At 43.9% G+C, this 141,030-nt stretch overlaps 3 protein-coding genes and 2 long non-coding RNA genes across 10 annotated transcripts in view; 2 read left to right on the top strand and 3 right to left on the bottom strand.

The window, feature by feature from the left end:
• Positions 1 to 2,097: 2,097 nt before the first annotated feature.
• DCTN3 (dynactin subunit 3) lies at positions 2,098 to 11,976 on the bottom strand. 2 transcript variants are annotated; one of them, XM_085847532.1, is made up of 7 exons: positions 11,773 to 11,976; positions 7,319 to 7,403; positions 5,221 to 5,298; positions 4,415 to 4,498; positions 3,416 to 3,474; positions 2,667 to 2,726; positions 2,098 to 2,457 (listed from the first exon to the last, which is right to left on the bottom strand). In XM_085847532.1, the coding sequence occupies exons 1-7, from the start codon at positions 11,854 to 11,856 to the stop codon at positions 2,383 to 2,385; spliced, it is 525 nt and encodes a 174-aa protein (XP_085703658.1). In that variant the 5' UTR covers positions 11,857 to 11,976; the 3' UTR covers positions 2,098 to 2,382. The 2 variants fall into 2 exon arrangements, with proteins under 2 accessions (XP_085703658.1, XP_085703659.1); XM_085847533.1 differs by lacking the exon at positions 5,221 to 5,298 and having other exon boundaries at positions 11,773 to 11,973.
• A 7,645-nt stretch (positions 11,977 to 19,621) lies between these two features.
• Positions 19,622 to 66,501, bottom strand: NR2E1 (nuclear receptor subfamily 2 group E member 1). Of its 3 annotated transcripts, XM_085847528.1 has the most exons (9): positions 65,692 to 66,499; positions 65,429 to 65,574; positions 50,067 to 50,154; positions 49,560 to 49,810; positions 48,910 to 49,035; positions 41,965 to 42,061; positions 41,067 to 41,192; positions 26,745 to 26,832; positions 19,622 to 25,461 (listed from the first exon to the last, which is right to left on the bottom strand). In XM_085847528.1, the coding sequence occupies exons 1-9, from the start codon at positions 65,717 to 65,719 to the stop codon at positions 25,299 to 25,301; spliced, it is 1,113 nt and encodes a 370-aa protein (XP_085703654.1). In that variant the 5' UTR covers positions 65,720 to 66,499; the 3' UTR covers positions 19,622 to 25,298. The 3 variants fall into 3 exon arrangements, with proteins under 3 accessions (XP_085703654.1, XP_085703655.1, XP_085703653.1); XM_085847529.1 differs by having other exon boundaries at positions 26,745 to 26,812; positions 65,429 to 66,501; XM_085847527.1 differs by having other exon boundaries at positions 65,429 to 66,499.
• Positions 66,502 to 70,501: 4,000 nt separating this feature from the next.
• On the top strand, positions 70,502 to 100,693 carry LOC147017710 (uncharacterized). 3 transcript variants are annotated; one of them, XR_015049606.1, is made up of 3 exons: positions 70,502 to 71,847; positions 91,055 to 91,158; positions 100,325 to 100,693. It is a non-coding gene; the product is annotated as an uncharacterized LOC147017710 (long non-coding RNA). The 3 variants fall into 3 exon arrangements; XR_015049605.1 differs by having other exon boundaries at positions 91,052 to 91,158; XR_015049604.1 differs by having other exon boundaries at positions 70,503 to 71,882; positions 91,052 to 91,158.
• A 25,301-nt stretch (positions 100,694 to 125,994) lies between these two features.
• TSKU (tsukushi, small leucine rich proteoglycan) overlaps positions 125,995 to 141,030 on the top strand; it is a 44,723-nt gene continuing 29,687 nt past the window's right edge. The window contains exon 1 of the mRNA XM_085847530.1: positions 125,995 to 126,229. The gene's annotated coding sequence lies outside the window, so the exon portion shown is untranslated. The remainder of the gene's footprint in view (positions 126,230 to 141,030) is intronic.
• LOC147017709 (uncharacterized) overlaps positions 137,552 to 141,030 on the bottom strand; it is a 21,572-nt gene continuing 18,093 nt past the window's right edge. Inside the window, exons 2-3 of the long non-coding RNA XR_015049607.1 lie at positions 140,537 to 140,595; positions 137,552 to 137,701 (exon numbers count right to left, since the gene is read on the bottom strand). This is a non-coding gene — a long non-coding RNA (uncharacterized LOC147017709). The remainder of the gene's footprint in view (positions 137,702 to 140,536; positions 140,596 to 141,030) is intronic.

Genomic DNA, 141,030 nt, shown 5'->3' with positions numbered 1-141,030 from the left:
AGTCCGTGATGTTTTTGAATACGCTGCTCGGTGCGAGCCCTGCACGAGTCCAGTATCGGTGCCCACGAGTGGCGCGAGATGGTGTGGATGCGATGGTGGCGAGTTGTGACGGTAAAGGTCGTGGCTGTTGTTGTGAAGCAGCATTGTGGTTGGTGGTTGTTGTTGTGAAGCTGTTGAGACGTGGTTGGTGGTGGTAGTAATGGCGGCTGGTCCAAAATAAAGATAGTAAAAGAAAAACGGCTATCCTGAAGAGTCGCAGCCCGAGTGAATGACATTTATTCCCTCTAGACAACGGGTTTGGGCCTAACTACACATATACTTACAGAGATCTCACCTAAGGGACCTGAATGGTGGTTTGTGAATTTCATCAACCACAACTATATATATATATATATATATATATATATATATATATATATATATATATATATATATATATATATATATATATATATATATATATATATATATATATATATATATATATATATATATATATATATATATATATATATATATATATATATATATATATATATATATATATATATATATATATATATATATATATATATATATATATATATATATATATATATATATATATATATATATATATATATATATATATATATATATATATATATATATATATATATATATATATATATATATATATATATATATATATATATATATATATATATATATATATATATATATATATATATATATATATATATATATATATGATTTACCATAAACTGATGGTTGACCCTGCAGTTGCAATGGTAGTGAGTGACCCCCCCCAGGTGGTAGAATAACTGAGATAGCAGTCCTTGAGCTGTCTGTCTGTTTTGTGGCCAACCTACAAACTTATCTAATCATTTTGGGCAGTGAGGTTGAAAACAAACAAGTAGTGGTACATTCAAAAGCCTTTGGTGCCCCGGCAACACCTCCGTGCAGCACGTGGAGATGGAATTGGGAGGGAGCAGTGTACTTCTCGGGGTAAATATGTACAAATGATAAATCAAAAATAGTCTTTGTAGCCAAATCACTTGGTCACCGTCATGTCCAAATATCAGCTTCCGAGTTCAAAAAGTGTCCGAGATATTGCCAGGATGAGAAATAAAATAAGTAATTAATTGATTGATGAATGAAAAAATACGTTCCGCTTTTGTCAAAGCACATCTTCACTTTTGTCCCCAAATTCAGCTTGCTGTCTCTCAGGATGGCTGAGATATCGCCCAGACAAACAAGAAAAACAAGCAGTCATAGACTGGGACTTATGAAATCGTCAACTTGACCTCTGACCTTATCTCATAAAAGCTGTCTCAAGAGAAGGTAGCGACGCAAAGCAGAAGTTTCTACGATGATTCTGTACCAAACCATCAAAAATCGAATGTTTGACCTCACTGTGACCTTGACCTTTGACAGATTTTGACCAAAATCTAATCAGCGCTAGCCATCACCCTCCTGAATCACGTGGTGTAATTTCACATTGGTAGCTTCTTCCGTTCGAGTTATTTTTTTTGGATGTTTGACCTCACTGTGACCGTGACCTTTGACCGATTTTGACCAAAATCTAATCAGCACAAGCTATCACCCTCCTGAATCACGTGGTGTAATTTGACATTGGTAGCTTCTTCCGTTCTCGAGTTATCGTGCCTACAAACAAACAAACACACAGAGGACGGAAGTCATCAATATACTTACGAAATCTTTAGATTTAAGTCTTTAGAAATCTAAGTAACAATAAGTAAAAACTGAGTACTCCCTTCCTTCAGCACCCGGTGATGACGTCATGCATCACAGAGATATGGTATTGGGAAGAAGCAGTGTACAAAAAAAAAAGTTTTAAAAAGTGTCAGCTGTCTTGAAGAGGGAACATTAAAGCACAAGTTCCATTTGCTAACAAAAGGTAGGCCAATGCACACCATCCAAGCAAAATTGCTGCCTTTGAGGGTTGCTTTGGCATTGCCCTGAAATGTAAGATTCTCAGATCTGGAAACTGACCTGTCATGGGCCCTCAGCTGTCCCTTTGATTATGAACGACCCGTCACTCCCCCAGCAAGCAAAGACAAGGGGACCACGACCAACAAATCAAGCTGTAATTTTGTTTGAGCACAGATACAAGTCCTTTACAACCAAACACAAAATTATTTTAACAACGAACCAATGAAACAGAACAATGGACTGTGATGCAACATCCTATCTTGTATGCATGTAATTACTAATCTACAAACTCTTGATGGCTTCAGGTATAAACAACAGTTAATGCTGTTTTTGATAAACAGATATGTCAGCATTCTATCCCAGGGTATTGAAGGATGTAGTTCCTGAAGCGGACGTTATAATGGTTGTACTTGTGCTTCGTTTGGTTTACTTTGCATGTGCAGCCTCCAGTTGGGTGACAGCGGCATCCCAGGCCACAAACTGACGAGACAACAGCTCCATCTGGTTGGGTTCATCAAGAAAGGGGAAAAAAATGAAACAAACGGTCAGTATTCACAAAACTCAACGATTCTTTCTGCAAAGTTCCAAATTACATTCGATTGTTGATACACGATACAAAAGTGTTAATGGGAATCGGCACAGGCATTGTGGTCCCGATGGCTTTTTGAGTGTTCCTGCGATTTTTCAGTTGCCACTATGCAAGCACACACCAGTTGGTTGTAGTTTTCCACCTGATCTTTCACTTCTGAGAATGTGTGATTGCTCTGCTCCTGGGGAAAAAGAATGGTGGGAGAGAAGCAACAAAAACTTAGCATGCTCATGGTACTTTGAACGAATCCATAATCGACCAACTGATGTAACGAATAATGACATATTTTAACGGCACGGTGAAACCTTTGAAAGTTTACTTTTGACGCAGCCGGACATAATGAATGGAGTTACTCAGGCTGTTCTTAAAATTTGAGAAAACATCCCATTGTGAACTACCACCTCGATTCCGATTCTTCACCAAAACCTCATCAATTCCTTCTCGTCGCACACCCAACCTGCTGAACTAGTCTAGTCCGAATCAGTCCACAACTTCTTTGAGATATCCTGCATACAGACAAAATGAAAACGACCTCTATCCATCTTCGGTGGAGGAGTGAATAAAGAGAGAACTCGAGTGTAAAATTTATGTTCATGAGTAAATGAAAATCGGTGGCGTGATTTACATTATACAAACAAAGGTACAGAGGGACGGAAACGGTCCTTTTTATTTATATATATAGATGCTGACGACAAAAGAAATTTGTGTTTCGATAAACCGATGGCAGGTGCATTTTCAAAGATATAAAATGTCTGGGGAGAGAGGACAGCTCAATTGGTACTCGAATGTTTACATCAAAAATATCTGGTTAACGAGGCTGGTACAAGTGGCATGGATGGAAACTGTTACTTCATTCATGATATGATGTACCTTCTGGGTGAGGTGCAACTTGGAGATTTTCTGTATTCGTTGGGAAAGCTCAGGCACAGCTGTAAGGATAAGTAAAGAATGAGTTGCAGCTCGGTATTTGAAAAGACAGGAGCCGTTTTAAGTTAGGGTTACTTATTCATCAAGTTAAACCCCATGACACATGCTAGGGGTCAATCATGCTTATTTGTCTGTGCTCCATCTTCTGAAATTTAAATGCTGAGCGTCAAGCAAAGAAGCAGCACTTACCATTCTTAAAGTCTTTGGGATAACTTGGCCTGGTTAGGGATTGAACCGCCAACCTCAGACTCACAATGAATGTTCCAAGAATTATAGGAAGTATGGTATAATCAATTAACCACAAACCCCCACAGTAAGAGATGTTTGTCTGTCTCTCCATTCGTCACAGATGGCCAAACAGATCTTCAAACTTTCAGAAGTTCATTAGTGAGTGTTTCAGGGGGAAAAAAAAAAAAATGCAAGAAAGTTGGATTTTTATTTATATATATATATATATTTTTTTTTATTGCTCCATAGTGCCTTAGCCTTTGTAACCATGTGACACATACTATCAAATGATCCCCAACCCCATTCCTTAGTGGATGTGGGGAAGTGTCTTCGGCCCCCACAAAAAAAAGCAAAAAACAATTTGATTTCTTCAAAATACTGACAGGATTAGAATGGCACCGGGCCATGCTGGGTACGCCCGTAAGTGATTTATGACACAAAACGTTCATTGAATGTTAAAAATATAAGGGACAGTATCGATTTGAAGCCAAATTTATCAAGTTTGGTTAAAATAAATGTACTGCTGATGGAACGAGCTCTTCGAGCTTGAACATGGACATGTCTGCCCAGTTTTTAATGAAGCATCAGGAATGGTGTATGTAGGCTGCTTTGACGGTCAGCAAATGAAGAACGTAGCTTCAAGAAATATCGAAACCAATGGTGGGACAGGAAGCAGAGACAATGAAAATTTTAAAACAGAACAAACCAACAAACCTAGCAGGTTTGGGCTGTCGAGGACTGAGAGGAGGGATGAGAGCTCCTGCAGCCATGATCCCATCGATAGTATTTTCTGCTGCTCTGCATAAAAGAATCAGCAAATGGCAAAAAATGTCATCACAGAAATGCAAACAAAAAGACAGATATTGTTGAGGCTCATGGAAGTACAAGGGGACAGATTGTACAAATTGACAATGGGGCTGCAGAGCAACAGTTGGACACAAAAGGAAAGCGAAAGAACGAACATAAAAACAACAGAAAGAGGAAAGGCGGAAAACAATACACCGCACATGCAAGAGTGTTGGGTTAGGTCGGGTTGACGAGGGTAAAAAAAAAAAAAGATTCTGGGTTGGAATTAGGGATGACACATGATGGTGATACACTGCCTGCTTGAAGCCTTGGAGGGAAGAGCGGGGTAGAATGGCACAACTTCGACGGGAGAAGGCAGTTATGTAAACTGAAGAAGCAATGAAGAAAAGATATGAGGTGTATGCAATCAGCCTAGATTTTGGAAGTTTGACGAGGAGGGGTTTACTGGAAGAACGCTTGCATCCTCGAAGAGCTGGGAAGGGTCGGGGGGGGGGGGGGCTGAAAGAGCAGAGAGCTTGACTGGAGAAGTGGCTGTAAAGAACAGACCTTGTGATTCAGCCTCATCATGGGAGATTCCAATAATGGTGAGACCTTGAGAAATATGTATTCCATAAGGACAACAGTCAGACTCTTCAACACGAGGTCATGCTCTCAATGTAAAACATCGTGATGTTCATGCTTGTACGTTTTAACCATCGGCACCAGACTCATACCGGAAAGCACCATAAAGAGCTGCGCATGTTCGGGCGGATCAAACAAATCTGGAGCGAGAGCTTTCTGCAGTTCTTCAGCTGAAACACATCATCATTAATTATAATCATTAGCCCGTCCCACGTTCCCCACACAGTAGAAAACGTCTGTCTAAGAGCTGCAACCTTTTTTTTCTTTTAACCATTTGAGCTTTTGTCATCAAATTTTCAACAAAGTTTTATAATTTTCATTATTATTATTATTATTAGGGTACAATTAGTTGTTATTATCCCATCCCCCGGAGGGATGGAGCGGGATATTGTAATCATCCGGTCTGTCTCTGTCTGTCTGTCTGTCAGCAACTTTACGGCAAAACGGCTGGCTCAAACAGTCAAATTGTATCCACAGGTGGGCAATGAATCTCGGACGACCCCATTAACTTTTGGGTCGAATTAGGTCAAAGGTCAAGGTCAGGTCACGAAAAGGTCAAAATCGTTTTTCGCTCATAACTTCGTCAAAAATGATCCGATTTACTTCAAACTAAGCTTATAGTGAACCTTATTCTATTTGTCACTTATAATCCTACCCATTCCTATCGTGAAAAAATGCATATTTGTGAAGATCGGTGGGGTCTCAAGTTTTACAGTCATAACTTCATCAAAAATGGTTTAATCTACTTCAAATTAAGACTAAAATATTCCTTATAATCAACATTCAGGTTAAGGATGTATCAAATTTAAATTTGATCCCCAAAATAACTTTATGCTTTAAATGGGCGGGATTTGTTGTGCCTGGCACCACTTGTTTTTGTTGTTCTTTGACCCTTTTTGCTTGCTATGTTATTATTTTTTTTAACATTGGTTTTTCTCAGCAACTGCTTGTCTGATTGACAATTTTCAGAGTAGTAGTGACCCCTCTGTGGAGAAAATTTTCATTTCAATTGTGATGTCAAATGTCACGTGGCATGGCAGTCATCTTGGATTAAACGCAAAAAAAATTAAAATATCACATCTCTGAAACCGCCAATCGGAGAAATCTGAAACTTGACATCTCACTCCACTTCCAATAGTAGGGAGTAACGGATTGTAAGGGTGACGTCATCGCTGAAGTGGTAGACCAGCCATCAATGTTAAAATCAAAATCCTCGGTTGCCATCGAGTAACATTTTTACCAATTGAGCTTTTGTCATCAAATCTTCAACAAACCTTTATCATGAGATTGTGGAAAACACAAATAAATAAAACGTACCACTATTATTTTTTGTCAAGTTTTGTTGGAGTACAAAGTGGACGTGGCCAGGCTTTGCATTTTAAGATGTTTTCTTATTATTATTAATATTATTATTATTATTATCCCACACGTGTGAAGCAAAAAGTGGGGTTAAGCAATTGGTTCAGGTCTGTCTCCAAGCATCAGTTTATGATCGAGGAACAACTTGATTTCAATCAATCAAATTATTTATTTTGAACATGAATCGGAAAAAGATAGCTAAACCTGTGGTTTAGCAATACTCTGGCTCGGATCTTGTCCTAATCACGCATGCACAGAGAGGAGAGAGATAATATATTTACTCTGTCTGACAAACAAAATTGAAAGCAATTCCAAACAGGAAACTCACTGTTTTTAAGGGTGTCGCAAAGGACACAAACAACAGGCACGAAGAACTCATGTAACATGTTCGATAAGGTGGTTACAAGACACTGCATCAACGGTGGTAAACTTAATAATAATAATATAAAATATTATGCTATCATGCCCTGAGGGCAGAGTAATTGAGATTTGGCATTCAGACAAATACAGCAGCACCGAGCATTGTTTGTTTAGCACAGAACACAAAACAATATAGTTTAAAAGACCCCACTCCTGCTCCTCTTCTCAATCCTGCACAGGGTAAGGGATTCTATGAACACGAGCTTTTATTCCATGATCAATGACTTGAGGACAATTATGAACCACTTAATCAATCAATCATGCAGTATGTCATTCTCAAAAACACAGCGTAGATTTCAAATGCACCCGTGTGATGGACCGAGTGCAAAATGCTGATCACAACGGTTCGAAAAACAGCACAACGTACAGAAATGATACGATAAATTAAATAATGAGTCGATTGAATCTTACTGCGACGCCACAGTACACGAAGACGTTCCCGCTTTGCTGAGAGCGAGTCGAGTGAAGCCTGCAGCCGAGATATCGCCTCTTCATACTGTATGAACAAAGAACACGAGTCACAATGATGATGAGCAGGGATGTCCAAACGATCCAGCCACCAGACAATAATCCAAGTGCACAAGGTTTTAAAAGGTTCGGTAATTCTTGATGAACGCACTATTCCCAGATGTTATGTTTGATAATCCAGATACAAGAAAAAACTCCCCCAGTGGGACCACTCCTTGGCTTTTTTCACAAGATCTTGGCTATTCGTTGTTCACCTTGGCGTCTTGGTTTTCTATTATCATCGCTTTTCCGAAACCTTGCGACTACTTGGCTTTTTTCATTTATGAAAATGAGGAGTGGTCACACTGCTCTCCCCCTGTAATGTTGGCAAAAGTGCACATTAGCCATCGTAACGAATGAAAACTAAACGATTTGACATCGAAACGCCGACCGACATGCCTCTGCCCACGTTCATGATTTGATTACTCGAACTTTGACCTAAAAACCTCAAGACCAATTGACCTCAATATTTCATCTGTAGATATGTATCATGGTACATATTGTTAGTGTAGTTCAAATCCCATATAATAGCCAATGGGTCACATTAACGTGACCTCTGACCCTTGCCCTTTTAGGAAATAATCCATGGTGGATGAACGCACTGATGGAGGGTTATACATACTTGTACCAAGTTCGATTTCAATCCCTTCAGCTGTTCTCATGTATCACAGTTTTTTTTTTTCCTGACATTACCTTTGACCTTTGACCTTCGACCTCTTGACGCCCAAATCTAATCAGTTAATCTTTAAATCATGTAACATTTCCAGAACTTGTAACAAGTTTGGTCAAAATCCCATCACCGTTCACGAGTTAGCGCGGCAACAGAATTTCGAATCGAACAGGACCTCCGACTCTGGTCTATTTTTGCAGGATAAAAAAAAAAATGAAATAAAATAACTCGAAAAACATTTCGCATCAGAGTAATTACGTCTCTTATTTTGGCAACGTAGACGGCGACATGCAAATGGGCTTCAGTGGCGGTGTACAGAAGCGTTAAAAATAAATAAATAATAAATACAAATCGCAGAGAGGTGAAATTCATCACACGTGATGGTGTACCATGCGCAGAGTAAAACGAGTGTTCATTTACATCTGGAGGATGTTTAATAAATCAAGAAGATATAAGCTGCACACACACACGACACCAACTAGGCCCAGGCTTCCAGCTTTCGCATGCTCATGCAACTGCACCGTACAGTAAACAGTTCCCACACGTAATTTTGATGGGCTTTATACTACATGTAGTTTGTAATAACTAGTATAGTGCGTGCCCGTATGTGCAAAAAAATAAAAAAATAAAAAAAACTTTCAAACCGCGTGCCAGAAACAACAACCACACAGGCTGTTCCTTCGCTCTCGCGTGCCCGTACGTGCGTGGCCATACGTGCAAAAAACAAACAAACAAAAAAAAAAAAACTTACAACCACACAGGCCGTTCCTTCACTCATAAACGACGACTGGATTGGGGCATTGTGTTTATCTATAAATGCGCATCAGAAATCGAGAAATTATTAGAATACAGCAAGTCATCACTATCCGGAAGTGGTGCGTGCCCATACGGAATGTTCACATCATTCCACGAATTATCGCTTGCATTGAAGTAACAACTGATACTTCCACACACATAGAGTTAATTAAAATCCAAATTAAAGTCAAGTTTACCTCCCTGTCTTTACTTACCATGACATTCGCTGCAATTGAACATTGCCACTCCCATGCCACGGTAACTAAGGCGCCCTTTCCCCATCGGCCACGCCTATGCAGCAACGTGTCCTGTCATTGGTTTGGTAAATAAATAGCCATAACTTGGGAAACACTTGGGAAACAGCTGAAACGGGATGAAGAAGAACGATATCAAACCTTGAAAAGGCACATACTCAGGTCCCCAGCGTCAATTGTGACGTCATATCAAAACGAAGATGAAATTGTGACGCCAATCGTGACGTCATAGCACCATGTCCTGTCATTGGTTTGGTAAATAAATGGCCATAACTTGGGAACCACTTGTCCGATTAATATCAAACCTTGAAAAGGCACATACTCAGGTCCCCAGGGCCTCTCGTCTGCAGACACTAGGTGGGCGCATGTTAGTAGAGTTAGTAAACCCGATACTGGGTGGGCGCATGTTAGTAGAGTTAGTAAACCCGACACTAGGTGGGCGCATGTTAGTAGAGTTAGTGAACATGTTAGTAAACCCGACACTAGGTGGGCGCATGTTAGTAGAGTTAGTAAACCCGACACTAGGTGGGCGCATGTTAGTAGAGTTAGTAAACCCGACACTAGGTGGGCGCATGTTAGTAGAGTTAGTAAACCCGACACTAGGTGGGCGCATGTAAGTAGAGCTAGTAAACCCGACACTAGGTGGGCGCATGTTAGTAGAGTTAGTAAACCCGACACTAGGTAGGCGCATGTTAGTAGAGTTAGTAAACCCGACACTAGGTAGGCACATGTTAGTAGAGTTAGTGAACATGTTAGTAAACCCGACACTAGGTGGGCGCATGTTAGTATAGTTAGTAAACATGTTAGTAAACTCAACACTAGGTGGGCGCATGTTAGTAGAGTTAGTAAACCTGACACTAGGTAGGCGCATGTTAGTAGAGTTAGTGAACATGTTAGTAAACCCGACACGAGGTGGGCGCATGTTAGTAGAGTTAGTAAACCCGACACTAGGTGGGCGCATGTTAGTATAGTTAGTAAACATGTTAGTAAACCCAACACTAGGTGGGCGCATGTTAGTAGAGTTAGTAAACCCGACACTAGGTGGGCGCATGTTAGTAGAGTTAGTAAACATGTTGGTAAACCCGACACTAGGTGGGCGCATGTTAGTATAGTTAGTGAACATGTTAGTAAACCTGACACTAGGTGGGTGCATGTTAGTATAGTTAGTAAACATGTTAGTAAACCCGACACTAGGTGGGCGCATGTTAGTAGAGCTAGTGAACATGTTAGTAAACCCGACACTAGGTGGGCGCATGTTAGTAGAGTTAGTAAACCTGACACTAGGTAGGCGCATGTTAGTAGAGTTTGTGAACATGTTAGTAAACCCGACACTAGGTGGGCGCATGTTAGTATAGTTAGTAAACATGTTAGTAAACCCGACACTAGGTGGGCGCATGTTAGAAGAGTTAGTGAACATGTTAATAAACCCGACACTAGGTGGGCGCATGTTAGTAGAGCTAGTGAACATGTTAGTAAACCCGACACTAGGTGGGCGCATGTTCGTAGAGTTAGTGAACATGTTAGTGAACCCGACACTAGGTGGGCGCATGTTAGTAGAGTTAGTGAACATGTTAGTGAACCCGACACTAGGTGGGCGCATGTTAGTAGAGTTAGTGAACATGTTAGTAAACCCGACACTAGGTGGGCGCATGTTAGTAGAGTTAGTAAACCCGACACTAGGTGGGCGCATGTTAGTAGAGTTAGTAAACCCGACACTAGGTGGGCGCATGTTAGTAGAGTTAGTAAACCCGACACTAGGTGGGCGCATGTTAGTAGAGTTAGTAAACCCGACACTAGGTGGGCGCATGTTAGTAGAGTTAGTAAACCCGACACTAGGTAGGCGCATGTTAGTAGAGTTAGTAAACCCGACACTAGGTAGGCGCATGTTAGTAGAGTTAGTGAACATGTTAGTAAACCCGACACTAGGTGGGCGCATGTTAGTATAGTTAGTAAACATGTTAGTAAACCCAACACTAGGTGGGCGCATGTTAGTAGAGTTTGTGAACATGTTAGTAAACCCGACACTAGGTGGGCGCATGTTAGTGGAGTTAGTAAACCCGACACTAGGTGGGCGCATGTTAGTAGACTTCGTGAACATGTTAGTAAACCTGACACTAGGTGGGCGCATGTTAGTAGAGTTAGTAAACCCGACACTAGGTGGGCGCATGTTAGTAGAGTTAGTGAACATGTTAGTAAACCCGACACGAGGTGGGCGCATGTTAGTAGAGTTAGTAAACCCGACACTAGGTGGGCGCATGTTAGTAGAGTTAGTGAACATGTTAGTAAACCTGACACTAGGTGGGCGCATGTTAGTATAGTTAGTAAACATGTTAGTAAACCCGACACTAGGTGGGCGCATGTTAGTAGAGTTTGTGAACATGTTAGTAAACCCGACACTAGGTGGGCGCATGTTAGTATAGTTAGTGAACATGTTAGTAAACCTGACACTAGGTGGGCGCATGTTAGTATAGTTAGTAAACATGTTAGTAAACCCGACACTAGGTGGGCGCATGTTAGTAGAGCTAGTGAACATGTTAGTAAACCCGACACTAGGAGGGCGCATGTTAGTAGAGTTAGTGAACATGTTAGTGAACCCGACACGCCGTCCCGTCCCATTACCACACGCCGGCAAATCGCACCTTCAGATGCTTGGCCGGCCGTCCACCGAGCAGCTTCTCTTCCAGCGCGTCGAGCCGTTGCCCCAATGTTTCAAGCTCGTCCATAACTGCCAAATTACCGGAACAGCGGAGCACGACGCAAGTCGGACGTGAACGAAGCGGGACACGGATCGAGCGTCAATGACGTCACAGCAACAACGATCACGGAAAACCCGGAAAATAAAGGCCGAATTAACGTGACGTTAATATATAGTTTTATCCTTATCGAGTTAAGTTATTAGTATCTTAAATAGGCGACAGGAATCTGAGGAAACGCTTGAATTTTATTGTTTTAAATTTGAAAAATTACAGGTGTCGCAAAAAAGTTAGTGAACAACAACCGAGCTAACAATTCATTGCCATACACCTCAACGCAGATGCACGGTACAGCGGTTAAAAACACGATGTTTTAACCGCAGTTCTAAGAAGAGATGATTTTTCCGAAATATTAGAATCAGCCCACCCAGGTAAGGTGGATTTATTTGGCCAGGGTAGATAAAAATGACACGAAGCCATTTCGAGGGGGGGGTGGTGTGCTGCATGTCAGCATGAGCTGGGAGGGCCCTCGACGCCGAGAGGGTGGTCGCCCTCGACGCACTATCAGACGGCTCGCTGTACACCTCGTTTCCTGAATTAAGAAAGGTGACAATTTCAGGAATAAGAGATAAAAAAAATCTCTGGAGGACTTTTCCTCAACTTAACCATCTCACATCTGCATGAAGGATTCGCTCACCTAGGGTGGCATCAAGGTCAGAGCAAGGATTTGAATCACCTTGGGTGGCATCAAGGTTCGAGTAATGATTTGAATCACCTTGGGTGGCATCAATGTCAGAGTAAGGATTTGAATCACCTTGGGTGGCATGAAGGTCAGAGTAAGGATTTGAATCACCTTGAGTGGCATGAAGGTCAGAGTAAGGATTTGAATCACCTTGGGTGGCATCAAGGTCAGAGTAAGGATTTGAATCACCTTGGGTGGCATCAAGGTCAGAGTAAGGATTTGAATCACCTTGGGTGGCATCAAGGTCAGAGTAAGGATTTGAATCACCTTGGGCGCATGAAGGTCAGAGTAAGGATTTGAATCACCTTGGGTGGCATCACGGTCAGAGTAAGGATTTGAATCACCTTGGGTGGCATCAAGGTCAGAGTAAGGATTTGAATCACCTTGGGTGGCATCAATGTCAGAGCAATGATTTGAATCACCTTGGGTGGCATGAAGGTCAGAGTAAGGATTTGAATCACCTTGAGTGGCATGAAGGTCAGAGTAAGGATTTGAATCACCTTGGGTGGCATGAAGGTCAGAGTAAGGATTTGAATCACCTTGGGTGGCATGAAGGTCAGAGTAAGGATTTGAATCACCTCGGGTGGCATCAAGGTCAGAGTAAGGATTTGAATCACCTCGGGTGGCATCAAGGTCAGAGTAAGGATTTGAATCACCTCGGGTGGCATCAAGGTCAGAGTAAGGATTTGAATCACCTCGGGTGGCATCAAGGTCAGAGTAAGGATTTGAATCACCTCGGGTGGCATCAAGGTCAGAGTAAGGATTTGAATCACCTTGGGTGGCATCAAGGTCAGAGTAAGGATTTGAATCACCTTGGGTGGCATCAATGTCAGAGCAATGATTTGAATCACCTTGGGTGGCATGAAGGTCAGAGTAAGGATTTGAATCACCTTGGGTGGCATCAAGGTCAGAGTAAGGATTTGAATCACCTTGGGTGGCATCAAGGTCAGAGTAAGGATTTGAATCACCTTGGGTGGCATCAAGGTCAGAGTAAGGATTTGAATCACCTTGGGTGGCATCAAGGTCAGAGTAAGGATTTGAAGGAGTGATGTTGCGGAGCTCTGGCACAAATTGATTTGGTGATCTGGACAACTGTTATTACATGAGAAAAGTAAATAACCTTGCTTTATATATTTATAAAAGTAAATAACCTTCCAAATAATTGGAATTCTATTCCGAGTCATGTCATTGAGTCTGGCACATTAAATCAATTTAAGTCTGTGCTTGAAAAGCATCCACCATCCCATGAACTTTGACCCCTATATTAGAGTTTAAGACATTGTGAAGAAGGGCACATAAGCTACGCTCCACATCTCAATATCCAGTAAATCAAATTCCGTTCTCACGCATCTTGAGATTTCAAGGTCGGGGTGGTCATCCACTGGTTCACCTTGCTGCGTATGCGGATGATGGCCCTGTCGGCAGATTTCAACGCGTCCATCACGCTCACCACCAAATGAAACATTCGAATCAAAATATAAACCCGAGAGTTCGGTTTGCAACCACCGCGAGCCGTGAAGGATGAGCCATCCCGATAGCCAGTGCCATATGCAGACATTATAGAGAGAGTCTGGCCATCTGTTCTTCTTCTCGTGCAGAGTGATCTGGTTGTGTGATTGGATGATGCACGTGGTCTCCATGGAGCCATTTTACCAACCAAGCAATGTTACTTCCGTCTTCACATACACACAGAAGTGGCATTGTAAACAATATTTTACTCGATTTTGGTGGAATTATGGTATGCTCACCAAGTGGCGACACTTTCTCTCAACACCAGGCATCGTCACTGATCATACATGGCCTCACAATGCTGTGGTTTCAAAGGCCGTGGTCATAGAAATGATGCGCAGCGTAGCTGATGATGCATGGTTTCACAATATTTCCACAAGTGTCCACCATTATGCCTGGTGTTGGCTTAATGGTGAGGGTGGTGAGCTTGGGATTCCAGGGTCCTGAGTTCAAATCCTGCTCGCCATTGAATGAATACCGGGTGGGGTTGACTCAGCCTGTCATCCTTCCGAGGTCAGCAATTTGAGTGCCAGCTTTCTCGGATGATCGAGCCATTTGAGTATCCTGTGTCGGAGCGGTGACCCGTCCAAGATTGTGCCCAATAGCCCAGGAGACTGCTTCGGCAGCACCGGTGCTCTGTCCAGAGTATGGTCCTAATGGATGGATGTCTGGCATGAGGCTGCTCTGTTTGACCAGGGAATTGTATAGTAATGGGCAGCAACAGCAGGTAGTGTTTTTTTTTTGTTGTTAATACACAATGTCAAGGCTCATATAAGAGATAACACAAAGAACTTATAACAAGGGGAACAGGAGACAAGGGGTGGGAGAGGGAAGCACAAAACAGTGGGGAATAGACACATGAGGAGATCTGTGGAAGGGAGAGGGATGAGGTAGGGTACACAGGGTAAACAAGATGGACACTACAGGGACTTTCAGGAAGGCAAGCAGAGAATTTGAAGGAGGTGGGTTTGGGGTGGATTAGCAGGGGTAGATAAGATTGTGGTTTTGGATGGGGGAAGATAAGAGATGGTGGTAAACAGCTATTTTGAAGACCTGGAGGGAAGAGTGGGATTGAAGAATGTGTGGGAGTTTGTTCCAAAGGTGGGGAAGAAGAGGAATTAAAGGGTGAAGGTGAGCAGTGATTTGTGATTTTGATAGTTTATCCAGTAGGGGGTTGCTGGCGGACCTTGAGCACCCTGCAGATATATTGGGGGGACAGATAGCAGACAGAGCGGGGAGTGCGAGGCCGGAGAGGAGATGGTAGAAGACAGAAAGACCACCGACCTGCCTGCAGTGAGAGAGTGAGACCCAAAGACTCAGCCTCACCAAGTGAGAAACCAATGATCCTAAATGCCTTGGTTACCACAGTGTGAAGCCGAGAAAGGTTATGGTGGCCTCCATGTGGTGATGATGGTTATGGCGGCCTCCATGTGGTGAGGTAGGTTATGGTGGCCTCCATGTGGTGACGTAGGTTATGGTGGCCTCCATGTGGTGACGTAGGTTATGGAGGCCTCCATGTGGTGACGAAGGTCATGGTGGCCTCCATGTGGTGACGAAGGTCATGGTGGCCTCCATGTGGTGACGAAGGTTATGGCGGCCTCCATGTAGTGAGGTAGGTTATGGCGGCCTCCATGTGGTGACGAAGGTTATGGCGGCCTCCATGTAGTGAGGTAGGTTATGGTGGCCTCCATGTGGTGACGTCGGTTATGGAGGCCTCCATGTGGTGACGAAGGTCATGGTGGCCTCCATGTGGTGACGAAGGTTATGGCGTCCTCCATGTGGTGACGAAGGTCATGGCGTCCTCCATGTGGTGACGAAGGTCATGGCGTCCTCCATGTGGTGACGAAGGTTATGGCGGCCTCCATGTGGTGACGAAGGTTATGGCGGCCTCCATGTGGTGACGAAGGTTATGGTGGCCTCCATGTGGTGACGAAGGTTATGGTGGCCTTCATGTGGTGAGGTATGTGGTGATGTAGTCGACATGATTTCCAAACACGGTGGAGTTGAGAGTTGGATCACATTGTTCATCATTTTGGAATTTATTTTGATTCTTTGTCTCGCACATACGAGTCCATCACCTGCGGTGAGAGCATTAACTCTTCGTTCGTTAGTAATGGGGAAAAAAACCCAAAGAACATAGTGAGTATGTTATTGATGGTAAACATGTCACATGACAAAGTCATTGGCCCACCCAGGAGCTTGACGATGTCTGGTCCCATGATGAACAACTGGGGCAAAAACTTGTGGAGGCATTTGGTGGACAGGGTTATGTGCATCATAATCATTAAAACCTGTAATACTTTCAGCAACAATTATATTTGTGGCTTGAATTGCAGGTGCGCGATGAAGTGCAGGTGTCACATTGGACATGCTGCTTCGACTCACCCAACAATGGATGGAGGCCCTCAATGTCACACATGACATTACGGCCATCTCTCCAGACATATCTCGTGTTTTGGATACAGTCTGGCATGCTGCCTTGCTCTACAAACTCTCTGCCTTATGGCATCGAAAGCCAACTCCACTCTTAGATTACTGACTTCCTTGACTCCCGAAGCCAACACATGGCTCTCAAGGGAATCCTTTCATCTCCTCTCCCCATCAAGGCTGGAGTGCCCCAAGGCAGTGTTCTGGGCCCAGTCCTGTACCTGGTCTTCATAAATGATCTTTCCGAATCTCTAGAAAAATCCTCTAACTATTTGCTGATGACTCCACCTTCTGCCGTGATAACCCTCATCCTTCTGACAGGCAGGCTGCTGCCTCCTTCCTTCTCTTCAGACCATGACAAAATCATAAGCTGGTCAAACGCTTGGAATGTCTTTCAATCCTGACATCTGACCATCTCACACTCACTATCTCTCTCCAAAGGGACCGTCTGGCAACCACCTCCCCCCAACTACTTTCTTCACAATTCTTTTGAGGAAGTTCAGTCATTCAAATTCCTGTGTCTCAATATCAGCGATGATCCTTGTTGAGCAAACCACATTTCAAAGTTGGCCTCCAAAGCCAGTCTGGGCATTCTCCATTGTATAAAGTCCTTCCTTGGCACACATGAACTCCTGTATACCTACAAGGCTTTCATCCGCAGCTTGATGGAGTACTGCTCTCCCCTCTGGGTTGGTTCCCGTGCCTAACATCTTGCTTAGCTTGATGCCGTGGAAACCAAGGCCTTCAAGATTATTGAAATCTCCTGGGATGAAGCTGAGTCTATGGGCCTATCACCTCACCATCGCAGATAGGTTGGTGGTCAGATCAGGTCAGGTGTGGGAGCATGCACCGGAGCAGCGCGTCACTGCATCCACGTCCACTCCAAGGGCTTCTGTCTGGCCATCCCCAAGGCAGATGCCTTGCCCATCGCCACCTCCTTGCGATGCTGATCAATCTGCTCCAACCATGAGGCATGTGGTCAGCCCATTGGCCTCCTCCACTCACAAGACCCTCGCTGAGAGAATCTATCAGGAAAATGAGCCACATGTCCATACAGCCGCAGCTGACGCTCACGGACTATGCAGGTAAGAAATCTCATTTGAGTCTCTCTTAGCAATCGCTCGTTGGACACAGAGTCCGACCAGCGATAACCAAGGATTCTCTGAAGAGACCTGGTACCAAAGGAATTCTCTGTCTCAGATCCCTGGTCAGAGTCCAAGTCTCACATCCATAGAGCAAGACTGGAAGCACCAAGGACCTGAAGACTCAGACTTTCGTCCTCCCGCACAGATACCGGCAGCGCCACACCTCATGATCCAGTGAATCCATGACTCCCCAGGCCAGACCCAGACGTCTGTTGATCTCTGGCTCACTGCCAGCAGAGACATGAATATCACTGCCAAGGAAAGTGAACCTCTCCGTGACCTCAACATCCTCACCACAAACTGGTACCGACAAGATAGCAGCATCCAAGATGTCATTGAGAGCCTGGATCTTAGTTTTGACCCAGCAAACCCGTAATCCCAGTGGCTCCGACTCCTCATTCACGCTCACGGACTATGCAGATCAGTGGTCTCTCTGTCCTATACGACCAAATCTGATCTTGTACCCTCTGCTTTTTCTGTGCTTTGTCCCCCCTCCCCTCCCCCCAACAGCCCCCTCAGGTTTCTGCAAAATACACACGGTCCACCTTCAACCCCCTTCTGGTGAAACTACCTCAATCCAGGATCACTGCTCATCTCCACTCATTCGTTCCTCTTTTTCCCACCTGTGAAATAAACTTCCCTCTTCTTCAACCTCATTCTTCCTTCCAGGTCTCCAAGACGGCTGTTCACCACCTCTTCAGGTTGTCCCCAATCCAAAACCACGATCTTTTCTGCCCTCATTACCCCCCCCCCACCCCTTCCAACACCACCCCACCCCAATCCTTCCTCTTTCAAAATTTCCAATTTTTCCTCCCTGAGAGTTTCCTTCTGTATCCATCTTGTCCACCCCCATGCATCTTCTCCTGCCCCTCACTCCTCCTCACACCCATTGTTTGTCCATGTCTGCCTCTATCTTGGCCTTCAACTCTGCTCTTGGTGTCAACCCAGGTCTTCGTATCGAGCAGATAATAATCTTTAATTATCTGGTTCTCTCAGTTTAGAACTTGTGAAATTTAGTCGCTCTCTTTCTCATGCTGGTAACAACCAGAAAACCTTACACCTACAATGTTTTTATTAAAAAAATTCCTTCTTTGTCCACCCCTGCACCTTGTAATTGGTCCACAGTTCTGCCACATCCCCCTCCTTTCTGCCCAATTTGGGAATGTTATTGTAATCTACCAGTTGCAATTCATGCCGATCTCCAATGGAGAATTTCCCATTGGGTATTACCCACAAATTCCCTTCTTCACCAGTTTTCCCAAATATTCCACAAACAGTGTCTCTTCTGTGGACAAATTGAAACTGTGCTCCATGTTTATGTTGGATGGAATAGTTTAACCCCTCTCCTTCGTTTGCTGAAAATATTGTTTGCACACCTTTTCTTTGTTTTCAGTTTCTCAGTTTTCATTTTGGTCCCAGTGGCCCATCTTCCCTCCCAATGGCCGTTTTGGTGGTTTTTTTTAAATTTTATTTACTGCCCAGGCTAATTTAGTGATTTAGAAGACTCAGAATTCACGTCTACAGAATCACTTGTTTCGTAGCACTGATTTGGTCATGCTTAAGCTCTTTACCCGAGCGGGCTCAAACTGGAATTCTGCCGTCGTTCCCACACAGTCAGTTGCAGGCTTTTCAAAAATGATAGTGTCACATGATATGTACAACCGTGTTTTGTAATATAAAGACGTGTGTTCATGATGTTTGTTGTGAAATTTCTGATGGTCAGTTAGTCTTTACTTTCTAGTCTGTCGTATGCATGTTGTGCTATTCTTGCTTGTTTGTTTGTTTACTTTGCAATTTCTTTTAAAATGATAGATAACACTCTCCTTCACATATAATCGCTTGTAACTTTTGGGTTTGTTTTGTTGTTCAGTTTTAATTCTCTTTATTGTACTTGTTTTTTTGCAATAAAAGTGTACAAAGTCCACTCTCTCTGATATATTTACGAGGAAAAAAATGGAGACTTTAAGTCACTTTCAGTTTTATTTGATGAACTAAATTGATCCGAAACAAAGAGAAAACGAATAAAAACAAAATGCACACGAGCAATGTTTCGATTATCAAAAACAAACACTTGTTTATATCTGTAACATGAATGAACAAATAACAATTCAGATTGTAAAACATTTGTATGAATCTCCATGAAAATTGGTCCAGAAAATTGCTTGCGATTCGTTTCATTCAAAATACAGTATATTTTAACTTATTTATGCTCTTTTACTTTCATAACATTTTTTACAACATAAGCAAATGGGTTTTTGTTTGGATTCCGTCATACAAGTTACTTGTATATAGTAGTGCTGATCAAGTTGAAAGGGTAATCTGTACATAAAACTTTGTTTTTAAACTATTATGCGAACAAAACAAAACACTTGCGTTCCAAGGCACGTTTGTAAGACCATGTTACGTATGATAAAATGTTATCAAAAGCATATTTTTAAAATTTTTTGGCAATTAACCTTCCCCATCCAAACGTTCACCGCTCATGTCATTCCCCAAAGACTATTACTATTTGGCCTACTTGCATTATCCTCTTCGTTTGGCTGTGGACAATGCAGTTTCTGTTTGGTATTACATTTCTGAAGCGTCGATTAGCAAACAATTCAAAGTTGTATTTACGACTTAAACACAACTGCTGCTTACCTAATTACAGTTGAAATATTTACAGGAATAATGTGAAATAAAAAAATAATTAAAAAAAAACACTTAACTCTTTGAACCCCAGCAGCCATTTTACCGGCCGCTATTCAAACCTCCATATACCCGACCGGCCCAGTTTTTCTCCAGGAAACCCAGGGTGGAAGAGCCAAAATTCCAAGGAGCTCAGGGTTCAAAGGGTTAAAAAGTGCCAAAGTAAAGAAGAAGAATAAAAAAAATTAGGGAAGGTTACCGAAGAGGGGAAAAAAGTTGATTTGTTATCAAATGAACTTGAAATCATTGGTTATGATACTTAAGGACTCAGTAAATGGGGAACAAAATGTAGAACGAGTAATGTCTGAGCATTGGATAAAAGATTTCATTTTGTACGAGAGATGAACAGACAATACATTTGATTGTATAAGTTAACAACTCGAGCATTTGATTGTACAACAAGTTTACATTATCAGATTTCTCAAAATGGAGCATCGCTATGTGTGGCATTCATTAATTTTGAGGACATTTAGATTTTTCAATACATAAGTACATATAATTATTTGGAGGATTATTTAATTATTAATTATTTTTACCCGTATATTGAAAAGTAAAAAAACATCGTTGGAATTTTTCGGATTACGGTGTGCCATGTGTTGTTGCTGGAACTTTTTGAACATCCCTAGAGCATTAATCATGGTGTTTATCAATTGGATTAGCCCTGAAACTGTTCCCATAATGAGGCTCTTTTCAGACTTGACTGCACAACAATCACGGTAGCCTTTTAACCAATTTAATCTCCCGTTGAGAAGCTTACATTCGTTGAGCCTTTTGGGGCTACCCCAGCTGTTATAGACCAGGAAGAATGTCGATGAAGCAACATGGTGATGAGTACAATGTACTCGAACAAGGAATTCAGATTGCATGCTGATCCCAAAGTGTTATCTTTTCAAAAGGCACAGTGAAAACTTTAATATCAACAAACAAGTGTATACAGATCCGACGGTCAGCGAAACGCCTCTTCAAAAGGATAGCACATGCGTCATGATGTAAGGTGCTGCCTGCGAATTATCAGGATGGCAGTTTGTAGTTGGATTTTACTTCATCAGGAACTGAATGTAACACCAAACGGTTCAAAAGGGAATAGAAATGTATACCTGAATCACTTTGCTTTACAACTTAGTGCTTGTCAGCAGAATGAATACATTCCAAGGCACGTTTGCGAAGGCAACATTAAATCCTGAAAATATTAACTATTTCTTTGCAAGACTTTATAAGGACGTTTTTTTTTGTTGTTTTCTCCTAAAACAGAATGTTAATCACATTTCACTCCTTCCTTAAAAAGGCAATTTCTCGTTTTCTGAAATCTCGAATGAGGTCGACTCGCAGGAGGTTTTGGAAATTATTTTTTAGAGAAGTGCTCTGACATTTTCTTTTGCTATGGAACGATGCGAAAATAAAGAAAAACAAGATGTCATGCAGAGCAGAATACTTGCAAAATCCATAAGATAAATTTGACTTTAAAAATAATTGGTCGGTTGAATTAAATGACCAAATACACAAATCCGCTTCATATATCAAGTCAATCGGATGAAAATTGACAATTTTAGAAATTTTGCCTGTGTTGACTTTTTGGCCTATGTTGACCTATTGGCCGATGTTTGCCTCAAAAATAATTGGTTGGTTGAATTCAGTGACCTGAAATATAAATCCCCTTCAAATTTCAAGTCAGTCGGATGAAAATGGTGGAGTTTAGACATACCACCTTAGTTGTTTGTTGACTTTTGGCCTTTAGGCTTATTGACCTCAAATAATAATTGGTGGTTGAATTCAATGACCAAATATGCAACTCCTCTTCTAATTTCAAGTCAATCGGATGAAAATTGACTTTTAGAAATATCACCTTTGTTGTTGACCTTGGGCCTTTGTTGACCTTTTGGTCCATGTTGACCTCAAAAATAATTATCTCATTGAATTCAGTGACGTGAAATATATATCTTGTTCAAATTTCAATTCAATCAGATGACAATTGAGGATTTTAGAAATTACACCGAAGTTGTTGACCTTTTGACCTCAAAAACTTGCAAAATCCATTAAATTTGTGAAGGCATCTTGTTTATGAATAACTCTACCATGTGGTGAAGTTTCGTGAAGATCGGTTTCAAATTGTGACCTGTAGGCGATTGGCAAACAAACAAACAGACACAACAATGTAACCAATATACATGAAAAATCTTCGATTTTCGCAAGTAACAAGGCAAGCCAGAACGGCACTCAGTGGAACGCATACCTCTGCCAGGTTGAACAGTTAATTTTTGTATCCTACTGAAATACTGGATCTGCATCAAGACCTTAACCAAAATCTAATTGGCTTGTTCTTGTCACCTCCCCAACTCATCTACCAAGTTTTATCATAATCCGTCCATAACGTTTTGAAATATCATGCTACACATCATTTTTGGCCCCAACACTTAATGGTGAAGAATCACTTTTAAAATTAGAAAAAACTTCTCGGATCCAGATCTTCACCAACATCGAATCAATTCGTCCTTGTTACACACCCAACCTATCCACCAGGTTTCGTCCGAGTCTTTCCATAACTTTTTGAGATATGCTGCTCACAGACAGAAACGAACAAACAGCCACGGGTGAATGAAAACAATTTCCATCCGCCTTCGGTGGTGGAGGTAACAAAAAGGCCGAAAACCTTCCAGTTTATTAGAAACAAAAACCGAAATAAGGACTAGTTGAGAAAATTTCACGAGCAGTATTTACATATTATTTATTATCATGTAATTTACCGATATTACATCTCGGTAGCTTTGCGGTACACTGATATTCATTCAGTTAAATTGTTGTGGATCGAATTCCCTCACGCACTTTAAATGAACATTTAAGCCATCGACTAATGTATTGAAATCCTTCGTTTAAATTTCATCATTTTTGTCGCTCTTATCTCCTTCGGTGCTTTTCACAATTTATATACAAATTGGAAGTATAATTAATGTATTATTGTAATAATTAATTATCGATGGATAAGCTCGACAATTTGATTTCAAAGGGGATGCTCTGAATCCAACTATCCTCTAGCCTCGCTTATTGTAATATAACTGGTGCAATGGGACACATCCTTTAAACAGCTATTCTCAACCAATGATATTAAGTGCTAATGTGTTGGCCAAGAATATCTGATAGATGGGACTGTCCCAAATACACTCCAGTTTCCATCATATAAAGCAATTGTTTGCTGACTTGCAGGCCAGATTAATTATAAACTTTGATCCACATTTGCAAATATCATTATTCATCAGAATGGGCAATGTGTACAAGAACAGTTGTACCCGTCTATCTATGTACATGATCTAATCTCACTGTAACTGTTTCCACCAAACTCATTGAAATTGATGAATATCACATGACTTGTATTTCTAAACAATGTTAAATGAAATGGTTTCAAGAAACGAACTGGAACGCTACTTGGTAAAGCACATACCTCCAGCAGGCGGAACAGTTGAAATTTTGTATCCAACTGATAGGCCGCATCTGCACCCTGATCTTAACCAAAAATCGAATCAGCTTGTTCTTGTCACCTACCCAACTCATCCACCAAGTTTCGGCGGAATCCGTCCACAATGTTTTCAGATATCGTGCTATATGTCGGGTTTTTTTGCCCTATTTGTGAAGAATAATTTAAAAGATTCTAGTATCCTGATCCGGATCTCCACCAAAATCGAATTATTCATCCTCATCACACACCCAACCTGTCCACCAAATTTCGTCCGAATCCGTCCGTAACTTTTTGAGATAATCCCGCTCACAGATAAACAAACAGCGGTGAATACATAACCTCCGTCCCACCTTCGGTGGTGGTAGAATGAATAAGTGCCACGTATTGTTTATAATTCTCTGTGCTCATTAATAATATTCATTCATTCATTATTTTTTCCTATTGATTATAATGCTGTCACTTTCGCTTGAACGAAGTACGGAGTACGACGTGTGCTGTTTTAATGAGAAATAACATTTTAAAACGTCGACTGTACATAACACTGCCCTGCCGAGGATGGCTGGATCGTTGAGCAATTCTTGAGGTTGTTGAGCGAGTGTCACAACAAGATGCACTGTTAGAGGAATTTGAGAGTCTCTCGAGCAGTGATCTTCACGATTGGTTTCGAAGGGGTCCACTTTTCCCGATAAGACGTCAGTGTGAGAGTCGCCACACCACCTGCAGGACTTCATAATGGCTGCTATGAGACCCTCCTCCACATGTTCTTCTTTGTTGTGGTTAACTGGGCTGCAAGCATCATTGCTTGTGCACTGCCACCATATCCTGATGTAGTTATGTTACTTTTATGCTTCGCGTTGTTACACTCATTTGAAACCATTGGGTCAATTTGATAGCACTTATGGCGGATTATGATGGGGGGTGTTTTCCCATTTGTGAATTATCGGCCGCACGTCAGGGGCCGCACTTTATGCCACCAGGGGCCGCCAGTGGCTCGCGGGCCGTGCAATGAAGAACAGGGCTTGAGAGACTCTACAACAAAGAATCTTGAATTTTCATTTGAATTCTCAAGTAAAAACAAGACATGTGAGAATCAAAGCGGATAAACTTGATGCAAGAAAACATGAAGGACTAATGCATTTCAATTTCTGAACCAATTCTCTGAACCCCAATGAAATTGGAAACATGTAAAAGATTACTTTGCGATAACCTTCAACAAACTATCTTCTTGCTATTGTTGCATTAACTCGCTCTGTCTCTGTCTCTGTCTCTGTCTCTGTCTCTGTCTCTGTCTCTGTCTCTGTCTCTGTCTCTGTCTCTGTCTCTGTCTCTCTCTCTCTCTCTCTCAAATATTTGTCCATTTGATGATATAAAAAAAACCTTATTGTCTTTTATCGTCATTCGTTTGGACTTTTATGAATTTTCACTTCATATCGGATGCGTTTTGCCGTTTATGATGATGTTTCGTGCCTTTTCATTTCTTCGTTATTTCCTGACCAGATGCGGCCAAAGTACGTCAAAGTGGACATGACTTGTACATGTCCGCGATGAGCCGAGAGACGGGAACTTGTCCAATTGTCCGTCGGAAGTACACAGCCTCCAGCGTGTCTGCAGAAACCCCGCGGACTGCTGGCAGACACAATAATAACTTTCCAAAGCGACAAGGTTCATTTGGAGAGCTGTGGACAATCACACAGATGGTAAAATCGTCAACAACAGCACCATGAAAAGGTAATTTACCATACTTTCTCGATGTATGCTCAACTACACGCGATCTATTGCTCTACGTTAAAAGAGAAAAGCAAAATGCTTACTCTGGTTGTAACTCAAATGGGTTCGATTTTGCCATTTCAAGTCATTTTGTGATAAGTTGAAGTAGTTTATTGATTACACAAGTGATTGTAAGCTTCTAAACAAGTGTTAGATTTTGCTCCTGCTACACAAGCCCTCACTGTGGAGAGGTCATAACAGCCTGTGGCTTGCAGTGGAGTTGTGCTATCACAAAGTTATAGTTTTTGAGCGCCTCGCAATATTCCTTTTCACCGATGATTTCACATTGAGGAAACTCACAAGTTGAAGTACACATGATGTAATAAGTTCGAAACGAATTAGTTAGTTTGAGAGCTCATTGGAATCTCTCACAAAATCATTGGAATCTCCCGCGATGAAGCTGAGTCGATGGGCCAATCACTTTCCCATCGCAGACAGGTCGGTGGTCTCTCTGTCTTCCACCACATCCTTTCTGGTCTTGCACCCTCTGTTCTCTCTGTGTGCCTTGTCCCTCCTCCAGGTTTCTGCAAGGCTCACATGGTCCACCATAAACCCTCTTCCAGTACAGTGAACCCACCTGAATCCAGAATCACTGCTCACCACTACTCATTCGTTCCTCTTTTCCCCACCTGTGGAACCAACTTCCACATTATCTTCAATCTCATTCTCACTTCCATGTCTTGAAGACACCATCTTGCGTTGTCCTCCATCCAAAACAATGATGTTTTCTACCCTTATTAACCCTAACTTCCCCCCCCCTACCCACCAGAACCCTAAGCCCACCTCCTTCCAAATTTCTAGAATTTCCTTCCTGAGAGTTTCCTTTTGTATCCATCTTATCTACCCCATGCACCCTCCCCTACCCCTCATTTCTCCCCACACCTATTATTTGTCCAAGTCTCCCTCTATTTTGTCCTTCAACTCTGCTCTTGGTGTTTCCTCCCTCTCTCTGCTGTTCCTTTTGTTCCGTTGTGTCCTGATCCATTCAGGGTTCCAGCTCTTCCACAAGCCTCGACCTTCTACATAAAAGACGCGGTGTCCGTAAAGGTGTTGCTCGACTGACTTTCAAAACAAACCGCTGATACCCTTACAGAAACACAAACTGGGTGACAAGGAAGAAGAAACTTCACACTGAAACATTATAATTGATGTGTATAATGAAGAGGTACCATTCCAGGGATTAGTCTCTCACCGCTGGAGGATGTAACTGCAAAGTGCAAGTTGAGCTTCTTCTTGTAGGGCTAGTACTTGGCGTGATGCCTGTGCAGATAGGCCAGGGGCTGCAGAAACATAATACAACCCAGCAACCACAAAATGTGACAGCATAATATGAGTGATTTGCAATGTTATATGAAGAAAGCTTTGACATCGCACATGACTAATATACAACACTATTTTGCAATACTATTCAGATAATTTTCTTAGTGATAATGTGATACACATTTCAGGATAACATCACAGTTGAATTGCAGATAAACAGGCCCAAGGCCACTGATAATGTGAGCTTATGTGCTTTTGTGAGGACCAGCTTTGTTATTCTCAAGTGATCTAAGGCTCATGGTGGAGCTTGTACATGATTAATTGCGTGTAGAAGGACATTAAAGCGAAAAAGAAGGCCAACTTATACATGTGCAGTACTATAAGGAAATCAGTCGTCATGTTACCGAGGCTCATGGTTCTAAACGATATGATAATTGTTTCATTTCAAATATTAACATTTACGAGGTTATCAATATTCCAGACTATTTGCCAGATTAAAAAAAAAAGAAAAAGAAAACAAGGAAAAGAGCAATCAGACATTGCAGACCCTCGCCAGGACTTGCTTTGTGTGGCGTTTGTGTACTGGTGTGTTACGTAATTAATGAGACATAATTAGGTCAGGTCAGGTCATGTATGGGAGCACGCGCGGGAGCACGCGCCGGAGCAGCGCGTCGCTGCGTCCACTTTCCGTCGGTACTCCAGGGGCCTCCGTCTCGCGATACTCCAGGCAGATGCCTGGCCCATCCCCATCTCCTTGAGATTCTGATCAACCTGCTGCAACCACGAGGCACGTGGTCGATCCATTGGCCTCCTCCACTCACGAGGTTCCCTCGCAGAGAATCTGGTGAGCAGGATCAGTGTCAGGAAAATGAGCCACGTGTCCATACAATGGCAGCTGACGCTCACAGACTATGCAGGTAACAAATCTCATTTGAGTCTCTTTCTCTCAGCAACCGCTCATTGGACACAAAGTCTGACCAGCGATAGCCAAGGATTCTCCCAAGAGACCTGGTGATGGGGAACACATCTCCGACGCCTCATTCCGAACCTCGAGGACCCCAAAAAGGACGTCTAGAGTCTCCGCAAAGATGACTGCATCATCTGCAAAATCAAGGTCAGAGATCCTGACATTCCCAAATGATGCACCGCAGCTTGTTCTCTCCGACATCCTCCCTAGAATCCAGTCCATACAATTGCTGAAAAGTGTGGGAGCCAGTACACACCCCTGACGAACTCCAGTAACAACTGGAAATAAGTCAGAGATGGTACCACCAAACTTCACAGCACTCTCAGTACCAGAGTAGAGTTCAGACATCAGGTTGATTAGTTTTGGTGGCACCCCATGAAGACCAAGAATCCTCCAGAGGGCATCCCCATTCACTGAATCAAACGCCTTGCAGAGATCAACATAGGCTGCAGCAGCCCCTGCCAAAACTCTCATCTGCATTTGGTGAGGACCCGACGAGCAAGGATACGGTCAATCGTTGACCTCTTTGGTGCCTGACTGCTCTGGACGCTGGTGCTCAAGCAGATGGTGGCGAACCCTATCAATAATTATCCGAGCAAAGACCTTGTCTGGCACTGAGAGCGGCGTCACCCCTCGGTAGTTGTTGCAGTTTTGGCGATCACCCTTCCCTTTCCAAAGAGGGACAACAAGGCCCCTCTTCCAGTCAGTTGGGATGATGCCTGTGTTCCAGGCAGAGCACAGAATTGCATGCAATGACACGAGTACAGCATTTCCACCAGCCTTGAAAATTTCGGCATGGATGCCACAGATCCCAGGAGCTTGACCTCATTTCAACCGGTTCACCGCAGCCTGTGTTTCCACAAGCGAAGGTGGATCACAGCAGATTGGAGGGTCAGCAATAGGGAGAGCAACACCCCGGCATCCAACTCGACAGCTGGTGGATCAACCTGGTACAACTGCTCAAAGTAACTGGCTCAGTGGGCCTTCACTTCAGACTCCTCTGTTAAGAGCCTACCACCCTCTGCTCTAACTGCGGTACACCGAGGGACGGGCTTGAAGGAACGCAATGCGCGAATTCCCCTGAAAGCAGGAGGAGAATCACATGACCACAGGTGATGCTCTTTGCACACACAGATTCCTCGCACTTACGACTCCATGTCTGCCCTTAGTGCACGTCCAGTTTTACGCCTCAGCACCCTGAACAGCTCAACTCTGCCATTCAGCCTGGCCCTGCGACTCTGGGCAATGGTATCCATTGTCCCTTGGGAGACAAAATTCTTCTTCACCGGTTCTTCGCTCTACGGTGAGGAACAAGACATCTACCGGCAACATCAAGGACAGTTGTCTTGAAGGCACTCGACAACTCTTCAGGATCCCCCAAAGCACCCAGACCCCCGAAATCTCCACTCAGTCTGTTCAAAAACTCCTCAGCTACCCTCACATCCTTGAGCTTGCCAACATCCAGCCTAGGAGATTGTACCATTCTCCTGGATTTAAGCTGCAACTTCAGGGTTGTGACAACAAGCCTGTGGTCAGTATGGAGGAATTGAGCACTCCAATAGACCCTGCAATTCTGGATCATCCTCCAGCGACCATCAACAAGCACACGGTCAATCTCCTTTGCCACACCACCAGCATTGGAATACCAAGTCCAGCGATGAGCCTGTGGGCACTGAAACCATTAACCAGCCACCTCAAGTCCATGACTTCTTGCAAAGTCAAGGAACTTAGTGCTATTCTGGTTCACAGTTCCAGACCCTTGGAGACCAACACACGTCTCAACCATCCCTATCAGTTCCCATCGATGCATTGAAATCCCCCAAGACCAGAAGAGTATTTCACTTGGAGCACTGATCAACCACAGACTCGAGGGTGGCATAGAATACGTCCTTCACGGTGAGATCACTCGCCTCAGTCGGAGCATATACAGAGACCAGGGAAATAACCCCGAAGGAGTGACGAATCCTTAATCTCATAATACGCTCGTTGACCAGTGTTACCTCAATTATCATTGGAGTCAGCTTATTGGACACAGCCACAGCAACTCCTTGGGCATGGTAAACACCAGAACGACCAGACCAATAGTAGGTGTCACCACCCGCCATGATCTCACCACAATCCGGTCTCCGAACCTCAGAGAGAGCTGCAATACCGATGTCCAAATGCTTGAGCTCAGATGATGACAGATACAGGTGATCATGCTCTCTTAGGGATAGGATATTTCAGGCACCACCCGAAGGGGACCACCTCAGGTTAACCCAAGGAGACCGCTATCTGGTGAAGACACCTCACCACCACCCCAATCCATACTACCACAATCTGACCTGGGAAGCTTACCCCTGGTTTCCCTCCTATCATAAAAGATTGGGGGTCCCGAAGGCTTTGTCCCAATCCCATCATCTGGTGAGCTGCCCTGTGAAAGGCAGTAGCACAGGAGTTACTCCGACGGAGTGGGTTTTCAGATGTTTTTTTTTATGCTTTTGGAATGTTTTGTGGAATGAAGCGTTTTACGGTGGCCGGAGTGCAAATCCTGCTGCCAACCTCCTAATAAAAAGTAACCCAACTGCAGGAGGACGTCCGCAGACACGTTTGGGTACGACATAATTCGAACTGCCACTTTATGCCTGCTGACATTGATTACTGGGTACCAAGACGTCCCGCTTTGATGCAACCCCGCTTTGTTCGGACACGTGACTCTGACCCAGGACGATTTTTATGATTATTCAATTGAATTCAGAATGGGATTAAAATTAATTCAAATCAAATCAAATGGAAGACCAAGTAGGTGCAGTCCTGCATTGGAGTAATCAGAAGGAACGTGAACAAGCAAAAAAGCAAAGATCGAGTCGTCTGGAGGAACCTGGATATGATTTGGGTTTCAGCTGCTACTACTCACCCTTCAAACCCATTCAGGCACAGCCAAGTGAGCCTTATTCAAAAAACAACAACATCAAAAAGAACCCAGATCAAAAAAATTAAATAACGTCTGGCTGCCAGACCACGCGTCCGATCAGGTTGAAATTTCAATCATGTATTCCCAATCACCATGAGATCATAATTTTGAAGTTTCACGTTGATCGATGAAGCAATTGAAGAGAAATAATTTTTTTTAAAGATTTTCGCTCAATCCAATATGGCTGCCAGACAATGTGACATCAATTTTATTTGTTATGTGAACATCCAGGTATCCCCAAGGCTTGGGAAATATTTGTGTGAAGTTTCTCCTCGATCTGTCCAGTTGGTCTGGAGAAGAAGATTTTTTTTTGTGGGTTTAGGGTAAATCCAATATGACTGCCAAACCATGTGACGTATGACTTCATATGTGTGAATGTTTTGTTCCTCGTGGGTAGGCAGTCATAACTGTAAAGTTTTGCCTTGATCTTTTCAGCCATTTCAGAGAAGAAGATTTTTGAAGGTTTAAAAAAAAAAACAATATAGCTACTGAATCACATGACCGATGACATGATCATTTTTTTTTTTCTGCGGACTAATTTATCCCTAGATGATCCTCAAAAATGTTCATGCTGATCAGATGTAGCGTTCTACATATGTAATTATGATGTCATATGGAGGCACCCATGATGTCATTAAAAAATCGCACTCATTCCCATGAGGAGGACTTGCTGTGTGCCAAGTTTCAATTTTTTTCTTTGGTGCGGTTTCAGAGAAAGAGAGGTTCAAAGTTTTTTTGCGTTTTTCCAACTTGGCTGCGAAACCATGTGACCTATGACATCATAATCATCAATAAAACATTGTGCATGAGTTGTCGCTACAATGGTGAAAATTTCGTCTCAATTCCATTCAGCGGTTGCAGAGAAAAACATGAAAGTTCTGTGCGGACAAACAAACAAACAAACAAATGAAATTGTTCGTTAAGCAAGGAATTGCCGGAATAACTTTGTCATATCTCCATGATCTCTGAAAAAAACAAAAACCTGGAAATCAATTTGGTTCTTATAAGTCGATAGTGCAACTGTTTAATGAGTTATAGCACTTAGTTTGGTCATGATCATAACTTGGAAGTCAATCGGACTTGAAATGGCGTTTTTATCGCAATTTGAAAGTTTTGACCCGACCCCCCCCCCCCGACATTCGACCCCCGACCGCTAAGAAGGGTGTTGGTGTGACACCCCAATGAGACATATGGTTGGATGCAGAATCGGAAGATGCACATTTTGGATTTGGTTTAAAGTCGATACGACCATTTTAGCAGACGTTATTGCGAAAATAAGAAGTTCGGTTTTTTGTTGACCTTGACCTTGACCTTTCACCTAAATTCACCAAAAACGACAAGTGTCTAAGTTGGACCATGGCCGACGTCTGTACCCAGTTTGGTCATGATCGCTGAAACGGTGTGGCTGCTACAGGGTAAACAAACACAGAAACAAACACAGACACACAGAATGACACACACAACCGACCAACACAATTGCCGAAATCCGAAGGATTACGGAAATTAACAAACGGACCCAAATGCAATACCCTCTCCTCTGGCGAGGGTAATAAGGCAAACTTTTGTTTTTGAGCAACAAATGTTTATTTAAGCTCGTAATTGTAATTACCTCCACCACCGAATGTGGAATGAGGTTGTTTTCACCCGTCTGTCTGTTTGTTGGGTGGTCGCTCGACTACCGTTATTCTCAGTATTTCCGTCTGTCTGTTTGTATGTAATGGACAGCTCTGGAAGCCAGAGGAGTCAACCGATTTTGATGAAGCTTGACTGGTAGGTTCATACCAGGATCTAGTTGTATGCTTTTGAGCACCGTTGCTGTGGACGCCACCGTTGCCGAGCAACGGGACTTTGAATTTTTTGAAAAAAATCCGAAAAATATTTATATATTTTTTTTTTTCGAAAATCAAAAATTGGCTTCTGTGCTTTTATGCGCACTATAATCAACCTCTTTGTCAAAAAAAATTCAGCCCGATCCGTCAAAAACTGTATGACTAGTATACAATTATATAGCGACCACCCACGTCGCCTACCGGCTTGTCTGTCCATCTGTCTGTTTGTCAGCAAGATATCTCAAAAGGTTACACACGGATTTGGACGAAACTTGGAGGATACGTTGGGTGTGTGACAATGACGAATTGATGAGATTTTCGTGAAGATCCGAATCCAGATAAGAGTTTTTTTTGTTTTTTTTAATCTTCTCAGTAATTCTTCACCATTAGGCCAGATGTGGCTATAAAAGGCCAGATGTGGTCGATGTGGCATGAGAAATGTGGCTATAAAATGACTTCTCCACCAAAATCCTGGGCTCACACTGTTCTTTACATCAATTCATAGCCCTTGACTTCCTAAATCTTTGGTCAAAAGTTCTTCACGAGATATTGTCTAGTTCTCTGGAAGGAAAAGGAAACGACATGAGTGCGGCATCACAGTTTTTGTTCCAGAATTAGGGGTAAGGGAAATAAGCGAGTCAGTTACTGGGAAATGAAAAGCGTTATTTTCACAAATATGCATTGGTTCGTTTTATTACGAGTTGGCCTGAGTAATGGTATGAAAAAAATATTCTATGACATCGGTAATTAGGTTACGAAAGGTCATTAAATGACGTCATCATTCAAAATTGCAATTTTCTCCATTACCGTCATTCGTGGCAAGATATTTCACGTTTGAAATGGACTGAAGCCCCATTTGTTTACAATTCACATCAACGAAAAGTCTCACCCCGAGAGATTGTTTTGATAAACATACAAGTTCAGGAAGAGCCAATTAAGACGACACTTTCTAATGATAATTTGCCTATTTCTCAGAAAACACCGCAGGTAGATCACAACTTATCGATCACAGGCGGAAGACATGGATAGGACCACAGAACGAATGTGGGACGATAATACGGAGTAAATGTAATCACAAAGTCAAATCGTTGGCACTGAACCGAAAGATTTCTCATGTTAATGAGGAAAGATCTCTAATTCGTCTTGAATGGTCTCATACAACCAAGCACCATCGATATGACTATTGAATTGCAACAATAAGACGAATATAGCGCTGTAGACTCTCGGTGGAGATGAATCGTCTCAACTCTGGCTCGTCAGGATGGACATGGAGATCAGAGCTCTGCACATATCGAGGCCAGGATGGCAGACTAACTCGGAAGCACATTTAATTAGAGTCAACACAACTCATGCAGACCAGCATCTCATACTCACTCCTGTGAAATCCTGAGTGGGAACAACAAGAAGCAACGAGTCTGCTTACAAAGTCCGGCTACATTTCTAAAATGGAAAGAATGATAATGTTAATTGGAGAGAATAAGTAATTAGTCTTGAATGGTCTCATTCAAAACACCATCAACAGGGGTAAGGAATTGCTTGTAATATTGATCAGGAAATGTTTGCATCACTGTCGGCCAGTGTTTCTCAGGCAGATTTACCAGACGACCCACCCATGCTGGTATTTCGTCGCCGCGATCCCCTGTTATCCCTACAAGGGTTTTTTTTTTAACCCAGATGGGGAAAACTTGGCTGAACCCATTAGTTCCAACCCTGACTGCAGGAGGAACAAAAGGCTGTAATCTGGGACATTTTTATTTCCTATTTGCACACACGTCAATTCAGGGACGAGTCTTGCTCAACGAACATCGTAGTTCACTCTCGACATCGATGAGCCTGTTTCTAGCTTTTGTTTTAATCACTACCAAGCTTGAGAATGCAAGTTCACATTGGTAAGTCATTGGGAAAATTGCGAGGACTTGTGTAACTACTTAATGCAGACAGCTCACGACCCCTCCGGACACTCACTCGCGACCCCCTTGGGGGTCATGACACACCATTTGAGAAACACTACTGTAGAGTGTAGATCCTCCAGTGGATGCTCTGTTCTTACATTTGGCTTATTAAGCACAACGAGGAACATTGCGCACACAGGAAATTCTAAAGACGAGTCACGAACCGTATGTCGTTAGGTTTCCCAAACTTAAGCATTTTAATCCTCATAATCACTGTCAGAACCAGAATCCACCAAGAGTTTGTCAAGCACAGGTTCCGTGTCATAGTCGCGTCCGAGGCAAGCACACATCTTTGTGCATGGGAATTCGTTCTTGAAGCACGAACAAGAGTTCCAGACACAATGTGTTTTCTTGCGGAGCAGTGGACAAGATGCAAAACGTGCTTGGGAGCAGGGGCACTTGTCATCCACAGATAGGATGGTCATTTATTTGTTTTGCCTTGTCCATCCTTGTCAAAGAGAACTTGGCACGTTCACCTGTCACTCTCTTGCCCGCTGATGAATAGCAGCCTGATAATTCACCCGCCATGAGTGTGAAAGCAACGAATCAGATGTTTGTGGTCAGACCTTCTAGCTTTTTGGGTGGAGGCAAAACAGCTTGTCCTGACTGTGCCTTGTTCACAGAGTCACAAGGATATCCACACAGGTCGCTGACAACTGCTTCTAACTCAGAAGCAACATCAGACTGCGGGTCAAACTCGCATCCGATCTTGGAGGACAGGTTCGAGGAGCTACCGTTCCTTTGTGACAGTGTCAGATGGTCGTTTCTTTCCTTTCCCATGAAATGCGCTGGTTGTAGCGCATCCAGTGAATATGTGAAGGCCGATCAGAGCTCTGCACATATCAAGGCCAGTATGTGCCGATAGTTTAAGCAGGTCGAGGGTGTGACTTCTACCCTTGAAACTGGCACAATGTCTTAAAATAACCTGACACTGAAAATATTCTAAATGGCCTAACAGCAATATTGCAACGTCAGTGTCCGTGAGTCATCACGATGACATCGACTCTGGACTCCGCCACGAGCTTGGCAAGGAGAATGATCTTTATGTCTGCCTCCTCATGATCGAAGCGCAGCTCAGGGACGATGATTGTACGTGTTATTCCATCAATCGCGCATATCCTGTTGCACCCCATTCCATGAGAGAGGGTGACAACATTGTCCTGTAAGGTTCTGGCATTAACCTCCTGCCAAGCTTGGAATAATAACTCAACGAGATCTTCTTTGTTCTCACCGCTCATTAGGAAGTTCTTCCAATGTAACGGCAGTTTTTGATAACCGTTATAGATACGGCAATCCTGCAACCCAGCCATAGAACGATGTTCAGAGCAGAGTATCGGTCACACACGAAGTCTACACGGCTTACACATGGCTGTGTTTACCAAGTTGAGCACAGCACACGATCTGGCAGACTATCAGGATGGCCATGGAGATCAGAGCTCTGCACATATCGAGGCCAGGATGGCCATGGAGATCAGAGCTCTGCACAAATCGAGGCCAGGATGGCAGACTATCAGTATGGCCATGGAGATCAGAGCTCTCACATATCGAGGCCAGGATGGCAGACTATCAGGATGACCATGGAGATCAGAGCTCTCACATATCGAGGCCAGTATGGCCAAGGAGATTAGAGCTCTGCACAAATCGAGGCCTGGATGGCAGACTATCAGGATGGTCATGGAGATCAGAGCTCTCACATATCGAGGCCAGGATGGCAGACTATCAGGATGGCCAGGGAGATTAGAGCTCTGCACATATCGAGGCCAGGATGGCAGAGTATCAGAGGATCGGGTAAAACTGAAAACGACGGCCCGGACAGCATTTGTTCGAGTACCACAAAAGCATTTTTTTCTATGGAGACTTCCATGTTGTTGCCGAGCACTCTGTTGTGTTTGAGTGCTTTTTCGAGGCCTTTGAATGAAACCATCCACTTGGAAAGTGATAGCAAGCTACTTGCTAACAGAGCACTCCCTTGGTGTTGGTATAGCACAGACATGATCGGCCGAATAGCCTCCATTTACCAAATTGTCTACAAACTGTTTGTAGACACAATTTCATAAATACATCAAAACACATCAGGAAAATTGAATTATGGAATGCTTCATCTGTGCTGCCCTTCCTGCGGTTTCAGTCTCGGCCTGGGTCAAAGGAACTTTTACAGTCTTGTGCTGGTGTTTCACATACTTGGCCGTCTTCTCGCAGATGAAACAGAGCTCTGGCATGACCCTCGTCGTGACGGATAAGCTCCTAACTTGTGAGGCTGATCTGAGACGTCTCTCTTTGGTATGGAAAGATCAGCAGCAGTAGTAAAAATCGTTGACACTTTAACTTGGCCTGATGATGATGATGATGATGATGATGATGATGATGATGATGATGACAACTCAGCTGCAGCCACAGAGTCATTCGGCTTTCCTGCCTGGGTGATACGCTTCGTAACATCCGGGGTGATAACTGACACCGGAGTCCTTGACGTCCTCAAACGATTTGTTGAAATGAATGACACACCACTGAGTGATTTGAGAGTCAACGCCACGTAGTTCGAGCAAATTCTCCCCTGCCTGACAGAAGGTATCTCAGGTTTTTTTTTTGAGAAAAACACCTGACCTCATTATAATTGTTCAATTCAAGATGAATAATACATTGACTCGAAGACATTGTGACAGAACTTAGTCAGGTAAACCACCCAATCTGCAAAAGTCGGAAGGAGTCCGCCAAGTTATGGAGCTCACAGTTATCGGGAAAGGGATTTCTTCATTGGCTGATATTACCGTGCCATCACTGTTTTCACAGCACACTCCGACTATTGGAACAGTCCACGAGAATGTAATAGGGTGGCTTTCACACTGCGAAAAAAAATAAAAATAAAACTGGCCGCTTCGGAGCGGAGAACTTTGAGTTGTGTATGTATGATATCATAATCTGGAGTATCTGATATTATGAATAAGTTGTTCCCTCGAGTTTTGTTCGGAAAGTGAACAATAAACCTAATGGGTGTCTGGCCGACATTGAGAAATGGAGCCAAAGCGATACAGAGTACGATATTTCAAAAGGTTTTGCACAGATTATGAAGAAACTTGGTGAACAGGTTGGGTGTGTGACAAGGACGAATTGATTCGATTTTGGTGAAGATCCGGATCCGGATATGAGAATTAAAAAAAATTTCTCAAGCGATTCTTCACCATTGAGAAAGGGGCCAAGAACGATATACCATATAGCGTGTTATTTCAAAAGGTTATGGACTGATTATGACGAAACTTGGTGCATGAGTTGGGTATGTGACAAGAAGAAGGCGATTCGATTTTCGTTCAGGTCCAGATGCAAATCCAGCTTATCATCCATCCATTGGGACCATACTCTGTGCAGAGCGTTGGTGCTGCCTAAGCAGTCTCCTTGGATATTGGACACAATCCTGGACGGGTCGCCACTCCGCCACAGGATACCAGCAAGCTGGCACTCATTTTGCTGACCTCAGAAGGATGACAGGCAGAGTCAGCCCTACCTGGTATTAATTCAACAGCTGAGTGGGATTTGAACTCAGGATCCAAAGATTCCAAGCCCACCACCCTAACCATTAAGCCAACACCAGGCATAAATGTAAAACGTGACTGTTCAGCCTGGTGGAGGTATGCGCTATACCAAGTGCCAGTCTAGTTATCTATGAAACACCAGAGAAGGGACACTCATTTGGAAAATTTCCTCAAGATAAAGTACTTTTAATTGGTGATCCTATTTAATTCAACAACAACAACAACAACAACTACTCTGGATAATCTTTGTCAGGCCAGTCTTTTGGGACTGCCACGAGTAACATACAACGCAGTGAGTGCTACCTGCTGCATGGTCGGGTTGTCAGCGACTAAACTGACACCCCTCACAGGCTTTACTCATAGGGAGGGTGACTGTGACGTCCTTTCAGGACGAAAACCGCAGGCTGGTCGATGGTCTTTCTGACTTCTACCATCTCCTCTGCAGCCTCCCCCCCTGCTCTCTCTGTGATTTGTCCCCTGCATATTTCCGCAGGGCGCTCAAGGTCCGCCAACAACCCCCTTCTGATAAAACTACCAAAATCACGAATCGCTGCTCACCTTCACTCTCTCATTCCTCTTTTATCCCGCCTTTGGAATAAACTCCCTCACTCTATTCAATCCCATTCTTCCCTCAAAGCCTTCAAAACAGCTGTTCACCACCACCTCTTATCAACCCCCATCCAAAACCATGATCTTTTCTACCCCCGTTAATCCACCCAAGCCCACCTCCTTCAAATTCCCTGCTTTCCTTTATGAAAGTCCCTGTAATGTCCATCTTGTATTCCCCATGTTCCCCGCCCCATCGCTCTCCCTTCCACAGATCTGCTAATGTCTCTGTTCCCCACTGTTTTGTCCTTCCCACTCCCGCCCCTCTTGTCTCATGCCCCCCTTGCAGTGCGTTGTGTGTTAGCTCTCATACGAGCCTCGACAAGGTATACAAAAAAACAACACCTGACAAAGGGCGGATAAGCTCCCTTTGGGGAAGCCAATGGCCATCCAGTAAAGAGATGGTGTCTCCCAAAAAACCCACACCCATCCGGATTGGACTGGTTTGTGGCAACTCAGGTCCCTGAAAGGGGTAAGTGGAACCCTTGATGTGAGGATGAGCTGGTATTAGCCAACGGCAACCATCAAAAGGTGGACGAGCTAGTACTTAGCCCACCAGAAGCACCCGCTCCCTACGGGAACTGTCAAGGGGGTCATGTTATTTTATTTATGCCTATTTTACTCCAAGGGGTCCCAGGATTACACACCCAAAAATGGTTGCGATCGGTTCAGCCGTTTTTGTGGAACCTGAAAACGGACAGACGGTGAATTATAGTAAGACTAGCAGGGATCCACACGGGAATCCTGTGGATGAAGGTGGATCTGAAGGAGTATATGTCAGAGTTAATTGTGAAATTGTAGAGGCTGCCACCATTATTTATTTATTTTCATCACCACTATAATATTATATTTTCCCCACCATGTTTTATATGCAGAAGACTCGAGTTCAAAAATGTTAAGATTTATTGCCGCATCAGATAAAAAAACCTGTAATGCCTCAACAATGTGAGGCTGGTTTCATGTCATCATTTGTGACTTAATTTATACGTCGGGCAAAACCCAGCCTGGCTCAGCGTATTTGATTTATTTACGTCTGTTATCCTGATAACGTCAAAATTATAATCGTTCGTGAAGTAAGAATTGGGAGACGTGTATTATAAAACGGCATACCTCTGTCGCTGTTGCCGTGCGCGTGCAGTTCGAGAATTTAAATTTGTTCGCTTTCGCAGTGGCATAATGTTTCGGGTTTCTAAGCTGTTATAACAGGAGGAGAATGTGTATGTTTAAAAAGTCAAAGAATACGAACATTTTGTATTTCAAAAAACTCGAGCGTTTTTAACCATGAAGCGTTTTGTTACGATTTAATACGCCGGCGCACTATTCGAAAGCCTTTTTTTTTAAAGGAATTTTTTTTTTAATATATATTTTCATTTTTATGGAAAGCCACTTGGCGCATCCTGGAGCTGAATGTTATGTCTATATGTGTGTAAAGTTTCATCAAGATCGGTTCACTGGTCTAGGAGCTTATTGGTTACAAACAGACAGACAGACAAACAGACAGAAGGACTGCCATTTATATAGGAGATGAGCAGATATATCAGCAGTAAGACGACTCTCTCTCTCTCTCTCTCTCTCTCTCTCTCTCTCTCTCTCTCTCTCTCTCTCTCTCTCTCTCTCTCTCTCTCTCTCTCTCTCTCTCTCTCTCTCTCTCTCTCTCTCTCTCTCTCTCTCTCCCTCTCTCTCTCTCTCTCTCTCTCTCCGCAGCTGACTCCGCTTGCCTGGCTCTTTCATGAGCAGATCTATCAACAGTTAGCTGTTGCCGTGCGCGTGCAGTTCGAGAATTCAAATAACAGGAGGAGAATGTGTATGTTTAAAAAGTCAACGAATATGAACATTTTGTATTTCAAAAAACTCTAGCGTTTTTAACCATGAAACCTTTTGTTATGATTAATACGCCGGCGCACTATTCGAAAGCCATTTTTTTTTCTAATGGAAATTTTATTTATTTTATATATATATATATAAAAAAAATTTTTAATATATATTTTTTCATTTTTATGGAAAGCCACTTAGCACATCCTGGAGCTGAATGTTAGTTCTATATATGTGTAAAGTTTCATCAAGATTGGTTCACTGGTCGAGGAGCTTATTCGTCACAAAAAACAGACAGACAAGACACAGACAGGACTGCCACTTATATAGTAGATGGGAACCACAAAACTACACCCGTGGGGAAGAGGGTGAGTACACAGTGTTGCTGAATCCATGGAAGGCATGTTCCTCGTACAGTGGATGACACTGTAGTGCAATTCATCCCCGACCACTTTTGCACCATTTACGTGGTATAAGTGGGCATTGATTTTTGTTGTCAGTGTTTATTCATAAAAAAACAACAACGCACAATGTATTTGTTTGTTATTAACAAAACTCTACTGTCTATAACTGCAGAATTTTTTTTTAAATAACTTGAATACCTTTACCTGGACGGAAAGCAATGAGAGCACGCAGACCGGAGAATTCACCCGTGTCGGCAGAGAGAGCTCGAAGACGGGATACAGCATCCCGCAGAGAGAGAAGAGCCGCCAGAGATGGTGAAGGAGAAACATCTGTGGGTGGGAGCAACATTGGTTGGCATGTGGATGAGGCTGTTGAGGAAGGCGGAGGTGAAGGAGGTAAAAATAAAAACAAATAATATACGACTTGCACAACGATGTGCGATTAAATGGAGGAGGAAGCATTTTGTCTCCTTCCACACTTCCCATTTCCGCAGCCTTGACTGAATCCATCACTGTATTTGTCTTCTCTGGGTAAGTTTATTTTTTTTTTGCTCGGTTAACACGAACATCCCTTTCATAATTTTCTTAACTATCATACAATTTACAATTAGCATCCAGGTAGGAACCTGCAGACACTGGTGTGCAATGGTCTACTTTTTTACAGAAATATTGTGAGTTCTTTCATGCTTACTATTGATCTATAATATCTATAATACTATAACTACTACTACTACTACTATTTATTTACTGGCCCCCATTATTCCCATCTTCCTTTGGGGTCGCATGGGGGAAAAAAATTGTCCCAAGTTTTTTACCAACTGGCTGGCCAGGCTTGACGTTTGACTGAATGTGATTTGGGTGGGAATTTGTAATTTGGTCAGGGTGCCGGTGATAACTCACCTAACTCTCAAGGAAGGACTCAGCATGGGATCTAACAGCTTGGAGGCGAGTGTGCATACCTCTCGTTCTAGGATATTCTGTTAGGCCATTGAGCTCATCAGGAAGAGTCATATCCAAAGGGCACGACCATGAAGATGTAAAACGTATGATCAACGAGCCATTATCAAAATTACAGATGATCCTTCCCTTTGTTGTTCATTACCTGTTAAGGCAGCGAGAGTTTGGGCATCTGTAGGTACTTGGCACTGAGCAAGAGCAAGAAGAAAAAGCTCTGGCCAGGTGATCTGGAGTTGAAGAAGCTGAAAGTGTGGAAGCAATCACATGAAAAGATAAATAAGTAAAGACTAGAAACCAAAGCAAAACAAAAAACCAAACAAAGAACATCCTACAAATATAAACAAAAGTACACATTTTTTTCACTCCATCAATATCTCGTAGCATACAAGACCTTAATACATGGTCCAACGGTCGACTGTTCTCCTCGAGACATTTTCCCACATCCCACTGTATGTTCCTAGGATGCTGTGGAAGTGAACGCTCTGAGCAGCATTGGTATTGTCTCCCATGACACTCCACAACTGCAAAAAGATTGATCGACTCTTACTCCTAACCTCTTCTCTGAATTTGTTTATGCAAGTCTCACTTGGCTGTGTCTGTATGAGTTTGAGGGTTGTGGAGTAGCGGTTGAAACCCGAATCCTATCCAGGTTCCTCCTGATGACTCCATCTTTGCGATTCACTTTTTTTGGTTCCTTCTTGGTTCCTTCTTGATCTTCCGTTTGATTGTGTAAAACCTCCTGTGCAAGTGAGGCCAGGTGAGCACTTGGGCACAAACAGCACTAGAAAAGCACTTCACGCTCTAAATTGATGCCTTACCAGGCCATTTGCCCAGAAGACAGTGGGCCTAGGTGGCACAGTGAGCTGTGGAACATTTTTGTGAGGGGCCACCCCACAGGGCAGGATGCCCGGAAGATGGTACTGCCCACAGACAGTGGGCAACCAATGAAGGAGCTGGCTCGGTGCGAGAAAGGCGGTCCGTGTGAGGCGGTACATGCCGTGTTTGTGCATGCGTGCGGCAGCTGGAGTTGGACCTTTGCAAGAAAAAAAATCTCTCTCTCTCTCTCTCTCTCTCTCTCTCTCTCTCTCTCTCTCTCTCTCTCTCTCTCTCTCTCTCTCTCTCTCTCTCTCTCTCTCTCTCTCTCTCTCTCTCTCTCTCTGTGTCTGTGTCTGTGTCTGTGTCTGTGTCTGTGTCTGTGTCTGTGTCTGTGTCTCTCTCTCTCTCTGTGTCTCTCTCTCTCTCTCTCTGTGTCTCTCTCTCTCTGTGTCTCTCTCTCTGTGTCTCTCTCTCTCTCTCTCTGTGTCTGTGTCTGTGTCTGTGTCTGTGTCTGTGTCTCTCTCTCTCTCTCTGTGTCTCTCTCTCTCTCTCTGTCTCTCTCTCTCTCTCTCTCTCTCTCTCTCTCTCTCTCTCTCTCTCTCTCTCTCTCTCTCTCTCTCTCTCTCTCTCTCTCTCTCTCTCTCTCTCTCTCTCTCTCTCTCTCTCTCTCTCTCTCTCTCTCTCTCTCTCTCTCTCTCTCTCTCTCTCTCTCTCTCTCTCTCTCTCTCTCTCTCTCTCTCTCTCTCTCTCTCTCTCTCTCTCTCTCTCTCTCTCTCTCTCTCTCTCTCTCTCTCTCTCTCTCTCTCTCTCTCTCTCTCTCTCTCTCTCTCTCTCTCTCTCTCTCTCTCTCTCTCTCTCTCTCTCTGTGTCTCTCTCTCTCTCTGTGTCTCTCTCTCTCTCTCTCTCTCTGTGTCTCTCTGTGTCTCTCTCTCTCTCTCTCTCTCTCTCTCTCTCTCTCTCTCTCTCTCTCTCTCTCTCTCTCTCTCTCTCTCTCTCTCTCTCTCTCTCTCTCTCTCTCTCTCTCTCTCTCTCTCTCTCTCTCTCTCTCTCTCTCTCTCTCTATCTCTCTCTCTCTCTCTCTCTCTCTCTCTCTCTCTCTCTCTCTCTCTCTGTGTCTCTCTCTCTCTGTGTCTCTCTCTTTCTGTGTCTCTCTCTCTCTCTCTCTTTCTCTCTCTCTCTGTCTTTCTCTCTCTCTCTCTGTCTCTCTCTGTGTCTCTCTCTCTCTGTGTCTCTCTCTCTCTCTCTCTCTCTCTCTCTCTCTCTCATCACTCCAGAGGAGATTGGACAGCTCACCATTGATGCTCATCATCATTCCCCTGCCTGAGCTGCACTTCTCCCTGTGCCACGCCCGCTTGCACAATATCCATGACCGTGGTATATGGTTCAGCAAGGACCAAGTCATGCCTGCTGTTGTATCCTGGATAAGCAAATACGCCGAGTATTCCATTCTTCCAGGCTGAGGAAATATGCACACGACTCAGATGTCGGGAAGCCATAACCAAAGTGCTTTATTGCGCATACGCACGCTCCACCCCCTGGTGACATCAATCCCCGAACATTCCAGAATACATCATTCCTCCCTCCGATGCAGGAATCCGTAAATTAGTCCACTCAACATTGAAAAATATTCAACAAAAATAACGTGAAATTTAATAGAAAATCCAAGCGATAGTAATTAGTCAACCAAACATTTTCCGTTCCACCTAACATGCCAAAGCTGAATCTTAATCTTACAAATCAAGTCTCTGTGGGGGTCTCGACACTCTGCTCGATCTTCTAAGTACCATTGGGATTACTCCACTTGAATTAGATTTTGAACTTAAAGTGGGGACCTGGCTAGAATCTGACTGCGTGCTGGATGAAGAATTTTCTGGCAATGAGCTATTGGTCGAAAACGGAAGTGTCTGAGGAACCACACTTGGTTGAACAGGTGCATGGGGTTCCACTGGTATGAAATCAGGTGACTGCTGACTCCTTCTAGGTGTTGTATCAGGAACCTCCAACGTTGGTTCGTACTCAGATAAAGTTTGTTCTGATCTACCATATGCATCACCATTTCTTCATAAATCGCCAGCTATCAGGTGGTCAGCATGCACATACCAACGGTTGTTTCCTGGAACTCTCACCAGGTAAGTAAGTGGACCTTTAAATGCTACAATCGTCCCTGGAATCCACTTTTCCTTCACTCGTCTCAAGTTTCTGATACAGATGGGCTGACACAAGTCAAATGATCTCATTTTAGGGATAGGAACCATCATGGTGAACCTTAGAAACGTTTTGTTTACCTTATACCCTTCTACGTAAACAAGGTTTGACATAGACAAACTAGAAGGGCACTCGGTAGAGCGCATAACACCACTGTGTAACGCCTGATCCACGAGAACATATCGGGCCCAATTCATTTTTAACCTCCACCATCTTCAAAGATGGCAGAGGTTACTGTTTTCACCCCTTTCTATTTGTTACTTACGAAATCTAAAGATTTCGTAAGTATATTGATGACTTCCATTTGTTTGTTTGTTTGCTTGTTTGTAGGCACGATAACTCGAGAACGGAAGAAGCTACCATTGTCAAATTACACCACGTGATTCAGGAGGGTGATGGCTTGTGCTGATTAGATTTTGGTCAAAATCAGTCAAAGGTCAAGGTCACAGTGAGGTCAAACATAATTCCATAAATTCATGTGGAGAAATGGAGTATTTTTGCTTCGCTCGACGTTACGAGTTCGTTTTAACTTCGATTTTAATTTTGTCTTCGGTTTTTGCGATCGCTTAGGACGCTTAAAACTCGGTTGTAGAAATTCTGGTAAAAATCGGATGTTTTGGAGACGTTTTAAGATTGTATAAAAATATTTCACTCGCCGCGTCACGGCTCGTCACGTGGTGCAGTGCGCTCGAGCAGACGCATCGTTGAGTTACGTTAAGGTATAATATAATGACGTGGAGAAATGGAGATTTTTGCTTCGGTCGACGTTACGATTTTTGATGGTTTGATACAGAATCATCGTAGAAACTTCTGGTTTGCGTCGCTACCTTCTCGAGAGACAGCTTTTATTAGACAAGGTCAGAGGTCAAGTTGACGATTTCGTAAGTACCAGTCTATGACTGCTTGTTTGTTTGTTTGTGTGTTTGTTACTTACGAAATCTAAAGATTTCGTAAAGGCCCAGTCACACGTTGACGTTTTAGCCAGCAATGGCAACGTATTAAAATGTATGTAAAACGCTGGCTTACGTTGAACTTTTGATGCTTTTTTTTAAAGATTCGGACGTATTCATAACGAGTTGGTCGTATGCATAACATATTAGTAACGGACACAGAACGTTTTGTTGTGTTATAGATAACTTATACCAACGAATGCTGAACCTGTTGTCGGCCTTCACAACCTATGCCCAACGATAGTCTAACTTATGCATCGCACGCTGCACGCATCGCCGACGATGACGTGGCGTAGGTTATGAAAAGGCTGCGCACAACGATTCAAATCATAACTGCCGCAGAAATGGAAGTGTCAACATCACAGTCACACCTTGGCGATCTTGCCAGCGTATGCCGACCTCTGAAAAATGCGTCTAAAACGCTGGCGCACGTCGAATACGGTATGGGTAAGTTTGGTATGCGTGAATAGAACGCTAAAGTACGCTATCATACGTCGTAGTAAGTGGAGTACGTCTTGTAATTTTGAACATGTTGAAAATTTTACGACGTACTTGCCGTATGACACACGCTCCGCATGCGATGGGAATAAGTTGTACGCACGATATGCGATCGTTGACACACATCGACACACGTTACTTGTAAGGTGCTCATAAGTCGAAACACGTCAAGGTAATGGTAAGTGTCCGACAATGAATAGGATATCAGGTTCACTTAAGTGACCCAGCAGTATTGGCGGCGGAGGTTTTGCACTCTACCGAGTGCTCCCCCTCTCGTTGAAATATCATGTTATATATCGTTTTTGGCCCTATCTCTCAATGGTATGCCTGGTGTTGGCTTCGTGGTTCGGGTGGCGGGCTTTGGATTCTAGGGTACTGAGTTAAAATCCGGCTCAGCTGTTGAATTAATACCAGGTGGGGTTAACTCGGCCTGTCATCCTTTCGAGGTCAGCAAAATGAGTGCCAGCATGCTGGTATCCTGTGTCGGAGTGGCGACCCGCCGTCTAGGATTGTGCCCATTAGCCAAGGAGACTGCTAAGACAGCCCCAATGCTCTGCACAGAGGATGGTCCCAATGGATGGATGGATGGATGGATGGATATACTTTCCCAAACTAGCTTTATCATACTCAGCCAATTCCCCCAAAACAAGGATGAATTATTCCCTTTCACACCAACAAGTTCTAACATAAACTCTTGGTTATCCCCATTCCATACTGGTACCTTGGTACATTCAACAATAGGAACCAATTCCCCCATATAATTACGAAAAGTTATGTTGTCGTTGTGCAATGGAAATTCAGATAACTTATCATAATATACAGTTTCTGAAACAGTTGAGCATGATGCTCCCTTATCAAGTTCCGTGACAATGTCTGTGTGACCCACCGTCACACTGAGCCTTACTGGCTTTATCTTACTGGTTACTTCACTAAACAGTACAAACCAGATGCTTCATGGTCGTTTTCCTGACCACCGTCCCAATCGGTGTTGTCGTTCACCGCCGAAGCCACATATCTGGTCGAACTGTTCATGGGGTACATTTTCCGTGCATGTCCCATTTTATGGCACCTGTAACAGGTCACATCTCGAAGCCGACACTTCTCAGGGCAATGATTTCCTCCACAGCACTTGCACGGACGTCCTGCCGATTCCACAGCGCTTGCATGTTGATCCCGATGGTCCATAAAATGGCGCTCCTGCCTTTCTCCCAACCGGCACACAAAATGGCGCTCTCACCGCTTGCCCAGCTGGCTTCGACCACCTCCCTGCTGAAGTTGGTTTGTCGCATGTCCTTGGTTCTTGCTGCTCGGCTGTCCATGTGCTCCTTGTTAGCTTTGCCAGCTAATTTGTCCGCCAAATATTTTACTATGGCATCTTCAAAAAATAAAAATACCTTCGATAACGAAATTTTCAGGTGACGCAAGTCTATCTCTGAGCAGGTAGAAATCCTCCAAATGCACATGTAGAAGCAAGCCGCTTCAAACGTATTGCAAAGTGAGCTACGGATTTGTGCTCACCTTGGTTGGCCATCCAAAATTTGTGTCGTTCAGCAATCACGATGGGCTTCGGAATGAAGTGATCTGCTAACAGCCCCTACAAATCGTCATAACACTTGGTTTTTGGAGCATCCGGACCTGCACAAGTTCTTCACCATTTTAAACGTCTCCGCTCCCACCAATGCTAGTCACAGGGTTGGTCTTTTTCCCCTCGTCGATTGCATTTGCTGCCATAAATGCATCGCATCTGTCCATGTAGTCATCAAAGCACTCGACTTTCTCATCGAAGACGCCAATATTTCCGAACACAGCCATCCTTCAGGGTTCCTGAACAATCAATAACCTTCGTCGCCAATTTGTTGTATCCCAGATAAGCAAATAGGCCGAGCATTCCAGTCTTCCAGGCTGAGGAACGATGCACACGACTCAGACAAAGTGCTTTACTGCACATATGCACGTTCTACCCCCTGGTGTTGTCAATCACAAAACATTCCAGCATACATCACCTGCCTATAGTCCTCACCTGATATTCCCATTGTCTGTGTGAATCTGGTATTGTCGGTGCCAGAGTGGGGAATAGTTTTTCATTGTATATAAGATCGTGTTTCTTTTCCCCATCATCCCTATCTGTCTGTCGAAGACTAAAAGGTCATCATCAATACATGGCATACACACAGGAGGAGGTGTGGAAGCAGGTAAACTGAGAAAGTAAAAACAGAAAAGTAGGGCAATTTGGGGGTTTGGGGGTATTATCAAGAATTTTTGGGAAATGAAGGTTGCGGAGGAGGGAAGAGAATACGGACAGTAGAATGGAAGGAAATCAGAGTAATTGGAGGAAAGGGAAGAGAAATGTAGGAAACAAAGCAGGATGTGGCGAGAGAGATAGAGAGAGAAAGGTTTAAAAACTTAGGCCCTAAAACATTGTAAGATCCCAATAATTAATTAAACATATTGTAGAAGAACTGGAATTGAATGTCTACTTTGATGTCCTATTCGGATTGTTTCATGGAGTAAAACTTGTGAGTGCATTGAAAAGAAAGTAAGAATGACATGCAGTGAAATAAAAGACAAACTGACAAAAAAAAAAAAGAAATCCATATGAACGAGTCAAAAAAAAAAATTACCTGGTCCTCATAAGGCAACGAGGTGAAGGCAGGTAACCCCTTTGCCCATCTAATGCTCATGAAAAGCAGTCGAGCTGCAGACTCGCATACCACTTCTGCAATGACGTCAGATGGGACGAGACCTGGCTGTTGTGACATTGGTGGGGAGAGGAAGTAAACAAAAGGTGTCAGTTGAAAATGCAGGTAAAGAAACCATTGAGGAAACTGAAAACAACATTTCAGGAGATTCCATCCATCCATCGGGATCATACTCGGTGCAGAGCGTTGGTGCTGCCGAAGCAGTCTCCTTGTCTATTGGGCACAATCCTGGACGGGTCACCACTCCGACACAGGATACCAACAAGCTGGCACTCATTTTGCCGACCTCGGAAGGATGACAGGCAGAGTCAACCCCAACTGGTATTAATTGAACATCTGAGCAGGATCCCAAGCCCACCACCCTAACCATTAAGCCAACATCAGGCATATTTCAGGCGATTGTGGGAAAACAACTTATGGTTTGGAAAAGTAAAGGAAAGAGATAGTGAAGATTTCTACCTGTTTTAACTAGTGAGGTTTAACGCTCAAATTAGTAGCTAACTACATTTTTAATACATGACCTTGAAAGAACATAAATGATTAGTGACAGTTTAGTGCTATTTCATGCTTACCTTAATTCCTGCACCTTCTTCAAAGGCATGTGCAGCAAGGGGAAAGGCAAGCGTAGATGGCGTGAATGGTGCAAGTCTGTGTTCAGATTCAGCACTGATCGGGCAGAATGAGGTTGCGGCAACCTGAGTAGGTTGAGGGGTCCGTATGATGTCTCCAGCATCAGATCTGCCCACTTCCTTGTGACCTCGGAAGTATAGCGTAACATGCTTCCGAAGTGTAGAAGAACGAGGACCTCGCTCATGTTGCACAGCTGTGGTGATGACATCATAGGAAGAAGCAAGGTGAACAATAGGTATGCAATTACATCGACTGGAGAAGCAGATGAAGACAGAACTGTTTATCCATCTCAATGTTTCGTTGCTGTTGGAACTACCATAATTGCTCAACTTCAGTCAAGTCATCTCAAAGCAAACTTTATCCACTTATACAGCATCGTTAGTATCGGCTAGTCAAAGTGAAACACTGAGAAAAGTGAATGCGAAGCATTGAGAAAAAAGACAGCGTACCATCACGGTTCATTGAAACTTGCAGACAGCGAGCCAGCCGACAGGCCCGGCATTGGTTTCGATGTGCCTTGTCAACAGGACACGAGCCCTGTACACAGCCACACAGTGTATGTCTTACATTTCTTCTGGATATGGTAGATGTATAAAGAACATAAAAAACAACTCTAAACCAGCCTCCTTCGGTCCATTTGATTGGAGGACATTGCCTTCCTCAACTCATGGTGAAGTGTGCTTTCCATCTTGTTATTACCTCCAACACCGAAAGTGAAGGAGGTTATGTTTTTTTACCCCTTTCTGTCTGTTGGGTAGTCAATCTAGTCTACCCTTATTATCAGTATTTCCGTCGATATGTTTGTCTGTCTGTCTGTCTGTCTGTCTGTATGTACGTCTGTTCAGTCCAGTGCTCCGTTAATACAATGGCGATTTCGATAAAACTTGGTTGGTCGGTTTATACCATGACCTAGTTGTGTGCAAATGAGAACCGTTGCTATGGACCCATCCGTTGCTTAGCAACGGACCTTTGAAATTTTCAAAAAAAAATTAGTTTTTGAAATTTTTGAAAAAAAATCTGAAATTTAGTTTTTTCGAAAATCAAAAATCGGGCCACGAGCGACTGTGAGCAGTACATTCAGCCATATTGTCAAAAATTCCCATCCGGATCCTATGAAAACTGTCAGAGAAGATAGACTTTGAATGAACCCTGGTCGAAAACAATAAAAAAACGAAGTTCGTTATATCTCAGAGACTATGAGTCAGATATACATGAAACTGGTATGGTAGGTTCATGGTACGTCCTAGTTATGTGTGAGAAAGAACCGTTGCTATGGACGCTTTTGTTGGCTAGTAACGGCTGATAAACGACTAAATTCGACTTGATCGATTTCCCCATGTCCGCCTACCAGCTTGTTTGTTTGTCTGTCTGTCTGTCTGTCTGCTCGCCTCCAGCCCAAACTGCTCAACCGATCGTTCTGAAATTTTCAGAGATTAATGTCACCAATCCTGCGACGGTCCCGCATTGAAGTTTCATAAAATTCGTTTGACAGAAAAGGCCTACATAGGCCAATAGGCCAAATTAGGGCCAAATTTTCTAAATCCTCAATTTTCATCCGATTGAGTTGAAATTTGAAAAGGGTTTACATATCAGGTCACTGAATTCAACCACCTATTATTTTTGTGGTCACCATAGGCGAAAAGGTCAACATAGACCAAAAGGTCGACATCGGCCAAATTTCTAAATTCCTCAATTTGAATCTCATTAACTTGAAATTTGTAGATCATTTGCATAGCAGGTCACTGAATTCAACAACCTACTAATTTTGAGGTAAACATTGGCCAAAAGGTCAAAATAGGCCATAAGGCCAATTTTGATCAAATTTTTCTGATATCCTCAATTTTTATCGGATTGACTTGAAATTTGAAAAGCATTTTCATGTCAGGTCACTGAATTCAACTCCCAATTACTTTTAAGAACAAAAACTTCAGCACAGGCCTGATTTCTAAAATTGATAGACAGGGCCAAAAACGAAATATATCACCATATCTCAAAAAGTTGTCGACGAGTTGTGACAAAACAAGATGGATGAGATGAAAAGGTGACAAGAACAAGTGGATTGGGTTTTGGTTCGGATCCAGCCCATCAGTGGGATACAAAAGGTGGTGTTTCACCTGGCAGAGGTATGCGCTCTACCGAGAGTCATTTTACTTTGTGCAGATTTGCCAAGTTGTCACTCTTATGAGTGATTTTTCAATTGTCTCTCTGTTTGTTTGTTTATGTACAGCATATCTCAAAAAGTTGTTGACGGATCCGGATGAAATTTTGTGGACAGGCTCGTTGTATGACAAGGACAAAGTGATTAGATTTTGGTGAAGATCTGGATCCGGATCCGGATCCGACTACTAGGATTTTAAAAGTGATTCTTCACCATTGAGAGATATGGCTCAAAAACGATATGGAGCATAATATCTCAAAAAATGTATCGGGCTTGATATGTTCTCGTGGATCAGGCATTACAGGGCAGAGGTATGCGCTCTACTGAGTGTCCTAGTTTTTCTTATTCTTCCTCTTTCGTATGTAGCACATGCCTATGGGCAGCATTGTTAGGAGTGCAGCTGTGCCGCTGATGCAGTGCCCCCGAAGGTTAGAACAGGATTTTTTTATTTGGCCAGAGTTCCGTTCATAGCTTGCCGACTCTTCACGAAGGGCGTCGTGGATTCTTTAACATCTGCCACCTAACGCTGCCAGACGGGACATCCAGTTTAACGTCCATCTGAAGGAAGGTGCACATTGATCCCTTGCCCGTGTTCTTGCATACTCAAGACATTTGCCAAATGTTTATTGGAAAGAAAGAGCAGCCATAATAATTAAATCCACACAAGGCAGTGGATGAAAAAAAAATGTCTTCAACCACTCAACCTTTCAGTCCTTAGTCCTAACTCTGGCAACAAGAGATAGTATCGAGCCAGGCCGCGACAGTCAAACTGTCAATTTTTCAAGAGTAGGCCATTGTGTGCCAACTGCCCGCATGAGGTGCTCGGCGGGATACTGTGTCTGACCTGGGCTGAAAGATTACTTCACTACCCGGATAATTGGATTCCAAAGGAGGCCAGCCCAGTGAGTGGGTTGGGGGGGGGGCAAGAAAGAAGAGAAAGAGAGCAAGCTGCCACCTTGCTTGATTTCTTTCCCAATTCTACTTTGGTTTCAAAATGCAGTCAAAGATTTCAGAACTTCTACTTCTGAGCTGAAATAAGGACCTGCTTTCCAATGAGCAGACAGTGAGTTGTGACTAGGGATGGATGAAGATTTGTAGATTTTGCTCCAACGAAGGGAAACAACCAAAATGTCCACCTTAACTCATTCCTCAATGCAGTAAACTTAATGCTTTTTCATCTCTTACTCCGGAAAATCCATTCCATATATTATTTACTGATGTCTGTTCAAACGTATGACTGTAACACTTCATTGTTCTTACACAGGTTTTGTTCTATTCTATTTTATTGTTCCTTCAATCCTTTGTTGAGTTGACAATGTCCACCGGGGCACTTCCTTAATCAGCATTCAACTAAAAACTGCTACGACAGAGGAATACCAAACTTTACCGAGGCTAGTATATCGGTCTGTGCCTACTGACAACTCGAACAATACGTTTTATCAACTAAAATGTGACAAAGGTATGTTAACCATGGTTAGTGGGAAGCAAAGTACAGCTTACATTTTGAGCATTAACCCTTTGTCGGAGCATTTGGACGAAGGGATTGCATTCAAAACGTCAGCTTTATTTCACATCCCACGGCAGTGAGCATTACTTTGTCACCTTTAATTTGGTAAGACTAAAATTGATATTCCTTAACTTACAGCTCACTCTTTGGGTTCGACGTATCTGAGGATCATTCTAAGTGAGCTACATCATTCATGAGTAACTACAAAGTTGGTTACTGAACTTTTGAATAGCTTAGATTAGAAATAGATTTCACTCTTGGCTTCGGAAAGGTGTGAATAAAAAATGGTTTTAAAAAATATTGTTTATGCTTCATTTCTGCCGAGAGATGGAGAGGTACCCAAACTCTCCTCGAAGCTGCTTAACCTGGATTTGAATCTCAACCCAGCTATAAACGGTCATCCCGGTGTTTCACAGACATGGCGAGACCTCGTGTGTGCCGTCCCTCGGATGGACGTTAAACGGTTGTCCCGTCTGCCGGAATTAGTTGGTAGACATTAGAGATCCCACGGTGTCCTTCGTGAAGAGTAGGCAAGCCCCATGAACAAATTCCTGCGTTCGAGTGGCAGCCAAACCCGGATTGCAACCACAGCCATACAAACTGCTTCAGCAACACCGACGCCCGGGATATAGCATGGTTCATGATCTGATCTATATTTCTGCGCCAACTGTGGTTTCACATAAAATTGGTGTTTCATGCTATTTGAAAAAGAAAAATATGAGAGTGATAAATGAGTTGTCAGGAAAAAAAAGGAGGTATTTTAAAATCACAGGATCAATAACAAGGGAGGGAGGTCATTGACCTGGATGTTAAAATCCCTAGAAACAGTATCTTTCCAGGATAGATAAGCAAGGTTGATGGAAAATCTGAGAAATCATCAAGAGACGAAACGTATTGTTTGGAGGCTGAGAGAAGATTTCTATCTCTAATTACCTCCGCCAGCGAAGGTGGAAGGAGGTTATGTTTTCACCTGTCTGTCTGTCTGTCTGTTTGTTCGTCAGTTTGTGTGTTTGTGTGCAGGATATCTCAAAAAGTTGTGGACGGATCTGGATTAAATTTTAGTGAAAATCCGAATCTGGATCCAGATACGAGAATTATTTAATTAAAAAGTGATTCTTCACCATTGAGAAATATGGCCAAAAAACGATATGTAGCATGATATTTCAAAAAATTTCTTGTGCCTGATATGTTCTACTGTATCAGGCATTGCGTGGCGGAGGTATGTGCTCTACTGAGTGCCCTTCTAATTTTATATGTGAACCAATAGATCTGCAAAGGTGTTTGAAAGCTGAGTGTGACGTAGCAGCATCATTGCGAAGTGAGCGTGTCGATTTTGATCGAAATTGGGCGGATGCACCTCCTGGCCATGCTTTGTCGGGCAATGATAAAAGTTGTAGAACCATGATTATCCAGTGCCTTCAGAAAGTATTCCCGCCCCTCGACTTTTGTTACATTTTATTATGTTACAGCCTGAATTTAAAATGGATCAAATATAAAATTTTGTCACCGATCTACACAAAATACCCCAAAATGACGAAGTGAAAACGTGTTTTAATTTTTTTTTTTTTTTTTTTACAAACTCATTAAAAATGAAAAGCTGAATTCTTGTGTTAAAAAGTGTGCAACCCTTTGAGTCAATACTTTGTAGAAGCACCTGTGTCAGTGATTACAGCTTCAAATCTTCTTGAGTGTGTCTGTATCAGCTTTGTACATCTGGATTTGGGGAGTTTCTCCCATTCTTCCTTGCAGATATGTTCAAGTTCTGTCAAGTTGGATGGGGAGCATCGGTGAACAGCGTTCTTCAAGTCTTTCCACAGATTCTCAATGGGATTCAAGTCTGGCCTTTGGTTGAGTCACTCTAGGACTTTCACATTCTTGTTCTGAAGCCATTCCAGTGTTGCTTTGGCTGTATGCTTGGGGTCGTTGTTCTGTTGGAACGTAAACCTTCACCGCAGTCTGAGGTCTTTGGAACCCTGAAGCGGGTTCTCCTCAAGGATTTTCCTGTATTTGGCTCCATTCATTGTTCCGTGATTCCTTTCAAGTCTCCCAGTCTCTGCTGCTGAAAAGCATCCCCATAGCATGATGCTGCCACCACCAGAAAGTTCAATTTTCATCTCATTAGACCACAGAATCTTTTGCTTCACGCTCTCAGAGTCTTTCATGTATCTTTTTGAAAACTCCAGGTGTGCTGGTTGCTCAGTTTGGTTGGACGGCCAGCTCGAGGAAGAGTCTTGGTTGTTTCATATTATTTCCATTTCCTCATGATGGAGCTGATTGTGCTCATGGGAACTTTTAACACTCTAGAAATTGTTTTATACCCTTCGTCAGATCTATGCCTCCTCACAATTCTATCTCGGAGTTCGACAGACAGTTCCTTGGACTTCATGGTGGAGTTTCTGCTCTGACATGCACCGTCAACTGTTCGTGGATGTAGATTTGCTCTGTCGAAGTGAAACAAGTCTGTCACCTGCTAGTGATGCAACAGTGGCTGCTTTAAAATAAAAAAAAATTGTCACCCGATAATGACAAAGTGAAAACGTTTTTAGAAATCTTTACAAATTTATCAAAAAAAAACCTAAAAGCTGAAATGTCTTGCGTCAATTAAGTATTCAACCTTATGTAGAAAGGTGTGTTTCTTTCTAAATCATGTCCAATCAAATGAATTGGCCACAGGTGTACTCCAATCAAGGTGCAGAGACATCTCAAGGATGATCAAAGGAAATTGGATGTACCTGAGCTCAATTTGGTGCGTCATAACAAAGGGGTTGAATACTTAGTGACTCAAGACATTTCAACTTTTAATTTTTAATAAATATGTAAAAAAGAAACAAGTTTTCACTTTGTCATTGTGGGGTGACAAATTTGTTTTTTTTTTAGTTAATTCAGCCTGGAACACAACAAAATGTGAAAAAAAGCCGAGGGGTGTGAGCGCTCTCTGAAGGCACTGTATGTCAGCAGCCACTGTTGCATCACTAACGGGTGACAGACTTGTTTCACTTCGACAGAGCAAATCTACATCCATGTCTAAAGTTTCCTCACGAAGGAGAGAAACTTCCCGGTGGTAACTAAACGTCTCTTAACGTCAGGAAGCCAGTATATCATGCGGTCACAAAATTGTGTGGCTTCCTTGGACAACGGTTCAGGTGAGAACAGTCGGGCATAACATGTTGACCACACCACAGGGCATAACATGTTGACAACACTTGAAGGGCCATCCCATCCCTTGGATGTCCCATACAGCCACGTTCCCAGTAAATTGGTTTATTAATCTCATGTGCACCCTGTGACTGTTGGTTGCAGCATTGCTGGGAGCACTTCTGTGCTGATGATGCAGTGCCCCCTGTTGGTTAGGGTAGGAATTTGGAACATGTTTATGGTGCCCGCGATAACTTGCCGGTTGATCACGAAGCACACCGTCGGATCTTTAACGTAAACCAACTGATGTCGGCAGACGGGACGCCCAGTTTGACGTCCATCCGAGGGAGGGAACTCGCACTGATGAATCACCCTGCCTGTGAAACATCGGGATTCGAACCCAGGCCGCACCGCTTGGAGGTGAGTGTGCGTATCTGTAGGCCCCAGCAAATTATCCCACAGCCATGCACTGGAAAAAATGAAGAAGAAGAAGAAGAAGAAGAAGCACTATCCTGCCTTTTAATAAGATAGCGTGTTAATGTTCGTACCAGGTGACCTTGAAGTTATTAAGAACCAACCTCAGGGTGTAGACTGGCATCACATGTTGACCAGTCAACCTCAGGGTGTGGACTGGCATCACATGTTGACCAGTCAACCTCAGGGTGTGGACTGGAATCACATGTTGACCAGTCAACCTCAGGGTGTGGACTGGCATCACATGTTGACCAGTCAACCTCAGGGTGTGGACTGGCATCACATGTTGACCAGTCAACCGCAGTGTGTGGACTGGCATCACATGTTGACCAACCTCAGGGTGTGGACTGGCATCACATGTTGACCAGTCAACCTCAGGGTGTGGACTGGCATCACATGTTAACCAGTCAACCACAGGGTGTGGACTGGCATCACATGTTGACCAGTCAACCTCAGGGTGTGGACTGGCATCACATGTTGACCAGTCAACCTCAGGGTGTGGACTGGCATCACATGTTGACCAGTCAACCGCAGTGTGTGGACTGGCATCACATGTTGACCAACCTCAGGGTGTGGACTGGCATCACATGTTGACCAGTCAACCTCAGGGTGTGGACTGGCATTACATGTTGACCAGTCAACCTCAGGGTGTGGACTGGCATCACATGTTGACCAGTCAACGTCAGGGTGTGGACTGGCATAACATGTTAACCTGTTAACCACAGGGTGTGGACTGGCATCACATGTTAACCAGTCAACCTCAGGGTGTGTAATGGCATCACATGTTAACCAGTCAACCTCAGGGTGTGGACTGGCATTACATGTTGACCAGTCAACCTCAGTGTGTGGACTGGCATCACATGTTAACCAGTCAACGTCAGGGTGTGGACTGGCATCACATGTTAACCAGTCAACCTCAGGGTGTGGACTGGCATTACATGTTAACCAGTCAACCTCAGGGTGTGTACTGGCATCACATGTTAACCAGTTAACCTCAGGGTGTGGACTGGCATCACATGTTGACCAGTCAACCTCAGTGTGTGGACTGGCATCACATGTTGACCACATTTGAAGGGCCGATAGATCACTCCAGTCTGAGGGTTATTAATGCTCACTGATTTTTCTTCACCAAACGGTAGTTTCATTGCTTGTTGGTGAATAAATGACCAGTGACAGGTTCGGACTAATCACAAAACCTCAAAGGTATAAACACTGGACCACTCTGTGTACCTGTGTAATACCTGGAGTGTGGAAGCCTCCACATTATAAATCTTCCATTTTGTGTGCACATAACTCTTTGGGACTGGATGGACAACTTTTCTCTTTAATTATAAAATCCAATTTTGAGCTGTGGGGAATTCATTGGATGAGGGGTAATTGATTAGATGAGGGGTAATGGATAAGATGAGTAATTGATTAGATGAGGGGTAATGGATAAGATGAGTAATTGATTAGATGAGGGGTAATGGATAAGATGAGGAGTAATTGATTAGATGAGAGATAATTGATTAGATGAGGGGTAATGGATAAGATGAGGAGTACTTAATTAGATGAGAGATAATTGATTAGATGAGGGGTAATGGATAAGATGAGTAATTGATTAGATGAGGAGTAATTGATTAGATGAGAGATAATTGATTAGATGAGGGGTAATTAATTAGATGAGATAATTGATTAGATGAGGGGTAATTAATTAGATGAGATGATTAGATGAGGGGTAATGGATAAGATGAGGAGTAATTGATTAGATGAGATAATTGATTAGAGGGGTAATTGATTAGATGAGGGGTAATTAATTGGATGAGAGATAATTGATTAGATGAGAAGTAATGGATAAGATGAGGAGTAATTGATTAGATGAGAAATCATTGATTAGATGAGGGGTAATTGATTAGATGAGAGGTAATGGATAAGATGAGGAATAATTGATTAGATGAGGGGTAATTGATTACATGAAGAGTAATTGATTAGGGAGGGATAATTGATTAGATGAGGGGTAATTGATTAGATGAGAGATAATTGATTAGATGAGGGGTAATTGATTGGATGGGAGATAATTGATTAGATGAGGGGTAATGGATAAGATGAGGAGTAATTGATTAGATGAGGGGTAATTGATTAGATGAGAGATAATTGATTAGATGAGGGGTAATTGATTAGATGAGAGATAATTGATCAGATGAGGGGTAATGGAAAAGATGAGGAGTAATTGATTAGATGAGAGATAATTGATTAGATGAGGGGTAATGGAAAAGATGAGGAGTAATTGATTAGATGAGAGATAATTGATTAGATGAGGGGTAATGGATAAGATGAGGAGTACTTAATTAGATGAGAGATAATTGATTAGATGAGGGGTAATGGATAAGATGAGTAATTGATTAGATGAGGAGTAATTGATTAGATGAGAGATAATTGATTAGATGAGGGGTAATTAATTAGATGAGATAATTGATTAGATGAGGGGTAATTAATTAGATGAGATGATTAGATGAGGGGTAATGGATAAGATGAGGAGTAATTGATTAGATGAGATAATTGATTAGAGGGGTAATTGATTAGATGAGGGGTAATTAATTGGATGAGAGATAATTGATTAGATGAGAAGTAATGGATAAGATGAGGAGTAATTGATTAGATGAGAAATCATTGATTAGATGAGGGGTAATTGATTAGATGAAGAGTAATTGATTAGGGAGGGATAATTGATTAGATGAGGGGTAATTGATTAGATGAGAGATAATTGATTAGATGAGGGGTAATTGATTGGATGGGAGATAATTGATTAGATGAGGGGTAATGGATAAGATGAGGAGTAATTGATTAGATGAGGGGTAATTGATTAGATGAGAGATAATTGATTAGATGAGGGGTAATTGATTAGATGAGAGATAATTGATCAGATGAGGGGTAATGGAAAAGATGAGGAGTAATTGATTAGATGAGAGATAATTGATTAGATGAGGGGTAATGGAAAAGATGAGGAGTAATTGATTAGATGAGAGATAATTGATTAGATGAGGGGTAATGGATAAGATGAAGAGTAATTGATTAGATGAGGGGTAATTGATTAGATGAGGGGTAATTGATTAGATGAGAGATAATTGATTAGATGAGAGGTAATTGATTAGATGAGGGGTAATGGATAAGATGGGGAGTAATTGATTAGATGAGGGGTAATGGATAAGATGACGAATAATTGATTAGATGAGGAGTAATTGATTAGGGAGAGATAATTGATTAGATGAGAGGTAATTGATTAGATAAGGGATAATTGATTAGATGAGGGGTAATTGATTCGATGAGGTGTAATTCATTGTTCCTGCCAATTGCAGGTGAGAGATGTTGTTGGGGTTTTAAGAGTCATGATATAATAAGGTTGGTTGTCGAGATATCCTCTATTTTATGCACATTTTGGGTCACAGGATTAAATGGGACTACGTACAGCGGCTCGGCTAATATTCCTCAGGAACCAGTGAAAGAAGGTGTCCATTAGCACAGTGTGTCACGTCTACTTACAATGGATGAACATCTACCAGCAAACCTCGAGTGGAAAATCACAACGACCAGGCACTGACAATGATTTCCATCACAATGGAAGTATCATGTTGGGACACATTGAACTCCTTGTATGTTAGGAATCCACAGAGGCCTCAACACAGTTGTAGAAGTCATGAAAAAGTTCAACAATGATCACAATTATAATTACAATTCAAAACGTTCTACCAAGGAGATACTCTCTCACTACAGTCCGATAAACGGGTTTATTTACATGTTCAATCAATCGGTATCCCTGATATTAAGAAAAGATGTTTCAAAAATTAAAATACCCCTCGTCATACTTTGTTGGGAATGTCTTGGAATATCGTGAGTGGACGACATGATGGTACGGAGGTGCACTTCCCTTTTGGTTATCTAGTCTGGGTTAGATTCCCTACCTGAAACTGTCTGACCGCTGCTTAGCAGGCTGGACGGATGCATCACAAAGTGTTCCGTACCTCGGATCGACCTTAAGCTGGTTGTCCTGCGTCCTCGCATTAGTCGGCGGATGTTAATGATCTCACGCCGTTTATTGCGAAGAGTAGGCAGGTTGTCGCCGGAATCCTGAACAAATGACAAATTCTTGCCTCATTAAGTCAAACGACGGGCCCAGTCATCCGGTTCGTGAAAGACTGGGTTAAAAACGTTCTTCGGCCGATCACACAAGATGGGAATAATTGTTGGAGCTATGTCCGACTTACATCATTGTGGGGCTTTGGAATAAGTAGTAGTCGTAGTAGTCTACGTTACACCTCGTTATACCAGGTGAGTAGTAGTCGTAGTAGTAGTAGTAGGTAGTAGGCAAAAGTAGGCAAATACAAGGTGGGGGCAATGTACGAGGAGTGGACAATGTACGAGGAGCAGACAATGTACGAGGAGCGGACAATGTACAAGGAGCGGATAATGTACGAGGTGCGGACAATGTACGAGGAGCGGACAATGTACGAGGAGCGGACAATGTACGAGGAGCGGACAATGTACGAGGTGCGGACAATGTACGAGCAGCGAACTTGCTCGATTCAAGGTCCGTTATCAATGTTGACGAAACTTATGATTCGTTAACACGGTCAAGGTTCATGTTAACGAAACTTGTTATTCGTTAACACGGTCAACGCTCATGTTAACGAAACTTGTTATTCGTTAACATGGTCAAGGATCATGTTAACGAAACTTGTTATTCGTTAACATGGTCAAGGCTCATGTTAACGAAACTTGTTATTCGATAACACGGTCAAGGTTCATGTTAACGAAACTTGTTATTCGTTAACACAGTCAGGGTTCATCCAGCAATCGAGGCTTTCAAGAACATTCCTTTTCTTTAACACTTAAAAGGGAAATACCAAATTGTCCTTTTAATTTTTTTTTTCTTCCCTTGCTCGTTATGCTCGAAAATGTACGGGTAAAGGATGTACAGGTAAACACAAGCACCTGCCAACTCTCGGAACAGAACGAAGGTGAGAGCACACCTTGATGAAAAAGTAAACTTTCACCAAGTGAGCCTGCTTCGACGAATGTTATGTCATAACAAATCCGTGAAAATTTCACAAACCTCGTGACACCAGGTGAGCACGAGACAAGAAATGTGATGTTATAACAAATCCGTGAAAATTTCACAAACCTCGTTACACCAGGTGAGCATGACGCAAGGAATGTGATGTCATAACAAATCCGTGAATATTTCACAAACCTCGTGACACCAGGTGAGCACGAGACAAGAAATGTGATGTTATAACAAATCCGTGAAAATTTCACAAACCTCGTTACACCAGGTGAGCATGACGCAAGAAATGTGATGTCATAACAAATCCGTGAATATTTCACAAACCTCGTGACACCAGGTGAGCATGACACAAGGAATGTGATGTCATAACAAATCCGTGAATATTTCACAAACCTCGTTACACCAGGTGAGCATGACGCAAGGAATGTGATGGCCTTACAAATCCGTGAAAATTTCACAAACCTCATTACACCAGGTGAGCATAATATAAGGAATGTGATGTCATAACAAATCCGTGAATATTTCACAAACCTCGTGACACCAGGTGAACCTTATACAAAAAAATGTGATGTTATAACAAATCTGTGAATATTTCACAAACCTTGTGACACCAGGTGAACCTTGTACAAGAAATGTGATGTTATAACAAATCCTTAAAATTTCACAAACCTCATCACACCAGGTGAGCATGATATAAGGCATGTGATGTTATAACAAATCCATGAATATTTCACAAACCTCGTGACACCAGGTGAGCATGACGCAAGGAATGTGATGTCATAACAAATCCGTGAATATTTCACAAACCTCGTTACACCAGGTGAGCATGACGCAAGGAATGTGATGTCATAACAAATCCGTGAATATTTCACAAACCTCGTGACACCAGGTGAGCATGACGCAAGGAATGTGATGGCCTTACAAATCCGTGAAAATTTCACAAACCTCATTACACCAGGTGAGCATAATATAAGGAATGTGATGTCATAACAAATCCGTGAATATTTCACAAACCTCGTGACACCAGGTGAACCTTATACAAAAAAATGTGATGTTATAACAAATCTGTGAATATTTCACAAACCTTGTGACACCAGGTGAACCTTGTACAAGAAATGTGATGTTATAACAAATCCTTAAAATTTCACAAACCTCATCACACCAGGTGAGCATGATATAAGGCATGTGATGTTATAACAAATCCATGAATATTTCACAAACCTCGTGACACCAGGTGAACTTTATACAAGAAATGTGATGTTATAACAAATCCTGAAAATTTCACAAACCTCATCACACCAGGTGAGCCTGATACAAGAAATGTGATGTTATAACAAATCCGTGAATATTTCACAAACCTCGTGACACCAGGTGAACCTTTTTCAAAAAATGTGATGTTATAACAAATCCGTGAATATTTCACAAACCTCGTGACACCAGGTGAACCTTTTTCAAAAAATGTGATGTTATAACAAATCTGTGAATATTTCACAAACCTCATGACACCAGGTGAGCATGATATAAGGAATGTGATGTTATTACAAATCCATGAATATTTCACAAACCTCGTGACACCAGGTGAACCTTATACAAGAAATGTGATGTTATAACAAATCCTGAAAATTTCACAAACCTCATCACACCAGGTGAGCATGACGCAAGGAATGTGATGTCATAACAAATCCGTGAAAATTTTTCAAATCTCGTGACACCAGGTGAACCTGATACAAGAAATGTGATCTCATAACAAATCCGTGAATATTTCACAAACCTCGTGAGACCAGGTGAGCATGATACAAGGAATGTGATGTTATAACAAATCGGTGAAAATTTCACAAACCTCGTTACACCAGGTGAGCATGATACAAGGGATGCGATGTCATCACAAATCCGTGAAAATTTCCAAACCTCGTTACACCAGGTGAGCATGACACAAGGAATGTGATGTTATAACAAATCCGTGAATATTTCACAAACCTCGTGACACAAGAAATGTGATGTTATCACAAATCCGTGAGTATTTCACAAACCTTGTGACACCAGGTGAACCTTGTACAAGAAATGTGATGTTGTAACAAATCCTTAAAATTTCACAAACCTCATCACACCAGGTGAGCCTGACATTAGGAATGTGATGTTATAACACATCCGTGAAAATTTCACAAACCTCGTTACACCAGGTGAGCATGACACAAGGAATGTGATGTTATAACAAGTCCGTGAAAATTTCACAAACCTCATCACACCAGGTGAGCATGATGCAAGGAATGTGATGTCATATCAAATCCGTGAAAATTTCACAAACCTCTTCACACCGGGTGAGCATGACGCAAGGAATGTAATGTCATAACAAATCCGTGAAAATTTCACAAACCTCATCACACCAGGTGAGCCTGATACAAGAAATGTGATGTCATAACAAATCCGTGAAAATTTCACAAACCTCGTGACACCAGGTGAACATGACACAAGGAATGTGATGTCATAACAAATCCGTGAAAATTTCACAAACCTCATCACACCAGGTGAACATGACACAAGGAATGTGATGTCATAACAAATCCGTGAAAATTTCACAAACCTCATCACACCAGGTGAGCCTGATACAAGAAATGTGATGTCATAACAAATCCGTGAAAATTTCACAAACCTCGTGACACCAGGTGAACATGACACAAGGAATGTGATGTCATAACAAATCCGTGAAAATTTCACAAACCTCGTTATACCAGGTGAGCATGACGCAAGGAAGGTAATGTTATAACAAATCCGTGAAAATTTCACAAACGTCATCACACCAGGTGAGCCTGATACAAGAAATGTGATGTTATAACTAATCCGTGAAAATTTCACAAACCTCGTGATACCAGGTGAACCTTATACAAGAAATGTGATGTTATAACAAATCCGTGAAAATTTCACAAACCTCGTTACACCAGGTGAGCCTGATACAAGGAATGTGATGTCATAACAAATCGGTGAATATTTCACAAACCTCGTTACACCAGGTGAGCATGACGCAAGGAATGTGATGTCATAACAAATCCGTGAATATTTCACAAACCTCGTTACACCATCATAACGAAGGTAACTTGGTATGTCAGTGATAAGTTTGATCTCGTTAAAGGTAAACCTCGTTATAAATAGGATCAGAATGATAAGGTTACCCAATGAATTTCAGGATTAACCCACTGTATGTGATAATCCCAATTTGAGCAAAAGTGACGTCATTGTAACAAGATTCGCTTGTTTGACGTCATAATTGTCATGCCATTTGTGATCGGAGAGAATTTCCTACGGAGTGCATGTATTTATTTATTTATATTCCCGTCCAGCAGGTAGGGTGTGGGGTTTAGGGTGTGGGGTGCAGGGTTAGGGTGTGGGGTGTAGGGTATGGGGTTAGGGTGTAGGGTTAGGGTGATGATGATGATGTTGGTCATGATGATGATGGTGTGGGGTTTAGGGTGTGGGGTGTTTGTGTAAACGCTGCACACACCTGTCGTCCCGCCTTGCACACGTACTGCCGTTGCCTCCGCACGCTGCGCTTAAAGAAGCCCGAGCAGCCATCGCAGGCGAACACTCCGTAATGCCTCCCACTGCTGCGATCTCCGCACACCCGGCACGGCGTGTCCAGCAGGCGGCCTGGGGGACGGGACGCGTCCCGGGAGTAGCAGTCAGAGCGCCCAATGGGCATGTCGGAGCGGGACCCGGACCCGGACCCGGACTCGGACTCGGACGTGCACGGACACAGACACTCACTGGCGGACGCTTGGGGCTCGCTGCCCATCCGGCGGCAATGTCAATGACGGCGGGAAAGGAGCGGGAGAGGGAGAGAGGTTGTCCAGCTCCCCCTCTCCCCTCGAACAGATCCTTCACCTCGAGGGTGTGAGGGAGGAATAAAACGGTTCAAGGTAAAACCCACAGTTAGCCGATCAAAGTCGATCTAACAGCCGAGTCAGTTGGACCATAACGAGGGAACCGTTGGCGCTTCACTCGGATCAGATGTTTTTGGGATGTTGAAAAGTTACCCAGAAACGTAGTGTGGGATAAGCGTGCTACAAGGGGTCTTGGGTAGCGAACTGTGACTGTGTGTGGAGGGGAGGAGGGGGGGTAGATCGAGGGAGCGAGGCGGAGAGATTTGAGGGGGGGTTGAGGAACAGAAGGGAGGTAAGGATTGACGAGACGAGGTGAAGATGTTTGTTCATCGTTTCGACCTTTTTATATGTTATGGCCAAAACGGTTTTGTAAAACCAAACTTCCCTTCTTTACGACTATAGTTCTTGTGCTTTCAGGGCTCAGGTTCAGTTCCTTTGTTAAGGGGAAAATGAAACCTCATGGAATTCTACAATGAGAATATGACGTCACATTGAGGTTTTCGTCACACTCGGCGATGTCTCAAGGCTTATATACACAGCTCGCTAGTTCTTTGGTAGAATAACAACTACCTTCACCAGTTTACTTGTTGTGACTCCAGATGTGTTGTGGAAAGATATGATAAACTGATGTGAGTTGGGATATTTATTAAACTTCACTGGAGGGGGGGGGGGGGTTGTAGGACAGATAGATGCAGGAAAATCACTGGGATGGTGACGGTGTAATGTTGGTCATGATCATGGTGATGATGATGATGATGGTGATGTTGGTCATGTTGATGATGGTGGTGATGATGATGTTGATTATGGTTATGGTAATGCTGATGAAGTTGGTGATGTTGGTCATGATGATGGTGATGCTGGTCATGATGATGGTGATGTTGGTCATGATGATGGTGATGTTGGTCATGATGATGGTGATGTTGGTCATGATGATGGTGATGCTGGTCATGATGATGGTGATGTTGATGATGGTAATGCTGACCGTTTTGATGATGATGACGTTAGTGTTGTTTTTTTGCGGGGGGGGGGGTGGTGAAAGTGGGGGTGAACAAGGTTGTCGGTGAGGAATGAACAAACACAAACAACACGTTTACCTTTTAACGAGTCTGTTACAGACGTCACAATCACTCATGCACACCCCATTACCCCAGCTCCCTACCATTCCTACCAATGTCTATATACCCCTCTATCCCTCTTCTAGTTTTAGGTACCTATGTAACCCAAATTTAAATCCATCTCGTGTTTTTGTTGTAACTCCCTTTCCAGGGAAACCATTCCATGAATGAACTTCATACTCTCATGAGTGAAGGAGCCCTGCCTTACTACTACCCCAATGCCGCTTCGCTCACACCCAAAACGTTCCATCATTGTCTATTCTACTGAGGAACTCACTGGTTGTTTCTTTTTTCTACATATTTAATTATATTAAGAATCTCTATGATATCTCCTCGTCACCACCTCCTCTCTAATGTGTAAAGGCCCGTCTCCTTCAGCCGGTCCTCATAGCTGAATCTAGCCCCGGAATCAATGTCGTCGCCCCTGCGCTGAATCCTCTCGATGGCAGCTGCAAGTCCTTCCTGATAGGTGGTGACAACAACGACACACAAGATGGTACAAGGTGAGTTACCTGCTCGAGATATTGAGATATGTTTGAGAGATGCATTAAGAAGCAGATGTTAAATTAGTTGGTGGATGTTAAATATCCCACGGTGTCCTTCGTAAAGAGTAGGCGAGCTGTCGTCAGCACTTTGAACAAATTACACATTCCTGCCCAGCTAACCTTCAGTCGAACGTCAATCCTGGTCAGCCGTTTCGTGAAAGACTTGGGCCAAAAACTTTTCTGGCCGACCCACAAGGCGGTAGGAATAATTAGGGAATTTTATGAAAGGGATTACTTGCAGATTAACACAGGTTAGTAATACGTTCACATTACTCATTAACAAATGAAGGTTCAAAACATTCCAGGCATTATCTAATAATGATGAGGAAGGAGTCTCAGCAAGTTGAAAAAAGTTTTCATCAAAAGATGAACATCCCACGTATGAGTAAACGAACGATCTATGTATGGATATTCACAAGATTCTGAGGATTCAAACATAAATATACATCATAACCCACAGCTTCCAAGTGAAAAACAAATTTTACAAATTTCAGAAAATTATTTAAAAATACAAAACTCGAATATCTTGGTTGGATAAGTGTCCACTCCACTTAAAATAACAATCGTTAATTAGCTGAGGTGTAACCAATCACCTTCAAAATCACACACCAAGTTAAATGACCTCCACTTGTGTTAAATTGTAGTGATTCTGATTATTTTACAATAAAAATCAGCCGTTCTTGGAGGTTTATCTCTGCTGGGTCGTGCATTTCTCAGCAAAGACTCAACCATGAGCACCAAGGGGATTTCAAAAGATCTCTGCCATAATGAAATGGAAGACCAAGAAGGAACCTCAAGAAGTAAATCGCAAAGATGGAGTCATCAGGAGGAATCTGATAGGATTTGGGTTTCAGCCGCTACTCCACAATCCTCAAACCCATTCAGGCGCAACCAAGTGGGCCTTACAGAAAAAAAATTCTGCAAGAATTTACTTCCCCTTGGAGAGATAGATAACGAAAGAGATTCAAGAGAAGAAAGGGCAAGAATTAGAATGATTAAAGAGAATTGTGGAAAAAAAATTCAGAAAGAAATCTGAAAGGAACAAATAACAAAGATGTCAGGAAGAACCCAGACAGATACCTTCCCCATTACTCCTAAAGTTATGGAAAGACACAGATCAGGTGGTGGGTATAAAAATATTTCAAAGGCCTTGAGTATCCTTTGGAGCACAGTCAACACAATCATTAAGAAGTGGAAGGCGTATGGTACCACCAAGACCCTGCCTAGATCAGGCCGTCCCTCCAAACTGGATGACCAAGCAAGGAGGACACTGATCAGATAGGCCACCAAGAGACCAATGGAAACTTTGAAAGAGTTACAGGGCTTTCTGGCAACAACTAGTCACTGTATTCATGTGATAACAATATCCCAAGCACTCCAGAAGTCTGGCCGGTACAGTAGGGTGGCAAGAAGGAAGCCATTACTCAAAAAAGCCCACCTTGAGTCCCATTTGAGGTATGCAAAAAACACACTCCGGAGATTCTGAAGTCATGTGGCAAAAAGTTTTGTGGTCTGACAAAACGAAGATGGAACTTTTTGTCCTAAATGCAAAACGTTACATTTGTCGCAAACCCAACACAGCACATCACCCAAAGAACACCATCCCTACTATGAAGCATGGTGGTGGCAGCATCACGTTGTGGTGATGTTTCTCATCAGCAGGGACTGGGGCACTTGTCAGGATAGAAGGGAAAATGGATGGAGCAAAATACAGAAAAATCCAAGAAGAAGACCTGCTGTCATCTGCAAGAAAGCTGAAATTGGGATGGAAGTTCACTTTTCAGCATGACGACAACCCGAAGCACACAGCTAAAGCTACATTGGAGTGGTTCAGGAACAAAAAGATAAATGTCCTTGAGTGGCCCAGTCAAAGCCCCAACCTAAATCCAATAGAAAATTTGTGGCTTGATTCGAAGATTGCTGTCCATCACCTCTCCCCACACAACTTGACTGAGTTTGAAGATTTTGTTCAGAAGAATGTGCAAATATTACCCAATCAAGGTCTGCAAAGTTGGTAAAGACCTATCCCAACAGAGTCACAGCTGTAATTGCTGTCAAAGGTGCTTCCACTAAGTATTAACTCGGGGGGGGGGGGGGGACACTTATCGAACCAAGATATTCTAGTTTTGTATTTATCATGAAGTTTCTGCAATTTGTATAATTTGTTTTTTCACTTGGATGCTGTGAGTTACGATGTGTAAGTAAAGGTGGAAAAAGTCTGATTTAATGCAATTTAATTCCAGGATTTCAGGTAATCAAAGGTGAAAATCTTGAAAGAGGGTGTAGACTTTCCATAAACAGTGTATATGTGTGTATGTGTGTATATATATATATATATATATATATATATATATATATATATATATATATATATATATATATATATATATATATATATTGTTGTAGATTTCATGCCCGTCGGCGTGCGAACGAACGCGTCTAACCAATAGCAGTCGCTTCGCCCACCGAACGGACAATCCAGTCGTGACTTTCTGGAACAACGCCAGAAACCAGTCACGGGTGGGTTTTTAATCCCACCACGGCCCAGTCCGTATTCTACCCGCACGAAATAGGGTCAATCGCCGAATATCGATATACCTAAGTACCTGCACGGGTAACCTACCGAGGGACCGTACCTCGGCGAAGGCCTGCTTGGACACGAACCGCTTAAGCGGTCCGTTCCGTTCCGGGATAACCGAGCGGGTATTATCGCCAGACCTCGCCGGACCCGATTCTATTTATCGGTTATTTAAAAACCAACTAATATTCCGCAATACAAGATGGCATTTCAATGGGGGAATGGACGCAACGAACAGATTTACATTCACACAAGGAAATTTATGATAATAAAGCACGTATGCAATTAAACAAGGCAAAACACATATGCAATTATACAAGCAACAAAAGCACGACAAAAGAACTACAACCGTCTACTTATTATGTACAGTCACTTGCACTTAACAGCAGTTCCTACTTATTAGACGGGCCCACAGACACATGTACGCACACACACATGCCCAAGAAATGGTGGCAGAGGCCTTTAATAACAGGCTCCAGCTCAGAGGACAGGTGAGCTGAAACCCAGAACCTATCTCGAACCTCTCCACCTCGTGTGGTCTTCAAGTTGTTCGGACCCGGGCTCCAGCGAGAGCGAACTGGATCCAATCGCCGTGAGCCGTGATCCTTCCTGAGCTCCCACGAATTCTCCCGCACTTCTCAATACGTGCTGGTGAGACGCGCCGATCCTTCCCGTCGATGCGTCGCTTCCCTGAGGAACCACCTCCACGAAGAGGTCGATGAGTTGCACCAAGCTGGGAACCAAAATGGAGAACAAAGAGCTCCACGAACCAAGAAGAAGAAGCCACCACTCGCAGATCGAGCCGAGTGACCGGCTTAACTTCCCTCCAAACAGGGCAGCTTGAAGCAAAAAGCTCTCCCGAGCCAAGTAGAAGCCGAAGCTCACGGAACCGTCAAAGCAAAGAGCCTCCAAAAAGCCTCCTCCCGAGTCAGGCCTCAGCCGAAGCTCACTGAGCCAGCCGAAGCAAAAAGCTTCCGAAGGCCTCAACCCTAACCCAAGCCAAACAGGACCCGAAGGTCTGCTGAACGGCTACTCTCTACTCCCTTCTCCAACTCTGCCCACGAACAAAAGAAAATATCTCCTCTTATCCTTCTCCTGCCCTTCCCCCACTCCCGGCGTGACTCATGACTCATGCCCTCATGCTGCATCCCCCACTCAGCCACTGGTGGGAGGGAGTTGTTGACATCATGAGTCACGGGACGGCAGGGTGGTTCTTCTTCTTCGCAGAAGAGGGGGAGGGATGTCTCCATTGTTCGTTCCCTAATTATTAAATCGATCCGCAGCGCATCTAATCGATTTCTGAACATTTAAACAATGGAAGGTGAGCTATCTAGGGAACAAGCACTTATCGACATAGCTGACTAAAGGAACCTGTATGTTGTGTGCAATCGAATTCCAAATTCGTAACAATATATATATATCTGTGCAGGGTCTGTCCCATCATGTGTTGTTACTGTACCACTCCCTCAAACCTCTGTAAAATCGTACCAAGACTTCTGGGCTGCATCGACCTCTCCCATGTGTTCACCATGTCCTCTCAGGGTATTAAAAAAAAAAAATTCCCTTAAATCTTCAACTTAAATTGCTTATAAAAATGTAATTAATCATAAATATTACAATAAAATTTGAAATTAAATGTTTGAATTCTGCTCGGTGTAAATCATGACAAGCCGACAAGTCACGTCCTTATCGTGCAGATAAAACAAGCCTGTCTCCATGGCGACATGTGGTGAAGTGTTTTGAATTGCACAGTGAGAGCTGTTTTAAATTATGGGGACACGAGGTGTTCTTATTACATGGCGGTGAGGTGATTTACTAACGTGGTGGAAACGTGATGGTGAGGTTTTAATAATGTGATGGTGAGGTGATTTACTAACGTGGTGGAAACGTGATGGTGAGGTTTTAATAATGTGGTGGTGAGGTGTTTTTAATAACATGACGGTGAGGTGATTTACTAACGAGGTGGTTACGTGATGGTGATGTTTTAATAATGTGGCGGTGAGGTGATTTACTAACGTGGTGGTGAGGTGATTTACTAACGAGGTGGTTATGTGATGGTGAGGTTTTAATAATGTGGCGGTGAGGTGATTTACTAACGTGGCGGAAACGTGATGGTGAGGTTTTAATAATGTGTTCGTGAGATGTTTTAATAACATGGTGGTGAGGTGTTTTGAATTGTGTGTTACTGAGGTGTTTTTAATAATGTAGCCGTGTTTGATGCACCATGGCGACGTGTGGTGAGGTGAGCAGAGTGAGCCGATCCATGATAAGATATATATATATATATATATATATATATATATATATATATATATATATATATATATATATATATATATATATATATATATTTACTTCATACATTTCTACAGCATGCATAAATATATACAGAATACATATATATATATACATATATATATATATATATATATATATATATATATATATATATATATATATATATATATACAGCATATATATACATATTGAGTATACACATATATATATATATATATATATATATATATATATATATATATATATATATATATATATATATATATATATATATATATATATATATATATATATATATATATATATATAGTTGCAAATCTGGAAGCCATGAGCACACAACATTCAGGTCCTCAAGCTCAGTTATTTCGATAAGTGAATGTGGATAGATAGCTCCCTTTCCCTCGTCTAATGGGTGAATAAATGTTCAGGCGCTGTGAAGTTATTTTATTTTTATAGTCAGGGTTTCCTTTTATCTTCACAACACCAACGAAAACCCTCTGCTCCCGGCATTCTCCACGCGCTGGCTTGGGCACTTCAAGTCATGGAATGCGACATGCCCACCAACCGATTCCCTTGGCGGCGTGCCGAGTAGGGGAAAGGTCATGCCCCAACCATCGGCTCGCTTGGGCACTCCAAGTCATGGAATGCGACATGCCTCACCCACCGATTCGCTTGGTGGCATGCCGAGTAGGGGAAAGGTCATGCCCCAACCATCGGCTCGCTTGGGCACTCCAAGTCATGGAATGCGACATGCCCACCAACCGATTCCCTTGGCGGCTTGCTGAGTAGGGGAAAGGTCATGCCCCAACCATCGGCTCGCTTGGGCACTCCAAGTCATGGAATGCGACATGCCTCACCCACCGATTCGCTTGGTGGCGTGCCGAGTAGGGGAAAGGTCATGCCCCAACCATCGGCTCGCTTGAGCACTCCAAGTCATGGAATGCGACATGCCTCACCCACCGATTCGCTTGGTGGCGTGCCGAGTAGGGGAAAGGTCATGCCCCAACCATCGGCTCGCTTGAGCACTCCAAGTCATGGAATGCGACATGCCCCACCCACTGATTTGCTTGGCGGCGCGCCGAGAAGGGGAAAGGTCAGGCCCCACCCATCAGCTCGCTTGGGCACTCCAAGTCATGGAATGCGACATGCCTCACCCACCGATTCGCTTGGTGGCGTGCCGAGTAGGGGAAAGGTCAGGCCCCACCCACAGCGAACGGGCCACGCCTCAGCGAGCTGCGCCCGAGAGGTATAAAAAGGGAACGGAGAGCACAGAAATAGAGAACATTGTACTTTACGGTACTTCTACATATCGACGGTCCCCTGTGCCAGTGCGCATGTGCAGCCTGAGCCGGAGCCAGGGATGCTGTGGGTGTTTCAACCTGTTCAATACTTGTTTGATTATTGTCGTTCCACGCTAATAAAGTGGTCGAACAAATTGAACTCTGTTCTTATTTAAGAAAGTTGTTGTTTGGTTGAATCAACTCGAGCGGGTTACGAAGGATCGGCGCCTCGTCTTCACCAGCGTGTGTTCTGGAGCGCGTGAGGATCCGCCGGAGCTCGGGAGGCTGATCGCTGCTCGCCAGTGTCTGGATTCGGCTCACCTCTCGCTGGTGCCTGGTTCGAATCGGCTCAAGACCACACAAGGTGGACAGGTCCGAGGCAGGTTCTGGTCTGCAGCTCACCTCTCCATCCAAGCTGGAGGCCTCAATAAAGGCCGCTTTGGGTCCGATTCTTTTGGGTGTGTGTGCGTGTGTTTGTGGCTCCAGCCCAGTAAATAGAAATTGTATAATTGCCTTGCTGTACATACGTGCCTTTTATTATTCGGATAACTCTGCTTCTTACATGCCCCCCCCCCTGCTCCATTATAAATAAACCATATGTTAAATGTATCAGTTCGTCCTCGTCCTTTCTTTTCTTGGTTTAACACGATGCGTGTTGGAGAATTAGCCAGGCTGTTGCCGCTGTAAAGAGATATTTGGACCGACAGAAGCTCGGTGGCCATCCGCTCGAGTCGCACACGGTTCGAGTACGCTGGTGTCTCGTTCCTGTCTGAGCATCGTCGAGGGTGAATTTCCCCGGTAGTTGGACGACGTGGGTATTTAGGTAAATTGAAATTGGCAATCGACCCTACTCCACGTGGTCAACCTATTGGCGAACTTTGATCTGATAAGGGACCCGTCGGCTCCGGAGTTATCCGGGGTGACGACCTATAAATTCCGGGTGATTGGTGGAGTCGACCCTACTGCTCCATCTAGCGGTTGTGCTCGTCGCCGATACCCGGCCCCGCAACAATATATCCTCATGTATACAGTGTGTATGTATATATATATATATATATATATATATATATATATATATATATATATATATATATATATTGTTACGGTTGTGGAAATTCGCATTACACCATAAAGAGTCCTCAGGTGAGATATATCGGTAAGTTCATGTGTAGTTAGCCCAAACCCGTTGTATAGAGGGAATATGTGTGATTCATCCGGGCTGCGACGCTTCAGTTAGCCATTCTTCTTTGACTATAGTTAATTTGGTGCAAACACAACAATGAACATTGCCACAACCAACATCTCACGATCACGCCATTCACTACACGACGCCACCTTCCACAACTACTCTACCACATCTTCGCCAATTGCCATTCAACGAGCACCGTGCAGGCGCGTGCAAGAACAAAAGCACTTGTGGAGCCTGTGGGGTTTTCCCCGCCTGTTGCTTCTGCCTGAATCCCCCCACCATGCTCGGTGTGAAGGGGAGGGTGCGGCGGCTCGCTCCCGATTGGTGGATGCGCGGCGTGAGGCGTTCGGAGTGAGTGCACGCCCCATTTCCAGAGGCTTCTCGAAACGCCTCGAAGGGAGGTGGAGCCGAGAACGGGGCGGAGCGACGGGCGAAGCCCCGCACTGTGAAGGGCGGAGCCCCGCTCCATAAAAGACGGACACCGGCGGGGCGCGCCCTTCTTCCCCTTCTTCTCTGTCTCTCTTCACTCGTCGTTGCTGAGTCTCCTGTCATCTTGATCCTGCGCTCGTGGCTTAGCGAGCGGCCTTCCACGCGGGAGGCGCGGATGTGAAACGCGGCAGAGCCGGCTGTGGGGCGCCAGCCTACGCGTCTGGACGAGGAGTGCCGGAGACGGTTCGCCGGCCGCGAGGGAGATTGGAGCCAGGCGCGACCATGCTGAGGTCACGGGAGGAGGACTCAACGGCGCGCAGGGAAGTCACGACTTTCTTTTCTTTGGGGTTTTGTGTAAATGTGTGTGTGTGGCGCCAGTCCGTAAAGTTTAGAACTGTATAAGTGTGCTTGTGTAAATAATGATATTCGGTTGTAATTCTGCGTCCGTTCTTGCTTTTGTTCCTTGCTTGACTGTATACGTGAATGATTGATTGTTGCTGCAACTGTAAATACGTGCTTTTCGTTTATGCGCATTAAATGTGCATTGTGTGAACTGTTCCCCGTTTTGTTGCATCTTTTCTCCCCTGATTGAAATCTCCATCTTGCATCACGTAAGGGATTGATAGTGGGTTTAAAACGCCCGGTAATTAATCGGAACCGTCAAGGCCGATGATAACTCCGCTCCGTTATCCCTGTAATACGGAACGAACCGCTTAAGCGGTTCGTGTCCGGAGTCGGCCTGTGGCATGGTACAACTCCTCGGTACGCTACTCGTGCGAGTACTTAGGTAAATCGACCATTCGGCGATCGGACCCTATTTCGCACGGGTAGAATGCGGACTGAGTTCTGGTGAGGTTAAACCCCCCACCCGTGACTGGCTCCAGGCGGTAGTTCCCGGAGGGTCACGACTGAATTGTCCGTTCCGGTGGGCAAGGCGGCTGCTTTTGGCTACACGCGGTCGATCGCACGCCGGCGGGCGTGAATTCGCAACAATATATATATATCCTCATGTATACAGTGTGTGTGTGTGTGTATATATATATATATATATATATATATATATATATATATATATATATATATTGTTACGAATTTGCCGTTTCGGACGGCCACGCACAACCGCTTAAGGCCCAATCGCAGTCGCGCGTCCGCCGAAACCCGGAATTCAGTCGTAGCTTCTGGACAACTCCGGAAACCTGCTACGGATGCCTTAACACACCATAAACTGTCAATATTCTGTCCACGCGGGACAGGGTTAATCGCCGAATCTTGATATACCTAATTATCCGCACAGACAGAAGTACCGAGAATTTATACCTCGACAGGACTCGGACGGAAACGAGCCGCGAAGCGCGCTCGTTCCGTGTGCGATGCCGAGCGGTTTTATTCGCCAAATTCCGTCGGACCAAATGACCACTTTTATTTGGCTTTAATAGCCGGCTAATTTCCCGAACACGCCGTGGAAGTCAATGGGGAGAAATGACGCAACGAGCAGATTGACATTCAAACAATGGGGGCATTTGTTTATACAGGCAAGCAATCAATGGGGGGAAGGGGACATGACACAAGCAAAGCCTACAGCTGATGTCTATTTATTATGTACAGGCACGCACTTAACCAACAATTCTACTTTTAAAGACAAGGCGCCACAGACTTTCATACAAAACCCACGAAAAGAAACGGGCTCATGAGCCTTTATTTCAACTTGGAGCCTGGATGGCCGAGGGCTCACAACAGGCCAAGCAGGTTACCTTGCAGACCCTTGTGGCGACTCGAAGGTCTTCGTGTCGGTGACCCCGGATGTTCCTGTTTGGCCCTTGTATCGCTACGTGCCAGTCGCTTAGCGGCCGGGCGGCTTGCTCAGTTCCCCTCGGTCGTCCGGCCTCCACTGCGGCCTGGTTGGTCGGGCCTGGCCGGCGACGTGCTCTGAGGAGTGAAAGGGTCTTTTGCTCTTTTAGAGTTGATGCTCTTTGTGCCCGTTCACTACCTCAGCGTCGCTCGACCGTCTCAGGGCCGTTCGCCCAGACCACGACGCAGCTGTTCGATTCCAGAGAGGGACGAATATCCCGAGCACCCGCTGCTCCGCGCTGCCGCCACCATCTGCCTCCTCCCCCGAATGCATGCTCCATGTGCCTTCCTCTCCCGCGACTGCCCGTCTCCAGAGAGCGATTAATCTGCGAGTGCCCGCTTCTCCATGCTGCAGCCCGTTTCCAGAGAGTGATGAATCTGCCGAATCAGCCCCGAACTCGTTCGAGCTTCGCCCTTATATTGGCCCGGGGTGAGCCGCCCTTCGACCTCTCATCCGAGGCCGAGCTCCGCCCACTTTTCACCTCTGACTTCTCACCCCTGGTACGCCTCGCTGGGAACCCCATGTTCGACGCCACGGGTTGGCGTCGGGGAAACCCTCGTTTTGATCCGATTATGCAAATCGGCTCGCGCCGCGGCGAACCGCCGGAGGCAGCATTGTTTGTCGATGATGATGGGGTTTTTGTAGGAGATTATGGCATTGCGATGTTTGTAGGAGATTATGGCGTTGTGATGTTTGTAGGAGATGATGGCATTGTGATGTTTGTAGGAGATGATGGCGTTGCAATGTTTGTTGGAAATGATGGCGTTGCGATGTTTGTTAAAATAAAGACTGAGAAAGAATAACGGCTACCTCAAATATTCGCAGCCTGGCACACAAACAATGCCCTTTACACATCGGTGGGGATTCTAACCTGAAACACTTACTTATCGAAATAACTGATCTTCGGGTAACCTGAATGGTGTTTTTATGAATTTCCACAACCGCAACAATATATATATATATATATATATATATATATGTATACATATATATATATATATATATATATATATATTTATATATATTTATATATATATATATATATAAATATATATATATTTATATATATATATATATATATATACATACATATACATACAGGTCTTTGACTGCCCACCAGAGCCAGGAGTTACTTTTGACCTCTTGGACTTTTGTTGACAAGAAATCCAAGAGGTCGTGCGGAAAGCAAGATGTAAGATGTATCTACACGTATATTAATGGAATAACTGTCTTGGGACCACTGTATGTTGGATGCATGCGGTTCTGAGAACCGCAACAACATATATGTATATATATATATATATATATATATATATATATATATATATATATATATATATATATTTATATATATATATATATATATATATATATATATATATATGTATATACTATATATACATATTGTTACGGGCCAGGGGGTCGGATTAGAAGACCACTGTGTGGGGGAAGCTATTTCTGTTCCCACCAGACTCCCCGGAATTGTAGGCCCTCGCACACGGATAATTCTGTGATGCGGCGGGTTGCTTAACCGACCGTGGACGCCAATAACTCAACCGCGTGACCTCGGGTCCTCCCGTCGATGGGTTAATCGGATTACCTAATTAATCATATGGTTAAATTACCGGGGAACACGCCCTCGGTACGCTTTGTCCTAACCGGATCGGATGCAGCTGAGCGACACTGCCAAGGACGTACCCGCTAAAAGGAACGGATCATTGGGAATAAAGTCCCGGCTAAACTAGGATTCGGACCATGCTGGATCAATGAAAGAAACCACATAGACGAGCTGGGAACATTTCTGATGATAATTTATTAACAGTGGGCGAGGAAAGACATGTGGCACAGTGAAGATTTATTGGGGTGTGTTGTGCAGAGATAGGGGAGAGAGGTGTGGTGCAGCAAATAAACAGGCAACTTACAAAAGGGGACACAGAGCAGACTTAACACGAAATTAATAACAATAATAATAACGATCTTCTGCAGTCTTACTTTGGCAGACAGGCGCCAAGACACACACATACGCACGCACACACACAGACACAGAAAACCCGATGAAGAGGGAGTTTAGAACCAGGAATTGGGCACAATAAAGGAGGAGCTTGAGTCGAGAAGGGGTGGAGTCCAGAGTGCGAGGACGGAGTAGTAGGCGGGACCAGGTAGGCGGGTGGGGTTGACGTAGTGGGGCGGAGATGATGAGGCGGAGTCCGGGCAGCAGGAGGCGGGTCGTGGCGGTGTAGGCGAGGCGAGAGAGAGGCGGAGAAACTCACAGAGCAAGAGAGTGGCGGAGGGACTTCTCCGACCTTTATAGGATTTGTAGCTCGGGGGGAGGGGCCACCCTGAATCGTTATGTCATCACCTGAATCGGGCGCTCCGATAGGCCCCAACCCCTCATGTGGCCCGCCAGCTTGGGCCGGAAACCGCCTCACTTCGTTTCCGGCAAGGCCATCCCAGACATCGAACATATTTCGCTCCGACCCCACAACATGACACGAATCGCCCACACCAAAATTTGCACGCGAATCATCCTGCCAAAAACCCCGGGCCGTGCCCGGGCGACCGGTCGAGGGTCCCGCATGCCCGCTTGGGGGTTTGCCCAGCGTTTATAAACGCGCTCGCTTCGCGCGCCAACGTGGCATGCACTGTACATTCCTCGGCTTGATCGCAGCTTCACTGGCCAGAGAGAAGAGAAGACGTTCACCATCTGTGGAGAATCCGCTGCTGCCAGCGAGGGCCGAAGGTACATCACCATGGATAAATCCATGCACGTTTCACAAGCGGCGTACGTGTCTGCTTTCAAGCACATTCCATACATGTGCACGGTTCCGCCATTACGCACGTGGCCAGCGCTCGCGTTCACATGACTCCGCTAGCGTGTGCGTGGGGCGAACACCAATATGTGTCGGATATTGAGGTTGAAAAGGAACAAGCCGCTTCTACCCGCACACTCGTATCCCGCCCAACATGACGTGGAGTCGGCTTTATCGGCCTCCGTACGCGTTTTGTGCAGCATGGGCGTCGTGCTGGCTGTGTTTCCCATGCCGTGGAAAAAAACATTCGTGCAGCCTCTTAAGAGACACTCATTCGTTTGCCTTTTCAATGCAACCGGCAATCCTCCCCAGACAATCGGAAGCTCGAGTCGACAACCCCGCACTGCCAAGTGCGCATCACTCGCTGCACATGCCGGGTTTAGGGCTCGCCCGGGAATGAGGACCTGTGCAGCAGTTTCCTCACCGCGGATCCGCACGCACTGATTTACTGTGGACCTTTGGAATAATCCTATTCCACCTTGGAACCTCAGGAATAATCAGACGAAAAGAAGAGTGGGGACGAAATAAAGAAGAAAATGATTTAAGCAGACTTAGCTATTAGGTCATCGCAACGCACTCCCTTGTTGTCCTGCTAAACAAAAGGAAAGGGACTATCTCCATATATATTAATGGAACATCTGTCTTGGGACCACTATCTGTTGTTTGCATGCGGTTCCAAGAACTGCCACAATATATATATATATATATATATATATATATATATATATATATATATATATATATATATATATATATATATATATATATTGTATATTTTGACAGCTTGTATCCCGCCCATATATATATATCCCATATATATATTGTCGCGGTTTTCGCGCCCGCCGGCGTGCGACGGCCACGTAACTCGAATCGCGGCACGTCGCCCACCGGACGGACAATCCAGTCGTGACCCTCTCGGACTAACGCCGGGAACCAGTCACGGGTGGACCTTTCGGTCTCACCGCGATCGAGCCAATCAGCCCCCGCGTGGGATAGGGTTGCTCGCCGAATTCGACCTACCTAAGTACCCACGCGGAGGGTAGACCGGGCGATCGCACCTCGCCGCAGGTCGACTTCGGACACGGGCCACTTAAGCGACCCGTTCCGTACTATCAGAATAACCAAGCGGTGTTATCGTCGACCTCGACGGTTCGATTAATTATCGGGCGTATTCAGCCCACTACCAACCCTTTACGTGAAGCAAGATGGGGATTCAATGGAGGAAAAGACGAAGCGAAGCGGGAGAACAGTTCAACAATAAAGCACATTTATTCGCGGCACACGGGAAGCACACAAATACAATTCCACCAAATGCACACAAAAAAAAGAAAACAATTCCATTTACACAAAAAGCAAACATAAAAGTGAAAACACAGTGCAGAGCTAATACCGACTACCGAGCACACGGCAACACTTATACAATTCTACTTCACAGACGGCGCCGACAACACATACCCAAAACCAAGGAAAAGAAATACCTCAAGAATGAGGCAGGCCTGAGGCCGAGACCGGGTCGGGCCTACCCGTCTGGTGATGAGACGCGGAGCGGCGATGGCCCCGCAACCCGCGGGCCTCGTGGACAGTGCCTGGCAGGGGGTGGGAACGGGCCCCCTTGGTCGCACTATCTCAGCGCGGGGGGAAACAGGAGGGGGTTGCTGATGCTCGGGGTATAGAGGATCTTTATTATCCCTGGTGTGCGTCTCCACCTCGGCCAGGTCGCGCTGCCGGCCTCCCTCGGGCGTGCAGCTCCTGGCACCGACGCGAGCACCCCCTCGTCCGACTCTCTTCAGCTTCTCCAGCCACTGCAGGCTTCGGGCTCCAGTCTTCCACACTCGTCCCCTCCGTTCCGACTCCTTCTCGTTCTCGACTCCTTCTCGTTCTCGTTTGCGACTCTCTTCTGACTGACGAACACCGTCCTTTTATCCCCCCGTAACTTCGCCTTTGACCCCCTCCCTTTGACCTTTCACCTCGCTCCCCATTGGCCCGAGAAAAAGTGGGCGTGAAGGCTTTTGGATCCACAAATTTGCATATATCGATCGTTCTGGAGGCGGGGCCAAATCGCCCCTCGCTCACCGATTGGACGGCAAAAAGTGGGCGTGTGTCGTTTTTGATCCGTTTTTGAAGCACAAAATCCGTGATTTTGTACACGCTGTTCGACGCGTGTTCTGCATGAGTCCAACACCGGTACCCACAGCGGGGCAAGAACGGTGGCGATGCTACGGTTGTGAGGTGTGCGTGAAGGTCGTGGCGGTTGTGGTGAAGCGGTGGTTGTGGTCGGTGGTTGATGTTGTGGTTGTGATCATGGCGGTTGGTCCAAAATAAAGATAGTAAAAGAAAAACGGCTATCCTGAAGAGTCGCAGCTCGCATAAATGACATGTATTCCCACTAGACAACGGGTTTGGGCCTAACTACACATGCACTTACCGAGATACCTCACCTAAGGGACCTGAATGGTGGTTTGCGAATCTGGTAACCACAACACTACCCCTTCCCTTTTTACAGACTCGTCCCGAGTCGTCAAATTTTCGTGTGCCATCATGTGTAGTTTTCCCCTAGTACACTTTACCTACGGATCCCTGAGTGCGACATTCATGGTATTCGTGTCCCCAAAATAAATAACCTGAGGGCTGCGTAACTATCTAAACAAACTCACTCACACGGACGACTTAAATAAAATTGCCGGCGCTAAGACAAACATGCCGGGGGCGCACTCATATGTACAGTACATCTTACCTTAACTTACAAATCTTACACTAAACCATGGCCCAGGATCATTGAACTCTGCAAAAGAAAAGCAGTTAGCAGGGAGCCAGGCTGCCCGCATGCAGTCTCTGGCTCAAAACAATGCAGGTGACAGGGAACGTGGCTGGCTGCTCACACGCAGTCCAAGGCCTTCCCTTTTGAACTGAACTCAGTGAACCACAACGGTGCTTGGGCTGCACAACGCAGTCTCCGTGCCAGCTCAAGTGGCACACGCAATGAACACAACGAATGGATGGATGAATGGATGGACGCAAAACACGGTGCACGGGCTGCCACTGCAGGCCCGTGTTGTAGCTGCCAACAGGGCAGTTCTCGCAGCTTGCAAACTGTTGCCTTGATCCTGGCGCACATGGAAATGAACAGGGGGGGGGGGGGCAAAGCAAAATTGAACGGGGCTGGTGAACATGGGCAGTGGGCATGGCATGGCAAAGGCAGCAGGCAAACACAGCCCGCAGAAGAAGGCCGCTGCAGGCAAACACAGCCGGCAGATGAACTGGCCGGCACAGGCCTTGCAGCACACAGCTGCCGATGAAGTTGGCCGGCCTCCGCCTTGAAGTAAAACACGGCCAGCCGATGAAGTGGCCAGCCTTTGCCGTTCAGTGGAGGTTGGTGGAGGGAGTGCGGTGGTGCTGGCCACTCGGAAGGCGGGCTCGGACCTACCTACCTGTCTCCCTCCCACCTATCGCCTTTGCCTGTCACTGTACCTACCCACTCCCTTAATTTGTCAAACCCCAATTTAGCCCCAACTTAATTTTTTTGTTGTTTTTATTTTTACTCCCCCACTATAAATCGTCCCCTAACCCCCTTTATCGTCCTTGTTCGGCTAACCTATCCTGTCACCTAGCCTACTCCCAACCCCTACGTTCCCTTCCCAGAGGGGAATAAGGGAGAGCTAACGTCCTGTGTCGAGGCCCAACGAAGCCTCAGAATGGCCTCCCCAGAGTTCGGCGATCTAACCCAAAGTGGGTCCAGCGGCCCACAACGAGAGCGAGGGGATGGATGGTGCGGAGGGGTACATCTCCTAATCTACCCTAACCATTTAACTGCTAAACTACCCCGGGGCTTTCAACAAGCGCCTCTCGCTTAAACTATTGGTTCTAACAACCCAGATTCCCGTCGCCTGTGTTGGTGTCCTCACAATTTCGGGCCTTGCCCCCCCAGTTTTCTCTCCGTGCCCTCACACGGTCTCATGGCTGGGACACGTGGCTCCTTTTTGGCAGGCACGACCCTCTGCCGAATCTCCCGCTATGGCACCCCCGGGCACTACACTGCCTCCGAGCCTACCAGCTCCCTAACACCGGGGAGTGCCCCCCATGGCACCTCCCCTGAAACGCACACGTGGCAGGCCGGCCTCCCGGGCCCCTTTCCGAGGGTCACCCGTGCCCACAACACTGCCCACGCGGCTAATGGCGCCCCGGGCCCCCGCACCAAGCAGGCGCACCCGTGCCCACTACTCTATCCCGGCCCCCCATGGGCCCATGGCCTACCGCGGCCGACTAGCCTGGTGCCCGGGGTACCCACTCAGCGATACTCACCTTTCGCAGCCACGCTCCCAAGCCCGTCAACAGGGCTCCTGCACCCCTCCAAATGGGTCTCGAGCCTACTTTCCCACCAACAGCAAAACGACCTCCATTTTTCAATTTGACTAACCCCCTAACTCACTTTATACTGACCCCGGGGTCCCTTGGGCGGGAGTCACTCCTCCCCCCAATCACTCATCGCACCATGCATTCCCCATTCGCTCCATACACACAGACCCGCTGGCCTCACTCACTCACCAAGCACATGCTTCCACTTCACTCACCAACTCTTCAACACACACACACTGCTGAACTCTGCCATCCTCCTAACTACATCCCCTAACTAACTCGTGCTCCCACGTCGTCCCTTAAACTACAGCACGTTCCTTTTAACACTACGTAGCTAAGCTACGTCCCCACTACACATTCACCAGTCTGTCCGTCTCCTAACTCAAAAATTCATTTTATTTCCCAACCTAAATCTGGCTACAATCCCTCTAACTAATCCATTCCACGGACTCCATGAGGACTTACCCCTGCCCCATGGAGTCGGTCTAGCTAAGCTAACCCTTCCCCCTAACTAGTTTTCATCCTGTGCCCAGGGCAAGGGGGGTCTTCCACCCCTTGCCCAGGAATCCTGTGTACCCGAAAGTGAGGCTTGTTCTTTTTTTTTTTTTTTCTTTACATGCGCAGCGCCAGCGCGGCAACTCAGAGCTCGCGCACTTTGTACCTGCCCGTGACGTCATGCAGCTGCACGTGTTCCTCGTCCCTCCTTGGACGGTACCATCGGCCGAGATACCCCTCCTGCCGGATTCCAACCACACGTGCAGCCATGACGTCACCGTGCGCAAAAAAAAAAAACACAAGCCCCACGTCTCGAGGGGTTTCCCACGCGAACACATGTGCTTTTCCCGTTGGAGCTTAACACACACGATCGCGTGGAGAACCCGTCCGGTCCAAATCCATTTACCTGCCTAAACTTTGTCCGTCCGCGGGATCGGCAAATCCACCGCGTGCGTTTCCGGACCGGGACTTCACTCTCGCAAGCGAGCACGTGGTGGTCTCGTGCGTTGCACAGCACGAACCGCGTGCTCACTGCTGGGCGAACCCGGCACGGTCCTCGAAACAACCACAGCCGCTACTCGGCTTTCGTTCCTGTCATGTCGCCGTCGTCGCCATTCGACCCACGCACACCTGCGTGTTACGACGCACACAGTCCACTCCATCACATTCACACGGGGAGACGCGGCTGCGTGCTCCCGCATGCCAACCGACATCTCCCTTACATACCGCTCTCTCACACACACGGTCTCCCTTGCACACAGCGACCTTGCACACGGCCGTTCACTCACGCGTGCGGGGCACTCACCCGCGGTGCCTCACTCGCACTCCGTGCCTCATCCACACACGCGGGGGCACTCACCCGCGGTACCTCACTCATACTCCGCGCCTCACTCACACACGCGGGGGCACTCACCCGCGGTGCCTCATCCATACACACGGCGACACTCACACACGCGGTCTCTTCCACACACGGTGCCGCACTCACACCTTGCACCACACACACAGGGACAACCACACTGGGGATTCGTGTCCCCACAAGGGTCTCCGGGGCCTCTATACCCCCCAAGCTCTCCAAGCACCTGTCCACAGCACTCATCCCCTCAACCTCGCAAAGCACGACCGAACTCACCTGGTCGTGACTCGCCTCAAGGGGGCATACTCCCTCCCCTCGTTCCTGGAGGAGGTCATCCAGCTGCTCACGCCGGGTCCCCACACGCTCCGCGAGCTCAACCTCACTATCCTCCACTACCTCAGTGTGTGTGTGCGCGTCACTTACCCCGTCTTCATCGTGTTTATTGGTCTCTGCTTCTTTCTGGCGTCTTTCCCTTATCTTTATGTAGGTCAACCTTGCTTTCTCTTTAAGTCGCTCCCGTCCTTCCCTGTTTTTCACTCCTTGCTCTTTCACGATCTCCGCGTACCTCATCCTTGCTTTCCGTATTAATTGTTCTTTTCTCTCCCTCGCAATTACTTTCACCTCGTCTCTTGTCTCCCGAATTACTTTTTCCTTACCCGCCTCCACCGCGGGCCTGTCAGCCGTTGCACCCCCTTCCAGCTCGTTCGTTCCGACACGTGGAGTCGCCATTTTAAGTTCCCTGCTCACGGCCTTCATGCCCGCCTGCAGGCATCGGCCCATGTTCTGCGTCTCACCCCGCAGCTTTTTCATCTCTTCCTTCATGTTTGCTTCCATTCCGTTTATTTGCTGTGTATTCGCATCCATCGTCGTTTTCACTTCATTCATTTGCTTGTTCATTTCGTTTTTCATTTCATTTGTATTTGTATCCATCTTCGTTTTCACTTCATTCATTTGTTTGTTCATTGCCGCCAGCATGGCGCATAGCTGGGCCATGTTGGATGCACTCAGCTGAGCCGTTTCGGCAAGGGTTGGGGAAGGGTCTTGGTGGAGAGGGGGGGGGGAGGTGTCATACACCGCGGCCGCTGCCGCACCCACCTCGGGCCCTGGGTTCAGTTGGGCGAGTCCGTGTTCCTGCACAATGAACATTTCCTGCTCGGGGATTCCATCCTGGACCATGGACTCTACATTATTACACATATATATTTCTAATACCCCCGGCTCCCGCTCGCCTTGAGACGCCATCTTGCTTCTCGTGAAGGGTTAATTTAAATCGCTCGTAATTTGGAGGGAATCGGGGGTCGCTTCTCTCACCCCTGGACCGATTCCCGTGAATTTAGCCGGAGACAGGAGAGCCCGTTTTCCTGTTCTCCGATACCAGTGCCGCGAGGAGGGCGATGAGTTTATATCCCACTCCTGACACCAGTGTCGCGGTTTTCGCGCCCGCCGGCGTGCGACGGCCACGTAACTCGAATCGCGGCACGTCGCCCACCGGACGGACAATCCAGTCGTGACCCTCTCGGACTAACGCCGGGAACCAGTCACGGGTGGACCTTTCGGTCTCACCGCGATCGAGCCAATCAGCCCCCGCGTGGGATAGGGTTGCTCGCCGAATTCGACCTACCTAAGTACCCACGCGGAGGGTAGACCGGGCGATCGCACCTCGCCGCAGGTCGACTTCGGACACGGGCCACTTAAGCGACCCGTTCCGTACTATCAGAATAACCGAGCGGTGTTATCGTCGACCTCGACGGTTCGATTAATTATCGGGCGTATTCAGCCCACTACCAACCCTTTACGTGAAGCAAGATGGGGATTCAATGGAGGAAAAGACGAAGCGAAGCGGGAGAACAGTTCAACAATAAAGCACATTTATTCGCGGCACACGGGAAGCACACAAATACAATTCCACCAAATGCACACAAAAAAAGAAAACACAATTCCATTTACACAAAAAGCAAACATAAAAGTGAAAACACAGTGCAGAGCTAATACCGACTACCGAGCACACGGCAACACTTATACAATTCTACTTCACAGACGGCGCCGACAACACATACCCAAAACCAAGGAAAAGAAATACCTCAAGAATGAGGCAGGCCTGAGGCCGAGACCGGGTCGGGCCTACCCGTCTGGTGATGAGACGCGGAGCGGCGATGGCCCCGCAACCCGCGGGCCTCGTGGACAGTGCCTGGCAGGGGGTGGGAACGGGCCCCCTTGGTCGCACTATCTCAGCGCGGGGGGAAACAGGAGGGGGTTGCTGATGCTCGGGGTATAGAGGATCTTTATTATCCCTGGTGTGCGTCTCCACCTCGGCCAGGTCGCGCTGCCGGCCTCCCTCGGGCGTGCAGCTCCTGGCACCGACGCGAGCACCCCCTCGTCCGACTCTCTTCAGCTTCTCCAGCCACTGCAGGCTTCGGGCTCCAGTCTTCCACACTCGTCCCCTCCGTTCCGACTCCTTCTCGTTCTCGACTCCTTCTCGTTCTCGTTTGCGACTCTCTTCTGACTGACGAACACCGTCCTTTTATCCCCCCGTAACTTCGCCTTTGACCCCCTCCCTTTGACCTTTCACCTCGCTCCCCATTGGCCCGAGAAAAAGTGGGCGTGAAGGCTTTTTGATCCACAAATTTGCATATATCGATCGTTCTGGAGGCGGGGCCAAATCGCCCCTCGCTCACCGATTGGACGGCAAAAAGTGGGCGTGTGTCGTTTTTGATCCGTTTTTGAAGCACAAAATCCGTGATTTTGTACACGCTGTTCGACGCGTGTTCTGCATGAGTCCAACACCGGTACCCACAGCGGGGCAAGAACGGTGGCGATGCTACGGTTGTGAGGTGTGCGTGAAGGTCGTGGCGGTTGTGGTGAAGCGGTGGTTGTGGTCGGTGGTTGATGTTGTGGTTGTGATCATGGCGGTTGGTCCAAAATAAAGATAGTAAAAGAAAAACGGCTATCCTGAAGAGTCGCAGCTCGCATAAATGACATGTATTCCCACTAGACAACGGGTTTGGGCCTAACTACACATGCACTTACCGAGATACCTCACCTAAGGGACCTGAATGGTGGTTTGCGAATCTGGTAACCACAACAATATATATATATATATATATATATATATATATATATATATATATATATATATATATATATATATATATATATATATATATATATGTATACACAGCTCTGGAAAAAAATAAGAGACCACTCCAAAAAAAATTTAAATCAGCATCTCCACATGTATGGCAGCCATTCCATTCCAGTGTCTGTTGAATTCCAACACAGGCACATCTCATTCTACTTAGTGAGGTACTGATTACGTGATCACCTGAACCGAATCTTATTTAACAAGGAAAAGTATAAAAACCAATGCTGTGGTCATCACTATCCTCTTGCAATAGGACCAGCTGGATGGCAAAAACAGTGCTAGTCGTACCTCAAAAGTAATTGGAATCAAAAAAATAACTATTGACCATGCCAAAAGAGTTGAAAAGAAAAGTTTTGAGTGAGGAAAAGAAGGGTTCAATTCTGGCTTTACTGGCAGAGGGATACAGTGAGCGTCACATTGCTTCCATCCTTAAAATTTCAAAGACGGCAGTTCATAAGAACAAGGTCACCCAGCAGACATTGGGGACAACAAAGCTACAGACTGGCAGAGGGCGAAAACGACTTTCCACTGACCGGGATGACCACCAACTCATTTGAATGTCACTCAACAACCGTAGAATGACATCAAGTGACCTTCAAAAAGAATGGCAAACGGCAGTTGGGGTGAAGTGCACGGCGAGGACGGTTCGAAACAGGCTCCGAGGGGCAGGGCTGAAGTCGTGCAAAGCTAGAAAAAAGCCCTTCATCAATGAGAAGCAAAGAAGAGCCAGGCTGAGGTTTACAAAAGACCATAAGGATTGGACCGTAGAGGACTGAAGTAAGGTCATCTTCTCTGATGAGTCCAATTTTCAGCTTTGCCCAACACCTGGTCGTCTAATGGTTATATGGAGACCTGGAGAGGCCTACAAACCACAGTGTCTCGCACCCACTGTGAAATTTGGTGGAGGATCGGTGATGATCTGGGGGTGCTTCAGCAAGGCTGGAATCGGGCAGATTTGTCTTTGTGAAGGACTCGTGAATCAAGCCACGTACAAGGTTGTCCTGGAAGAACACTTGCTTCCTTCTGCTCTGACAATGTTCCCCAACTCTGAGGATTGGTTTTTCCAGCAGGACAATGCTCCATGCCACACAGCCAGGTCAATCAAGGTGTGGATGGAGGACCATCAGATCAAGACCCTGTCATGGCCAGCCCAATCTCCAGACCTGAACGCCATTGAAAACCTCTGGAATGTGATCACGAGGATGATGGATGGTCACAAGCCATCAAACAAAGCCGAGCTGCTTGAATTTTTGCGCCAGGAGTGGCATAAAGTCACCCAACAGCAATGTGAAAGACTGGTGGAGAGCATGCCAAGACACATGAAAGCTGTGATTGAAAATCAGGGTTATTCCACAAAATATTGATTACTGAACTCTTCCTAAGTTAAAACATTAGTATTGTGTTGTTTAAAAATGAATATGAACTTGTTTTGTTTGTATTATTTGAGGTCTGAAAACACTGAATCTTTGTTGTTATTTTGACCAGTTGTCATTTTCTGCAAACAAATGCTCTAAATGACAATATTTTTATTCGGAATTAGGGAGAAATGTTGTCAGTAGTTTATAGAATAAAACAAAAATGTTCATTCTACTCAAACACATACCTATAAATCGTAAAACCAGAAAATCTGATAATTTTGCAGTGGTCTCTTAATTTTTTCTCGAGCTGTAGGCCTATATGTATTAGCGGAGTGTGCTTACACATTGTGTAAGCATATGAACCATGCCTCCCAATTGTCTCGGGTCACTCACCTGGATTTGATTTTTCATTTATTTCTTTTCTTCCCCCCCCCCCCCCCATTTATTTATATTTTCATTTAGGGATCCTTTCCAATGGTTGTGTGATTTTTCCTCATGTATCCACTTCGATGTCTGCCGGTACACAAAATCACTGTGCTTCTCCATTGTCTCGGGTCACTCACCTGCATTTTTTTCTTCTTTTTTTTTTCTTCTCCCCCCCCCCCTCTTTTCATTTATTTATATTTTAATTAATGCTATGAATTCATTTTTGGATGTTGTCTGACAATTCTGTGAATCATTCCGCTGTACCGGCTTCGATATCCATTGGCACGCAGAATTTCAGCTTTCTATGTCACCCGGAAGGTATTGATCTTTCATATCAGTCAGTGAGTCAGTCAGTCAGTCATTCAGTGGTTAGGAGCTTTATGTTTTCGATCTATATTTCTTCAAACATACATTATTAATATGCTAATTGTGTGTACATTCAAAGGTAGCCACTTGCTTGAACTTCTGCATTGTTCATGCATTTTGGGAACATGATAAAACTTATTGTATAAATGCTTTCACAGCAGACATTGCCTCGCAAAAGTCTTCTTCATGGAGGATATTTATGACTCGCTACCTGGACAATCACTTTTTTGGATGGACGGTGATCCCCACATGTGTATTAGCAGTGGTGAGTGGTGGTGTGACTGTTTCCACTCATTACCTCTACCTGTCCCAGACACATTCGTCCTGTAATTACCTTGAATTATTACCTCTGCCACCGAAGGTGGAATGAGGTTATGGTTTCGCCCCTGTCTGTCTGTTTGTTACTTGCAAAATCAAAGATTTTTCAAGTATATTGGTCAGTCTATTTTGTTACTCTGTCCGTTTGCTTGCTTGTCAATCGCCCACAGGTCACAATTCTAAACCGATCATTATGAAAATTCACCAATTGTAGAGATAGTCTCAACTGAGACGCCTCTTGATTTTGAGGTCAAAGGTCATCTTGAGGTCTGATTTCTAAAATCGTAATTTTTTTCCTCCGATTGACTTGAAATTTGAACAGCATTTGCATATTCCGTCACTGAATTGGGAAACCAACTATTTGAGGTCAAAAGCTCAAAGGTCAACTCAAGGGCAAACATTTAAAATCATCAATTTTCAATTGAAAAAAATTGTCAATTTATACCCTATAAACTTGAAAGTTGAACTGCAATTTCATAGTCCATCAATGAATTGGGAAAACAACTATTTTTCAGGTCAAAGGTCAACTCAGTCAAACTTCTAAAATCATCAAATTTCATCTGACAAATCATCAATTTTCATACTATTAACCTGAAGATTAAGCAGTAATTGCATATTGCGTCACTGAATTTGGAAACAAACTGTTTTTGAGGTCAAAGGTCAGCTCAAGGTCAAACTTCTAAAATCATCAATTTCAATCTGAAAAATAATCAATTTTCCTCCGATTGACCTGAGCTTTGATTAAGATTGCCAATTTGAATCTTAATGAAATGGACAATTTGATGTATCCATGGCAACCTCTGGAGAGGGGGGTGGATTGTGCAAGTATCGTGCTCTGCACGACGTCTTTTTTTTATTTGCAAAATCGAAGATTTTTCAAGTGTATTGGTCAGTCGATTTTGTTATTCTGTCTCTGTTTGTCGCTGACAGGTCACAATTTTAAACCGATCTTCACGAAACTTCACCACATGGTGGAGTTTGTCATAAGGAAGAAGCCTTTTGTTTTTGAGGTCAAAAGGTCAACATAGGCCAAAGGTCAACACTCCGGTGAAATTTCTAAAATCCTCAAATTTCATCCGATTGACTTGAAATTTGAAGAGGATATATATTTCAGGTCAATGAATTCAAAACGAGCTAATTATTTTTGGGGTCAAATTCGTTTTATGGATATTTCAAGTACCGTTCTTTGCATGACGTCTTTTTCTTGTTTGTCTGTTTGTCTTGCCAAAAACGATATATAGCCTGATATTTCATTCAAAACTATTGGGCCTGATATGTTCTCGTGGATTAAGCATTGCGTGGGAGAGGTATGTGCTCGACCGAGTGCCCTTCTAGTTTATATTATTTTCCTGTAACTGAACTTTTATCTCCATTTGCAAACTTTTCTTTGATAAATAACATTTAAAAAGGAGCCGACCTGAAACCCAAAGAGCCATAAGAGAAAATAATGTGGTTTGGCCAGAAGGTGGGAAGTCGGTGTGGAGGAGGGGAAGGGTGGGGAGTCGGGGTTGGGGGGTGGGGAGTGGTGGGGAAGGGGTGCGAGGGATTGGAGGATTGAGGGATGGGAGGAGAGGGCGGTGTTTCATGAGCATACATTGAGAGGAAATTCAGTCCTCGTGTCTGTTCAAGTGCTTGCTGACGTCATGCTTATACTTGAAACGCTCTTTGCATAAATTATCATTCATTACCTAATTGTTTACATGAATGAACTACACTCAACATCACCATCATACACGACCTTACAGTAATATTTGTTCCAATAAGGATAAAGCTCGACATCATTCACATAACATATATAATCATCATATTTCTATCTTGCAATTCTTTACTTTTTTTTCTATTCCTTTTAAAGCATTCAACCAAAAAAAAAAATTATTAAATAAAAAGAAAGTATCTTATGGTGATTTTCATGATCATTATAAAATGTATATTTTTTACCTGTCTGCTTTTGTTATTTGTAGAATCGCATGTCAGCCGATTTGTATCTTCCCGTTTGCTGTGGGCCTGTGACTTCACACATAAATTTTAGCATTTTGGATGCTTTGGTTTCATCTATTTATTACGTACGCAAGTATGACAGGTCAGGTCAGGTTCGATTTGTGACCTGCTACGGGTTCCATGTAAACCTGTACTAACCTGTTCCATGGTCGGGTTGTCGGCGACTAAACCGTCTCCCCCACCAGGTTTTCTGGTGAGGAGGGTGTTTGGATATGGACACCCAGCAGGATTAAAAACAAAACCTGTCAAAGGGTGGAGGAGCTCCTTGTGAGCCAACGGCCATCCATATCGAGTGCCCAACTGTGTCTGCGGACGTCCTCCTGCAGTTGGGTTACTTTTATGAGGAGGTTGGTGGCAGGATTTGCACTCCGGCCACCGTAAAACCCTTCATTCCGCAAAACGCAAAAACGCAAAAAAATCTGAAAACCCACTCCGTGGGAGTACCTCCTGTGCAGCTTCCCTTCGCAGGGCAGCTCACCGGATGACGGGATTGGGGCAAAGCCTTCGGGACCCCAATCTTTGATGATAGGAGGGAAACCACGGGGTAACATCCCTGGGTCAGATTGCGGGAGAGTGTGTCGGAGTGGTGCTGAGGTGTCGTCCACCATATGGCGGTCTCCTTGGGCTAATCTGAGGCGGTCCCTTCGGGTGGGTGCCTGGAATGTCCTATCCCTAAGTGAGGATGATCACCTGTCTCTGTTATCATCTGAGCTCAAGCGTTTGGACATCGGGATTGCATCTCTCTCTGAGGTTCGGAGACCGGATTGCGGCGAGATAATGGTGGGTGGTTACACCTACTATTGGTCTGGTCGCTCTGATGGTTACCATACCCAAGGAGTTGCTGTAGCTGTGTCCAATAAGCTGACCCCAATGATAATTGAGGTAACACCGGTCAACGAGCGTATAATGAGATTAAGGATTAGTCACTCCTTAGGTGTCATTTCCCTGGTCTCTGTTTATGCTCCGACTGAGGCGAGTGATCTCACCGTGAAGGATGCATTCTACGCCACGCTCGAGTCTGTGGTTGAACAGTGCCCCAGACGAGATACACTTCTAATTTTGGGGGATTTCAATGCATCGACTGGAACTGATCGGGATGGTTATGAGGTGTGTGTTGGTCCCCATGGGTCAGGAACTATGAACCAGAATAGCACTAAGTTCCTTGACTTTGCAAGAAGTCATGGACTGAGGGTGGCTGGTTCATGGTTTCAGCGCCCACAAGCTCATCGCTGGACTTGGTATTCCAACGCTGGCAGTGTGGCAAAGGAGATTGACCATGTCCTCATTGACGGTCGCTGGAGGATGATCCAGAACTGCAGGGTCTACCGGAGTGCTCAGTTCCTCAATACTGACCACAGGCTTGTTGTAGCAACTCTAAAGCTGCACCTTAAATCCTGGAGAATGGTACCATCCCAGCCTAGGCTGGATGTTGGCAAGCTCAAAGATGAGAGAGTAGCTGAGGAGTTTGCGAACAGGCTGAGTGGACACTTGGGGGGTCTGGGTGCTTTGGGGGGTCCTGAAGAGTTGTGGAGTGCCTTCAAGACCACCGTCCTTGATGTTGCCGGTGGATGTCTTCGAGCTCACCGCAGGGCAAAGAAGAATTTTGTCTCTCAAGGGACACTGGATACCATTGACCAGAGTCGCAGGGCCAGGCTGAATGGCAGAGCTGAGCTGTTCAGGGAGATGAGGCGTAAAACTGTATGTGCACTGAGGGTGGACAAGGAAGCCTATGTGCAAGGAATCTGTGAGGGGGTAGAGCATCACCTGTGGACAGGTGATTCTCGTCCCGCTTGCAGGGGAATTCGTGCATTGCGTTCATCCAAGCCTATCCCTCGGAGCACTGCAGTTCGAGCAGAGAGTGGTAGGCTCTTGACAGAGGAGTCTGAAGAGAAGTCCCGCTTGGCCGGATACTTTGAGCGGTTGTACCAAGCTGATCCCCAAGCTGTTGAGTTGGACGTCAAGGGTGTTACAATCCCTGTTGCTGACCCTCGAATCAACTGTGGTCCACCTTCGCTTGTGGAAACACGGGCTGTGGTGAACCAGTTGAAACGGGGCAAAGCTCCTGGGATCTGTGTCATCCATGCTGAACTTCTCAAGGCTGGTGGAAGTGCTGCACTCGTGTCGTTGCATGCAGTTTTGTGCTCTGCCTGGAACACAGGCATCATCCCAACTGACTGGAAGAGGGGCCTTGTTGTCCCTCTCTGGAAAGGGAAGGGTGATCGCCAAGACTGCAACAACTACCGAGGGGTGACGCTGCTCTCAGTGCCGGGCAAGGTCTTTGCTCGGATAATTCTTGATAGGGTTTGCCACCATCTGCTTGAGCACCAGCGTCCAGAGCAGTCAAGCTTTACACCAAAGAGGTCAACGATTGACCGTATCCTTGCTCTTCGTGTCCTCACCGAACGCAGACGAGAGTTTCGGCAGGGGCTGCTTGCAGCCTATGTTGATCTCTGGAAAGTGTTCGATTCAGTGAATCGGGATGTCCTCTGGAGGATTCTTGGTCTTCGTGGGGTGCCACCAAAACTGATCGATCTGATGTGTGAACTCTACTCTGCTACTGAGAGTGCTGTGAAGTGTGGTGGTACCATCTCTGACTTATTTCCAGTTGTTACTGGAGTTCGTCAGGGGTGTGTACTGGACCCCACACTTTTCAGCACTTGTATGGACTGGATTTTAGGGAGGATGTCGGAGAGATCAAGCTGTGGTGCATCGTTTGGGAATGTCAAGATCTTGGACCTTGATTTTGCAGATGATGCAGTCATCTTTGCGGAGACTTTAGACATCCTTTTGGGGGCCCTCGAGGTGCTGAATGAGGAGTCGGAGCCGCTGGGATTACGGGTTTCTTGGGTCAAAACTAAGATCCAGGCTTTCAGTGACATCTTGGATGCTGCTGTCCTGTCTGTGTCTGTTTGTGGTGAGGATGTTGAGGTCGTGGAGAGATTCACTTACCTTGGCAGTGATATTCATGTCTCTGCTGGCTGCGAGTCAGAGGTCAATAGACGTCTGGGTCAGGCCTGGGGAGTCATGGATTCACTGGATCATGGGGTGGGGCGCTGCCGGTACCTGTGCGGGAGGACGAAAGTCCAAGTCTTCAGGTCCTTGGTACTTCCAGTCTTGCTCTGTGGATGCGAGACTTGGATTCTGACCAAGGATCTGAGACGGAGACTTAATTCCTTTGGTACCAGGTCTCTTCGGAGAATCCTTGGCTATCGCTGGTCAGATTTTGTGTCCAACGAGCGGTTGCTGAGAGAGACTCGGATGAGATTTGTTACCTGCATAGTTGGTGAGCGTCAGTTGCGACTGTATGGACATGTGGCTCATTTTCCTGACGCTGATCCTGCTCACCAGATTCTCTCAGCGAGGGAGTCTCATGAGTGGAGGAGGCCAGTGGGCCGACCACGTGCCTCGTGGTTGCAGCAGGTTGACCATCATCTCAAGGAGATGGGGATGGGCCTGGCATCTGCCTGGGGGATGGCCAGACGGAGGCCCCTGGAGTACCGGCGGAAAGTGGACGCAGCGACGCGCTGTTCTGGCACATGCTCCCATACCTGACCTGACCTGACAAGTATGACATCCTTTTTACTCCCACTCCCCTCCTCTCTGCTCCGTACTCATCCCTTCCCTTCCTTCCCCTATCTCTTCCAAAACGCAATTCCCCTTACACCCTGCACTCCCACTATACTTTCCTTCCTTTAGCTATCATATTGTCCTTTCTTATCTTGGTTTTATCAACTTTTATTTTCACATGTTGGTATGCTTTGTGTAGGTAATAAATAGCCAACACCTTTGGCTTTTGTCCAATTGTATTGGCTGGTTTTTGGTTTTTTAAGGTCCTCTATAGGGTACTAATATGATTATGAAATCATCGAAATTCGTTCAAATTTCCAATATCTTTATCTTACCTATATGTACATATTGTCTGGAATCTCCATACAGAATTTAGTTGATCAGTATGTTTGGCTCAATGCTAGAACCACGAAATATATAGATTTTTAATTTTTATTACTAAAATAAATAAATAAATACCACAAAGAGTCTTACCATCGAGAACGTTTACCATTCAGACCAAACAGTTGGCTTATGTTGTCCTCAAGATGATGTGCTGTAAAATGCAACCTTACCTTACAGTACCCTGATGTCAATTTCAAATTTGGATAACATTCCAATGTGAATCAAACTTACACTCGATATGTCAATTAACTTTCTCAACCGAATGTTAAGAGAGGTATGCGAACTGCCGTGGGAAGGAAGGCAAAAAGGGATGTTTCGGGTGCAACCCTTTCTTCAAAGCCAGAGAGAGATTTGAGGAAGGTCTTGCTTTGAAGAAGGGCTCACGGCCAAAACGTTGCTTCACTTTCCTTCCCACGGCGGTTAACATACCTCTCTCAACTTCTAAACTGATTGTCATTATTTTCCCACCGGCGCAGACTGACTCTGGTCTTTTTAAACATGAGTCGTCCATTGTAGTGGGTACGTCAATGGCGAGCTTGCTAATATATTGCGTTTGTGTTATATCCACAGAATGTTTATTTATTTTTTCTGCCAAACTGAAGAGGGAGTTCTGTGGAGTCTTTTGCCTCCTATGGGGGAACTTTTGTTGAAATATTTTGTTTTCTCTAAATACAAAATACCAAGAAAATAAATGAACAATGAGCAAAACGAGAAAGCTCAGGTTGTGCTCAGAACCTTATTGGGGTAAACTTTTCAGAGCAGTAATCCATCAATAATTTCAGTTTTTAGGAGGCATGTGTAATTAGGTGACAGAAGGAAAGTTAAAAGAGAAAGCTCTAAATGTAAAAGTAAAGTTTTTAGGACAGTAACATCATCCACCTCTTGTTTTGCACTCTCTCTCCCTCCTCCTTCCCCACCCTCTTCTCCCTCTCCCGAATGACTGAGCAGCCAATAGAGTCGTTATGGGATAATCTCTCCCTCTCTCTCTCTCTGCATAGCGGGTGGTAAGAAGGGAAATAAGGGGGGGGGGGGAGAGAGAGAGAGAGAGAGAGAGAGAGAGAGAGAGAGAGAGAGAGAGAGAGAGAGAGATAGATAGATAGATAGATAGATAGATAGATAGATAGAGATAGAGATGGTATTTATTGTGTTAACAGAATCACAGACAATTTAGTGGACAAATGTGTACTAAAGCGTGCAGTACCCTTTGTAACTGTCCATGCACTATAAATGTACGAGTCAGAGGATATCTACACAGTCATCAGAAAGAATGAATATATATATATATATATATATATATATATATATATATATATATATATATATATATATATATATATATATATATATATATATATATATATATATATTCACAAAGATAAACATTCTAAGTCATCGGCCATGTACTGTTCTATTTATCAATTAAATTTCGACTTGTTAGCCTTAGTACCCCAAGAAGACTGTGGGTCAAAAACAACTTTTTATTTGATGAGGGGTGTGGGGGGTGGGGGGGGGAAGAAAGAGGTAAATGTGGCTTGATATCATCCATTAGGAGTATAAAATAGTCCATATGGAATTGCAAAAGCTCTACATCAACAACCACTGCTGGAAGGATAACCAACAAGACAAGAATGTGTTTTTTAAAAGAAATCTGCCAAAACCCATATAACCCTGGCCAGTGACCCATGCAATCGATCTTTCCAGAAACAAATGGTCTTACAACTGGTCTTTGAGTAAAAATGGCATGGTGGGTAAATCAAAATGCACAAATTTAACTTCATCAGATCTTTACCAGTGAGACAAGGCGACTAATGCAAAACAGATCGACAAGCAGTGTTTATCATGACAACCTAAACTTATTTACAACATTTACAAATTAATAAAAATTTGATCTGTTCTCACATCAACTGAAGATCATTATTCATTTTGGATCATGGCTGTAGGTTCCTAACGAGGGAAGGTGGTCAGTAACCACACTTGAGATTGGTGGTAGAAAGGGGGTGGGGGGGGGGACAGGGAAGATGATATAAGGAGGTAAAAAATGATCAGAGATTTAATAAGAAAGCACAAAGTCACAGAATTAAATCAGTGAGAGAAAAGGGGTTTGTGTGTCACATAGAGAAGAGAAAGTGGATAGTTAGTTAACGGAGAGGAGAGGGTTGAATAGAAGTTGGGGGGAAGGGAGGGAAGGGTGGTGGGGTGGTCGGAGTGGCTTTGAAAAAGCGAACGGAAAGCCAAAGCCATGATGTAATACTTGTACAGGAGTGACTGGATAACGAACAGTGTTATTGTTAAATCAACCTTTCTTACGTCACTTTCTTCTTTCTCTTTGTTCATCCAAAGTCTCCATCAGTTTAAATTGTCGTCTCTTCATTCAGCTTTTTTGTTTTTAAACCCACGTGACCATTGCGCACGTCCTCGTTAGATGTGGGTCTCTAATATTGACAGAAACTCCTCCTCTTTTCCCTCCCTCTATCCCAGTCTTTTCTTTTGCACAGTCCCTCCTCCTTTCACAGCACCCTCCCCTGACTCTCCTTTCTCTCTGTCATTGTCTGCCTGTTGTAACGCGCTAATTGTGGAGGCGGGAGAGACTGGGGGTGAAGAACGAGAGGCAAGGAAGGGGGAGAGGGTTGCAAGGGAAGGCAGTCAATCGAGAGTTAATTTGTCTTTTGTGGATGACGGGGGAGAGGGGAGCAAAGGGGATGTAGGAAGACGATGGGTGAGGTTGATAGAAGGAAAGGCAGATGGACAGCATGAGTGAGGATGACAAAAATAAGGAAATAATAAAAAAGAAAGTTGGACTTTCAGTATGATTGTCTGTCAAATTAAATAAATAAAGTATGCCTTTATTTATAAACAAAGGGAGTACACACACACATATCTGCCACATACATATTACATATTTCTGTCACAGTTTCAACATTATATATATAACATTTATATATATAACATTTATATATATATATATATATATATATATATATATATATATATATATATATACACATACATTTCATCACATTTATTTGTACTGTTTGATTTAATGTTTATTGTTATTTACATGAGATAGAGCAAAAAAAAATTAAAAAAATTGCTCTCATTTAACAATCTCCCCGTTCTTTTCTCCTTTTCAAATGATACGCCTGCCCGCATTCCTTGGCTTCAAGTTAGCTGCGCGTCGGGTGTCAAACGAGTCGAATGAGCGGAGAAAAAGAGCCGAGAGAAAGCGCTTTAGAAACCGGTCTCCCATCGACGCCTCCTTGATTGTTCGCAGAGGCCGCGCTCGCCCTCGGCGGGCCTTTCGCGGCGCCGCGCCCTCAGCAGACAGATTTGGCTTTTCAATGAAAGTTTTTTGTTGTTTCTGAAAGGACTTTTTGATTTTTCCTTCAAATCCTTTTGAGTTTTTTTTTGTTGTTCCCACTTTTCTCTTCTTTCGTTACTCCTTTTGGATCTGATTGTCTGCCGTCGGTTCCCATCAGCGCAGTCATTACATCCCTTTTAGTTCACTGTAAGGTCACTGGAAAATCAATAAAAAGTCACCAAAAGCACACCACCTCAGTGTGTCTTTTTCTTCAAAAATATAGTATTTTGTGTGTGTGTGTGTATATACATATATATATATATATATATATATATATATATATATATATATATATATATATATATATATATATATATATATATATATATATATATTCACACACACACACACACACATGACTGACATGATTACATTTGCTCATGATTAGAAACATCACAAATGAGAGTTAATTTGTCTTTTCAAACACGCTTGATCAGTACCTCTAGAACTTCCTTCAAAGTTATCAATGTACCACACATTTCCAATCCATCTATTTGAGTTTACTGATCCAATTTCATGGATGGAGGAAAGTAGAAATCATTGAACCCATTTCGTAGCCACTTAAATTATTGAATTACGTGCATCTCTGATTACATTTGGACAACTATAATCAATTACTTTTACTGGGTATAATCTCTCTTCAGTATGAGTACAAATGTGGTGCACACTCGTCCATCATGTATTTTAATAGTTACATGATTGAGAAGCTTTGAATGCTAAAACCTGGCAAAATATTACATAGATATATAATATACTGGTGGGGTAAGCTTACACATTGTCAGTAATAATGAACCATGCATCCTCATTGTCTCAGGTCACTCACCTGCATTTGATTTTTCATTCATTTATTTATATTTTCATTTACAGATGCTTTCTGACAGTTCTGTGATTTTTCTCGTGGTATTAGGGCTTCGATGTCCGTCAGAATGCAAAATTACCATACTTCCCCATTGTCTCGGGTCGCTCACCTGCATTTATTTATTTATTTATTTATTTATTTATTTGCACAGTTTTGTCTGTGCAAAGCTTTTCCCACAGAAAAGTTTGCTCCCTGGGCATGATCGTGTTATCTCTTTGTCTTTCTTTTTATCTGAGGTGAAGTAATAAAATAAGATTTTGAGTTGAACTCACCCATCATTATTGAGTAGGCCAACACATGCAGGTATTAGCAGGTGTAGAACAACAGTAATTTTTACTGTCCAGATCTATTGCATTATTTTATTTATTAGAATACAGTATACAAGAACCAGTTGGCAATTCAAGTCACCGAAAATGAAAAGTGAATCAAAAAATTCATATTAACTCGTAAATATGAATTTCCTCTAAAAACTAATAGCTATGAGGGCTGACCATTGTAACAGTATAGAAAAGTGAAGTAATAAATCAAGATTAGTGATGCAATGTTGCCTTTCCTTTTGATTCACTCGACCTGACAAGGTGGAATAAAAAAACTGCTATCGTCTTTTTTTTTTCTTCTTTTCTTGTCGATCAAACAGTTGCAAAAGCGCAAACTGTCATGCCCAGGTTGGAGGGTGCGCTTCATCACCATTTTGGGAGCACCGGAAGAAAGAGGGGCTGTTCAAGACATTCAGTTAAATGCAGTCTGACAAACTCATCATTATCCGTCTAATGATAAATTGAAGATATAATGACGTGAAGTTTGACAATTTTATTACAATTCATAATTTGGTGAACTGAGAGCCCGAGAACAAAAAGATTCAGTTTGATCCACTTTCATGTAGCTGAAGACAATGATTGTAAGTACTAGTTTCACCTTTTTATTTCAATTGGAGAAGAAAGTCCTTTGTACAAATTTGCGATACCTCGGTCACCTGTGAGGGCACGTGACTCCAATTCTTTAAACCACAACGTCAGGCTGGTGGAGCCGAAAGGAAAGGGAGCACTGCACCTCCATCTATGCCTGGTTTATTTACTGTTCACAATGTTACAATGGTAACCCATACAGCTAATAATTGTTTCCATTCATTATTGTAGAATTAATTTTAATTCATTATTATTTCTGGAATTTTTAAATTTGCTCAAGCTTTTATTTACTTCTTTAAAAAGTCGAAGTTTTTTTTGTTGTGCAGAAACATTATTGGCTGTTGCTGAAAGTTGTTGGGACACAGAGGTCATGTTGACAATGGAAGTGAAATTTTCAATGAAGAAAAAGTATTTATCATGACAAAGGTTGGATAAAGTAATTTGTGCTTCGTAGGGGTGTTTGAAATGTGATTTTGAAAAAAATTTTTGGATATGTCATCGAGGCTCGTGGAAGAGTTAATACTAGTACATTCAACAGATCAGGACGCAACAGCACAAATGGAGAGAGAAGGGAAACACGAACAGCAGAATGGAAGGCCAAGACAGAGGAGGCACCCAAACAATGGGTGCGGGGAGGAATGGTGGGCAGGAGAGGATGCATGGGGTGGACAAGATCACCCTTGAACAGAAGGGAACTTTCAGGAGGGAAAACTGGAAATTTGGAAGGAAGAGGGATTGAGATGGGAAAGCGGTGGGGTGGGGGGGGGGAGGTTAACGAGGGGAGAAAAGATCATAGTTTTGGATTGTGGCAAATCTGAGATAGTGGTAAACAGGTGTCTTGAAGACCTGGAGGGAAGAATGACAATGAAGAAGATGTGGAAGTTGCTTCCACAGGCAGGCGAAAATAGGAACAAATGAGTGGAGGTGAGCAGTAATCCTGCATTTAGGTAGTTTCACCAGAAGAGGGTTGAAGGTGGACCATGTGAACCCTGCAGAAACCTGGGGTGGTGGGGCAGGGGACAAAGCATAGAAAGAGCAGAAGATGCAAGACCAGAAAGGAGGTGGAAAAAGACAGAGATACCACTGACCTGTCTGCAATGGGGAAGTTATAGACCCACAGACTCAGCTTCATCGCGGGAGATTCCAATGATCTTGAAGGGCTTGGTTTCCATGGCATCAAGCTGAGCAAGATATGAGGCAAGGGACCAAGCCCAGAGGAGAGAGCAGCACTCCATCAAGCTGCAGATGAAGGCCTTGTAGGTGGATAGGAGTTCAGGTGTGTCAAGGAAGGATTTCATACGATGAATGATGCCCACTCGGCAGCTGGCTTTGGAGGCCAACTTTGAAATTCCCAAGAAAGATCATGGTTGACAGTGGGACCCAGGAGTTGGAATGACAGAACTTCCTCAAGAGGATTGTTCACAAAATAGAAAGGAGGGTTTGCCAGATGGTCCTTTCAGAGAGCGATAGTGAGAGTGTGAGATTTATCAGGATTGAAAGACATATTCCAAATGTTTGACCAGCTTGTGTTTTTTTCATGGTCTAAAAAGAAGGAAGAGGCTGCTGCATGCTGTCTGAAGGATGAGGAATGTCATGGCAGAGGGTGGAGTCATCAGCAAATACATAAAGGGAGATTTTTCAGAGTCAGAAATCATTGATGAAGATGAGGAATAGGACTGGGCACAGAACACTGCTTTGGAGCACTCCGGCCTTGACAGGGAGAGGAGATGAAAGAATTCCCCTGAGAGCCACACATTGGCTGTGAGAGTAGAGGAAGTTAGTAAGCAATGCATGAAATTGGCCTTGGATGCCAGAGGCAGGATGCCAGACTGTATCAAAAGCAGGAGATATGTTCTGAGAGACGGCCCTGATCTCATCTCTGACATTGAGGGCCTCCATCCATTGTTGGATGAGTAGAAGCAGCATGTCCAAGATGGAGTGACCCATTCTGAAACCAAATTGGTGATCTGAGATGAAGTTGTTGGAGAAAAGGAAGGTTTTCATCTTAACTGTGATGATGGAATCCTGTCCTTGCTGATGATGGATGTAAGCTGATAGGTCTGTAGTTTGGAGGATCAGTTTTTGCACCTTTTTTATGTGGTGCGACGATGTCGGAGGATTTCAAAGCAGAAGGAAGATAACCTCACACAAATGACAGGATGAAAAGGACAGACAGGATGTGCAAGACCAGCAGAGCAGGTATTTAGAACATGTGAGCAGATGCTGTCCGGTCCAGTAGCAGAGTAAGAGTCAGATTCTGCAACCGGTCCAGATTCTCTGACCTAAAACTTTTAAAAACCACAGTTTGCCATGGATGTTCGCTTTCCATCAACCATTCTTTTTTTCCAACTTCAGTGCCAACTCACCCCCCTCACCCCTCACTCTCACTCTCAAAGCAACCATCCCACTCTTCTCCCTCCATGCCTCCCTCTCACCTCTCTCAAAAATTCCCCCCTCACCTTTCTCCCACCTTTCATCCCCCTCACTCATCCTTTTCAAAGTTTCCCCCCTCTCATCCACCAAGCTGCCTCCCTCCACTGCACTCTCACCTCCATCGCTTCACTCCACCTCCTCAAATCCTCAACTGCCTTTTTCCTTGTCTCTTGTCCCCCCTCTCCCCCAGCACCACAGAGGCTTTTCTCCTCCTCATTCGGCCCCCTCCCCTCGCTATTCTGCAATACCCCACACTCTTTCAACAACCCTCCTTACCTCCCCCCCTCGTCCCTTGTCCTACCCTCCCCCTCCCCCTCCACCTCCTGCACCTAAGGCCTCCTCCCCTACCTCTTCATGAAAAGTGTGGACCTCAAATATCCGGGGCCTTCGCTCAAACCTTTCAGATCTTTCCATACAGGTTGCCACTGACAAACCAGACATTATCTGCCTAACAGAAACTTTCCTCTCCCAAGACGTGTCTGACTCCCAATTATCTCTCCCCGGTTACTCCCTCTTACGGTATGACAGACCTGAGCCTCGTCCTGGTGGAGGTGTTGCTCTCTTCATCAAAGACTCTATTCCTCACTCTCCCTGCACTGCTCTCACTCCCCCACACCCCCAGGAATACCTCTGGCTTCGGCTTCCCCTCCACTCCCACCTCATGTTTATATGTGTACTATACCGTCCACCGAACAGTGATGGCTCCATCTACACCTCACTATCTGAAAACATGGACCATCTTCTATCTTCTCATCCAAACTCTCTCTTCCTCTTATGTGGTGACTTCAATTGTCATCACGCCAGTTGGCCAGGTGTGGGTACCTCTCTCACCTGCCATGGCACCTCAGCAAAAGCTTTCTGCGACTCATTAGGACTGATTCAATCGGTCAACTTCCCGACCCGGATCTCAACCAATGGTACTCCATCTCTTCTGGATCTGATTTTGACAAATTTCCCTGACAATATCTGCTGCTCTTCCTTCACTCCAATCGGTTCTTCTGACCACGTCCTTGTCAAAGTGGACATCTCTCTGGCTGTTATCAGAGAACCACCTCACCGCCGTCGAGTCTGGCATTTCACTCAAGCCGACAGGCAGGGTCTCCGAGCAGCCATCAAACTTACAGACTGGTCTCCTATCACTACTTTCTCAAACATCAACTCATCCTGGGAATTCTTTCAAAGAAACTTGCTCTCCCTCATGCACAGATTTATCCCCTCTCGTGTTCAGTTGTCCTACCCTTCCTCCCGTTCTTGGTTTACTGAAGCTTGTGGTGAGGCAGTTGTCCTGAAACAACTTGCCTTTGCCTCATGGAAAGCAAACCCAACTGAGGGCAATCTCAGTTCCTTCCATAAAGCTCGGAACAAGTGTGTATCTACCCTCAGGAGAGCCAGAAAACAACATCTTTCTCATCTCAAGTCTGAACTCTCAAACCTCTCTCCCTCCTCAAAATCCTGGTGGCATTTAATCAAATCTGTTTCTGGTGTATGTTCCCCCTCCATGCCCTCCCTTACCTCAAATGGCCGCACTGCTGATACCACACGTGATAAAGCTGAATGTCTAAACTCGGTGTTTGCAGCTAAATCTTGTGTCCTAAACCCATCACTTTCTCAACCCACCTTACCCAGTCGCACCCAACTGTCCCTGGACTCTGCATCCTTTTCTCCTGACAAGGTGGAGAGCTTGCTTTCAAACCTCGAGTCAGATTCTGCAACCGGTCCAGACGGCATCAGCCCACGTGTCCTCAAAGCCTGCTCTTCTGCTCTTGCTCACCCTCTCTCTGTTCTATTCATCCTCTCATTTGCCCAAGGTCATCTGCCATCTGCTTGGAAATCTGCTAACATCACTGCCCTGCATAAAAAAGGTGCAAAAACAGATTCCTGTAACTACAGACCAATCAGCCTTCTCCCAATCATCAGCAAGGTTATGGAATCCATCATCGCTTCAGACATGAAATCCTTCCTCTTCTCCAATGGCTTGATTTCCAATCATCAATTTGGTTTCAGACCAGGTCACTCTAGCCTGGATATGCTACTTCTGCTCTCCCATCAATGGATGGAAGTCCTCAATGCCAGATAGGAAATCCGAGCCATATCCCTGGACATATCACGTGCTTTTGACACAGTCTGGCACCCTGCACTACTCACCAAACTCTCTTCCCATAGTATTCAAGGCCATCTCCACTCATGGCTCACAGACTTCCTCTCCTGTCACAGTCAACGTGTGGCCCTAAATGAAGTTCTCTCATCCCCTCTTCCTGTGCAGGCTGGAGTTCCTCAAGGTAGCGTTCTGGGCCCTGTTCTTTTTCTGGTTTTCATCAATGATCTCTCCGACTCTCTGGAAAATCCTCTATTTCTCTTTGCCGACGACTCCACCCTCTGCCGTACCATCTGTCATCCCTCAGACCGGCAAGCAGCAGCTTCTTCGCTCACTGCAGATCTGGATAAAATCACAACTGGTCCAACACGTGGAACATGTTTTTCAATCCAGACAAATCTCACACTCTCAATATGTCTCTTCAAAAGGATCGTTTAGAAACCCCCCCCCCATCCACTTTCTCGACAATCCTCTGGAAGAAGTCTTTTCTTTCAAGCTTCTGGGTCTCATTATCTGCCATGACCTTTCCTGGGAAAGTCACATTTCTAACTTCGCCTCAAAAGCCAGTTGCCGACTGGGAATCCTCCGTCGTGCAAAGTCCTTCCTCGGCCCTCTTGAGCTCCTGACCACTTACAAAGCTTTTGTCCGTAGCCTGATGGAGTACTACTCTCCCCTCTGGGCTGGTGCTCCTGCCTCCCACCTTTCTCGGCTTCACGCTGTCGAAACCAGGGCATTTAAGATCATCAGCATCTCCCGCAATGAAGCTGAGTCTTTGGGCCTCACACTCAATCACCGCAGGTTGGTCGGTGGTCTTTCTGTCTTCTACCATCTCCTCTCCAGCCTTGCCCCCCCCCCTGCTCTCTCTGCGATTTGTCCCCACCACATTTCCACAGGGCGCTCAAGGTCCGCCAACAACCCCCTTCTGGTAAAACTACCAAAATCACGAATCACTGCTCATCTTCACTCTTTCATTCCTCTTTTTTCCCGCCTTTGGAATAAACTTCCTCACTCTATTCTTTCCCATTCTTCCCACCAGGCTTTCAAAACAGCTGTTCACCACCACCTCTTATCTTCCCCCATCCAAATCCTCGATCTTTTTTACCCCCCAATAATCCACCCAAGCCCACTTCCTTCAATTCCCCTGCTTTCCTTCCTGAAAGTCCCTGTAATGTCCATCTTCTCTTCGCCATGTTCCCCGTCCCATCCCCATCCCTCTCCCTTCCACAGTTCACCTAATGTGTCTGTTCCCCACTGTTTTGTCCCTTCCACTCCCGCCCCTCTTGTCTCATGCCCCCTTGCTGTGAGTTGTGTGTTAGCTCTCATACGAGCCTCCACAAGGTATACAAAAAAAAAAAAAGGAGTCGAGGGTTGACGAACCTTCTCCACCATCTCAGGTGTAGAAGACAGAGTCTAAGAGCAGTTGGGTATGACAGAGAAATTATGGGTACCGAGAGTGATGGGTTGGGGACACAATATTAGGAAGTAAACACAGAATTGAAACATTGGACCTTTTCATGAGCGGAGTCGGCTGTGGTGCGATTTGAAGAGAGAGAAGGGATGGAAGGGGAGCATACTCCAGAGACAGACTTAACAAGGCACCACCAGGTTTTACAGGAGGGAGACATGTGTGAAAGTTCAATCTTGAGGTTGGACAAATCTTGTTTTCTGTCTCTCCTTCGAGTGGACGCACACTTGTTGCAGACTATTTGGATTGCACAATGATTGCCTTCGGTCGGATTTGCCTTCCAGGAAGAGAAGGCAAGTTATTCAAATGATTGATCGTAACAAATAAGTAGTTACTGATAATCATGTGTGCACTCTACACAAATGTAGTTTGCTTGTACTAATCATTAACCTAATAATGTACTTGTAATATGGATGGATAATATGGTACATCTGCTCTGATTGTGATCTCTGTAGTGTGTGATCTGTGTTGGTCAGCATATTATTCTCCTTAAAACCAACTTTTCCCACCTCCATCCACCTCCTCCCCCCCTCCCCAAAAGAAAATAGATGAGCAAGCACAAAAAAATTCCATTTTTATTTTAACACCCTGCTGAAATCCCTGAGCCTGTCGCACTTTTCTCATCCGCATTTATCACCCCATTCCCCATTGAAATGATGTCATTACCTTTCACAGATATATTTAATCTGGTGTTGGTGTAGAGCAGGCATGATGGGCCAAATAGCATACTGCGTAAAATTTCCTTGTGAAGACAGGTTCGTTGGGAGAATGTTCACCTTTTCTCTGTCTGGGCTTGAGTTTCCCACTGGGGTCAATTGTTCAATTAAACCTATTATTCGAGTGCAGTGCAGTGTCTAAAAGGCGAACATATCACGGAAATCATTGTCTTTCTGTGAGAGCATAATGCCCTGAATGCATTGTTTTGTCACATAAGAGATCCTCAAGGTAAGCCTTTGTGTCTGTTCCATTGCAATACAGGGTCTGTATTGCAATGGAACTTATTTCTGTTTTTTTTTTTTTTTTTACCCATAGGCAGGTTCAGTGCTGCCAAAGGACTCATGACAAGGATTATACTGGGTGGTTTGCCTTTGCCTTCAAGCAGTGGGGGTAGAAATTTCGGAGATAACTAACCTACCTTTTTTGAAGGACATCGTGGGATTTTTATTGTCTACCAACTCGTGTTGGCAGGGCACCCAGTGGCACACATATTGATGCCTCGTTCTGCATGTGAAACACCAGGATGGCAGTTTATAGTTGGGTAGATTGGAACCCAGGCAAGACAGCTCAAATGGGAGTGTGCACACCTCTCTATAGGTTATCCTGCCAACTCTAATGCATACAACATGCATACAACACATGCATACAACACATTCCACATGCATACAACACATTCCGCATGCATACAATATTTTTTGTTTGTTTTTTTTCCAAGTTGCAAAATGCAATTATCGACTCATGAATAATACACCGGCGTGAAGGCCAAACCGAGCACTAGACGTAATAACATCGCAGATGTATGGCCGTCTTACCAAACCCATCATCCCAACGCCGAGTATCTGGCATTCAGCCCATCACCTACGGACATCAGATACTCAGAAATATGGGTTATGTTGTTCAACTGCTGTCAGCGAAGCGACGGAACGGGTTAAGTGCTGGACGTCAGGATGACGTGCACTTCTGCAGAAGCCTACCCTAACATGAGACGTAATGCCAGATTTCAGTTCCTTCAAAAGTATTCACACCCCTTGACTTTTTTAAACATTTTCTCGTGTTACAACCTGTATTTAAAATGGATTAAATTAAAAAAAAACTGTCATCGATCTTTACAAAAATACCCCATAATGTCAAAGTGAAAACATGTTTTGAAATTTTAACGGATTTATTGAAAATTAATCACAGAAATATCTAATTTACATAAATGTTCAGCCCCCTGAGACAATACTTTGTAGAAGCACCTTTGGCATTGATTACAGCTTCGAGTCTTCTTGAGTGTGTCTGTATCAGCTTTGTACATCTGGATTTCGGGATTTTCTCCCATTTTTCCTTGCAGATTTGCTCTAGCTCTGTCAAGTTGGATGGGGAGCGTCGGTGAACAGCGCTCTTAAAGTCTTTCCATAGATTCTCAATGGGATTCAAGTCTGGGCTTTGGCTGGGCTGCTCAAGGACTTTCACGTTCTTGTTCTGAAGCCATTCCAGTGTTGCTTTGATTGTACGCTTGGGGTCATTGTCCAGTTGGAACGTAAATGTTCACCGCAGTACAAGGTCTTTTGCACTTGAAAGCAGGTTCTCCTCAAGGATTTGCCTGTATTTGGCTCCATTAATTGTTGACTCCATCCTTACAAGTCTCCCACTCCCTGCTACTGAAAAGCATCCCCGTAGCATGATGCTGCCACCACCACGCTTCACGGTAGGGAACGTGTAAGATGGGTGATGAGCTATGCTCGGTTTCTACCAGATGTAGCGCTTTACATTCAGGCCTAAGAGTTCAATTTTTGTCTCATCAAACCACAGAATATTTTGCCTCATGCACACTCTTTCATGTGCCTTTTTGCAAATTCCAGGCATGCTGTCATCTGTCTTTTTATCAGGAGTAGCTTCCATCTGGCCACTCTCACATAAAGCCCAGATTTGTTAAGTGTTGCAAAGACAGTTGTCCTTCTGGCAGGTTCTCCCATCTCAGCCAAGGAACTCTGTATTTCTGTCAGAGTGGTTATTGGGTTCTTGGTCACCTACCTGACCAAGGTCCCTCTTGCACAGTTGCTCAGTTTGGTCAGACGGCCAGCTATAGGAAGAGTCTGGGTAGTTCCGTATTCTTTGCATTTCCTAACTATGGAGCTGATTGTGCTCTTGGGAACTATTAACACTTTAAATTGTTTTATACTCTTCCCCAGATCTATGCCTTCTCACAATTCTATCTCAGAGTTCTATGGACAGTTCCTTGGACTTCTTGGTAAAGTTTCTGCTCTGACATGCACTGTCACATGTGGGACCTTATATAGAAAGGTGTGTTTCTTTCTAACTCATGTCTAATCAATTGAATTGGCTGCAGGAGGACTCCGATCAAGTTGTGGAGACATCTCCAGGATGATCAAAGGAAACTGGATACACCTGAGCTCAATTTGGAATGTCATGGCAAAGGGGTTGAAGAGTTATTGACTCAAGACATTTCAGCTTTTCATTTTAGAATTAATTTGTGAAAATTTCTCAACACAAAATTCCACTTTGACATAATGGGGTTTGTTAGATTATGTGTTTGATTGATCTACATTATGTGTAGATCAGGGACAAAAAAAATCTCACTTTAATCCATTTTAAATTGAGGCTGTAACACTAAAAAGTTGAAAAAGTCAAGGGTTGTGAATACTTTTTGAAGGCACTAGTATGTCCCAGCGAAAAGAGCATGACAGACAGAGGGACGGAGGGATGGATAAATCCAGCTACTGTAATATATAGATTTGGTTGATGGATTTATGAATGTCATTATGTGTTGATGGATTTATGAATGTTATTGTGTGTTGATGGGTTTAGCAATGTTGCTATCATGTTATTTTGTTTTGATGGCTTTCTGAATGCCACTGTAATGTTATTGTGTGTTGGTGGGTTCACAAATGTTACTATAATGTTATTTTGTGTTGATGGGTTCATGAAATTTATTATGTATTGATGGTGGCTTGCAGGATGGCCTATTGGTATGTATGCTTGACTCTAAACTGGATAGACGTTAAATTGGAATCCCATCTGCTGGCATAAGTTGGTGTATGTTAAAGATCCCACAGTGTTCTTTACGAAGAATAGACAAGCTATCACCAACACCATGGTCAAATTCTTAACCTAACTTTGGTTGAACCTCATGCCTGGAGAGCCAGTTCATGAATGACTTGGGCAAGTGCTCCCTGGCTAACCCCACAATAATATGGGAATAAGTTTGACTGGTATAGAAGAAGAAAACTATTATATTGATGGATTTATGAATATTACTTTGATGTGATAATGTCTTGATGGATTTGTGAATGGAATTTTGTGTGTAGTCCGATAAATTGTGTTGTTGGATTTATGAATGGTATTGTGTGTTGATTGATTTTTGAATGGTATTGTGTGTGTTGATGGATTTATAAATGGCATTGTGTGTGCTGATGGATTTGTAAATGGTATTGTGTGTTGATGGATTTATGAATGGTATTGTGTATGTGTTGATGGATTTATGAATGGTATTGTGTGTGTTGATGGATTTATGAATGGTATTGTGTGTGTTGATGGATTTATAAATGGTATTGTGTGTGTTGATTGATTATGAATGGCATTGTGTGTGCTGATGGATTTATAAATGGCATTGTGTGTGCTGATGGATTTGTAAATGGTATTGTGTGTTGATGGATTTATAAATGGTATTGTGTGCTGACTGATTTATGAATGGTATTGTGTGGGTTGATGGATTTATGAATGGTATTGTGTGTGTTGATGGATTTATAAATGGTATTGTGTGGGTTGATGGATTTATGAATGGTATTGTGTGTGTTGATGGATTTATGAATGGTATTGCGTGTGTTGATGGATTTATCAATGGTATTGTGTGTGTTGATTGATTTATGAATGGTATTGTGTGGGTTGATGGATTTATCAATGGTATTGTGTGTGTGTTGATGGATTTATGAATGGTATTGTGTGTGTTAATGGATTTATAAATGGTATTGTGTGGGTTGATGGATTTATGAATGGTATTGTGTGTGTTGATGGATTTATGAATGGTATTGCGTGTGTTGATGGATTTATCAATGGTATTGTGTGTGTTGATTGATTTATGAATGGTATTGTGTGGGTTGATGGATTTATCAATGGTATTGTGTGTGTGTTGATGGATTTATGAATGGTATTGTGTGTGTTAATGGATTTATAAATGGTATTGTGTGGGTTGATGGATTTATGAATGGTATTGTGTGGGTTGATGGATTTATGAATGGTATTGTGTGTGTTGATGGATTTATAAATGGTATTGTGTGTGTTAATGGATTTATAAATGGTATTGTGTGGGTTGATGGATTTATGAATGGTATTGTGTGTGTTGATGGATTTATGAATTGTATTGTGTGTTGATGGATTTATGAATGGTATTGTGTGTGTTGATGGATTTATGAATGGTATTGTGTGTGTTAATGGATTTATAAATGGTATTGTGTGGGTTGATGGATTTATGAACGGTATTGTGTGTGTTGATGGATTTATCAATGGTATTGTGTGTGTTAATGGATTTATAAATGGTATTGTGTGGGTTGATGGATTTATGAATGGTATTGTATGTGTTGATGGATTTATGAATGGTATTGTGTGGGTTGATGGATTTATGAATGGTATTGTGTATGTTGATGGATTTATGAATGGTATTGTGTGGGTTGATGGATTTATGAATGGTATTGTGTATGTTGATGGATTTATGAATGGTATTGTGTGTTGATGGATTTATGAATGGTATTGTGTGTGTTGATGGGTTTTTGAATGCTATTGTGTGGGTTGATGGATTTATGAATGGTATTGTGTGGGTTGATGGATTTATGAATAGTATTGTGTATGTTGATGGATTTATGAATGGTATTGTGTGTGTTGATGGATTTATGAATGGTATTGTGTGGGTTGATGGATTTATGAATGGTATTGTGTGGGTTGATGGATTTATGAATGGTATTGTGTGTGTTGATGGATTTATGAATTGTATTGTGTATGTTGATGGATTTATGAATGGTATTGTGTGTGTTGATGGATTTATGAATGGTATTGTGTGTGTGTTGATGGATTTATGAATGGTATTGTGTGTGTTGATGGATTTATGAATGGTATTGTGTGTGTTGATGGATTTATAAATGGTATTGTGTGTGTTGATTGATTATGAATGGCATTGTGTGTGCTGATGGATTTATAAATGGCATTGTGTGTGCTGATGGATTTATAAATGGTATTGTGTGTTGATTGATTTATGAATGGTATTGTGTGGGTTGATGGATTTATGAATGGTATTGTGTGTGTTAATGGATTTATGAATGGTATTGCGTGTGTTGATGGGTTTATCAATGGTATTGTGTGTTGATTGATTTATGAATGGTATTGTGTGGGTTGATGGATTTATGAATGGTATTGTGTGTTGATGGATTTATGAATGGTATTGTGTGTGTTAATGGATTTATAAATGGTATTGTGTGGGTTGATGGATTTATGAATGGTATTGTGTGTGTTGTTGGATTTATGAATGGTATTGCGTGTGTTGATGGGTTTATCAATGGTATTGTGTGTTGATTGATTTATGAATGGTATTGTGTGGGTTGATGAATTTATGAATGGTATTGTGTGTTGATGGATTTATGAATGGTATTGTGTGTGTTAATGGATTTATAAATGGTATTGTGTGGGTTGATGGATTTATGAATGGTATTGTGTGTGTTGAAGGATTTATAAATGGTATTGTGTGTGTTAATGGATTTATAAATGGTATTGTGTGGGTTGATGGATTTATGAATGGTATTGTGTGTGTTGATGGATTTATGAATGGTATCGTGTGTGTTGATGGGTTTTTGAATGGTATTGTGTGGGTTGATGCATTTATGAATGGTATTGTGTGGGTTGATGGTTTTATGAATGGTATTGTGTATGTTGATGGATTTATGAATGGTATTGTGTATGTTGATGGATTTATGAATGGTATTGTGTGGGTTGATGGATTTATGAATGGTATTGTGTGGGTTGATGGATTTATGAATGGTATTGTGTGGGTTGATGGATTTATGAATGGTATTGTGTGAGTTGATGGATTTATGAATGGTATTGTGTATGTTGATGGATTTATGAATGGTATTGTGTGTGTTGACGGATTGATGAATGTTATTATGACTTGCGTAATTAAATATTATTCACTTTAAGTTATCATCTTCAACAATACTTTTCCATGAGATAATAAAACAGTCCTGTTAAAGATATCACAAAACTGAAATGAAATGCAACGATATTAATGTTGATGAGATATTTTAGTGGAACAGTTTATATTGCAAAATAAGAAAACCTTTAAATAAATTTTATGTATTCTTTCGCTTTTTATTTTCATCTCTCCCCTTCGCTTTTGTCTTTACCTTTTATTTTCACAATTTACCCTTCATTCACAATCTTCCTCATCACATTGTTGTATATTTCAATGATCAAATTCATCTTCGAAATCATGTCGTCAAATTTTTTTGTAATGGTCAATTTTTTTTTAAATCCATATCCCTTTTTCGCTCTTTTTTGTTTAAACATGCACAATGCCCTGGTTTCTCTGTCCGTTAATCTCGGATTATCTACGACTCCACGCGGTGAAAAGCTACTAACGGGCAGAGATGCATGCATAATGGCTGGAAGCGGTAAGTGGGAAGAATGGCATTTCTTTGGATATATATATATATATATATATATATATATATATATATATATATATATATATATATATATATATATATATATATATATATATATATATATATATATATACATATTGTATATCAAGCATATTCCTCTGCACTGTGTGTATTCTACGTCTTATTATTTCAGCATAATCTGCATGAGGTCACTTTCTTAATAGAAAACTAATGATGTTTTGTGCAGGTATATCTACATTGATGAAAGTTTGTCATTCACCAGGATTATGTCTAATAGCTACATACATCTTCCTCTCCCATTTTCTCTTCTTCCCACAATCTTTTTCCCCATCATCTTTCACCAATTTCCTTTTGCTTTCCACCCTGTTTCCTATTATCATTTTCCATCCAATAAAACAAAAAAAAAAAACATTTCTGATTCAAGAAGAAAAGAGTGTTTAGGATACATCATTTTCAAAAACTGGAGATTCCAAAATGGTAAAAACAACAGGATCACAACAAACTTCTGCCTACAGTATTCAGACACCTAAAATAAAACCTCCTTGAGTCTGATGCATGTGTTTGTAAAGTCTTAATATACACCATGAAGAAGGTGGAAGGAGGTGATGGATGGAGAGATCATTATAAAGGGAGTAGAGGTCGACAAAGAATAAGGATGAGAGAAGCGTAATGGACGAATTGGTAAGGAGTGGAAGATGTGTGATTGAGGCACATGTCTGCAATAAAGGTTGCAAGACCACACAGCATCAATTTATTAACATCTCAATTGGAAAATCATACGAGTTGGATGACGTGTTTGTGGTGTTACACCCAAAGTGAGCTGCCAGCTCAACCATGTCCTGTAGTTATTACGAAGCATCATATTTACAACTGAGTCTGAAGGTGGCGTGAAACTATCATTTTTGGATTGTCAGACCAATCAGAAATTGAACAGCCTGCGAGTTAGTTTGTTGAGAGATAACTACGTTCCCCAGGTAAACTGCTTTATTTCCATTCTTGTATTCTGTTGCTACATAAAGTGTGCAAGCACCAACAAGTGAGCCTCAACACCAAAGACAAGAGTAATGAACAATGTTGTGTTTTCTCCTAAAACTCCTAAAGATCAATCCAATGGTTCATCATGGATGGCAAGTTTCTATTTATCAAAACAGGTGAAGAGTTTTGATTCAGAGATATTTATTCTTCCATTACCTACCAATATGCTTGAAATTCATGTAAGCTTACACTGATTGTACCTCCTATATTTGTCTGTGTTCATTTCATGTACAAGCTCTAGCATGAGACTCAGACCACTGTAAAAAGGGAGGATAGATGGCATGATTTGATGCAAGAGCAAGGTGTCATCCTTAATCTTACCCAAAAGTGTGCGATTATGCACCATGCACTTAAGGCCATCGTAACTACATTGTACATCATACAGTTTTATTGTTAAGTGTGGTGTAGTTATTTCTGTGGTATTTGGTTGGTTGGTGCATCGGTGGGTGAAGCTTTTCAAACATTATGGTTAGTGTAGGTAACATTTAAAGGGAGCTTTGTTTGTGAGGCGTTTTGCTTGCTCGAGTCATGCAGAGATTAAGGCAGTAAGTGGTGAAGATGGCAGGATTATTAAATAGTTATTTTGTTTTATCATTTACGCAAGAGCAACTAGGTGATCTATCAGCAGCAGAGACTGTGTATCAGAGGAGATCTCATACACGTGTTTATGCAAGGAGGTCAGGAATGGCTGTTAGAGGAGTTTCAGGTGGGATGGGAAAAGTAAGGAGCAGATCGAAAAGCTAAGAGAAAATAAAGACTCAGGACCAGATTATATGGACCAAAGGAGATAAGTAAGATTTTATTCGATAACTTTAATAGCTCACCGAAGTCTGGACAGATATCAAATCAAATGTAACACCACTGGTACCTCCGCCACCGAAGGTGGTTATGTTTTCACCCATCTGTCTGTCTGTCTGTCTGTCTGTCTGTTTGTCTGCAGGATATCTCAAAAAGTTGTGAACGGATTTGGATGAAATGTGGTGGACAGGTTGGGTGTATAACAAGGACGAATTGATGAGATTTTGATGAAGATCTGGATCTGAGAAGTTTTTTAGATTTCAAAAGTGATTCTTCACCATTGAGAGATCAGGCCAAAAACGATATATAGCATGTTATCTCAAAAAGTTATGCACAGATTTGGAGAAAACTTGGTGGACATGTCGCCTGGTGTTGGTTTCGTGATTAGGGTGGTGGCTTGGGATCCTAGGTTCCTGAGTTTAAGCTCCGTTTTCCGCTGAATTAACACCAGGGGGTTGACTCAGCCTGTCATTCTTCTGAGGTTGGCAAAATGAGTACCAGTGTACTGGTAATAGGGACACTGCATCAGTGGCACATCTGTGCCCTAACTAATGATCCAACCAGCACCCAAAAAGGCTGCACATGAAGGGAAAGGGTATTGATGGATTTATGAAATCTGGTATTGGTGTGGTGCAAGCATGATGAGCCGAATGGCCTCCTGCGCATAATTTCCATGACAAAAAAAATCCTTGTTGTGTGTGACAAGGAATAATTGTTTTTTTTTGGGTTGAAGATCCGAATCTGGATCCAATAATTTTTTCAGAGATCCTTCACCATTGAGAGATGGGGCTAAATCAATGTATAGCACAATATCTCAAAAAGTTGTGGACAGATTCGGACGAAACTTGATGGATGGGTTGGGTGTGTGACAACGACAAATAAGTTCGAGTTTTGTGAAGATCTGAATAATAGAATTGTTTAATTTTAAAAGTGATTCGTCACCATTGAGAGATGGAGGCTCTGGAGAATACGTGCAAGAAAGAGATTTTCCCAGCATGGGCAGTAACAACACTAGGGGGCAGAGCTTGAGAGGGAAAAAGAGGAGAGTAAGGACAGAAGTGAGGCATGGGTATTCCACACAGAATGTAGTCGGGGTACAGAATGGTCTTGTTGAGAAGGTGGTTGCAGCATGGACAGGATTAAATATCAAATTGGATTGACGTGTAAAAGCAATGGGGGTGGTCACAGAGATGTTGGCAGAAATCGTAGGGAGACTGTTATTTGATGGGTACCACATGATTTGATGGGTACCACATGATTTGTGGATGCATGTATGTTTTGTTGTATTCATGGGATATTAAAATGGTCTGATACTTATCGGTGTGGGTCTTGTCAGGTGTGTTGCTGCTATCTGTGTTAATAAAACCCCAACATGACTGCCCTCTCCATCGTCCAACAAATAATAATAATAAAATAAAATATAAAACGAGAAAAATTAGTTTAATTAATATCTTTTTCGGAGTTTACTTACAAAAGTACGGTGAGGGAGAACATCCTCCCCACCCCATCTAGACGTTGTGAATGGCAGTGACTTCTCCTTGATGTAATTCCTTCTCGATTTCCTTCCTATTTATGTGACTCATCTACTTCCTTTCTCATTCCCACCCCTCCCCCCCTGACAATCCCAAATACCTTATTTTACCTGTCAACCCTGACCTCACCCCTCTCCAATTCATACGCCCTTTCCCAACTACCGACACCAAGACGTGCCACACAGGTTAAGAGATCATGTTTTGTCAATGTGTAGTATAAAGAGTACGAGGTGATTTTGCATCACCACGACACCCTCACCACTACAATGTGCTTGATACAGTACATCCTCACCACCACCATGCGCTTGCTGCAGTACATCCTCACCACTACTATGTGCTTGATACAGTACATCCTCACCACTACCATGCGCTTGATACAGTACATCCTCACCACTACCATGTGCTTGATACAGGACATCCTCACCACTACCATGTGCTTGATACAGTACATCCTCACCACTACCATGCGCTTGATACAGTACATCCTCACCACTACCATGCGCTTGCTGCAGTACATCCTCACCACTACCATGTGCTTGATACAGTACATCCTCACCACTACCATGCGCTTGATACACTACATCCTCACCACTACCATGCGCTTGCTGCAGTACATCCTCACCACTACCATGCGCTTGTTGCAGTACATCCTCACCACTACCATGCGCTTGCTGCAGTGCTTGCTGCAGTACACCCTCACCACTACAATGTGCTTGATACAGTACATCCTCACCACTACCATGTGCTTGATACAGTACATCCTCACCACTACCATGCGCTTGCTGCAGTACATCCTCACCACTACCATGTGCTTGATACAGTACATCCTCACCACTACCATGCACTTGATACAGTACATCCTCACCACTACCATGTGCTTGATACAGTACATCCTCACCACTAGCATGTGCTTGGTACAGTAGATCCTCACCACTACCATGCATTTCCTGCAGTACATCCTCACCACAACCATGTGCTTGATACAGTACATCCTCACCACTACCATGTGCTTGATACAGTACATCCTCACCACTACCATGCGCTTGCTGCAGTACATCCTCACCACTACCATGTGCTTGCTGCAGTACATCCTCACCACTACCATGCACTTGCTGCAGTACATCCTCACCACTACCATGCACTTGCTGCAGTACACCCTCACCACTGCCATGCGCTTGCTGCAGTACAACCTCACCACTACCATGCGCTTGCTGCAGTACATCCTCACCACTACCATGCGCTTGCTGCAGTGCTTGCTGCAGTACACCCTCACCACGACCATGCGCTTGCTGCAGTACACCCTCACCACTACCATGCGCTTGCTGCAGTACATCCTCACCACTACCATGCGCTTGCTGCAGTGCTTGCTGCAGTACACCCTCACCACTACCATGCGCTTGCTGCAGTACATCCTCACCACGACCATGCGCTTGCTGCAGTACACCCTCACCACTACCATGCGCTTGCTGCAGTGCTTGCTGCAGTACACCCTCACCACTACCATGCACTTGCTGCAGTGCTTGCTGCAGTACACCCTCACCACTACCATGCGCTTGCTGCAGTACATCCTCACCACGACCATGCGCTTGCTGCAGTACACCCTCACCGCTGCCATGTGCTTGCTGCGGTACACCCTCATCGTGAAAAACGATGTGCTCATGCATACCATCACGTGTTTTCTGTGCGCCAAGTACTAAATCAAATCTGTCCGTACATGTCCGTACAGATATGGTTGCGGACGCACACACGCACCGGCACGAAAATCGACACCAAACCAATAAGCCCCCCCCCCCGTTTCGGACCAAGTCCAACGGGGGGCTAATAAACGGGAGGACTTGTTCTTCGTAAGCTTGCATTAAAATTATCCGAGTTCTTCACGTTCCCAAATTAACAATATTTGTTCTTAAACTTTATTTTGAAAAAGAAAGGATAAAGGAAAGTGTTGTGGTTACAGTGATATTGTTACGGTTGTGGAAATTCACAGAACACCAGTCAGGTTCCCCAGAGGTCAGTTATTTCGGTCAGTGTGTGTTCCAGGTTAGATTTCCCCACCAATGTATAACGGGAATTGTTTGTGTGCCGGGCTGTGCATCTTTGAGGTAGTGTTATTCTTTTCTATCTTTATTTTAAAACAAACGCATCGTCACGACTCGCGGGCACGTTTGACGGTGATCTCCAACACGGCCGCGTTTGACGGTGATCTTCAACACGGCCGCGTCTAATGGCAAGATCGAATCAAAAAGGCCTTGCCCTCTGAAAGAGCTGGCCAATCGAAAGTGAGAGGGGCGGAGCCAGCCGGGGGTGAAGGGTCGAAGGTGAAAGAGCGAGCACCCCCGGACCCGATAAAGAGCCGTGCTGGAACGCCGAGAAGTTAGTTGGGCTGGGCTGTTGGAGAGTGTCTGGAGTCTGGAGTTGGGAGCGCTTGAGAAGAGCGCTTGACGAGAGCGCTTGAGTTGAGCACTGCAGTTGAGTTGGCGTGGGGAGCTCGGGGCAGTGGAGAGCTGATTGCTTCGAGTTCGTGCTGCGCTGGAGTTCGTGGCTTGCGGTTGGCGGTGGGAGCGGAGAGACGCCCCGTTGAGAGCTGGAGAGTTCGGAGTTCGGGCAGTTGGTTCGCTGGGGGTTCGCCAGTGCTACCAGGAGGCCTGAGTCGAGACCCATTCACTCCTCCAGCGCGTCGTCAGCTAAACCAGGCCGCAGTGGAGGCCGGATGACCAAGGGAGCCAGTCGGAGCTCGGGGGTCCGGGCAAAGACACCGAGGGTCGCCGAACCAGGACCCAGCGAGTCACCACGAGGATGGCCAGGTAGCCCGCCCAGTCTCTCAGAGCCCCTTTGGTCATCCCGGCTCCGAGTCATTATAAAGGCTCACGAGCCCAGTTCTTTCTTTCTGGGGTTTTGGATGAAAGTCTGTGGCACCTTGTCTACCTAACTAGAACTGATTAAGTGCGGGATTGTGTACGTGATAATAGGAATCGGCTGTAGGCTTTTTGCTCGTGTCTTGTCCCCATCCCCCCATTCATTGCATATGTGCATTTAAAATAAATATCCCTATTGTTTGAATGTTAACCTGCTCGTTGTGTCACTTTCTGCCATTGACTGCCATGATGCGTTCCAGATATTAGCTGGCTGATTATAAGCCGATAAAACGTACATCTGGTCCAACGGGACTTGGCGATATAGAACAGCTCTGCAATCGCATACAGAACGAGCTGCTTAAGCAGCTCGTTTTCGTGCAGGCCCCGTCGAGGTATAAACTCCCGGTATCTCTGTCTGCGCAAATAATTAGGTACATCGACAATTCGGCGATCGACCCTGTAGCGCGTGGACAGAGGGATTGGCTGGTTTATGGTGTGTTTAAAACTCCCGTAGCTGGGTTTTGGCGTTGATCCGAAAGCTACGACCACAATTGGGCTAAGGCGGTCGTCCGCATGCTGAACGGGCGGAAATCTACAACACTGGTGTCAGCGAGCAGGACAAGAACTCTCCCGTCTCCAAGCGAAATTAACGGAACCGGATCAAGGGTGTGCGAAGCGACCCTCCGGTTCCATTAAATTCTGAGCGTTGAAATTTTTTATTTCCGATACACAAAATTCTGGCTCAAGGCGAGCAGGGGCAGGGTGGTTTAGAGTATGAGTTAATAGAATCTATGGCTCAGTACGAAATCACCGTGCAGGACACTCCCATACAGGTTGAACTTCCCCCACAACCGAACCCAGAGTCTGAAATGGGCGCAGCGGCGGCTTTTGACACTCCCCCCTCCGTCAAATTCCCTCCCCGGTCCCCAGCGAAACCGCGTCCGAAAGAGGCGAATCGGCTTCGTCGGGGTCGGCTGACATCAACCGGTTGGAGGAAATGTTGATGAAAATGATACAAGCGATGGGGGGCAAAATGGATGGCATGCAAGACAAAATGGAAGTGATGAAGGAAAACATAAATGCAAATGCGCAAGTAATGAATACAAATAGTAAGCTACATCGCGTTCTGAGTGTTGTGAATGTCAATGAGTATTCTCTTTCGTTTCAGTTCAGCGGGGCCGCACTGTGGGTGGGACGGCTCAGAAGAAGACTCTGCCGAGGACAGGAGGGGAGGGGAGAGGAAGAAGAATGGCCTGGTGAGGAGTGAAAGGACACACGAGAGCTGCCGGTGTGCGGGAGGAAAGAAGGTGGGTAATGAGGGCTGGTTCAGGGTTCACGTCCCGAGGTGCTGATCATCGCTAGCGCTCCTCATGGCTGGCTTACTTCGGCATTGGCTTCCAAAACGGGCTGCAAGGAGTTCTGCATCTACACCCTACATACTCAAAGGAAAGTCCTCATCTGCAATGTGAATGTTTGTACGAGTGTGATCTGTGATGCCTACTGACTAGTGTGCATGAAGTTTTATTAGCCCCCCCCCCCCCGTTGGACTTAGTCCGAAACGGGGGCTTATTGATTTGGTGTCGATTTTCATGCCCCTGCGTGCATGCGTCCACAACCATATCTCAGACATGTATGGACCGATTTTATTACTACTTAGCAGACAGAAAACACATGATGTGAAACAAAAACACATCATTTTGTTTTGCAATGCGATCCATGATGGCCAACTGGCGGCCATTTTTACTCAAATGTATCCCCAACCATTTCTCAGACATGCATCGTCCGATTTTGTTCAAACTTGGCACAAGCACAATACATGATGGCATACACATGCAACTCACTTTATTTTGCAATCTGATCAAAGATGGCCGACTGGTAGACTGGCGACAATTTTAGTTGTAAAAAAACCCCCCAGTATCGAACACGTCCTCAACCATTTCATTCATTTACCGATCTTGTTCAAATTTGGCACACAGATAACGAATGATAGTTTACATATGCACATCAGTTTTTTTTTCGAGGTCATATCCAGGATGGACGACTGGGGGCCATTTTGTTACTTATACGTGTCCCCCAACCATTTCTTGGACATTCATGGTCCGATTGTGTTCAAACGTGGCACAAGTACAGTACAGGATGGCATACACCAAATTCACCTAGATGGCACCTAACTTTATTTTGCAATCTGATCAAAGATGGCCGACTGGTAGACTGGCGGCCATCTTAGTTATAAATATGGGCTAGCACTTTAACTCCGTGCAACAAATTTACGCAAAGAACAGGGGCTGTGACATTTTATGTCTTTTTTTCGTTGTTTATTTCGTACTTATTTCCCTGTATAGAAGTGTCCCTATTTCTCTGTTTGGGTCTTTTGATCCTCATGGTTTGTTGCAAACTGCTCTTCTTGTCCTCCTCTTATGCCATAATTCATCTTCTATATATTACTAAAACTCTGATCTTGTATGTATGTATGTATGTATGTATGTATGTATGTTCCCGAAATACAGGCCAAAATTATTTTATAGCGCAAATAGCGCAATAAAAAACATGATAGCGCAAAAATTTTAGTACCACCTTACTCACCATTCTCCTGCGGTGTGCAATATCAAGTTTTGTTCAAATCGGGCAACAAAAAAATTATTTAAAAATCAATTCTCGATTCAGTCAAGTACTCTTTGGGAGTATTTGATCAATGCAAACAACCTCAGCGGTACAGTTCACTGGAGCTATCTTTTTATTTATTTATTTATTTTGAAATGATGTTTTTTATCAGTCGCTGTCACAACAGGAACCCAACCGGTTCGCAGGTCATCTAGTTGTAAATAAAACCTTTAAAAGGTAATAAAACGTGTTCGAATCATCTACCACCTGCATGTGTGCTGTCAATATCAGCTTGTTTGGGCGACCTTGGGGAACGGTAAAGAGCAGAATAATTGAACACAGTGCAGTAGAAGATAAAAACCGTTCCGCCGTTTCCTGGGACAAAGGATCCGGGTGCTGAGGCTTATCACATGAGTGAGCCTCAGCCATTTCTAACACACACACACACACACACACACACACACACACACACACACACACACACACACACACACACACACACACACACACACACACACATACACATACACATACACACATACACATACACATACACATACACATACACATACACATACACTCACGCACACACACAGCAAGACCCCACACAAAATTACAATTGCAAATACTTAAATACATACAACCAAACAACAACGTCACATTCCACCATAAGGTGGAATGTGACGTTGTTGTTTGGTTGTATGTATTTAACCCTAACCACTGAATAAACCAACTGCACCCTTTGAAATCCCATGAGATGGTTCTTGGCTTTAATACATGAAAATTTATCCAGTGATTCCACCAAAGACTCAGGTCACAGATTAGGGAAGGAAATGGGAAATGGGCCAAGGTGCCGGCACACAGCGACCTATTCTCGCAAAAGACACCTTTGGATCTTTGACTTACACCAAGAAATGCAACCAGATGGGATGCCCAGCTTAATGGCCGTCTGTGGGATGGCGCAATCATTGGAGAAACACTACGTTTGTGAATTCACAGGTTGGCAGTTTGCAGTCGAGTTGGTAATCCAACCAAAACTAAACAGATCAAAGGTGAGTCTGCTGCCCTCCCACCCTCAATAAGTAATATTTTGCCTCCTGTTACCCCCACACCCTTATATACTGATACTCCCTTGCTAATCGCTTAATCGAGACAAATACAGCACATTCCTTGGCTATTCCTTGCATGGTCATATTCAGCAGGAATCTGCTGTGAAGCTTTCCTGGTGTATCTCGAGAGATTAAGTTATGACTTGGCTTCAGTCCTTTCCTGATGTGAATTTCAACATCTCTTTATGAGCATATCTTACAACACGAGCCCTTAATCTCATACCTTAACCTCTTGATGTATTTTGTGTTTACTCTCACTTTCTCTTTTGCTTTGCCTCAAGATGTATAATTCTGCCAAAATAATTTTGAGTTTTTACCACCTATTCATTCATCGTCTTCACTTGGCTTCAGATCACAGGTATGGAATGTTTTCTTCAAGTTTCATCTTGGACATTTTATTCTGCTGATAAATTCATAAAGACAGAAACAGAACTCTTCAGGACTGGTGTTTATTTGAATGTGTGAAAATCCATATGATCACTATAATCATCCTGTGGTTGGTGGTCGGTAGACCATGGTTATGCACTGTGGAAATTTTCTCTGTCTCCCTCTCTCTTTCTGTCTGTCTCCCTCTCCCTCTCTCCTCTCGGACCCGAATGAATGACGCCTGTATCCTCAACTGATGGCTCAGACTTGGTGAGACACGATTATTCTCGTTCTTTGTAAAATGATGTGTGAGAGTGGAAGTCTGTTTGTCATTGTGTGAATGTATGAGAAGTAGAAGGAATTCTCAACATCTCTATATCTACCTCTCCCTCTCATGCTGTGATCTCCTTCTCTCTGATGCTCTTCTCCCCCTTCTTTCCTCCTCTCTCTCTCCCTTTCCTCCTACCTAATGCTCCCTCTGCAACACTTCTCAACAATGTACTGTTCTTTATTTTATTTTAACAAATAGGAATTAGAAAAACACAATGAACACTCTCATGAATATGTCTGAACAATTATGGAACTCCTTTTTTTTGGTTTCTTTGTTTGTATACACTGTCGAGGCTCATATGAGAGCTAACACACAGAACGTACAAGAAGGGGAACAGGAGTCAAGAGGGGTGGGAGAGGGAAGTTAAAAACATTGTGGAACAGAGACATGAGATCTGTGGATGATGGAGGATGGGGTGGGGCACACAGGGTAAAGAAGATGGACACGACAGGGACTTTCAAGTCCTTACACGACAGGGACTTTCAGGTCCTTACACAACAGGGACTTTCAGAAAGGAAAGCAGGGAATTTGAAGGAGGTAGGTTTGGGGTGAATTAACAAGGGTAGAAAAGATTGTGGCTTTGGATGGGGGAAGATAAGAGATGGTGGTGAACAGCTGTTTTGAAGACCTGGAGGGAAGAGTGGGATTAAAGAGAGTGTGGGAGTTTGTTCCAAGGACAGGCAAAAGAGAGAAATGAAAGAGTGAAGATGAGCAGTGATTCGTGATTTTGGTAGTTTTACCAGAAGGAGGTTGCTGGCGGACCTTGAGCGCCTGCAGAAATGTGGTGGCGGGGGACATATCTCAGACAGAGCAGGGGAGCGAGGCTGGAGAGGAGATGGTGTGGTCATATGGCAGCTTCGCTGCCGGGGTAGCTATCATTTCTTGAAGCGTGACTGTGTCGCTGATGCAGTGCCCCTCGACCAGTACACACACTGGAACTGGTACTCATTTCGCCGACCTCGGAAGGATGACAGGCTGAGTCAACCCCCTGGTGTATTAATTCAGCGGCCGACGGGGCTTGAACTCAGGAACCTAGGACCCCAAGCCACCACCCTAACCACTGAGCCAACACCAGGCTCACGAGGAGATTGCAGAAGACAGAAAGACCACCGACCTGCCTGCAGTGAGAGAGTGACATACCCAAAGACTCAGCCTTATCGCGGGAGATATCAATGATCCTACATGCCTTGGTTTCCATAGTATGAAACCGAGAAAGGTTAGAGGCAGGAGCACCAGCCCAGAGGGGAGAGCAGTACTCCATCAGGATGCGGATGAAAGCTTTGTACGTGGTTCGGAGCTCAGGTGGACCGAGGAAGGACTTTGCATGACCGAGGATGCCCAGTCGGCGACTGGCTTTGGAGGCTTGGTTGGAAATGTGGCTTTCCCAGTAAAGATCATGGCAGATAATGAGACCCAGAAGCTTGAAGCACTTCTTCAGAAGGATTGTTGAGATAGATGGGGGGGGGGGGGTTCCAGACGGTCCTTTCGGAGAGACATAATGAGAGTGTGAGATTTGTCAAGGTTGAAAGACATGTTCCAAGTGTTTGACCAGCTTGTGATTTTATCCATATCTGCAGAGAGTGAAGAGGCACTGCTTGCCGATCTGAGGGATTACAGATGGTGGAGATGGCAGTGGTTGGAGTCATCAGCAAAGGAGGAAAGAAGGGCAACGTGCTCTGCAATGTCCTTGACACCAAATGCCTTCTCCAAGAGAAAAACGAATCTATATGATCCTCCATGTTGGCTTCTTCTTCTTATGATTGTGTGCTGCTACACTTTTCTCAGCTTCTGTAAAACTCAGGCTCTGGCACAGGAGTTGAAAATCTTCAAATTGTCTGGTCTGCAAGGCTCTGGTAAGAGAGGGCAATTTAGGAGATGTGCCATTGTTTGAGGAGACTCTCCACAGTAACAATCGATAGGGCCATTTTAATTATATCCCCACTTCTGCACAATGACTCTGCAGTGAGGTCCTGAGTCCTGAATCCAAGTCCTGAGGCGTTTGAGACATGGCCAGGTTGGCCATGTCTCACTGGCTCCTTTTGGCAGGGATTCCTCGGGGTCAAGTGATAGCTTGTGAGGTCTTCATTGTAGGTGCGTTGACCAAGCATCTATCCTGCAGCTGTGGGGATTACCAACCAGGGACTAAATAGCATGAAGGAAGCTATTCCTGGACAGCTGGACTTCAACCTCTTGGGTGCCTGCTTGTTTGGAAGAGTGTTTGGCGAGAGTCACATTCCTGCTTGGTTCTTTCTATTTGTGAGGAGACATATTTTGCTGTTTATAAAATCATACACCTCCTTATGGAAAGACAATGATAGCATTGTCTTGAAAAATAATCACCTTCTCAACACTTCCAATGCTGTTCTTAAAAGCCTAATATACACGACGGAACATTTGGGCAAGTTTTTTTTTTTTTAACTTATGCAGCTTCCGTGCATACATTTGGAAATTTTTTAGCTGTGTGTCACATTATTTCATCACTCACGTCATATCACACACGTAGCTGATTAGCTGAGGCTAGAGACAGGTCAGCATAGTTGCAAGGAAAGTTCCAGGAAATAGAGTAGGGTTCTATATTTTGCAGCTTATCTGTAACGTCCAACAATTGCGCACATCAAAGGATATCCTTCCTTGAGTAAAAAAAAGTTTCTTCACGTATGCAGGCCTTTAACATCCAGAAGATGATGTGCAACTTTCCTTTGTACTCAATCAACCTCACTCGGAAATAAACTCCAGTATAAGGTGCAATCTGGATTTTAATTTTAATTCTGTATGTTGTACTTAAATCAAATGAAAGGGTAAAGTAATCACAAAAGTTATCCGTTCTGTTAAGCACTTGGATATCTGGAATTTATTACATAAACGGATTACTGGAACAGAATACATAACAGGATATTGTGTTGGATTACATGATTGATTACCTTGTTAGTTATAGCTGATGTAATCAACAACATGTTTTCCATCACTGCTGATTCTCCCTGGGACTGTTTTGAGGAAATTATGGATGTGGGAACTTGTGCAATTAAAATGTTGTAAATTTAAAATGTCCACAATATATATATATATATATATATATATATATATATATATATATATATATATATATATATATATATATATATATATATATATATATATATATATATATATATATATATATATATATACACACACATACACACAATAGTACATCATGATGTGTAATTATAAAAAGCCATTGAAAAGCGATAAAGTGTCAGACAGACAGTGCACAGACATTTCACAAATCTCCCCTTTCACTCCCCTCCATGCATCCCAGCATGCAACATACCATTAATCCCATCCAGCTCCGTTTCATTCCCCCATCCTTATTCGTAAGACCTCACTTAACATCGTCCTGGTTAACATCGTTTCGTTTTTAAATCGCTGATCTATGAGAGAACATACTTGTTTAAAGTCGTTTTAGCTCTAATTTAGTGCCAAACTAATGGTTTTCCACGTTTTAATAAAGCTACAGTATAAACCATACCATGAATATCGGTGTATAAACCATACCATAAATACTGGTGTATATGCACACCGAGAGTACATACAGCATCGGCCTTATATCTACCGAGCTGTGCATTGATAACATCGGTGGGTCCTGGGCTGAAGTTACTCAGGTGTGCATGAATGGTGTGTGGAGGAAGTTGTGGCCTGAATGTGTCAATGACTTGAAAAGATTTAAAGATGTTGTCCCCACTATGAAGAAAGTTATCCTCGGCTTGGCCAATAAAGTGGGTTTTGATGAGGTGGAAGAAGTCGACGTCACACTACCTCTGCAATTACACCGAGCAGAGCTAACAATTGAAGATCTGAAGCAACTTGAGATGATGATATTCAATTGTTTATTTTTTCCCTGGAACCTAACCCCCCTCCCCTATTTGCATTAATTCCTAAGGGGAAATTGGATTCGCTTAAAGTCGTTTCGGTTCAAGTCGCACTTTTCAAGAACATAACTACAGCGTTAAGTGAGGACTGACTGTGTACTATTAAATAATTGTGTGTTTTTACGAGTGAACATTGTAATCTTCTTCTGGTGTGTGGCAGCTTAGCTGCCGGGGTAGCTATTATTTCTTGGAAGCATGACTGTGTCGCTGATGCAGTGCCCCTCTACCAGGACACACTGTTACTCATTTCGTCGACCTCGGAAGGATGACAGGCTGAGTCAACCCCCTGGTGTATTAATTCAGCGGCCAACGGGGCTTTTTACTCAGGACCCTAGGATCCCAAGCCGCCACCCTAACCACAAAGCCAATACCAGACTATAACATTGTAATATTATTTAGTCATTTTAATTCAAATACTCTTCTTTATACTGTCCGCATTGAGAGCTCAAGGTTACTGTAAGTAGATGTTGCATCAGCAATTCACATCTTTAAATGGCGAAACTATAGGGAGATGTGTGGGGTTGGAGGAGAGGCATTAAAAGTGAGGGATGGGGAGAGAGATTTTAAACAGTACTGTGCAAAAATTTTAGTTATTCAAATGACATTCATACTTTACAATAAATTTATGAAATTATCATCATATATGTTTGTAAATACAAATTAACAGCTTCCCTCAGCGATCGTGGTATTTTAGTCATTGGTGTGTGTCCCCCCCCCCCCCCATTGCTGTTCAGGTAACGCCAAGATGCCCTCTTTCGATGATGCCCCTCTCTCGAAGATGCCCCTCTCTCGATGATGCCCCTCTCTCGATGATTCCCCTCTCTCGATGGTGCCCCTATCTCGATGGTGCCCCTCTCTCGATGGTACCCTTCTCTCGATGATGCCCCTCTCTCGATGATGCCCCTCTCTCGACGATGCTCCTCTCTCGACGATGCCCCTCTCTCGACGATGCCCCTCTCTCGACGATGCCCCTCTCTCGACGATGCCCCTCTCTCGACGATGCCCCTCTCTCGACGATGCCCCTCTCTCGACGATGCTCCTCTCCTCTCATCTCTTGAGGATGCCCCTCTCAATCTCTCGATGATGTCCCTCTCAATCTCTTGATGATGCCCCTCTCAAAACTCCTCCCTCTCTCTCCCTCGGCCTCATCATGTATCCCGGATGTCCGTGTGGTCAGGGCTTTTCGGTTTCTTCGACGGAACTATTTGCAATCGTTCAAGCTATGGAATGGATAATCGAGTTCACTCCTCTTAGTGCAGTTATCCTCTCGGACTCATTTTCGGCATTAAAGGCGCTGGAATCCTTACAGGGTGGCTGTAGGGCTATGGCTGTCGGCGAGTTTGATCAGATTCTGGTGCGTGGCGTGGATAGAGCCTCCTTGGCTTTGACAGCGCCATTAAACCCTCAAAAAAAAAAACGGCTTCCGGTTCTGGGTTTGGAGCATCGGCAGGTCTCCTTCAAGGCTCTCTGCTGACAATCTCAAAGTTAAGTTTCCGGTCGTTATCTGTCCCGTTTTAACGGTTTATTTTCTCACCTACATGTTACTGTGTGTTCCTCGTTCGGTTTTGTTTCAAAAATCGTGCTATTTTGTGAGATTTTGTCGATGTTGTCTTCCTGGGTGCTTGAGGTCTACCCTTCAGGCTTGAGGCCTACCCTTTGTTCCCCTCGGTGTACGATTGTGTTTATTACTTACGAAATCTAAAGATTTCGTAAGTGTATTGATGACTTCCGTTTCTGTTTGTTACTTACGAAATGCAAAAGATTTCGTAAGTATATTGATAACTTCCGTTTCTGTTTGTTTGTAGGCACGATAACTCGAGAATGGAAGAAGCTACCAATGTCAAATTACACCACGTGATTCAGGAGGGTGATGGGAATTTCAAAAAAGTTTGAAAATCCGAGTTTAAAAAAGTGAAAAAAAAAAAGTTTGACATTCCCGCCGAACAAAAAACGACTCCTGCGAACAATTGACGACGCTTCCGAACCCCCGCGCATGTTTAGCGAACTTTTGGAGCCTAAAATACGAATGTTGGACTTTGCCGTTTTTTCGACATTTGCATCCTTCGCGAACGGTTCGCGTGTCCCGTGAAAACCCACCTTGAGCTGAGTAGATTCAAGTACTTGTTTTGCCTTGTGGAGGTTCTTCTGGGTCTTCCTTTTCTTGTGTTTTTTTGTATACCTTGTCGAGGCTCGTATGAGAGCTAACACACAACACACAGCAAGGGGGGGGGGCATGAAACAAGAGTGGCGGGAGTGCGAAGGAAAAAACAGTCGGGAACAGAGACACGAGGAGATCTGTGGAAGGGAGAGGGATGGGGCGGGGAACATTGGGTATACAAGATGGACATTACAGGGACTTTCAGGAAGGAAAGCAGGGAATTTGAAGGAGGTGGGTTTGGGGTGGATAGACCCTTGTATCGAGTCTTGTCTTGTATCGAACCAGTTTTTTTCAGGTGTTGAAAAGTGTACCTCACACCATTGTTGGAGATCTTTAACTTTTCTGCTATTTTCTACATCGTGTGCCGTTCTTCTCGCAGAGTTTGGATCTTCACACACTGTTCTGTTGAAAGTTGCTTTCTTGGCACCATTCTAAACCCCCTCATAGACTTTCAAGCAAGGGAACAAGCTGATGAAAAGGATTTTCGCATTTTCACTAATTTGCAACTTTCATTGTGGTTTATGGTAATTCACTTTAATATAACTGGTGTTGATTACTTCGATAATAAATTTTTATTTACTGCACAAAATCCACAGTGTTTCCTGCATATTGTTGTGGTTCTGTGAAACCGTCGCTCTCCAAGGCAAATGCATACAATATATAGTGGTCCCGAGACAGTTATTTCATTAGTATCCATTTTGGTTAGCCCTTCCCTCATATCTAGTGGGTATATGAGACAAAATGTGTTGTAAGGGCTTTCAGATAGGTCTTTAATTCCATTCTCTATTCCTTTATTTTATTTTCTCTACTTTCCACACATGACCTTTCCTTCACACAAGCATCCACGCATGTTAACGGACAGCTTCATTAGTAAATGCCACCAAAACCCTGTTCAAACTGCGCGCCATTCCCCAATGGACACTTTGTTTCAACCATCTCCGCGCTCGAACCACAACACTACACCCTTCATATGACCACCACAACGCCTTCCTAAAAATCCCCACAATAACCTACATTTGCCTACCTCACCTCAATCGTTACAAATGTTTCAATCACCCCACCACAATGCTTCAACCACCTCACCGCAATGCCACAACCTCAGTCAGCACCCCAGACGCCCGTCACCCACTGTCCTTTGAAGATATTGGGGAACCATGGATGCTACCTATCCGAACAGATGCTTGTGTTTGAAATGTTTTAGCATATAGCTCGAAGCGCAAGTATGTGGTGGAATCCATTCAATGTCACCTGGATAGCCCGAGCGCTTTGCTCAATCACAACCCCCATTTGGTGTCAGTGCACTTTGTGGCTGGAAAGCGCTCCGAGAAACCTGTGCCCCATGTTAATCTTGGAGCTCTGTCGCATGGCCGAGTTCAGGGGTGAAGGAGGCCATGCTCAGCTTCAGGGCCTTGTGGGGTGGGGCTACTTCTTGAGAAAGCGTCTGTGCACCAATGATGGTGCTGGAAAACGCCGACCAACCGTCCTGATCTGACTTTGAGCTCCTCCCTCGCCAGACGTCTATGAAACATCCGGGCTGAAGAGTCTTAGAGTTGGGAGAGGAATTGCTGAGAGCATAGTAGTGTCGTCGTTGCTGAGTTGTAGCTGTGTGCTGGGGAGTTGCTGAGGTCTGAGTGCGAGGTGCTGAGCAAGAAGAACAGAGTTTTGGCTTTATCAGCGGCACGAGGAGGAAGGCGGAAGGAACAGAGTAGGCAGAGCAGAGCGCTGGGAGGGCGAGTGAACGGAACGCCAGACCGATCATAGATATCCGACTGTCAGCATTTACATTTACAGACCTTCTCACACGTCATTGTTAAGCTATCCTCTTACATGTTCTGTCTTTTATCTTCTATATTGTCTGCTGTAGATGCAGCAGAGCTAAAAGAGCAACCCTAGAGACATGCACCTCTTCTCAGTTTTTCCATTCTCTGCACCCCACCTGCACCTCGTTTGCACCTCCTCATTCACACAACTTGGACCAAGTTCTCTTGCCTCATCCCCCTCCGAAGCAACTGGGAAGTTTGGGTCCAACGGCCATGCCAGGTATCATGGAGGTCGCAATCACATCAAACTGTCTCTGTCTTTCTTGCTACTCTAATTTCCTCGGGAATGAATCTGATGGCGTCTGTCCTCGTATAAGATAAGATTGTAGAAGTGTTACGTCGGGTTAGCTCTGTACTGTGTCCTCTTTTATGTCTAACTGTTTTTCTTTTACAGCACCTCACAAATCCTTGCTTTCCCCTGCTGCATTTATTGCTTTGCATTAAAACCTTTTATTGTGCTTCAATCCCTTTCCTCGCCTTAATTATAAATAAATTGCTTGTATTACAAATGCACTTTTTTCTGCCTTTTCCTCCATTGGTTCAGCGTAGTCTGCATGCAGGTTAGCCGGGAAGTTCTGCCCCACTAGTTGCTCTTATTAGCCAGTGCGCACTTGGCAGTTTCGCTCAGCTGTACCTGATCTGGTAAGTTAATACAAGTACACAGCGAGGACACAAAAGTCGCTTGGTGTGGTCAATCCACCGGAAACGGTAACACGTGAAGTAGTATAACCCTGCCAGGATTGGCAGGACCAATTGGTGTTCGTGGTTGCTCGGCAACCCACTCATGCGTGGAGTTATCTGTGCCTGGCGGCTTCGAGACCAGGAGTTCAGGAAGGACCTGAGTGCTTCCCTTCATGGCGAGCCTCAAACCCCGGGTCCGCGACAATATTTTATTTGTGGTAAGTGGATATTACAAGGACATGATAATATGTATGAAGCAAAAATAAAACTTGTTCAATTTCCTAATTTATTTTATAAACTTAAAGGTAACTGTGATAGTTAATTGAATTTCCCATAAATTTGAGTAATCATCGACCAACATTGCACACTTATAACTTCCCACATATGTTGAATGGGATGGACAGCACCAATCATAGCATAGCACCCCAAAAGTGAAAATAACCCAAACTTTCGCACAGTGCTGTATTTGATAACACACTCGTAAAGATTCCCAAATTGGTATTTAACTAACACAGACACCTCACCATACAGCCACCTTAAATGCAAAATAATTTCTTCATGGGAAAGCCTGGTGTTGGCTTAACGGTTAAGGCCCTGTCACACTTTGACGTTTTAGCCAGTGTATGGCAAGGTATCAAAATGTATGTAAAACGCTGGCATATCATGAACTATTGATGTTTTTTTCAAGTTTTGGACGTATTCATAACGAGTTGGACGTATGCATAACGCATTAGTAATGTACACAGAACGTTTTGATAACATATAGATAACTTATATCAACGAATGCTGAGCGTGTTGTCAGCGTTCACAACCTATGCCCAACGATAGTCTAACTTATGCATAGCGCACGGCAGCGTATCGCCGACGATCTCGTGGCTTAGGCTATTAATAGGCTGCGGCTCGACGATTCAAATCATAACCGCACTAGACATCGAAGTGTCAAGCCGCTGTCACCTTGACGTTTTAGCCAGCGTATACCGACGTATGAAAAATTTGCCGAATACGCTGGCACATGTCGAATACGTTATGGGTAAGTTTTGTTTACGTTAAGAGCATGCTGAAGCACGCTGGCATACGTCGTAGTACGCCGAGTACGTCGCCAAATTTTCAGCATGTTGAAAATTTTTCGACGTATGCCAGCGTATGACACACGTTCCGCATACGCTGGCCATAAGTTGTAGGCACGTTACACGATCGTTGACACACGTTACTTGTAAGTTACTCATAAGTCGAAACACGTCGAGGTAATGGTTAGCGTCAGTGTTCCAGACTCCCTGGTTTTTTTGTTTCTTTTTTTTCTTTCTTCGGTATGACGGTGATGTTGACACTTCGATTTCTAGTGCGGTTATGATTTAAATCGTTGAGCGGCAGCCTATTTATTATATTATAACCGCAATAGAAATCGAAGTGTCAACATCACCGTCATACCGAAGAAAAAACAATAAACAAAAAAAAAAACAGCGAGTCTGGAACACTGACGCTAACCATTACCTTGACATGTTTCGACTTATGAGTAACTTACAAGTAACGTGTGTCAACGATCGCGTATCGTGCCTACAACACGTTACTCATAGGTTAGAAATAAGTTTCGGGTATGCTAAACATTACCTCGACGTGTTTCGACTTATGAGTAACTTACAAGTAATGTGTGTCGACGATCGCGTAACGTGCCTACAACTTATGGCCAGCATATGCAGAACGTGTGAGTCATACGCTGGCATACGTCGAAAAATTTCAAGCATGGAAAATTTGTCTAACAGTTCGGCGTACTATGACGTATGCCAGCGTACTACGACGTATGCCAGCGTGCTCTTAGCGTATACAAAACTTACCCATACATATTCGACGTGTGCCAGCATTTTAGACAAATTTTTTCATACGTCGGCATACGCTGGCTAAATCGTCAAGGTGTGACAGGGCCTTTAAGTTGGTTGACTTAAGATCTTAAGGTCTTGAGTTTAAGCCCCTGTCTGCCATTGAATTAGCACCGGGTGGATTGACTCAGCATGTCATCCTTTTGAGGTTGGCAAAATGAGTACCAGCATGCTGGTAACAGGGGGCATTGCATCGGTGGCACAGCTGTGTGCCTAGAAAATGATGCAGCCAAGCATCCACAGACTGCATGTAAATAAATAAATAAATATTCATGGGAAATAGCACAAGTTCACTCGAATCATCCAAACATCAAATGTGATGAACCACTGCTATACCTCAAACAGGTTAGTCACAACCACCATGAAACAAAGCCTTCAGTATTGTTCACCAATGTACTCCATCTCTGCCATTTTCAGGTGATCAGGAACTGAAAGCTGATAAAAAGGAAGATATCTCATGTGTTGTACAAACATGACTGAACAACGGATGTGCAGGTAGAATGGTATGAAGTATTGGAATTGTCCCATAATGGAGAAAGTTTGTACAAGCAACTTCAACGCAAGATGAGGCCATTGGGCTCATAAATCCTAGAACGTCTCTTTTTTTGGTTTAACGTCTGGTTCTGAGAGCAATGCTCTTGAGGCCTCTGTACAGTGCACACATGCAAGAAAACATGATGGAAATGAGAGCCAACAGGAAATTGGCAGATTATGTATCACTGATGTAAATTCCTTTAATTCAACCAGGATAGTGTGATACATTAAAAGAAAATAACATTTAATGTATTGTGAATGGAAAACACTTCATGAAAACAGAGAATGTAACAAAAACTGTAATTTATTGATTATAGCAAAGAACACAATGAGCAGCGAGAGGTGCTGCACATGTCTGGGTTAAAGTTGACAGCAACAGCAGATGTGATGTTGGGATCACGTGTGTTGTGGTCTGAAACAGACAATGAAATGGATTCTGAAAAAAAACAAAGAACAGAACTTAAGGCTGGAATGGATAATGATGTATACGTTCGAGAAGGAGAAATTTTGCATCAACGGAAACTAAACTGAAACAGCCTCGGAGAACCCAAACTCTGTATATTGAGCATGGGACAGGATGATGATGAGGATGGTGTTGATGAAACTACACTGCCAAGAAAAATTATAACCAATCGTGTAGTATAGGAAAAGGTTGGCAGAGCAGTGGAAGAGAAGAGTTTGATCATAAAAGTTGGGGGCAAATGCAGCAGAAGAGGAAACAACACAGGCCTGACAAAAGAAATATATGAATTGAGGATAGAGGAGAGAATAACGAGCAGACTGAATATCTAAAGATGAAGAGAGATTGTCAGAAGAGCTGACAAAGTATTTGCTTTAAAAATGTGACATAGCTAAAAAATGTGACATCGCTAAAAAATGTGACATAGCTAAAAATATACACAAAGCTAAAAATGTGACATCGCTAAAAATGTGACATAGCCAAAAAATGTGACCGCTCAAAAATGTGACAAAACACAAAAAAAATGTGACATCGCTGAAAAATGTGACATCGCAAAAATGTGGCATTGCTTAAAATGTGACATAGCTAAAAAATGTGACAAAACACAAAAAATGTGACATCGATGAAAAATGTGACATCGCTAAAAATGTGGCATTGCTTAAAATGTGACATCGCTAACAAATGTAACATCGCTAAAAAATGTGACATTGTCAAAAATGTGACAGACAAAAATGTGACAAAGTGTGACAAAGGCAAAAATGTGACAAAACACAAAAAATGTGACATTGATAAAAATGTGAAATCGCTGAAAAATGTGACATCGCTAAAAATGTGACTATGCTAAAAAATGTGACATCGCTAAAAATGTGACAACGCTAAAAAATGTGACATCGCTAAAAAATGTGACAATGCTAAAAAAATGTCACATCGCTAAAATTGTGACATCGCTAAAAAAATGTGACATAGCTTAAAAAAAAAGTGACTGTCATAGTGTGACAGTTACAGCTAGCTCATTATAGAGTTTATCAATTGATCGGTTAATTTATTATATAACACTTTTAATTTTCAAGTAAAATCTCAAAATGTTTCGACAAAGAAGGAAGAGACAAGAAAGGAGGATGTTCAGATCCAGTAACTGCAAAGAAAAGGGATCTTAGGAGAGATTTAAAACCCGTAATTAATGATCTTTTGCAGATTTCCCACAGTTGAGGAGTAATACCTGAGGAATGCTCAATCAGTAAAAGTCTTCTTCTTCTTCTTCTTCTTCTTTTGGCTGCTCCCGTTAGGGGTCGCCACAGCGGATCATCCGTATGATCCGCATAGTGATTTGGCACAGGTTTTACGCCGGATGCCCTTCCTGACGCAACCCTGGTCGCCTCTTACGAAACAGGGATATGGTACTCCTATTTTAACCGGGGTATACACCGGCCCAGTACACTGATACTCATTTCGCCGACCTCGGAAGGATGACAGGCTGAGTCAACCCCCTGGTGTATTAATTCAGTGGCCCAATGGGGCTTGAACTCAGGATCTTTTGGATTCCAAGCCGCTGCCCTAACCACTGCGCCAACACCAGGCTTCTCAATCAGTAAAAGTCTTCATCATAAAATTAACAACAACCAGGAGATCCCTGGTGTTATACCGCAGCATTCTTGCAAGGATGCAAGATGTGATTATGTCAGAAATAATAATTCCAGCAGTGTGTGTGTGTGTGTGTGTGTGTGTGTGTGTGTGTGTGTGTGTGTGTGTGTGTGTGTGTGTGTGTGTGTGTGTGTGTGTGTGTGTGTGTGAGTGTGTGTGTGTGTGTGTGTGTGTGTGTGTGTGTGTGTGTGTGTGTGTGTGTGTGTGTGTGTGTGTGTGTGTGTGACCGCTGTTTCTCGACAACCGCTGGTCCGATCTAATTGAAACTTGCCAGGTATATTGCTGGGGACCTGAGGATGTGCCTTTTCAAGGTTTGATATTAATCGGACAAGTGCTTCCCAAGTTATGGCCATTTATTTACCAAACCAAAGGGAAGACACGTTGTTGCGTGGGCGTGGCCGATGGGGAAGGGAAGCTCAGCCACGTTCCCCATTACGGGTTACAACATACGGGCTTCCGGAGAGTGATGACTTCGTGTATTCTAATAATTTCTCGATTTCTTATGCGCATTTATAGATAAACACAATGGCCCAATTTATGATCGTTTTCAGATTAGACGGTGTATAAATTTCGGGAACATCAGAGTGCTGGTATGCTCCGAACCAAGAAGTAAATTTTTCTCTCTCTTCTCTTCTCTTTTTGTTTTTCCTTGCCACGACATTGCGAAAAGGTAAAATACGTTGGCGCTAATTGAATAATTGGGTATTAAAAATAAATTGCGAATAATCGGAACTGTGAATAATATCGAACTTCCGGGTCACGCACGTACGGGCATGTGAGAGCGAAGAAAAGGCCTGTGTGGTTTATTTATTTATTATTATTATTATTATTATTATTATTTTTTACGGGCACGTACTAGTGTCAGAAATGTAAGCAGAAGGTTAGGGTTAGGAGATAGGGTTCTAAATACGGATATCGAGGTTCATGGAAGAGCAGAATTTGAGTGATGCAATCAGATTTAACCGATTGAAGTGCGAGGCCGGCCGCCTTATTCTGAATGAGTTGTAAGGTGTTGAAGGAATAGGCCAGGAAACATGCTCACTTCATACTGCGGTTCCTGGTTCCACATCTGGCTTTTTAAACAAACCAAAACCTACTAATTGTAAATATTCCGTCGTGTGTCCTTGATTTCCCAAGAGACGTTATTAAGGAAATCCTTCGTTTGCTGACCTCAGTTTCCAAGAGATTCCACGACCAATGGTGTGACATAGCGGAGAATGGAGATGGATCTGAGATCAGGAGGGAGGGGGGGCAGATTGTCAGGGGTCTAGATCCCTTCCCTTTTTCAAGACAAAAATTCCATCAAATATCTTTATGCAGCAACTAGATCTTCGTTTAACAATATTTAAACAAGTTTTTCACCAGGGAAATATGAACAGACATCCATTTTGCCTTCAAACTTGTGAAAATCCCTTGCTGGTATACAAGAAACCTTCTTACTACTCACTGCATCAGCATGACATTTTCCAGTCTGAAACATATTTAGCCATCTAAATGCCTGAGTCTAAATACCATGCTCGATCAAGAATAATTGTCATTTGAAACCACATAATAATATAGGTATGTTCCGCTCTGTGTCAGGGTGGTCGGAGGTTCAAACCATACCAAAAACTTCTAAAAATGGTAAGTGCTGCTTCTTTGCTTGACGCTCAGTATTTAAAAGG

Source organism: Eptatretus burgeri, chromosome 11, assembly GCF_056783735.1.
Source record: "Eptatretus burgeri isolate ZD-2024b chromosome 11, Ebu_testis_v1, whole genome shotgun sequence".
Taxonomy (NCBI): domain Eukaryota; kingdom Metazoa; phylum Chordata; class Myxini; order Myxiniformes; family Myxinidae; genus Eptatretus; species Eptatretus burgeri.
Note: the sequence above shows the minus strand (reverse complement) of the source record. Positions and strands in the feature narration are given on the sequence as shown.

Excerpts from the sequence above, each read along its gene's own strand:
- NR2E1 (XM_085847527.1), bottom strand. The coding sequence starts at position 65,719 with ATGGGCAGCGAGCCCCAAGCGTCCGCCAGTGAGTGTCTGTGTCCGTGC. Across the intron at positions 50,155-65,428 it reads TGTGCAAGGCGGGACGACAG|GGCTCGTGTCCTGTTGACAA; the intron begins GTGTGTGCAGCG and ends GGCTGTGTACAG. Across the intron at positions 26,833-41,066 it reads TCTCATTGCTTTCCGTCCAG|CCCCTGGCCTATCTGCACAG; the intron begins GTAAAGGTATTC and ends ATGTTTCTGCAG.
- DCTN3 (XM_085847532.1), bottom strand. The coding sequence starts at position 11,856 with ATGGACGAGCTTGAAACATTGGGGCAACGGCTCGACGCGCTGGAAGAG. Across the intron at positions 5,299-7,318 it reads TCGTGTACTGTGGCGTCGCA|CTGAAGAACTGCAGAAAGCT; the intron begins GTAAGATTCAAT and ends GATGTGTTTCAG. Across the intron at positions 2,727-3,415 it reads AGTTGCACCTCACCCAGAAG|GAGCAGAGCAATCACACATT; the intron begins GTACATCATATC and ends CTTTTTCCCCAG.